Genomic DNA, 144179 nt, shown 5'->3' with positions numbered 1-144179 from the left:
TACCCTAACCCCCCTTCTAATGCCTTGACCTATTCACCCCACCCCCCTGCGGCAGGATGCAAGCACGTCCCACTAAAAGAGTATTCAGTATTCCTGGTGATGGTATGTTGACGATGGTATCCCGATCTCTGTCGGGATTTTGCTGCCGGTCGGCATCTGTATTTTGGCCACTGGGATCCTGTCCGGCGGCATTGTAACTACATCCCTTGGAGAGAAGTAATTGGAAGAATTGGTCAGATGACTGCTGCTAGGCCAGGGATTGGAAAAGCAGAGAACAGCAGCAGATTGGTGTGCAGAGTCAGGTGACAGCTGCTGAGCCTGTGGTTGGGGAAATAGTGGTCAGCTGATTGCAAATGTTTAGGAGGGAACTCAGGTGTAGAGGAAGTAGCCCCGAATGCTGGGAAGGTGTCAAATGAGCAGAGCACTTTGGAAAGCTGGAACTGGAATTAGCATGTAATGCTGGGATCGCTGTGCAAGGACAGCATGGAAGCACACATAACATCCACAGCAGCATGCAGGTAAACAGCATTGCATCTGGTGGCTATTCCTGACACGGAGATTATTAAAAATAGGATTTTAATTACCTGCTGGTAAATCCTTTTCTCGTAGTCCGTAGAGGATGCTGGGGTCCATTTTAGTACCATGGGGTATAGACGGTTCCGCAGGAGCCTTCGGCACTTTAAAACTTTTCAACAGTGTGAACTGGCTCCTCTCTCTATGCCCCTCCTCCAGATCTCAGTATAGGAATTGTGCCCGAGGAGACGGACATTCTCGAGAGAGGAATTACTATTAAACATGTGGCGAGATTCACACCAGCTCACACCATCCATAAACAACATGTAGGCTAACATGGCCTTTAACATAAGTCATGCAAACCAGCATGCATAACGCAACAGCAACAATCTGAACACATGAAAAATGTGCAAAAAGATAAACGTAATCAGCAGGAAAAATGAGCACTGGGCGGGCGCCCAGCATCCTCTACGGAGTACGAGAAAAGGATTTACCGGCAGGTAATTAAAATCCTATTTTCTCTTATGTCCTAGAGGATGCTGGGTTCCATTTTAGTACCATGGGGATGTACCAAAGCTCCCAGTACAGGCGGGAAAGTGCTAATGTTCCTGCAGAACTGACTGACCAAATCTTAGGTTGACAGCAGCCAAGGTGTCAAACTTATAAAACTTAGCAAACGTGTTTGCACCTGACCAAGTAGCAGCTCGGCAGATTTATAAAGCCAAGACACCCCGGGCAGCCGCCCAGGACGAACCCACTTTCCTTGTAGAGTGGGCTTTTACCGAAGTCGGTAACGGCAATCCTGCCGTGGAATGAGCATGCTGAATGGTACCCCTGATCCAGCACGAAATAGTCTGCTTAGAAGCAGGACCCCCAATCTTGTTGGGGTCATAGAGTACAAACAAAGATTCTGTTTTCCTTATCCTAGCCGTTTTTGCAACATAAATCCTCAACGCTCTGACGACATCCAAGGATTTTGAGAAGGCTGAGGTGTCAGAAGCCACTGGCACCACCACTGGTTGGTTGATATGAAAAGAAGAAAGTGCTGACGTGTTCTCAGTTCAGCCCTATCTTCATGAAATATTAAGTAAGGACTCTTGTGTGAGAGAGCTCCTAACTCAGACACCTGTCTGCCTGAGGCCAAGGCTAATAGCATGACCACTTTCCAAGTGAGAAACTTCAACTCTACGTCTTGTAGAGGCTCAAACCAGTCTGATTTAAGGAACTGCAACACCACATTAAGATCCCATGGCGATGCAGGAGGCACAAAGGGAGGATGGATGCGCAGAACCCCCTTTACAAACATCTGGACCTCAGGAAGAGAAGCCAATTGTTTTTTAAAGAAAATTACTTCATTGGGAATACCCTTACAGGCTAGGATCTGGCGCTCAACAGCCATGCCGTCAAACACAGCCGCAGTAAGTCCTGATAAACTAATGGCCCCTGCTTAAGCAGGTCCTCGCGAAGAGGAAGAGGCAGAGGATCTTCCAGTAATAACTTTTGAAGATCTGGATACCAGGCCCTCCTTGGCCAGTCTGGAGCAATGAGGATTGCTCGAACTCTTGTTCTTCTGATGATCTTGAGAACCTTTGGAACAAGTGTAAGTGGAGGGAACAGATACACTGACTGAAACACCCACTGGGTCACCAGTGCATCCACTGCTATTGCTTGTGGGTCTCTCGACCTGGAACAATATGTCGGAAGCTTCTTGTTGAGACGAGATGCCATCATGTCCACTTGAGGAACACCCCAATGACTTGTTACCTCTGCAAAGACTTCTGGGTGGAGGCCCCATTCTCCTGGATGGAGATCGTGTCTGCTGAGGAAGTCTGCTTCCCAGTTGTCCACTCCCGGAATGAAAATTGCCGACAGAGCTTTTGCATGACTTTCTGCCCAGAGGAGTATCTTTGTCACCTCTGCCATTGCCGCCCTGCTTTTTGTTCCGACTTGACGGTTTATGTAAGCTACTGCCGTTACATTGTCTGACTGGATCTGTATGGGACGACCTTGAAGAAGGTGTGCCGCTTGATGAAGACTGTTGTACACAGCTCTCAACTCCAGAATGTTTATGTGAAGGCGAGTTTCTTGACTTGACCATCTTCCTTGGAAGCTTTCTCCTTGCGTGACTGCTCCTCATCCTTAAAGACTTGCATCCGTGGTTACCAGGATCCAGGCCTGAATCCAGAACCTGCGTCCCTCCAGGAGGCGAGAAATTTGTAGCAACCAAAAGAGCGAAATTCTGTCTTTCGCTGACAAGATTATCCTTTGATGTATGTGGAGATGCGACCCTGACCACTTGTACAGTAGGTCCCACTGGAAGACCCTGGCATGGAATCGTCCATATTGTAGCGCCTCGTATGCAGCTACCATTTTCCCCAACAGGCGAATGCCCTGATGAATTGATACTGTTCTTGGTCTAAAAAGTTGTTTGACCGTGTTCTGGATCTCCTGAGCCTTTTCCACCAGTAGAAATATTCTCTGTACCTCGGTGTCCAGTATCATTCCCAAAAATGATAATCTCATTGTCGGTTCCAACTGGGATTTTGGAAAGTTGATGATCCAACCGTGCTTTTGAAGGACCTTCAGGGATAATGCTATGTTCTGGAGTAACTTGTCCCTGGATCTCGCTTTTATGAGGAGATCGTCCAGGTATGGAATTATGTTGACTCCTTGTTTGCGAAGGAGAACCATCATCTCCGCCATCACCTTGGTGAATATTCTCGGAGCTGTGGAGAGCCCGAACGGTAATGTCTGGAATTGGTAGTGGCAATCCTGAACCGCAAACCTCAGGTATGCTTGATGTGGCGGGTAAATGGGGACATGCAAGTAAGCATCCTTGATGTCCACTGACACCAGAAATTCCTTTTCTTCCAAGCTGGAAATTACTGCTCTCAAGGATTCCATCTTGAATTTGAATCTTTTCAAATAAAGATTCAGAGATTTTAGGTTTAAAATCGGTCTGACCGAGCCATCCGGCTTCGGTACCGCAAACAGTCTTAAATAAAAGCCTTGGTTCCTTAGTTCAGCAGGAACCAAGGCAATTACTTTGTCTTGACACAATTTGTGTATTGCGTTCAGGACATTTGTGCTGTCTTGAGTAGAAACTGGTAAGGCTTATTTGAAAAATTGGCATAGGGAAGGTCTTGAAATTCCAATTTGTAACCTATTATCTGTAAAATCCAAGGATCCAGGTCTGAGTGAAGCCAGACCTGGCGGAAAAATAATAGAGGTGCCCCCACCCGATCGCACTCCCGCAGAGGAGCCCCAGCGTCATGCTGTGGCTTTTGCAGAAGTAGTTGCTGACTTCTTCTCCTGGGAGCCTGAGGGTGTTGGAGGTTTTCTACCTTTTCCTCTCCCTTTTCCTGTGAAAAAAGGGGTACTCTTAGCCTTTTTGTAATTGTTGGGCCGAAAGGACTGCATCAGAGGCGGAACTACCGCCAGTGCAACCAGTGCGTTGCACTGGGGCCCGCCTCTGTCCAGGGGCCCAAAGCATGTAATGAGTCAAACTGACTCATTACATGCCGCTGTGCGCTGCGCACAGCCGCCCGGAGAGAGGAGAGGGGCAGCGGTACGGGGGAAGGAGGAGGAGGGAGGTGAAGGAGGGAGCCGCAGCAGCACATCACTACTGCTGGAGGCGCTGCTGCTGCTGGCCCTCTGCTTCACTATAGACTGTCTTCCGAGAACAGCCTATAGTGAAGCAGAGGGGCAGCAGCAGCAGCGCCTCCACCAATGACACAGCGCTGCTGCGGCTCCCTCGTCCACCTCCCTCCTCCTCCTTCTCTCCAGCCCTGGAATCGTCTGACGCTGCACCGAGGAGCCTGAGCCAGTGGAGACGCCGGAGAGGGTAAGTATAATTCTTCTTTCTTTCTGTCTCTTTCTTTCTTTCTTTCTTTCTTTCTTTCTTTCTTTCTTTCTTTCTTTCTTTCTCTTTCTTTCTTCGTTGGGACTGCCTGCCGCTATGTGTAAAAAGGGGGAATCTGCCTGCCGCAATGTGTAAAAATGGGGAATCTACCTGCCGCAATGTGTAAAAATGGGGGACTGCCTGCCGCAATGTGTAAAAAGGGGGAATCTGCCTGCCGCAATGTGTAAAAAGTGGGGACTGCCTGCCGCTATGTGTAAAAATGGGGAATCTGCCTGCCGCTATATGTAAAAAGGGGGAATCTGCCTGCCGTAATGTGTAAAAAGGGGAACGCTGTCTGCCGTAATGTGTAAAAAGGGCACGCTGTCTGCCGTAATGTGTAAAAAGGGGACGCTGTCTGCCGTAATGTGTAAAAAGTGCACGCTGTCTGCCGTAATGTGTAAAAAGGGGGACGCTGTCTGCCGTTATGTGTAAAAAGTGTACGCTGTCTGCCGCTATGTTTAACAAGGGCACGCTGTCTGCCGTTATGTGTAAAAAGTGTACGCTGTCTGCCGCTATGTGTAACAAGGGCACGCTGTCTGCCGTTATGTGTAAAAAGGGCACGCTGTCTGCCGTTATGTGTAACAAGGGCACGCTGTCTGCCGTTATGTGTAACAAGGGCACGCTGTCTGCCGTTATGTGTAAAAAGTGCACGCTGTCTGCCATTATGTGTAAAAAGGGGATGCTGTCTGCCATTATGTGTAACAAGGGCACGCTGTCTGCCGTTATGTGTAACAAGGGCACGCTGTCTGCCGTTATGTGTAAAAAGTGTACGCTGTCTGCCGCTATGTGTAACAAGGGCACGCTGTCTGCCGTTATGTGTAAAAAGGGGACGCTGTCTGCCGCTATGTGTAACAAGGGCACGCTGTCTGCCGTTATGTGTAACAAGGGCACGCTGTCTGCCGTTATGTGTAAAAAGTGCACGCTGTCTGCCGTTATGTGTAAAAAGGGGATGCTGTCTGCCGTTATGTGTAACAAGGGCACGCTGTCTGCCGTTATGTGTAACAAGGGCACGCTGTCTGCCGTAATGTGTAAAAAGAGGAATCTGTCCGCTGTAAGGTGTAAAAGGGTCTCTACCTGGTGTAGTGGTGCTACTGTGCGGCGTAATTTGAAGAATGGAGACTACTGTGCACCATTATATGAATTGGTATTATTTTGTGGCCACACCCCTTCCCCACGAAGCCACGCCACTATGTATTTTTGCGCGCGCCTATGGCGCGCACTGCCACTGTTTTGCATGCAGGGGTGGGGCTCCGATGCCGTTTCTTGCACACAGTGCTAAAATGTCTAGTTACGGCACTGTTGTTAGGTATCCATTTCTCTGGCCCTGAGCAGGTCCCCCTCACCAGATCCTCTCCAGGGGTGAGGGGGTGGACTTGGATGGGATGGGGGGGGGGGGGGCAAAGCATTTTGTCGCACCTGGGCCCACCGCTCGCTAGTTCCGCCACTGGACTGCATAGTATGGGAATTATATACTTTTTAGCCGGTGCAGCTGCCGACGGCAGAAATGCTGACTTGCCAGATGTAGTAGTTGATATTATGGCATCTAGTTTCTCTCCAAAGAGGGCCTCACCATTGTAAGGGAGCGCCTCAATATTTCTTTTGGATTCTGCGTCAGCATTCCATTGACGGATCCAGAGCGCCCTGCGGGCTGAAATCGCCATAGCAGAGGCTCGTGAGCCCAGTAAGCCTACGTCCTTCATAGCCTCAACCAAGTAACCTGCAGAGTCTTTGATATGACCTAGAATTTGCAGCATGTCATCTTTATCGACCGTGTCAATATTAACAATCAATTTTTCTGCCCACTTTTCAATTGCGTTACCTACCCATGCAGACGCAATTGTGGGCCTGAGTAATGTAACCGTAGCAACATAGATAGACTTTAAAGTCGTCTCTAATTTGCGGTCAGCAGGTTCTTTTAATGAAGCTGACCCCGGGGCAGGTAAAAAATTTTTCTTTGACAATCTAGAGACTGAGGTGTCAATCATTGGGGGTGACTCCCACTTACGCCTATCCTCTTCAGGGAATGGGTATGCTACCCGCAACCTTTTAGGGATAGCAAATTTCTTTTCCGGGTTAGCCCAGGATTCCTCAAAAAAGGTATTTAAGTCCTTAGACGGAGGAAAAGTCACCACCTGTTTTTTATTTAATTTAAAATAATATTTTTCCTCAGGTGGAGGTGTTGTGTCAGGAAATTCCAACACTTCTTTTATAGCGACTATCATACATTGAATGCTCTTAGCCAGTTTGGGATCTACCCCCCTCAAATCCCCAGTGTCGACGCCAATGTCGGAATCTGTGTCAGTGTCCCTTTGCATAATTTGGGCCAGGGACCTTTTCTGGGAACTGGAGGGGTCCCGAGTGGATGTTGTAGGTGAATCAGCAAATAAAGCATCTTCCACAGACTGTCTCCAATGCTTTGTCTGTTCTTCAGACTCAGAGAATTTCCTTGCCAGTTTAGCCATATTACTCTGCAGCTTTCTCACCCACACAGGCTCAGAACACTCTTGTGCCTCCAAAATGGGTTCCTCTGGGGAACTACTTTCTCTAGACATGGTACACACGTGTACAGTCACACCACTCACACACACGGGAGCTAATGGGAACAGACCTACACTAATGTCTGTCAGAGGGACCCAGAGGGAATTGCCAGTCCACACCACGCATCCTATATGTATTACATACAATGAATATACATATATACCAAAACAGCGCTCTATATCCAATGTGAAGCCTGCAGACTTCAATAAATGATGTGCTCCCCTCCCCTTCTATAACATCCTGGTATTTGTATCAGCGATGTGTGAGGAGATGCAGCCTGTAGGATCAGCGCTTCGGCGTCTCTGTGAGGAGAAAATGGCGCCAAATGAGTGTTACAAGCAATTCTGAGGGGAAGCCCCGTTCACTGTAATGGCGTGGTTCAGCCACAGTAATATTTATACTGGCGGGGGTAGTGTACATCAGCGGCTCACATGTATGTACATTTTGCCAGTGAGAGTAAGGATTTATCATATCCCTCAGAGCGCGCCCCCCCCCCCCCCCCGCGCTCTGCACCCTGTGCTGAGAGACATGTTTCTGTGCAGCGTCTCGCGCTGCGCTGGTACCTTTATGCCGCCATGATGACCGGAGGGCCCCTATCTGCAGGTCTCCGGTTAATACTCACCAGCCTTCTGACTTCTGGCTCTGTTAGGGGGAGGTGGCAGTGCTGTGGGAGTGAGCAGCAGCCAGGCAAGGGCTGTGTTCAGTACCCTTCAGGAGCTAATGGTGTCCTGTCAGCGGAAGCAGAGCCACTAAACTAACTGAGAAGTTGGTTCCTACTTCCCCCGCTAAGTCCCACGAAGCAGGGAAGCTGTTGCCAGCAGCTTTCCTGTAAAATAAAAAACCTAACAAAGTCTTTTTCAGCAAAACTCAGTAGAGCTTCACTGATGTGCAGCCAGTCTCCCGGGCACATTTTCTAAACTGAGGTCTGGAGGAGGGGCATAGAGGGAGGAGCCAGTTCACACTTTTGAAAAGTCTTAAAGTGCCGAAGGCTCCTGCGGAACCATCTATACCCCATGGTACTAAAATGGACCCCAGCATCCTCTAGGACATAAGAGAAAATAAGATTTTACTCACCGGTAAATCTATTTCTCGTAGTCCGTAGTGGATGCTGGGACTCCGTAAGGACCATGGGGAATAGCGGCTCCGCAGGAGACTGGGCACAACTAAAGAAAGCTTTAGGACTACCTGGTGTGCACTGGCTCCTCCCACTATGACCCTCCTCCAGACCTCAGTTAGGATACTGTGCCCGGAAGAGCTGACACAATAAGGAAGGATTTTGAATCCCGGGTAAGACTCATACCAGCCACACCAATCACACCGTATAACTCGTGATACTATACCCAGTTAACAGTATGAAATATAACTGAGCCTCTCAACAGATGGCTCAACAATAACCCTTTAGTTAAACAATAACTATATACAAGTATTGCAGACAATCCGCACTTGGGATGGGCGCCCAGCATCCACTACGGACTACGAGAAATAGATTTACCGGTGAGTAAAATCTTATTTTCTCTGATGTCCTAAGTGGATGCTGGGACTCCGTAAGGACCATGGGGATTATACCAAAGCTCCCAAACGGGCGGGAGAGTGCGGATGACTCTGCAGCACCGAATGGGCAAACTCTAGGTCCTCCTCGGCCAGGGTGTCAAACTTGTAGAATTTAGCAAATGTGTTTGACCCCGACCAAGTAGCTGCTCGGCAAAGTTGTAGAGCCGAGACCCCTCGGGCAGCCGCCCAAGAAGAGCCCACCTTCCTTGTGGAATGGGCTTTCACTGATTTAGGATGCGGCAGTCCAGCCGCAGAATGTGCAAGCTGAATCGTACTACAGATCCAGCGAGCAATAGTCTGCTTTGAAGCAGGAGCACCCAGTTTGTTGGGTGCATACAGGATAAATAGCGAGTCAGTTTTCCTGACACTAGCCGTCCTGGAAATATAAATTTTCAGGGCCCTGACTACGTCCAACAACTTGGAAGCCTCCAAGTCTTTAGTAGCCGCAGGCACCACGATAGGTTGGTTCAAATGAAAGGCTGATACCACCTTAGGGAGAAAGTGGGGACGAGTCCTCAATTCTGCCCTATCCATATGGAAAATTAGATAAGGGCTTTTACATGACAAAGCCGCCAATTCTGACACACGCCTGGCCGAAGCCAAGGCCAACAGCATGACCACTTTCCACGTGAGATATTTTAATTCCACGGTTTTAAGTGGCTCAAACCAATGTGACTTTAGGAAATCCAACACCACGTTGAGATCCCAAGGTGCCACTGGAGGCACAAAAGGGGGCTGAATATGCAGCACTCCCTTAACAAAAGTCTGAACTTCAGGTAGTGAAGCCAGTTCTCTCTGGAAGAAAATCGATAGAGCCGAAATCTGGACCTTAATGGAACCCAATTTTAGGCCCATAGTCACCCCTGACTGTAGGAAGTGCAGAAAACGGCCCAGCTGAAATTCCTCCGTTGGGGCCTTCCTGGCCTCACATCACGCAACATATTTTCGCCAAATGCGGTGATAATGGTTTGCGGTCACTTCTTTCCTAGCTTTAATCAGCGTAGGAATGACTTCCTCTGGAATACCCTTTTCCTTCAGGATCCGGTGTTCAACCGCCATGCCGTCAAACGCAGCCGCGGTAAGTCTTGGAACAGACAGGGCCCCTGCTGCAGCAGGTCCTGTCTGAGCGGCAGAGGCCATGGGTCCTCTGAGATCATTTCTTGAAGTTCCGGGTACCAAGCTCTTCTTGGCCAATCCGGAACAATGAGTATAGTTCTTACTCCTCTTCTCCTTATTATCCTCAGTACCTTGGGTATGAGAGGAAGAGGAGGGAACACATAAACCGACCGGTACACCCACGGTGTCACTAGAGCGTCCACAGCTATCGCCTGAGGGTCTCTTGACCTGGCGCAATATCTTTCTAGCTTTTTGTTTAGGCGGGACGCCATCATGTCCACCTGTGGCCTTTCCCAACGGTTTACAATCAGTTGGAAGACTTCTGGATGAAGTCCCCACTCTCCCGGGTGGAGGTCGTGCCTGCTGAGGAAGTCTGCTTCCCAGTTGTCCACTCCCGGAATGAACACTGCTGACAGTGCTAACACGTGATTTTCCGCCCATCGGAGAATCCTTGTGGCTTCTGCCATCGCCATCCTGCTTCTTGTGCCGCCCTGTCGGTTTACATGGGCGACTGCCGTGATGTTGTCTGACTGGATCAGTACCGGCTGGTTTTGAAGCAGAGGTTTTGCCTGACTTAGGGCATTGAAAATGGCCCTCAGTTCCAGAATATTTATGTGTAGGGAAGTCTCCTGACTCGACCATAGTCCTTGGAAGTTTCTTCCCTGTGTGACTGCCCCCCAGCCTCGAAGGCTGGCATCCGTGGTCACCAGGACCCAGTCCTGTATGCCGAATCTGCGGCCCTCTTGAAGATGAGCACTTTGCAGCCACCACAGCAGAGACACCCTGGTCCTTGGAGACAGGGTTATCAGCCGATGCATCTGAAGATGCGATCCGGACCACTTGTCCAACAGGTCCCACTGAAAAGTCCTTGCATGGAACCTGCCGAATGGAATTGCTTCGTAGGAAGCTACCATTTTCCCCAGGACTCGCATGCAGTGATGCACCGACACCTGTTTTGGTTTTAGGAGGCCTCTGACTAGAGATGACAGCTCCTTGGCCTTCTCCTCCGGGAGAAACACTTTTTTCTGTTCTGTGTCCAGAACCATCCCCAGGAACAGTAGACGTGTCGTAGGGACCAGCTGTGACTTTGGAATATTTAGAATCCAACCGTGCTGTTGTAGCACCTCCCGAGATAGTGCTACCCCGACCAGTGGCGGAACAAGCAAGCGGTGGGCCCAGGTGCGACAAAATGCTTTGGCCCCCCCCCCATCCAAGTCCACCCCAGGGGCAGTGCGCGCCGTAGGCGCGCGCAAAAATACATAGTGGCGTGGCTTCGTGGGGAAGGGGTGTGGCCACAAAATAATACCAACACAGTAGTCTCCATTATTCAAATTACGCCGCACAGTAGCACCACTACACCAGGTAGAGACCCTTTTACACCTTACAGCGAACAGATTCCTCTTTTTACACATTACAGCAGACAGCGTGCCCTTTTTACACATAACGGCAGACCGCGTGCCCTTGTTACACATTACGGCAGACAGCGTGCCCTTTTTACACATTACAGCAGACAGCGTGCCCTTGTTACACATAGCGGCAGACAGCGTGCCCTTTTTACACATTACGGCAGACAGCGTGCCCTTGTTACACATTACGGCAGACCGCGTGCCCTTGTTACACATTACGGCAGACAGCGTGCCCTTGTTACACATTACGGCAGACAGCGTGCCCTTGTTACACATTACGGCAGACAGCGTCCCCATTTTTACACATTACGGCAGACAGCGTGCCCTTGTTACACATTACGGCAGACAGCGTCCCCATTTTTACACATTACGGCAGGCAGATTCCCCATTTTTACACATAGCAGCAGGCAGATTCCCCATTTTTACACATAGCGTCAGGCAGTCCCCCTGTTTTACACATAGCGTCAGGCAGTCCCCCTTTTTTACACATTACGGCAGGCAGATTCCCCTTTTTACACATTGCGTCGGGCAGATTACCCCTTTTTACACATAGCGGCAGGCAGTCCCCCATTTTTACACATTGCGGCAGGCTGATTCCCCCTTTTTACACATTGCGGCAGGCAGTCCCCCCTTTTTACACATTGCGGCAGGTAGTCCCCCCTTTTTACACATTGCGGCAGGCAGTCCCCCCTTTTTACACATTGCTGCAGGCAGTCCCCCCTTTTTACACATTGCTGCAGGCAGTCCCCCCTTTTTACACATTGCGGCAGGTATGCCCCCCTTTTTACACATTGCGGCAGGTAGTCCCCCATTTTTACACAGTGCGGCAGGTAGTCCCCCATTTTTACACAGTGCGGCAGGTAGTCCCCCATTTTTACACATTGCGGCAGGCAGGCACAAGAAAGAAGGAAAGAAGGAAAGAAAGAAGGAAAGAAGGAAAGAAAGAAAGAAAGAAAGAAAGAAAGAAAGAAAGAAAGAAAGAAAGAAAGAAAGAAAGAAAGAAAGAAAGAAAGAAGAATTATACTTACCCTCTCCGCTGGCTCAGGCTCCTCGGTGCAGCGTCAGAGACGATTCCCGGGCTGGAGAGAAGGAGGAGGAGGGAGGCTGAGAAGGGAGCCGCAGCAGCGCTGTGTTACTGGTGGAGGCGCTGCTGCTGCTGCCCCTCTGCTTCCCTATAGGCTGTTCTCGGAAGACAGCCTATAGGGAAGCAGAGGGGCAGCAGCAGCAGCGCCTCCACCAGTAACAAAGCGCTGCTGCGGCTCCCTTCTCAGCCTCCCTCCTCCTCCTTCCCCCGTCTGTAGTACCGCTGCTCCTCTCCTCTCTTCGCCGGGCGGCTGTGCGCTGCGGGCAGCGGTTGCCCGCAGCGCACAGCGGCATGTAATGAGTCAGTTTGACTCATTACATGCTTGGGCCCCTGGACAGAGGCGGGCCCCAGTGCAGTGCACTGCCTGCACTGCCGGTAGTTCCGCCTCTGACCCCGACCAACAACTGCTCCCTGGACCTCGCCTTTATCAGGAGATCGTCCAAGTACGGGATAACTAAAACTCCCTTTTTTCGAAGGAGTATCATCATTTCGGCCATTACCTTGGTAAATACCCTCGGTGCCGTGGACAGACCAAACGGCAACGTCTGGAATTGGTAATGACAGTCCTGTACCACAAATCTGAGGTACTCCTGGTGAGGATGGTAAATGGGGACATGCAGGTAAGCATCCTTGATGTCCAGTGATACCATGTAATCCCCCTCGTCCAGGCTTGCAATAACCGCCCTGAGCGATTCCATCTTGAACTTGAATTTTTTTATATATGTGTTCAAGGATTTCAAATTTAAAATGGGTCTCACCGAACCGTCCGGTTTCGGTACCACAAACATTGTGGAATAGTAACCCCGTTCTTGTTGAAGGAGGGGCACCTTGACTATCACCTGCTGGGAATACAGCTTGTGAATTGCCTCTAGCACTGCCTCCCTGCCTGAGGGAGTTGTTGGCAAGGCAGATTTGAGGAAACGGCGGGGGGGGGGGGGGGGGAGACGTCTCGAATTCCAGCTTGTACCCCTGAGATACTGCTTGAAGGATCCAGGGATCCACCCGTGAGCGAGCCCACTGATTGCTGAAGTTTTTGAGACGGGCCCTCACCGTACCTGGCTCCGCCTGTGGAGCCCCAGCGTCATGCGGTGGACTTGGAGGAAGCGGGGGAGGACTTTTGCTCCTGGGAACTGGCTGTATGCTGCAGCTTTTTCCCTCTACCTCTGCCTCTGGGCAGAAAGGACGCGCCTTTAACCCGCTTGCCCTTATGGGGCCGAAAGGACTGTACCTGATAATACGGTGCTTTCTTTGGCTGTGAGGGAACATGGGGTAAAAATGCTGACTTCCCAGCTGTTGCTGTGGAATCGAGGTCCGAGAGACCATCCCCGAACAACTCCTCACCCTTATAAGGCAAAACTTCCATGTGCATCACCTGTCCACTGCCGAGTCCATAACCCTCTCCTGGCAGAAATGGACATTGCACTTATTTTAGATGCCAGCCGGCAAATATCCCTCTGTGCATCTCTCATGTATAAGACTGCGTCTTTAATATGCTCCACGGTTAGCAATATAGTGTCCCTGTCTAGGGTATCAATATTTTCCGACAGGGAATCTGACCACGCAGCTGCAGCACTGCACATCCATGCTGAAGCAATAGCTGGTCTCAGTATAATACCTGTGTGTGTATATACAGACTTCAGGATAGCCTCCTGCTTCCTATCAGCAGGCTCCTTTAGGGCGGCCGTATCCGGAGACGGTAGTGCCACCTTTTTTGACAAGCGTGTGAGCGCTTTATCCACCCTAGGGGCTGTTTCCCAACGTGACCTATCCTCTGGCGGGAAAGGGTACGTCATTAGTAACCTTTTAGAAATTACCAGTTTCTTATCGGGGGAAGCCCACGCTTCTTCACACACTTTATTTAATTCCTCAGATGGAGGAAAAACTACTGGTAGTTTTCTCTCTCCAAACATAATACCCTTTTTTGTGGTTCCTGGGGTAACATCAGAAATGTGCAACACATTTTTCATTGCCTCAATCATGTAACGTGTGGCCCTATTGGAAGTTACATTAGTCTCATCGTCGTCGACACTGGAGTCAGTATCCGTGTCGACATCTGTGTCTGCCATCTGAGGTAGCGGGCGTTTTAGAGCCCCTGATGGCTTTTGAGATGCCTGGGCAGGCACAGGCTGAGAAGCCGGCTGTCCCATATTTGGTATGTCGTCAAACCTTTTATGTAAGGAGTCGACACTGTCGCGTAATTCCTTCCACATAACCATCCACTCAGGTGTCGACCCCGCAGGGGGTGACATCACATTTATCGGCATCTGCTCCGCCTCCACATAAGCCTCCTCCTCAAACATGCCGACACAGCCGTGCCGACACACCGCACACACACAGGGAATGCTCTGAAAGAGGACAGGACCCCACAAAGCCCTTTGGGGAGACAGAGAGAGAGTATGCCAGCACACACCAGAGCGCTATATAACACAGGGATGAACACTATAACTGAGTGATTTTCCCTTATAGCTGCTTATATATATATATATATATATATACTGCTGCGCCTAAATTTAGTGCCCCCCCTCTCTTTTTTACCCTTTGTAGTCTTGAAACTGCAGGGGAGAGCCTGGGAGCGATCCTTCCAGCGGAGCTGTGAGGGAAAAATGGCGCCAGTGTGCTGAGGGAGATAGCCCTGCCCCTTTTTCGGCTGACTTTCTCCCGCTATTTTATGGATCCTGGCAGGGGTATTTTTCACATATATAGCCTCTAGGACTATATATTGTGATTAATTTGCCAGCCAAGGTGTTAATATTGCTGCTCAGGGTGCCCCCCCCCAGCGCCCTGCACCCATCAGTGACCGGAGTGTGAGGTGTGCATGAGGAGCACTGCAGCTGTGCGCTACCTTGTTGAAGACCGAAGTCTTCTGCCGCCAATTTTCAGGACCATCTTCATGCTTCTGGCTCTGTAAGGGGGACGGCGGCGCGGCTCCGGACGATCGAGGTCGGGTCCTGTGTTTGATCCCTCTGGAGCTAATGGTGTCCAGTAGCCTAAGAAGCCCAAACTAGCTGCAATCAGGTAGGTTCGCTTCTTCTCCCCTTAGTCCCTCGTAGCAGTGAGTCTGTTGCCAGCAGATCTCACTGAAAATAAAAAACCTAAAATATACTTTCTTTTTTCAGGAGAGCCCCTAGTGTGCATCCAGCTCAGCCGGGCACAAGATTCTAACTGAGGTCTGGAGGAGGGTCATAGTGGGAGGAGCCAGTGCACACCACGTAGTCCTAAAGCTTTCTTTAGTTGTGCCCAGTCTCCTGCGGAGCCGCTATTCCCCATGGTCCTTACGGAGTCCCAGCATCCACTTAGGACGTCAGAGAAATTAGATAAGGAGGGAAACTGTACATTCGCTGCAGTTCTTCGCAGCGCAGTATTCAGGTCAGAACTGCACATGCACCAGCGCCGCAGTGCGCCGGTGCATGGCTGACAGCCAACGGCTGTCATTGCCTAGCGATCACCTCTGCCCAGGGGCGTCGGAATGGGGGGGGCAAGGGGGCAGCTCGCTCCCCCCAAACATGAGAGAGGCGCCATGCAACCTCTTCTGCTTGTGCATGCCGCAGCCACCACCAGCTGCAGCAGAGCACGCTGTGTGTTGCTAATAAATAGCACGGGCAGTGCCAGAGCCGGCTCCAGAATGTACTTAGCCTCTGCGTTCTGCCATACGGGAACCGGGAGGGCGCCGCTGCGCAGCGCGCATGGGAAGAGGAGGACATACCACCGATCCCCACATATAAGTGATCACCAGCAAGTACATGTGGGCCCGGGGGCGGGACGGAACGGAACGGGGAGCCGCGAGCCGCGAGTGCTGTCAGAGCAGTGTACTAGCAGTAGTGGCTCTAGCAGTGTTCACTGCTTCCTCTCCCCTCTCTTTCTCCTCAACGCTGCAGGTCATCAGAAATTATGGTGGAGCCGATGGAAGCACCTTTATTCAGGATCTGCAGCTCTGCTCTGCTGCGTCCTGTGTGCTGCCTGAGCTCCTCCTCCGCTGGGTGCAGCTCATTCACAATCTGAGGTGAGCAATGCTGCGCTGCTCCATCATCTATCATCACTGTAGCTAAAGCCTTTGTATGTGTGCCCCCATATTCCTCACCCCCCCCCCCCCCAGTATGTGCGTCCCCATATCCCTCACCCGGCCCCACTATGTGTGTCCCCGTATCCCTCATCCACCCCACTTTATATATACCCCCATGTCCCTCACCCGGCCCCACTGTGTGTGTCATAAATATCCCTCACCCGGCCCCACTGTGTGCTTCCACATATCCCTCACCCGGCCCCACTGTGTGTCCCCATAACCCTCACCCACCCCCCTGTATGTGTACCCCCATGTCCCCCACCGGGTCCCCAGTATGTGTGTCCCCATATCCCTCACCTGGGCCCACTATGTGTGTCCCTATAGCCCTCACCTACCCACCACTGTGTGCGTCCCCATATCTCTCACCCAGCCCCACTGTGTGCATCCCCATATCCCTCACCCGGCCCCACTGTATGCATCCCCATATCCCTCACCCGGCCCCACTGTGTATGTCCCCATATCCCTCACCCGGCCCCACTGTGTGCGTCCCCATATCCCTCACCCGGCCCCACTGTGTGCATCCCCATATCCCTCACCCGGCCCCACTGTGTATGTCCCCATATCCCTCACCCGGCCCCACTGTGTGCGTCCCCATATCCCTCACCCGGCCCCACTGTGTGCATCCCCATATCCCTCATCCGGCCCCACTGTGTGCGTCCCCATATCCCTCACCCGGCCCCACTGTGTGCATCCCCATATCCCTCATCCGGCCCCACTGTATGCATCCCCATATCCCTCACCCGGCCCCACTGTGTGCATCCCCATATCCCTCATCCGGCCCCACTGTGTGCGTCCCCATATCCCTCACCCGGCCCCACTGTGTGCATCCCCATATCCCTCATCCGGCCCCACTGTGTGCGTCCCCATATCCCTCACCCGGCCCCACTGTGTGCATCCCCATATCCCTCACCCGGCCCCACTGTGTGCATCCCCATATCCCTCATCCGGCCCCACTGTGTGCGTCCCCATATCCCTCACCCGGCCCCACTGTATGCATCCCCATATCCCTCACCCGGCCCCACTGTGTATGTCCCCATATCCCTCACCCGGCCCCACTGTGTGCGTCCCCATATCCCTCACCCGGCCCCACTGTGTGCATCCCCATATCCCTCATCCGGCCCCACTGTGTGCGTCCCCATATCCCTCACCCGGCCCCACTGTATGCGTCCACATATCCCTCAACCGGCCCCACTATGTGTGTCCCCGTAACTCTCACCCACCCCCCTGTATGTGTACCCCCATGTTCCTCACCGTTCCCCCACTATGTGTGTCCCCATATCCCTCACCTAGCTCCACTATGTGTGTCCCCGTAACCCTCACCCAGCCCCTGTATGTGTACCCCCATGTCCCCCACCGGGTCCCCAGTATGTGTGTCCCCATATCCCTCACCTGACCCCACTATGTGTGTCCCCATATCCCTCACCCGGCCCCACTACGTGTCCCCCCGTAACCCTCACCCACCCCTGTATGTGTACCCCCATGTCCCCCACCGGGCCCCCAGTATGTGTGTCCCCATATCCCTCACCCGGCTGCAGGTGACAGTGACAGAGGGGCAGGTGACAGACTCACTCATCCCGCTGTTAGCAAACATGACACTTGGCTTTTGAACCTGTTTATTGTGTATTTGCTTAGTGCCAGAGAACACAGAGAGGAGCTGCACTTTATGGCCCCTAGCAGAACTGGCTTCAATGGCTGTAAATTTTCATTGTTTCTGAATGAGCCCTCACTTACTGAGCCTGCAGAGTACTCATTCTGACTAGGGCCCAGATTTATCAAACCTTGGAGAGTGATAAATAGCACGGAGATAAAGTGCCAACCAACCAGCTCCTAACTGTCATCTTACAGTCTGTGTTTGAAAAATGACAGGTGCTGATTGGTTGTTACGTTATCATGTGCAATTCATCACTCTCTAAGGCATTCTAAATCTGGGCCTAAGTGGCTCCGCCAGGCAAAATGTGTGCAAATTTGTAATGAGCTCTACCTGGCGTAATGTGTACAAGGGGCTTCCCTGGTATAATGGGCTCTACCTGGCGTAATGTGTATAAGGAGCTACCTTGTATAATGTGTATAATGAGCTCTACTTGGCGTAATGTGTATAAGCGGTTCTACCTGGCATAATGTGTATATCTACCTGGCGTAATGTGTATAAGGGGCTACCTGGTATAATAGACTCTACCTGGCGTAATGTGTATAAGGGGCTACGTGGTATAATAGGCTCTACCTGGCTTAATGTGTATAAGTGGCTCTACCTGACATAATCTGTATAAGAGGTTACCTGGCATCATGTGTATAATGGGCTTTACCTGGAGTAATGTGTATAAGTGGCTCTACTTGGCATAGGGGGTCATTCCGAGTTGATCACTCGCTAGCTAGTTTGAGCAGCCGTGCAAATGCTGTGCCGCCGCCCACTGGGGAGTGTATTTTAGCTTAGCAGAAGTGCGAACACTTGTGCAGCCGAGCTCTGCAAAAAAAGTTTGTGCAGTTTCAGAGTAGCTCTGAACCTACTCAGCGCTTGTGATCACTTCAGCCTATTCATGTCCGGATTTGACGTCATACACCCGCCCAGCCACGCCTGCGTTTTTGCAAACACTCCCTGAAAATGGTCAGTTGACACCCAATAACGCCCATTTTCTGTCAATCTTCTTGCGGCCATCAGTGCGAAGAAAAACCTTGCTAGAACCTGTGCACAACCACAACGGTCTTTGTACACGTACGACGCGCGTGCGCATTGCGGCCCATACGCATAAATGCAGTTTTTTTTCACCTGATCGCTGCGCTGCAAAAATCGGCAGCTAGCGATCAACTCGGAATGACTCCCATAATGTGTATAATGGGCTCTACCTGGCATAATGTGTACAAGTGGCTCTATCTGGCATAATGTGTACAAGGGGACACTCACTCCCAGCTACTCCATAGAGTTCAGTACAGGTACAAGTGTCCTGTCTAAGGTGGTCAGAAGTTAGGGGCGCCAAACTGAGATTTCATCTTGCCCCCCCCAACCAAAAAACGTTCTGACACCCCTGCCTCTGCCTGATTGACAGGCAAAAGCTGTTGCTGGGCAGGAGGGGGCGGCACGGCAGCGTTTGCCCGCCGTTTTGTGGCCGCAGTCCGGCCAACACAGACATGGCCGGACCATGCGGGGGGCGGGCTGCAGCGGCTGCGTGACGTTACATGCAGCTGCTGCGAGCCGGGCAGCAACGAGTAGCTCCCAGCCAGCATGCAAAAGCTACGCTGGCCGGGAGCTACTTCTGAAGTACAAAAGCATCGCCGCTGTGCGATGCTTTTGTACTTCAGTGACGGGGCATGGACTGACATGCGGGGCGGGCTAGCCCTGTGCTGGGCGTCCCGCCGCATGTCTGTGTTTGGCTGTGAGGTTGGCAATTGGCTATGTCACAATCAAACACCACACTTCCAATATGGGGTAAATTCAATTACACCTGAGCAGCTTAGCATAATTTGCGGTTTGCACATAATGAGAATTATGGCAGTGACGTGCGGTGAGGTAAATGGCTGTGGAGGCACTGGCTAGTACCATAGCTAGATTTCCACACAATATATGAACCCATGGCGTCATGTGGGCATTTTTACACAGGTGCAGCTGTATATACTGCTGGGAATTTGGTGAGTGTTGATCAGAGATATGCGGAAAATATAGGCCTCACCTGCCATAGACTTTTTTTTTTCACTATAAAAATGATTAGATACACAGTAGAGATTTCTAATATATTCTTTGTATTTTTCATATACTTTACATAGTCATCTTTGGCATATACGTTAGTATGACAGGAAAGGCTATGCCTCAGGCCACCACACGTCACTACACATCACTGAATTATGGTAGCTCATTTCTGCTTTGCATTACCATGTGCTGTGAGTAGAAAAGCAGCCACATCCACCTCTTAAGTGCTAAGGTAAAACGAGTGGATGGTAGTGCAGCCCCTAAGTGTGTGAGGATGATAGTGCCGGGCCTGACTGTACTATTTCCAAATAACTAAATTTACGTTTGCAAATAAAATTCATTTATTGGTCAAGAATACATGAACTTTTAAAATTCATTGACCTGTTACTGAAGAAAAAACCCACAAAAATTTGCAAATCATTATTATTACATAGTCCTAAATTGACTAAAGGGACAAGGTCTGCAGTTTCCAAAAAATAAACAACAATGCAACGCTAAGGTTCATTTATCAACTGCAAAATATGTAGAAGTACAGCACATTTAACTATGTACTAATGCACATATATGCAGGGCCATCTTAACATATAAGCACACTGGGAATATGCCTAGGGGCCTTCAAGCAGGGGTAGGCTTGGCCAGAGGGAATTTGCCTCCCTGGCTGGTGTCTCTGGAGCTTCTTGGGAGGCAGGTAGAGAATGTTGCTTGTCCACTCTGTGACTTATGCCCAGTCAGAGCTGTCAGGCAGCATTCTTTACCTACCTGCAAGCCTGCAGCCAGACACTGAATGGTTATCAGCATGTTGACTGGTGGATGGCTGGAGCTATCCACCAATCAGAGTGCGGCATTCTCTACCTACCTGCAGCTAGACAGTGAATGTCTGTCAGCTGGCTGATTGGTGGATGATTTGAGCTATCCAACAATCAGAGTGCTAACAGCCATTTGCTGTATAGAAGCATGTGGAGGAGTGGCGTGGAACCGCATGAGGGGTAAGATAAGATTGTATGTAATTTATTTATTTATTACCTTGAATGGGTGGCAAGGAGCCCCAGTGCATTGCCCATGGCTTTCAATGCTGTTAATATGACCCTATATAAATGTGTCTGCCTACATAGGTGAAAGTATACTTACTGGTTTGGGAAGTAGCACCATATATATGCATTGTGCAATTACAAACCAGTATGGAAATGATTCTTGTGGAAAACATAAAAACATCACCTACTGTACCTGCAATTACTATGACTTTCAGGCCTCCACCTTAATTCATTAAGTTTTCAGCTTTTCTTCTAAAATAGTTCTTGTTAGTGGATCTTCCATTTAAACCTCTTAACTAGCTCAGCTCCTCGCAATTACATTTTGCTTAAAACATGGGCACCGGGTACATAACTTGCATTCCATTGTGATAGGTGAGTAAATCAGTGCTATGAAGTTCAAATGTATTTTTTTATTTTTACAAATAGAAAAGTTAAATGTATTTTATTTATAGTTCCAGAAAGAGATGTCACTTGGGCAGATTTACTGTATGTAGGGGAATGTAAAAGGGTGTGAGAATCAGAAAGTGAGAGATTTTGTGAGAGTTCTCCATATTGTTTAAAGTGGCAATCATTTACATGGCAAAACCAGATTGATTTTCCTATGTAAATTAGAGATGTGCACCAGACACTTTTCGGGATTTGTGTTTTGGATCTGGATCTCCATTCGTGTTTTGGATCTGGATTGGTTTTGGTTTTGGATCTGGAACAACATAAAAAAAAACCATAAAAACGGGGCGTGGCCTGGCTAGCAAGCTGAGAGGAGGTGAACTGTGAGGGCTCCTGTCGGTTCTGGACTCCAACGATCTAAAAATATCACCCCGCAGGTCACCACACGCTCCCTACCGTGTGCACCTGCTCTCTACATCAGCTAGCACCGGAGGGAGTCGGTTGCGGAGCCGGGGTGCCCTTATCAGGGCTCCTGCGGGTTGCGGCCTTCCCCTCCCCAAGAAGCCGGGGGCTGTGGTGCGGCCTTCCGCCCCACCGGAAGTGAGGCGGACCGGGACTGCCGTCTGAGGAGGCCAGGAGGACGAGCACACACGCCGGACCGTCGGAAGGAGGTACCCCTGAAACCGGCGGCCCCGTCCCGTGACCCTGCGGCAACTAGCGAGGCCGTATACGGCTGAAAGCGGAGGCGGCTCAGAGCGGCGGGTAAGTCCCCCTCCTGCACATCAGCGCGGCATCGGGTCTCATCCCTCCATCTCCCCTTACCTCTACCGCCCTATCTGCTGCTGCCGCGGTCTAGGGAAAGAAGCCGCCCGGGGACCGAAGACTGCTGAGGCTACACGGGGTGAGTGCTGCAGTGGGTGGCGGCGGCCATATTGTGACTGGCGCCGCCGAGCGGTCTGACACTGGGGCTGGTGCTGGGGAGCTCCCTCGGGGTGCTTGGACCCGGCGCTGCGCTCCTGTCGATCCCGCGGCGCTGACCCCTCGCGCCAGCGGCAGTGCACACTGTGAGGAGCCGTGGGACAGGACGGCTCCATCTGCCAGCCGGCGGCCATCTTTTGACTGGCAATACAAATAAACTAAATTATCCTGCCCCCCGTCCTGTGCACCCTGGAGAGCGGAGCCGAGAGAGACACTAGGCCTCGCTGCGGTTCGTGGCCTGCCCCCCCCACGCGGCCCAGAAACTATATCCTGAGACGGCCCGCCGGGGCCCGTTTACCCGCCATAATCAACCTGGGGTCCCCCGGACTGTTCCCTCACCGTACCCGCCTCCGGTGAAGCCGTTTGCCACCCGCAACTACTACGACTCTCCTCACCCCCCCCTCCCCCCCTACTAATCAGAGGCCCCTAACACCTTAATTAGGGGCTCGCTGACCTCTACCCACGGCTTTGAAGCTCTGCTGCTGCTGCCATATCCGCACAACCGGCCCCCCTCGTGGTGACTCCTAGCCGGTGGGCCCTCCCGCAGGTAACCAAAGCCCACCACCGCTGCAGAACAGAATCGGAGGAGCCTGCGGCCGGGACGGCGGACCCTCCCCCTCCCAGCCGGGGGACACTATATATTTAGATACACCCATTCCGGCAAGAACAGCAACTACTCATTCCCAACCCCCGCCTGGTCCACTGACCACCTGAACACGCCGTGGCACCGACAATCGATCACGCACCATCTCCTCCGATGTCCCTTGGGACTGGACATCACTAGCAAGTGGACTCTCCTGGCCGGCGACCCACAATTCTACGGGGCAACCTGGATAAGGGTGCTGCATCTCACCCCCACCGACGCGATACGAGCCCCAGAGGCCATCTCCCCCCCTGCTGCTACGAGAAACCCTCTGGAGCACTGAGAACCAGCACGGAACACCACGCAGCGGGCTAAAAATCCACATACCCTGCCGGTAGTTCTCATATCTTACAAATACAGCCCCACTATGTAGCTATTGCTACAACGCATCTACTACGAGCTCTCCCTTTTGCCAGGAGGTCGCCTCAACAAAGGGAGCCCATACCTACCCCCCGCCCACTGCTAGTCCACCCACAGCCACAACCCGCGGGGCGTCTTTCTACCCCTTGCGTCCCTTCTTCTACACTACTACTGACGAGCCTCATGCCCCACTGAACATACTATAATCTAGCCCTCCAGTGGTCAGCCCTTAGGCCTCATCGTTTGCACATCTCTACAAGCCGCTCCAATACTTTCTCTAACCTGTACAGCCTACCACCATGTCTAAATCCACCGCCTCCATTAGAAAGCGGGCGGGGACGGACATAACCCAGCACTTCACCAGAGCCGACAAAAACGACAAATCATCCTCGCTCTCTGGACCCCCCTCCCCTAGCCTTTCGGTATCCGACAAGGAAGATTCGTCTTCATCCCCCGCTCTCTCAACTAAAGAGGACATCCTAGCCTTGAAATCGCTCATCATGGATCTCAAGGAATCATTGGAGTCCAAACTGGATACCGTGGTTGCCTCCATTAGATCGGACATCACGTCCCTATCCACTAGGACCTCCAAACTTGAATCCCGTCAGGACACCCTACACAAAGAGCAGAGCGAGACTGTTAGAGACATTGACCATCTTATCCGAGACATCTCGGAACTACGCGATAAGAACGAGGATTTGGAGAATCGCGAGAGAAGAAACAATCTCCGCATACGGAATGTCCCGGAATCCGTCCTCCCTGCGAACCTCGAAACATATCTACACAAACTATTCTCCACCGTGGTTCCAACTTTAGGCTCCCGTGAACTGCCACTAGAAAGGGCCCACAGAGCTCTCCGGCCCAAACCACGAGAAGGCGACCCCCCTAGAGATGTGATCCTACGCTTCCTTAACTTTAAAGATAAAGAACTGGTACTCAACCCTACCCGGAGTAAGCCGTACATTCTATTTGAAAATACTAGGCTACAATTCTTCCAGGACTTGGCCCCCTCCACGCTGCTCAAACGGAGAGAGCTAAAAGATCTAACCTCCACGCTCCGCACACGCGGAATCCGATATCGCTGGGGGTTCCCCTTCAAGCTGTTGATTGATTTCAACGGAAAAACCCTTATCGTCAGGGACCCCAGAGAGGGCAGAGACTTCTTAACACACCTAGAGGACTCCGACTCTTCACAGGTGGCGACCACCACCCGCCAGGCGACCTAACTCTCCTCACTTCGAAAGTCACCTATACTTCTTGCTCCATAGAAGCATACTGACCAACCCGGGGCAAAACGTCCAGACAGGGCTTAATGCAATGGATTGACCCCGAATGTGCCTTGAGGCCCCTCTGCCTTATTCTCAAACTCACTATTCTTAAGTCAATGCCCGGGTCACACTAGATATCCCCGGGACTATGACTCAGATCACTCCCCAAAGGGAGTGAACCGACCTTTGAAGAAAACACGCTGGAGCATATAGGGAACTGGCTGAAGTACACGATCATGCCTTGTTTGTTTTGCTTTTACTTAAACAATGTTACCGTTATGTTATTTACTGCTTATACGTTTGTTTTACATCACCTCCCCTTGATGCTTCTTCCCCTAAGGCCAATGTTAGCACATTCTTTGATCAACTCCACCACTGGAGGGCCATGATCCCTCATCCACTCCATTCAATACACGAGTTCATGTTGTCGAACTCCTACTTATAAACACACTCCCCCCCCACCCTACCTCCTAGGAGGGAGTACGGTAATCACCCGGTGCTTCCCCACCTTGGACCAACTGGTCCTAATTCCTGTGCTGGTTCCTCTTCGCTGGTCGCGAGGTTCCTAAGCGCGGATCCTCCCCCCCCCCCCTTGTTTTTTTTTTTTTTTTTCTCTCTTCCCCGCTCCTCTCACCTCTTTCTCTCTCTCCACCCTCTTAATTTTTTCTCTCTCCTTCTTCTCCCCCCCTTTCCTTTCACTTCCTCCTCTTACCACAACTCACAATGCCCCTACTGATAGCATCCCTGAACGTCAAGGGCCTCAACACTCCCCAGAAACGTTCCTCCCTGTTCCGATCCCTTCGCACTCTCAAAGCAGACATAGTATTTATTCAGGAGACACACTTTAAATCCCAGTCACACCCTACCCTCATCTCTAAACGATTCCCGACGGCTTTCTATTCCTCGAGCCAAACCAAACACAATGGAGTGGCCATTTTGGTAAACTCTAAAATCCCGTTTGTACTGGGTTCCTCTCATACAGATAAAGATGGGCGGTTCATCATCTTAACGGGTAGGCTCGGACACCTAGAATGCACTATAGCCACTGTCTACGCCCCTAATTCCGGGCAAGCGTCCTTCTTCAACTCCTTCTTCTCCGCACTATCCAAAGTCAGAAGAGGCTATACAATAATAGGTGGAGATTTCAATACCGCCCCGGACTCTCAACTAGATAAGTCCACTCCCCAGTCACGTCTACACCGCGACCCCTCATCCCGAGCTTTAAATAAACACACACGGGAATCCGGTCTCATTGACGTCTGGCGGGCCCTCAACCCCACGTCTAAGGACTACACCTTCTTCTCGTGTCCACACCAATCTTACTCCCGTATCGACCTCTTCTTTTGCAGCACCCAGGCCTCCAAGCACATATCCGACTCATCCATCATCACCAACCCATGGTCGGATCACTCCATCGTCACCGCCACTTTTGATTTCCTTGACACCCCGATATCCCGACCGGCCTGGCGTTTAAACGAAACGCTACTGAAAATTCCCCAATTTCAGGAAAAACTCAGACTTGCCCTTGCAGACTACTTCACTTTGAACATCACTGACTCCACTTGCACCCCACTGATATGGGAAGCACACAAAGCCGTCATCAGAGGTCACATCATTAGTTACGCCTCACACAGAAATAAAGAACATAAACAAAAACTGACCTCCCTCACAGAAGAGGTCCACAACCTGGAAACCCAACACAAACAGCGGCCTTCCCGTCCCCTTTACACACAACTTACCACTGCCAGAGCGGCTCTGAACGCTTTGCTGGCCGAAAAAACCGAGCACTCACTCCGCTGGCTGAAACAAAGATTCTATGAAAAGAGCAACAAAGCTGACACTCTATTGGCCAGCAGACTGAGGGCCCGAAAAGCACAATCCGCCATTTCAGCGGTCAAAGATGACAAGGGCTCACTCCAATATAACCCCTCCACCATCAACTCCCTTTTTAAAGCTTATTATGAGCGGCTTTACAATCTCCCAGATAGACCGCCCACTCCCGACCAAACCCACCCGCCCACTCCCGACTACCTGATATCATGTGACCTGCCCCGTTTAGACCCTGAGACCTCGTCGGGCCTGGACAGGCCTATCTCAGAGGAAGAAATTGCCTTCGCGATTAAATCTCAGAAACCGTCTAAAGCCCCTGGCCCAGATGGCTTTCCTATGTCATACTACAAAACCTTCCAACCCTCGCTACTTTCCCATCTCACGAAGGTATTTAACCTAATTCTAGAGGGCTCCCCCTTCCACTCTCAAACCACCAAGGCCACTATCACTGTAATTCCGAAACCGAATAAAGACCCCCAACTAATCACTAACTACCGACCTATCTCACTCCTGAACACAGACCTCAACATTTTTGCCAAAGTTCTAGCTAACAGGCTTAACCCGATTCTTCCCTCACTGATTCACCCAGACCAGGTGGGCTTTGTCCCGTCCAGGCAAGCGCTTGACAACACTAGACGCACGATCGACGTTATTCACTATATTAACCTCCATAAGATCCCATCCCTGGCGCTTGCTCTGGACGCGGAGAAGGCCTTTGACAGGGTCTCCTGGCCCTTCATGCTACAAACCCTGCAACACTTCGGCTTTCGCGATAAATTCCTACAGGCTATACAAGCCTTGTACCACAATCCCTCGGCTTCAGTACACACAAATGGCCTACTATCGGATCCCTTCACGATCTCCAACGGAACCAGACAAGGTTGCCCACTATCCCCCCTCATCTTCGCATTGATTATCGAACCCCTCGCGTGCCACATCAGAGCCAACCCAGACATCTCTGGGATCACTGTTAACCGCACTCAATACACTATATCCTTATTTGCTGACGACATACTCCTCACACTATCGAACCCGACCATCTCTCTCCCCAATTTATTTCGAGAGCTATCTATATACGGCAACCTCTCGGGATATAAAATCAATCAGTCGAAATCCGAAGCCCTTTCCTTACACATCCCCAAGCGCATAAAGACTCTGTTACAGGCAAACTTCGAATTTTCATGGCGTAAACACTCACTTAAATACCTAGGAGTCCTCATAACTAAATCATACAACTCTCTCTACCGAGCCAACTACCCCCCACTCATAACCTCAATTCTCAAGGATATCCGCCAATGGGAACCTTATTACCTCTCTTGGGTCGGACGTATTAACGCCATAAAAATGAATGTACTCCCCAAACTCCTGTACTTATTCCAAACGCTTCCAATTCAGATCCCCTCACACACCCTCCGCTCTCTCCAATCCTCGCTAGGTGACTTTATTTGGAACCATAAAAAGCCTCGACTCCGACGAGAAATTTTGGCCAAGCACTCCCAACTGGGCGGCCTAGGCCTCCCCATCCTTCACCGCTATTTAGCTGCGACTAAACTGAGCCAATTGGTGGCTTGGCACGCGCCGAGAGGCACCAAACGATGGGTTGACCTGGAGAGCGACTTAATCGGCATTTCTTCAGTCTCCCATCTACCTTGGGCCCACAGCAAAAGCTACCCCCAAACTAGCCTCCCTACACCCACTGTAGCGGATACGCTCGGAAACTGGAAGACCCTAAGCAAAAAATTAAAACTGCCTATCTACCCCTCCCCCCTAACCCCTATTTGGAACAATTCAGCATTCCCCCCAGGCTTATCCTCAGCAATGGCTCGTCCTTGGATCTCTGCTGGTGTCACTAGAATCCACCACTTTACAGAGAAACACGCCATCAGATCCTTCTCGGATCTACAGACTATATATGACCTGCCCAACTCCCTACACTACCAATACTTACAAATACGGCACTACATCTCCTCTCTGCACCTCCCATTCCCACTCCCAATCCCTTCTTCTTTCGAAAGGCTTTGCCTGCACAATCCTACTGACAGAGGAATCATCTCCCTTCTCTACAAAACCATCTTGTCCCCGGTAACCCCCGCCCTTGAACCCCACGAACTGGCCTGGGAAACTGACTTGGGACAACAGTTCGAGGCCGAAGAATGGGAAACTGTCCGGGCTGCGATCTCGAAGTGCTCCATCAGCGTGGCCATCCGCGAGAACTCGTTTAAAATATATACAAGGTGGTATTTGGTCCCAGACCGCCTACATAAAATGTTCCCTAGCACCTCAAACCTTTGTTGGAGAAACTGTGGTCAGGTGGGCACGTTCTTCCACACATGGTGGTCCTGCCCAGTGATCACACGTTACTGGACCATGGTCCGTGCCCTGCTTGCCCAGTTACTAGACCTTCCGCAGCCTCTCTCACCCACCCATCTTCTCCTCTGCGCCCCCGTGGACCAGGTGCCCAGAGACTCAAACAAACTGATCCTCCATATATCATGTGCAGCTAAATACCAAATAGCACGCAACTGGAAAGCACCAGACGCCCCCAGCCGTCAGGCACTAACAAATAGGATCTGGTTCATCGCACAAATGGAATACATCACCAGTCTCCAACACAACACGGTCCAAAAATTCCACTCCACTTGGCTTCCCTGGTACAGATATAAAAACTCACCCCTTCCGGGACTTAGCTAGACTGTAACTCACACTGTACGCATTTGAATTGATCTTTCTTTCCCTCTCCTTCTCTATCTCCCCTATTACCCGAGCTCCGGGTTAATCGGAGTCCTCCCCCTACATTCTACTTCTCCTAACCCCATTTTATCCACCCAACAACCCCCTCTTCTCGTTCTGTCTAACTCTCACGATACGATAGCAACAATAATTGGAGACACACCTTTTTATTTTTATTTCTTTATTTTTTATTTTTCTTCCTTCTCTTTTTCCTCTTTCTTTCTCCCTTTTTTTTTTTTTTTTTTTTCTTTACCTTTGAGAGTTTCCCTCATCCGATTACAAATTAATCTCTAATGTCATTACACTTTTTTTGAAGAATCTTGTGAAATTTGACCCATGTCACGTTTACTGTATTTTTGTTCGCTTTATTACCGTATGTTGTTAACGCTGTTTATTACTCGTAATAAAAATCTTTGATTAAAAAAAAAAAAAAAACCCATAAAAACAGCTAAAATCACAGATTTATTTTTTTTGTTCCTACAGTATTATTAACCTCTATAACATTCATTTCCACTCACTTCCAGTCTATTCTGAACACCTCACAATATTGTTTTTAGGCCAAAAGGTTGCACTGATGTAGCTAGATGACTAAGCTAAGCGACACAAGTGTGCGGCACAAACACCTGGCCCATCTACGAGTGGCACTGCAGTGGCAGACAGGATGGCAGTTTTAAAAACTAGGCCCCAAAGAGCACATAATGCAAATAAAAAAAGAGGTGCAAGATGGAATTGTCCTTGGGTCCTCCCACCCACCCTTATGTTGTGTAAACTGGACATGCACAGTTTAATAAACCCATCATTTCAGCGACAGGTGGTCCCCCTGGAAAAAGCTCGCCAAGTTCTCCGAATCATAGCTAGCTATGAACATACCACCTCCATATTTGATGACTTTTCACATTATGAGAAGAGGCAAGAAGAAATGGACAGTGTCAAGAAGGTGATTAAAAATTAGAGAGGCACACGCAATCAGGAACAAAACACAGGCTTTCACCTCCACTCCTATATTGGTGTGGAACAGAAAGGACTCCAACCAAGAAAATATATAATTATTAATTACCACATTACTGGACAAACTGAAAAACTAGGGGCCAAAGCCTCCAAAATTGTACCCCCTTCTCCATGTTCAGGGATTAAGATAATCCCGGATTTAATGGTGGGATGCAAATAAACTGGTGTATACCACAGGATCAAGATTGGAAATTTTCCCCTCCACGGAGTCTGGAGACTTATTTTGTGAAAATCTTGTGGGTTTCTTTTTTTCAATTTTTTTATTGCATTTTTATTGACATATTTTGTGGCAGATGCCTTATTTTTGTTTTTCACAGCTCCCAGTTACACGCATGTGAGCATACCTGTGTGTCCCAGTTACACGCATGTGCGCATACCTGTGTGTCCCAGTTACATGCATGTGAGCATACCTGTGTGTCCCAGTTACATGCATGTGAGCATAGCATGGCACCAGCCTGCCTGCTTCGTGGGACTTAGGGGCGGAACGGCCCAACCTCTTGAAGGGTTAATGTTCCCGTCAGGCTTGGACTGGCCCACAGGGGTACAGGGGAAACCACCGGTGGGCCCCACGGACTGGGCCCCCAACTCCTGCTCTAAAGATCAGGTTCCAGACTGTGCACTTGAATTATGCATTATACATATGTTACTTTATACTGGACTATGGTGTATTTTCTACAGAGCATTGCTGTTATTAATCTGGTACATTATCATGCATGCAGCAGCTGAATTTACTGTATATATTTATGAAGGGGCCCAGACGTTGCACTCTCTAATGGTTAGTCAAACCAATGAGGTGGCAGACCCCACCCCCTCTGCAGACTGGCCACACCCCTAAACATGGGCCCCTACCACTGCATTCCCCCGGTGGGCCCTACATGCCCCAGTCCAACACTGGTTCCCGTTCCCCGCTGACAGGGCACTGAGCTCCTGAGGGAACTATTTGCAAGCCCCACCATGGCGAGCGTACATTCCCGCAGCACGCTGCCACTCCTAACAGAGCCAGAAGAATGAAGAGTGGTGAGTACTAAGCTAGCGTCCCAGCTAGCGGGTCGCCGGACATTATGGCAGCATGAGGGTACGGAGACACACGGCTTCTAACCCGGGGCGGAATGCATCTCCAGACACAGTACACAGCTGCGTCTCAGTACACTGTACTCTAGAGATAAGCGGGTTCGGTTCCTCGGAATCCGAACCCGCCCGAACTTCAGGTTTTTTTACACGGGGCCGAGCGACTCGGATCTTCCCGCCTTGCTCGGTTAACCCGAGCGCGCCCGAACGTCATCATCCCGCTGTCGGATTCTCGCGAGGCTCGTATTCTATCGCGAGACTCGGATTCTATATAAGGAGCCGCGCGTCGCCGCCATTTTCACACGTGCATTGAGATTGATAGGGAGAGGACGTGGCTGGCGTCCTCTCCGTTTAGACTAGAGTACTAGAGAGAGACACAAATTTTGGGGAGCATATTATTAGGAGGAGTACTACTTGCTGCTGATAGTGTGACCAGTGACCATCAGTTTAAATTAATCCGTTCTCTGCCTGAAAAAAAAAGATACACAGTGTGACACAGTCACATACCATATCTGTGCTCAGCCCAGTGTGCTGCATCATATGTAATACTGTATATCATTATCTGACTGTGCTGAGTGCTCACTGCTTACACAGCTTAATTGTGGGGGAGACTGGGGAGCAGTTATAGCAGGAGTACATATTTTAAGTACAGTGCACACTTTTGCTGCCAGAGTGCCACTGCCAGTGTGACTGACCAGTGACCACTGACCACCAGTATTGTGATTGTCTGCTGACCACCAGTATATTGTGATTGTCTGCCTGAAAAAGTTAAACACTCGTCGTGTGGTGTTTTTATAAACGCATTCTGCAGACAGTGTCCAGCAGGTCCGTCATTACATAATATATACCTGTCCGGCTGCAGTACTAGTGTGATATATATATATATTTTAATTTGATCTCATTATCATCCAGTCTATATTAGCAGCAGACACAGTACGGTAGTCCACGGCTGTTGCTACCTCTGTGTCGGCAGTCGCTCGTCCATCCATAATTGTATACCACCTACCCGTGTTTTTTTTTTTTCCTATCTTCTTGATACTAGTAGCTTACTTTAGGAGTCTGCAGTGCTGAGTCTGACAGACAGTGTCCAGCAGGTCCGTCATTACATAATATATACCTGTCCGGCTGCAGTACTAGTGTGATATATATATATATATATTTTAATTTTATCTCATTATCATCCAGTCTATATCAGCAGCAGACACAGTACAGTAGTCCACGGCTGTAGCTACCTCTGTGTCGGCAGTCGCTCGTCCATCCATAATTGTATACCACCTACCCGTGTTTTTTTTTTTCTATCTTCTTGATACTAGTAGCTTACTTTAGGAGTCTGCAGTGCTGACAGACAGTGTCCAGCAGGTCCGTCATTACATAATATATACCTGTCCGGCTGCAGTACTAGTGTGATATATATATATATATATTAATTTTATCTCATTATCATCCAGTCTATATTAGCAGCAGACACAGTACGGTAGTCCACGGCTGTAGCTACCTCTGTGTCGGCAGTCGCTCGTCCATCCATAATTGTATACCACCTATCCGTGTTTTTTTTTTTTTCCTATCTTCTAGATACTAGTAGCTTACTTTAGGAGTCTGCAGTGCTGAGTCTGACAGACAGTGTCCAGCAGGTCCGTCATTACATAATATATACCTGTCCGGCTGCAGTACTAGTGTGATATATATATATATTTTAATTTTATCTCATTATCATCCAGTCTCTATTAGCAGCAGACACAGTACGGTAGTCCACGGCTGTAGCTACCTCTGTGTCGGCAGTCGCTCGTCCATCCATAATTGTATACCACCTACCCGTGTTTTTTTTTTTTCTATCTTCTTGATACTAGTAGCTTACTTTAGGAGTCTGCAGTGCTGACAGACAGTGTCCAGCAGGTCCGTCATTACATAATATATACCTGTCCGGCTGCAGTACTAGTGTGATATATATATATATTTTAATTTTATCTCATTATCATCCAGTCTATATTAGCAGCAGACACAGTACGGTAGTCCACGGCTGTAGCTACCTCTGTGTCGGCAGTCGCTCGTCCATCCATAATTGTATACCACCTATTCGTGTTTTTTTTTTTCCTATCTTCTAGATACTAGTAGCTTACTTTAGGAGTCTGCAGTGCTGAGTCTGACAGACAGTGTCCAGCAGGTCCGTCATTACATAATATATACCTGTCCGGCTGCAGTACTAGTGTGATATATATATATATTTTAATTTTATCTCATTATCATCCAGTCTATATTAGCAGCAGACACAGTACGGTAGTCCACGGCTGTAGCTACCTCTGTGTCGGCAGTCGCTCGTCCATCCATAATTGTATACCACCTACCCGTGTTTTTTTTTTTTCTATCTTCTTGATACTAGTAGCTTACTTTAGGAGTCTGCAGTGCTGACAGACAGTGTCCAGCAGGTCCGTCATTACATAATATATACCTGTCCGGCTGCAGTACTAGTGTGATATATATATATATATATTAATTTTATCTCATTATCATCCAGTCTATATTAGCAGCAGACACAGTACGGTAGTCCACGGCTGTAGCTACCTCTGTGTCGGCAGTCGCTCGTCCATCCATATTTGTATACCACCTATCCGTGGTTTTTTTTTCCCTATCTTCTAGATACTAGTAGCTTACTTTAGGAGTCTGCAGTGCTGAGTCTGACAGACAGTGTCCAGCAGGTCCGTCATTACATAATATATACCTGTCCGGCTGCAGTACTAGTGTGATATATATATATATTTTAATTTTATTTCATTATCATCCAGTCTATATTAGCAGCAGACACAGTACGTAGAGATGAGCGCCTGAAATTTTTCGGGTTTTGTGTTTTGGTTTTGGGTTCGGTTCCGCGGCCGTGTTTTGGGTTCAAACGCGTTTTGGCAAAACCTCACCGAATTATTTTTGTCGGATTCGGGTGTGTTTTGGATTCGGGTGTTTTTTTCCAAAAACACTAAAAAACAGCTTAAATCATAGAATTTGGGGGTCATTTTGATCCCAAAGTATTATTAACCTCAAAAACCATAATTTACACTCATTTTCAGTCTATTCTGAATACCTCACACCTCACAATATTATTTTTAGTCCTAAAATTTGCACCGAGGTCGCTGTGTGAGTAAGATAAGCGACCCTAGTGGCCGACACAAACACCGGGCCCATCTAGGAGTGGCACTGCAGTGTCACGCAGGATGTCCCTTCCAAAAAACCCTCCCCAAACAGCACATGACGCAAAGAAAAAAAGAGGCGCAATGAGGTAGCTGTGTGAGTAAGATTAGCGACCCTAGTGGCCGACACAAACACCGGGCCCATCTAGGAGTGGCACTGCAGTGTCACGCAGGATGGCCCTTCCAAAAAACCCTCCCCAAACAGCACATGACGCAAAGAAAAAAAGAGGCGCAATGAGGTAGCTGTGTGAGTAAGATTAGCGACCCTAGTGGCCGACACAAACACCGGGCCCATCTAGGAGTGGCACTGCAGTGTCACGCAGGATGGCCCTTCCAAAAAACCCTCCCCAAACAGCACATGACGCAAAGAAAAAAAAGAGGCGCAATGAGGTAGCTGACTGTGTGAGTAAGATTAGCGACCCTAGTGGCCGACACAAACACCGGGCCCATCTAGGAGTGGCACTGCAGTGTCACGCAGGATGTCCCTTCCAAAAAACCCTCCCCAAACAGCACATGACGCAAAGAAAAAAAGAGGCGCAATGAGGTAGCTGTGTGAGTAAGATTAGCGACCCTAGTGGCCGACACAAACACCGGGCACATCTAGGAGTGGCACTGCAGTGTCACGCAGGATGTCCCTTCCAAAAAACCCTCCCCAAACAGCACATGACGCAAAGAAAAAAAGAGGCGCAATGAGGTAGCTGTGTGAGTAAGATTAGCGACCCTAATGGCCGACACAAACACCGGGCCCATCTAGGAGTGGCACTGCAGTGTCACGCAGGATGTCCCTTCCAAAAAACCCTCCCCAATCAGCACATGATGCAAAGAAAAAGAAAAGAAAAAAGAGGTGCAAGATGGAATTATCCTTGGGCCCTCCCACCCACCCTTATGTTGTATAAACAAAACAGGACATGCACACTTTAACCAACCCATCATTTCAGTGACAGGGTCTGCCACACGACTGTGACTGATATGACGGGTTGGTTTGGACCCCCCCCAAAAAAGAAGCAATTAATCTCTCCTTGCACAAACTGGCTCTACAGAGGCAAGATGTCCACCTCATCTTCACCCTCCGATATATCACCGTGTACATCCCCCTCCTCACAGATTATCAATTCGTCCCCACTGGAATCCACCATCTCAGCTCCCTGTGTACTTTGTGGAGGCAATTGCTGCTGGTCAATGTCTCCGCGGAGGAATTGATTATAATTCATTTTAATGAACATCATCTTCTCCACATTTTCTGGATGTAACCTCGTACGCCGATTGCTGACAAGGTGAGCGGCGGCACTAAACACTCTTTCGGAGTACACACTTGTGGGAGGGCAACTTAGGTAGAATAAAGCCAGTTTGTGCAAGGGCCTCCAAATTGCCTCTTTTTCCTGCCAGTATAAGTACGGACTGTGTGACGTGCCTACTTGGATGCGGTCACTCATATAATCCTCCACCATTCTATCAATGTTGAGAGAATCATATGCAGTGACAGTAGACGACATGTCCGTAATCGTTGTCAGGTCCTTCAGTCCGGACCAGATGTCAGCATCAGCAGTCGCTCCAGACTGCCCTGCATCACCGCCAGCGGGTGGGCTCGGAATTCTGAGCCTTTTCCTCGCACCCCCAGTTGCGGGAGAATGTGAAGGAGGAGATGTTGACAGGTCGCGTTCCGCTTGACTTGACAATTTTGTCACCAGCAGGTCTTTCAACCCCAGCAGACCTGTGTCTGCCGGAAAGAGAGATCCAAGGTAGGCTTTAAATCTAGGATCGAGCACGGTGGCCAAAATGTAGTGCTCTGATTTCAACAGATTGACCACCCGTGAATCCTTGTTAAGCGAATTAAGGGCTGCATCCACAAGTCCCACATGCCTAGCGGAATCGCTCCCTTTTAGCTCCTTCTTCAATGCCTCCAGCTTCTTCTGCAAAAGCCTGATGAGGGGAATGACCTGACTCAGGCTGGCAGTGTCTGAACTGACTTCACGTGTGGCAAGTTCAAAGGGCATCAGAACCTTGCACAACGTTGAAATCATTCTCCACTGCACTTGAGACAGGTGCATTCCATCTCCTATATCGTGCTCAATTGTATAGGCTTGAATGGCCTTTTGCTGCTCCTCCAACCTCTGAAGCATATAGAGGGTTGAATTCCACCTCGTTACCACTTCTTGCTTCAGATGATGGCAGGGCAGGTTCAGTAGTTTTTGGTGGTGCTCCAGTCTTCTGTACGTGGTGCCTGTACGCCGAAAGTGTCCCGCAATTCTTCTGGCCACCGACAGCATCTCTTGCACGCCCCTGTCGTTTTTAAAAAAATTCTGCACCACCAAATTCAAGGTATGTGCAAAACATGGGACGTGCTGGAATTTGCCCATATTTAATGCACACACAATATTGCTGGCGTTGTCCGATGCCACAAATCCACAGGAGAGTCCAATTGGGGTAAGCCATTCCGCGATGATCTTCCTCAGTTGCCGTAAGAGGTTTTCAGCTGTGTGCGTATTCTGGAAAGCGGTGATACAAAGCGTAGCCTGCCTAGGAAAGAGTTGGCGTTTGCGAGATGCTGCTACTGGTGCCGCCGCTGCTGTTCTTGCGGCGGGAGTCCATACATCTACCCAGTGGGCTGTCACAGTCATATAGTCCTGACCCTGCCCTGCTCCACTTGTCCACATGTCCGTGGTTAAGTGGACATTGGGTACAACTGCATTTTTTAGGAGACTGGTGAGTCTTTTTCTGACGTCCGTGTACATTCTCGGTATCGCCTGCCTAGAGAAGTGGAACCTAGATGGTATTTGGTAACGGGGGCACACTGCCTCAATAAATTGTCTAGTTCCCTGTGAACTAACGGCGGATACCGGACGCACGTCTAACACCAACATAGTTGTCAAGGACTCAGTTATCCGCTTTGCAGTAGGATGACTGCTGTGATATTTCATCTTCCTCGCAAAGGACTGTTGAACAGTCAATTGCTTACTGGAAGTAGTACAAGTGGGCTTACGACTTCCCCTCTGGGATGACCATCGACTCCCAGCGGCAACAACAGCAGCGCCAGCAGCAGTAGGCGTTACACGCAAGGATGCATCGGAGGAATCCCAGGCAGGAGAGGACTCGTCAGACTTGCCAGTGACATGGCCTGCAGGACTATTGGCATTCCTGGGGAAGGAGGAAATTGACACTGAGGGAGTTGGTGGGGTGGTTTGCGTGAGCTTGGTTACAAGAGGAAGGGATTTACTGGTCAGTGGACTGCTTCCGCTGTCACCCAAAGTTTTTGAACTTGTCACTGACTTATTATGAATGCGCTGCAGGTGACGTATAAGGGAGGATGTTCCGAGGTGGTTAACGTCCTTACCCCTACTTATTACAGCTTGACAAAGGGAACACACGGCTTGACACCTGTTGTCCGCATTTCTGGTGAAATACCTCCACACCGAAGAGCTGATTATTTTGGTATTTTCACCTGGCATGTCAACGGCCATATTCCTCCCACGGACAACAGGTGTCTCCCCGGGTGCCTGACTTAAACAAACCACCTCACCATCAGAATCCTCCTGGTCAATTTCCTCCCCAGCGCCAGCAACACCCATATCCTCCTCATCCTGGTGTACTTCAACACTGACATCTTCAATCTGACTATCAGGAACTGGACTGCGGGTGCTCCTTCCAGCACTTGCAGGGGGCGTGCAAATGGTGGAAGGCGCATGCTCTTCACGTCCAGTGTTGGGAAGGTCAGGCATCGCAACCGACACAATTGGACTCTCCTTGTGGATTTGGGATTTCAAAGAACGCACAGTTCTTTGCGGTGCTTTTGCCAGCTTGAGTCTTTTCAGTTTTCTAGCGAGAGGCTGAGTGCTTCCATCCTCATGTGAAGCTGAACCACTAGCCATGAACATAGGCCAGGGCCTCAGCCGTTCCTTGCCACTCCGTGTGGTAAATGGCATATTGGCAAGTTTACGCTTCTCCTCCGACAATTTTATTTTAGGTTTTGGAGTCCTTTTTTTACTGATATTTGGTGTTTTGGTTTTGACATGCTCTGTACTATGCCATTGGGCATCGGCCTTGGCAGACGACGTTGCTGGCATTTCATCGTCTCGGCCATGACTAGTGGCAGCAGCTTCAGCACGAGGTGGAAGTGGATCTTGATCTTTCCCTAATTTTGGAACCTCAACATTTTTGTTCTCCATATTTTAATAGGCACAACTAAAAGGCACCTCAGGTAAACAATGGAGATGGATGGATTGGATACTAGTATACAATTATGGATGGGCTGCCGAGTGCCGACACAGAGGTAGCCACAGCCGTGAACTACCGCACTGTACTGTGTCTGCTGCTAATATATAGACTGGTTGATAAAGAGATAGTATACTCATAACTAGTATGTATGTATAAAGAAAGAAAAAAAAACCACGGTTAGGTCACTGGTATATACAATTATGGACGGGCTGCCGAGTGCCGACACAGAGGTAGCCACAGCCGTGAACTACCGCACTGTACTGTGTCTGCTGCTAATATATAGACAGGTTGATAAAGAGATAGTATACTCGTAACTAGTATGTATGTATAAAGAAAGAAAAAAAAACCACGGTTAGGTCACTGGTATATACAATTATGGACGGGCTGCCGAGTGTCGACACAGAGGTAGCCACAGCCGTGATCTACCGCACTGTACTGTGTCTGCTGCTAATATATAGACTGGTTGATAAAGAGATAGTATACTCGTAACTAGTATGTATGTATAAAGAAAGAAAAAAAAACCACGGTTAGGTCACTGGTATATACAATTATGGACGGGCTGCCGAGTGCCGACACAGAGGTAGCCACAGCCGTGAACTACCGCACTGTACTGTGTCTGCTGCTAATATATAGACTGGTTGATAAAGAGATAGTATACTCGTAACTAGTATGTATGTATAAAGAAAGAAAAAAAAACCACGGTTAGGTCACTGGTATATACAATTATGGACGGGCTGCCGAGTGCCGACACAGAGGTAGCCACAGCCGTGAACTACCGCACTGTACTGTGTCTGCTGCTAATATATAGACTGGTTGATAAAGAGATAGTATACTCGTAACTAGTATGTATGTATAAAGAAAGAAAAAAAAACCACGGTTAGGTCACTGGTATATACTATTATGGACGGGCTGCCGAGTGCCGACACAGAGGTAGCCACAGCCGTGAACTACCGCACTGTACTGTGTCTGCTGCTAATATATAGACTGGTTGATAAAGAGATAGTATACTCGTAACTAGTATGTATGTATAAAGAAAGAAAAAAAAACCACGGTTAGGTGGTATATACAATTATGGACGGGCTGCCGAGTGCCGACACAGAGGTAGCCACAGCCGTGAACTACCGCACTGTACTGTGTCTGCTGCTAATATATAGACTGGTTGATAAAGAGATAGTATACTCGTAACTAGTATGTATGTATAAAGAAAGAAAAAAAAACCACGGTTAGGTCACTGGTATATACAATTATGGACGGGCTGCCGAGTGCCGACACAGAGGTAGCCACAGCCGTGAACTACCGCACTGTACTGTGTCTGCTGCTAATATATAGACTGGTTGATAAAGAGATAGTATACTCGTAACTAGTATGTATGTATAAAGAAAGAAAAAAAAAAACCACGGTTAGGTCACTGGTATATACAATTATGGACGGGCTGCCGAGTGCCGACACAGAGGTAGCCACAGCCGTGAACTACCGCACTGTACTGTGTCTGCTGCTAATATATAGACTGGTTGATAAAGAGATAGTATACTCGTAACTAGTATGTATGTATAAAGAAAGAAAAAAAAAACACGGTTAGGTGGTATATACAATTATGGACGGGCTGCCGAGTGCCGACACAGATGTAGCCACAGCCGTGAACTACCGCACTGTACTGTGTCTGCTGCTAATATATAGACTGGTTGATAAAGAGATAGTATACTCGTAACTAGTATGTATGTATAAAGAAAGAAAAAAAAACCACGGTTAGGTCACTGGTATATACAATTATGGACGGGCTGCGGAGTGCCGACACAGAGGTAGCCACAGCCGTGAACTACCGCACTGTACTGTGTCTGCTGCTAATATATAGACTGGTTGATAAAGAGATAGTATACTCGTAACTAGTATGTATGTATAAAGAAAGAAAAAAAAACCACGGTTAGGTGGTATATACAATTATGGACGGGCTGCCGAGTGCCGACACAGAGGTAGCCACAGCCGTGAACTACCGCACTGTACAGTGTCTGCTGCTAATATATAGACTGGTTGATAAAGAGATAGTATACTCGTAACTAGTATGTATGTATAAAGAAAGAAAAAAAAACCACGGTTAGGTGGTATATACAATTATGGACGGGCTGCCGAGTGCCGACACAGAGGTAGCCACAGCCGTGAACTACCGCACTGTACTGTGTCTGCTGCTAATATATAGACTGGTTGATAAAGAGATAGTATACTCGTAACTAGTATGTATGTATAAAGAAGGAAAAAAAAACCACGGTTAGGTCACTGGTATATACAATTATGGACGGGCTGCCGAGTGCCGACACAGAGGTAGCCACAGCCGTGAACTACCGCACTGTACTGTGTCTGCTGCTAATATATAGACTGGTTGATAAAGAGATAGTATACTCGTAACTAGTATGTATGTATAAAGAAAGAAAAAAAAACCACGGTTAGGTCACTGGTATATACAATTATGGACGGGCTGCCGAGTGCCGACACAGAGGTAGCCACAGCCGTGAACTACCGCACTGTACTGTGTCTGCTGCTAATATAGACTGGTTGATAAAGAGATAGTATACTACTAATATTATATACTGGTGGTCAGGTCACTGGTCACTAGTCACACTGGCAGTGGCACTCCTGCAGCAAAAGTGTGCACTGTTTAATTTTAATATAATATTATGTACTCCTGGCTCCTGCTATAACCTATAACTGGCACTGCAGTAGTGCTCCCCAGTCTCCCCCACAATTATAAGCTGTGTGAGCTGAGCAGTCAGACAGATATATAATATATATAGATGATGCAGCACACTGGCCTGAGCCTGAGCAGTGCACACAGATATGGTATGTATGTGACTGAGTCACTGTGTGCTGTGTATCGCTTTTTTCAGGCAGAGAACGGATTATAAATAAAAGTGGTGGTCACTGGTCACTATCAGCAAAACTCTGCACTGTACACTACTGAGTACTCCTAATGCTCCCCAAAATTAGTAAATCAAGTGTCTAAACGGAGAGGACGCCAGCCACGTCCTCTCCCTATCAATCTCAATGCACGTGTGAAAATGGCGGCGACGCGCGGCTCCTTATATAGAATCCGAGTCTCGCGATAGAATCCGAGCCTCGCGAGAATCCGACAGCGTCATGATGACGTTCGGGCGCGCTCGGGTTAACCGAGCAAGGCGGGAAGATCCGAGTCGCTCGGACCCGTGAAAAAAAACATGAAGTTCTGGCGGGTTCGGATTCAGAGAAACCGAACCCTCTCATCTCTAAGTACGGTAGTCCACGGCTGTAGCTACCTCTGTGTCGGCAGTCGCTCGTCATCCATAAGTATACTAGTATCCATCCATCTCCATTGTTTACCTGAGGTGCCTTTTAGTTGTGCCTATTAAAATATGGAGAACAAAAATGTTGAGGTTCCAAAAATAGGGAAAGATCAAGATCGACTTCCACCTCGTGCTGAAGCTGCTGCCACTAGTCAAGGCCGAGACGATGAAATGCCAGCAACGTCGTCTGCCAAGGCCGATGCCCAATGTCATAGTACAGAGCATGTAAAATCCAAAACACCAAATATCAGTAAAAAAATGACTCAAAAATCTAAAATAAAATTGTCGTAGGAGAAGCGTAAACTTGCCAATATGCCATTTACCACACGGAGTGGCAAGGAACGGCTGAGGCCCTGGCCTATGTTCATGGCTAGTGGTTCAGCTTCACATGAGGATGGAAGCACTGAGCCTCTCGCTAGAAAAATGAAAAGACTCCAGCTGGCAAAAGCACAGCAAAGAACTGTGCGTTCTTCGAAATCCCAAATCCACAAGGAGAGTCCAATTGTGTCGGTTGCGATGCCTGACCTTCCCAACACTGGACGTGAAGAGCATGCGCCTTCCACCATTTGCACGCCCCCTGCAAGTGCTGGAAGGAGCACCCGCAGTCCAGTTCCTGATAGTCAGATTGAAGATGTCAGTGTTGAAGTACACCAGGATGAGGAGGATATGGGTGTTGCTGGCGCTGGGGAGGAAATTGACCAGGAGGATTCTGATGGTGAGGTGGTTTGTTTAAGTCAGGCACCCGGGGAGACACCTGTTGTCCGTGGGAGGAATATGGCCATTGACATGCCTGGTGAAAATACCAAAAAAATCAGCTCTTCGGTGTGGAAGTATTTCAACAGAAATGCGGACAACATTTGTCAAGCCGTGTGTTGCCTTTGTCAAGCTGTAATAAGTAGGGGTAAGGACGTTAACCACCTCGGAACATCCTCCCTTATACGTCACCTGCAGCGCATTCATAATAAGTCAGTGACAAGTTCAAAAACTTTGGGCGACAGCGGAAGCAGTCCACTGACCAGTAAATCCCTTCCTCTTGTAACCAAGCTCACGCAAACCACCCCACCAACTCCCTCAGTGTCAATTTCCTCCTTCCCCAGGAATGCCAATAGTCCTGCAGGCCATGTCACTGGCAATTCTGACGAGTCCTCTCCTGCCTGGGATTCCTCCGATGCATCCTTGCGTGTAACGCCTACTGCTGCTGGCGCTGCTGTTGTTGCTGCTGGGAGTCGATGGTCATCCCAGAGGGGAAGTCGTAAGCCCACTTTTACTACTTCCACCAAGCAATTGACTGTCCAACAGTCCTTTGCGAGGAAGATGAAATATCACAGCAGTCATCCTGTTGCAAAGCGGATAACTGAGGCCTTGACAACTATGTTGGTGTTAGACGTGCGTCCGGTATCCGCCGTTAGTTCACAGGGAACTAGACAATTTCTTGAGGTAGTGTGCCCCCGTTACCAAATACCATCTAGGTTCCACTTCTCTAGGGAGGCGATACCGAGAATGTACACGGACGTCAGAAAAAGACTCACCAGTGTCCTAAAAAATGCAGTTGTACCCAATGTCCACTTAACCACGGACATGTGGACAAGTGGAGCAGGGCAGGGTCAGGACTATATGACTGTGACAGCCCACTGGGTAGATGTATGGACTCCCGCCGCAAGAACAGCAGCGGCGGCACCAGTAGCAGCATCTCGCAAACGCCAACTCTTTCCTAGGCAGGCTACGCTTTGTATCACCGGTTTCCAGAATACGCACACAGCTGAAAACCTCTTACGGCAACTGAGGAAGATCATCGCGGAATGGCTTACCCCAATTGGACTCTCCTGTGGATTTGTGGCATCGGACAACGCCAGCAATATTGTGTGTGCATTAAATATGGGCAAATTCCAGCACGTCCCATGTTTTGCACATACCTTGAATTTGGTGGTGCAGAATTATTTAAAAAACGAGAGGGGCGTGCAAGAGATGCTGTCGGTGGCCAGAAGAATTGCGGGACACTTTCGGCGTACAGGCACCACGTACAGAAGACTGGAGCACCACCAAAAACGCCTGAACCTGCCCTGCCATCATCTGAAGCAAGAAGTGGTAACGAGGTGGAATTCAACCCTATATATGCTTCAGAGGTTGGAGGAGCAGCAAAAGGCCATTCAAGCCTATACAATTGAGCACGATATAGGAGGTGGAATGCACCTGTCTCAAGCGCAGTGGAGAATGATTTCAACGTTGTGCAAGGTTCTGCTGCCCTTTGAACTTGCCACACGTGAAGTCAGTTCAGACACTGCCAGCCTGAGTCAGGTCATTCCCCTCATCAGGCTTTTGCAGAAGAAGCTGGAGACATTGAAGGAGGAGCTAACACAGAGCGATTCCGCTAGGCATGTGGGACTTGTGGATGGAGCCCTTAATTCGCTTAACAAGGATTCACGGGTGGTCAATCTGTTGAAATCAGAGCACTACATTTTGGCCACCGTGCTCGATCCTAGATTTAAAACCTACCTTGGATCTCTCTTTCCGGCACACACAAGTCTGCTGGGGTTCAAAGACCTGCTGGTGAGAAAATTGTCAAGTCAAGCGGAACGCGACCTGTCAACATCTCCTCCTTCACATTCTCCCGCAACTGGGGGTGCGAGGAAAAGGCTCAGAATTCCGAGCCCACCCGCTGGCGGTGATGCAGGGCAGTCTGGAGCGACTGCTGATGCTGACATCTGGTCCGGACTGAAGGACCTGCCAACGATTACGGACATGTCGTCTACTGGCACTGCATATGATTCTCTCCCCATTGAAAGAATGGTGGAGGATTATATGAGTGACCGCATCCAAGTAGGCACGTCAAACAGTCCGTACTTATACTGGCAGGAAAAAGAGGCAATTTGGAGGCCCTTGCACAAACTGGCTTTATTCTACCTACGTTGCCCTCCCACAAGTGTGTACTCCGAAAGAGTGTTTAGTGCCGCCGCTCACCTTGTCAGCAATCGACGTACGAGGTTACTTCCAGAAAATGTGGAGAAGATGATGTTCATTAAAATGAGTTATAATCAATTCCTCCGTGGAGACATTGACCAGCAGCAATTGCCTCCACAAAGTACACAGGGAGCTGAGATGGTGGATTCCAGTGGGGACGAATTGATAATCTGTGAGGAGGGGGATGTACACGGTGATATATCGGAGGATGATGATGAGGTGGACATCTTGCCTCTGTAGAGCCAGTTTGTGCAAGGAGAGATTAATTGCTTCTTTTTTGGTGGGGGTCCAAACCAACCCGTCATTTCAGTCACAGTCGTGTGGCAGACCCTGTCACTGAAATGATGGGTTGGTTAAAGTGTGCATGTCCTGTTTATACAACATAAGGGTGGGTGGGAGGGCCCAAGGACAATTCCATCTTGCACCTCATTTTTCTTTCATTTTTCTTTGCGTCATGTGCTGTTTGGGGAGTATTTTTTTGAAGGGCCATCCTGCGTGACACTGCAGTGCCACTCCTAGATGGGCCAGGTGTTTGTGTCGGCCACTAGGGTCGCTTATCTTACTCACACAGCTACCTCATTGCGCCTCTTTTTTTCTTTGCGTCATGTGCTGTTTGGGGAGTGTTTTTTGGAAGGGCCATCCTGCGTGACACTGCAGTGCCACTCCTAGATGGGCCAGGTGTTTGTGTCGGCCACTAGGGTCGCTTAGCTTACTCACACAGCTACCTCATTGCGCCTCTTTTTTTCTTTGCGTCATGTGCTGTTTGGGGAGTGTTTTTTGGAAAGGCCATCCTGCGTGACACTGCAGTGCCACTCCTAGATGGGCCAGGTGTTTGTGTCGGCCACTAGGGTCGCTTAGCTTAGTCATCCAGCGACCTCGGTGCAAATTTTAGGACTAAAAATAATATTGTGAGGTGTGAGGTGTTCAGAATAGACTGAAAATGAGTGGAAATTATGGTTTTTGAGGTTAATAATACTTTGGGATCAAAATGACCCCCAAATTCTATGATTTAAGCTGTTTTTTTAGTGTTTTTTGAAAAAAAACACCCGAATCCAAAACACACCCGAATCCGACAAAAAAAATTCGGTGAGGTTTTGCCAAAACGCGGTCGAACCCAAAACACGACCGCGGAACCGAACCCAAAACCAAAACACAAAACCCGAAAAATTTCAAGTGCACATCTCTACTGTACACAGTACCCACACTGGCAAAAACAGCCTTTAAACGGTTTTATCTCCATTTTAAGCACCAGATTACCTCAGCCAGTATAAAAAAAGCTGGAAGACTGTGCGCCATTGAAGGGGCGGGGCTTCACTATGAGAGGATCTAGCAGCTCACAAGCGCCATTTTCCCTCTGCAGTGGAGACAGACGCTGACTGACAGGGATGCGCAGCCCCTTTCGGAGTGACTCCAGATTACCTCAGCAATACCAGGGGCTCATAGCAGGGGGGGAGCGATTATTAGTGTACTAAGTCCCCTATCAGGGTACTTAGTCTGCGACCTGGCTAAGCTTGAAATTAGCGATAATGGCGCGGTGGGGGCTGGCTCCAAACAACCCTGTTTCACTGAAGGGCTCTTTGTGGGTTAATTGTGCTTAACCTTTTTCCTGTGTGTGTGTGCTGTCACATTTACATTATGTCAGGCAAAGAGTGTATTTCTTGTGCAGTGGAGTGTTCTTTTTCACCAGGGGGCTCGCTACTGGGTACTCAGGGCAGTGCACCTTCCCTGAATAGCGGGGCTGAACCGGAGTGGGTTAATTCCATTAAGTGAATGATCTCAAATATTTCTACAAAACTATCCCGCAATGAGAAAGAGACTCAATACTTAATACAGACTGTGGATGATTTTATGAATAGAGACTCAGTCCCCAAACCAGCGTCTCAATCCCCTCCCATTTGACCGCAAAAACTATTTCTGGCCCATATCCTGCAGTCTGACTCTGACGCTATCGGGTCAGACATGGAGGAGGGTGAGGTGGATTTGGAGAGGGGAATTGCAGCTCTGTCACAGGGAATAGAGGGGCAGATGTATTAACCTGGATATGGCATAAGGAAGTGATAAACCAGTGATATGTGCAAGGTGATAAAGGCACCAGCCAATCAGATCCTAATTGTTAATTTACATATTGGAGCTGATTTGCTGGTGCCTTTATCACCTTGCACATATCACTGGTTTATCACTTCCTTATGCCGTCTCCAAGTTAATACATCTGCCCCAGTGGCTCTTATAGAGGCTATCAGAGATGTTCTGCATATTACTGATAAGGTGTCAGAGGAGTGTGAGAAATCTTATTTTAATGTAAAAAAGAAGTCTTCAGTCACTTTTCCTGTGTCAAAGGAATTGAATACCCCGGGGCAGATGTATTAACTTGGAGAAGGCATAAGGAATTGATAAAACAGTGATAAATGCAAGGTGATAAACGTACCAGCCAATCAGATCCAATATGTAAATTAACAGTTAGGAGTTGATTGGCTGGTGCGTTTATCACCTTGCATTCATCACTGGTTTATCACTTCCTTATGCCTTCTCCAGGTTAATACATCTGCCCCCCTGTTTAAAGAACCGTGGGTTAATCCTGATAAGACATTTCAAATCCCTAAAAGGTTGCTCTCAACTTTTCCTTTTCCTCTGGAGGATAGGAAAAAATAGGAAAATTCACTGATAGTGAACGCATCAGTCTCTAGGCTGTCACGAAAAATTGTATTGCCTGTCCCTGGTGCAGCCTCCCTAAAAGATGCAGCTGATCGTAATATTGAGACTATGCTCAAATCATTGTACACAGCTGCTGGGGTGGCCCAGAGACCCACTATTGCATGTGCGTGTATCACAAAAGCCATTGCTAAATGGTCAGGTAACCTAATTGAGGGGTTAGATTCCTTGCCTAGGGGGGATGTTGTTTTACTCCTGCAGCATATACAGGACTCTGCGAACTTTATGGTGGAAGCCATAAAAGAGATAGGAGTGATTAATGCACGCACCACCGCTACGGCAGTGTCAGCACGCAGGGGATTGTGGCTACGCCAGTGGACTGCGGACTCGAGGAAAGCCGTGGAAGGCCTACCATTCACAGTAGAGGCCTTGTTTGGAGATGAACTAGACAGATGGATCTCCAAATCTACTGCGGGTAAGTCTACGTATCTTACTTACGCACTCCCTCAGCAAGGAAAGATTATTCAGCTTCAAATTTACAGTCCTTTCGGACGGCCAAGATTAAGGGCGAATCCAGTGGTGCTTCTATGGCCTCCAGAGGCGCAAGAGGTAAATTACGCAAACCAGCAACTGCAGGTGCTCAGGAACAGAGCTCAGGCTCTGCCTCCTCAAAGCCTTCAGCATGATGGTGGACCACGATGCCTGGAAGGCTGTCAGGTGAGAGCCTGGCTAAAATTTTTCAGTCTCATCTGGTCAAGTTCGTGTCGGGATCCCTGGGCTACAGACTGGAGTTCCTAGAGCTCCCTCCTTACAGATTCTTCGAATCAGGCTTACCAGTTTCACAAGAGGCAAGTATAACTTTACAGCATGCCATCCAAATACTGAGACAGACTCACGTCATTGTTCCAGTTCCACCTCATCTACAAAACAAGGGGTACTATTCCAACTTGTTTGTAGAACCGAAACCGAATGGTTCGGTACAGCCAATTCTGAACCTCAAGTCCTTGAACCCGTTCTTAAGAGTGTTCAAGTTCAGGATGGAGTGGTGATCTCAGTTCTGGAGGAAGGGGACTTCCTAGTGTCTCTGGATATCAAGGATGCGTACTTTCACAGTCCGATCTGGCTGCCTCGTCAGGATTATCTTCGGTTTGCACTGCAGGACTGTCACTACCAGTTCCAGGCCCTGCCATTGGTCTCTCCACGACACTGAGGGTGTTCACCAAAGTGTTGGCAGAGATGATGTTTCTACTCCGCAAACAGGGAGTGAATATAATTCCATACCTCTTTTGGGTCCTCAGTACTGTTTGTAATATACGTACAGCACTTTACACCATACTGAGTTGCTAAAGTAACACAATACCCACCCGTCACGGCCGTGACATAATTCAAGACCATTCTGTGTTGTACCAATTCCTACTTGTAGGCCTGTAGCACCCTACCCGTATACCTGAAGGTGTCGTCATACATCTCAGAGTCTATCAAGTTCACTAGCGCATGGATATACCTATAATTTACGATTCCTCTGGCAGTACAGGTGATGTCTAATGCGAGAAGAATCTGAATCCCGGTGGATTCATGAATCAAATTTGAGGCCGCTGGCTCTCCCCTATCTATGAGGTGTCTCTTATAAATGTGTTCAAAGTGTGTGTGAGTATAAGGAGGCAGAGCGTTGCAGTGAATGTCTTTCATTTTGTCATGTGGAATAGTCATGATTTCTGGTAGTACTCTGCCTATGTAACATAACCCTTCAGAGCTCAGAGTAAGCCACTTGTACGCCTTTCTTCCACATATGAAATAAGCGTCATCTGGGAGAACATTGGGGGCAAAATGCATTAATATCATGTCACAGATATTTCTCACAGACACCTGTCCCCAGTTTTTACATCTGCTTGACACAAGTATCTCGCTGGATGATGGCCCTCATTCCGAGTTGTTAGCTTGCTAGCTACTTTTAGCAGAAATGCAAATGCAAAGCCACCGCCCTCTGGGAGTGTATCTTAGCATAGCAGAATTGCTAACGAAAGATTAGCAATTCTGCTATTAAGTATTTCCTTGCAGTTTCTGAGTAGCTCCAGACCTACTCCTAGATTGCAATCACCTCAGTCCGTTTAGTTCCTGGTTTGACGTCACAAACACGCCCAGCGTCCGGCCAGCCACTCCTCCGTTTCTCCAGCCACTCCTGCGTTTTTACCTGGCACGCCTGCGTTTTTTTAGCACACTCCCTGAAAACGTCCAGTTTCCACCCAGAAACACCCACTTCCTGTCAATCACACTACGATCAGCAGAGCGACTGAAAAGCTTTGTTCGCCCGTGAGTAAAATAGCATAGTTTTGTGTCAAATTGCTTAGCACGTGCGCCGTGCTGTGCATACGCATGCGCAGAACTGGCGGATTTTAGCCTATTAGCAATTCTGCTAAAAATAGCAGCGAGCGAACAACTCGGAATGACCACCGATGTGCGCACAATATCCCTGCGACACTTTTCCAGCCCACATGGTTTTGGTCCCACGTGTATACCTGTATCGGAAGTACCTCCCACTTGTGTCTATACCACGTACAAGTTCAGAGTTGATGGGCTCCTCGTCAGCTCTGTGTGAGAAGGTCATTGTCTGATTGCTCCAAGTCACTTCCCAATTTCCTGATTTCCGGAAATTGGTTACGTTGAAACAAAGTATGGATCTGTCTACGTGGTACTGGTGGAGCTTTAGGCTAAGGGGTCTAGATATATTGTATTTTCTGTCCACTGGTCTCCCCCCATGCAATTCAAGTACCTAATTTACTGTTAATGGGTATGGCACTAATCCCAATTTACTCTGTCCTTGAGATACCTGTGAGCACACCCAGCATTCTGTTTGGTTTAAGACCGTACCCACTAGTGAGTGATAGTCACTCAAAGGATGTCCGTCAATATTGATATTATTGTTTGACTGACATCTCTGGATGCACTCATCTTCAACTATGGGGTTGCAGTACTTACATATGCAGTATTCATCAGACAACAACCCCTCACATTGTCTCCGAACTCTGTGACTACCAGATCTCTTACTTATACCAGCTTTGACCAAAGTGATGGACTGATCCTGGGATCCTACCAATTCATCCTCTTCATCAGAACCCATTCCAGATCCTTGCTCAACTTCTCGGGGGCCCTTGCAAAAACACATTGTCCTGATCAAAAATAGAGTCACAATCAAAATCCGGAATAGGGATAACACAGTCTTTTGATGCAGATCCATTTCGAGGAGAGGAAGGGAAGAGAAAAAAAAATAGGAGGGGGGGGGGGGGGGGGGTGTTGAAGAGGGAAGAAAAATAAGATAACAGTCCTTGATTTTGTTTTTCACCACGCTCAGGTATAGTTCGATAGTTCTGCCTTTCAGCTTTCCCGGAACAGATTCTCCAGTGATATCAGGTTTTCTTCACCTTTCTCTTTCTCATGAGTTTTATCTGGGTTAGCAACCTTCTTGCAGTGGGATGAGTGGACCCAAGTCTCTGTTTAGGCAACCTTCAGTGATGTCGTGCTGGTCAACAAAACTTGATACGGTCCTTCCCACCTGTCTATTAGGTAACCTGAGCGTAGAAAATTTTGAATCATCACATAGTCCCCAGGTTCAATTTCATGACAGTTACTGTTTGGTAGGTCAGGAATCACCAGTTTCAAATTCCTTTGCTGGTTTCTCAATTGCTGGCTCATCCTAACCAAGTATTGCACAGTCATCTCATTATTGTATTTCAGATCATCCAGGGGATCTATCATTATGTGGGGCTGTCGCCCAAAAATAGTTTCAAAGGGTGATAGGTTAAGTGGTGACCTGGGAGTGGTTCTGATGCTGTACAACACTAGTGACAATGCCTCCGGCCACAACAGTCCAGTTTCAGCTATCACTTTGCTCAGCTTGTTTTTAATAGTGCTGTTCATTCTCTCCACCTTCGCTCTGGCCTGTGGTCGGTAGGGAGTATGAAGTATGCTATTAATACCCATAAGTTTACACATAGGGGGTGATTCCGAGTTGTTCGCTCGCTAGCTGCTTTTAGCAGCATTGCACACGCTAAGCCGCCGCCCTCTGGGAGTGTATCTTAGCTTAGCAGAATTGCGAACGAAAGATTAGCAGAATTGTGAATAGAAATTTCTTAGCAGTTTCTGAGTAGCTCCAGACCTACTCACAGATTGCGATCAGCTCAGGCCGTTTCATTCCTGGTTTGACGTCACACACGCGCCCAGCGTTCGGCCAGCCACTGGGAGGCGGTCAACATCCCGCTGGACGGGATCCCAGCGGTCAAAATACCGACGCCGGAATCCCGACCGCCACAATCCCGACATATTCTCCCTCTGTGGGTGTCCACGACACCCACAGAGGGAGAATATAACAGTGTGCCGAGCGTAGCGAGGCACCGTGCCCACAGCGTGGCGAGCGAAGCGAGCCCGCAAGGGGCTGCGTTCCGCTCGCCACCCCTGTCGGGATTGTGCGGTCGGGATTTCAGCGTCGGTATTTCAACCGCCTGGATCCCGTCCAGTGGGATTACGTACTGATCCCTAGCCACTCCCCCATTTCTCCAGACACTCCCGTGTTTTTCCCTGACAGGCCTGCATTTTTCCGCACACTCCCACAAAATGTCCAGTTTCCGCCCAGAAACACCCACTTCCTGTCAATCACACTACGATCACTTCAACGATTAAATTTCTTTGTTAGGATGTGAGTAAATCTACTAAGTTTTGTGCTAAAATACTAACCGCATGCGCACTGCGAACCATGCACATGCGCATTTTTGCCTTAATCGCTCCGTTGCGAAAATCGGCAACGAGCGAACAACTCGGAATGACCCCCCTAACCTGAAAGACTTCACCTGTAAAATGGGTACCCCTATCACTGTCAATGATCTTTGGAATACCATATCTACACACAAATTCCTGCACAATTTTCTTTGCGGTAAACACGGCAGTATTTGTGGCAGCAGGAAATGCCTCTACTCAGTTTGAGAAAACATCAGTGCACACCAATACATACTTCACATTCCTACAGGATGGTAGCTGTATAAAATCGATTTGTATTTCCTGTAAAGGTCCGTCTATAGGAGGGATATGGGATCGCTCCATCGGTATTGTCTTACCAATTTTCTTCCTCAAGTAAGTAAGACATATCATTGCTTTCTTGCCTGCCTGAGAAGAGAACCCCAGTGCACTCCAATAAGCTCTTACCAATTTGCACATACTTTCCTTGCTCAGATGAGTCAGACCATGTGCCGCTTCAGGTTTGGGAGATACACCCTGGGGGCCACTGGCTTACCTTGTCCATCTCTCCAGAGTCCTGAGGACTCCTGACCATATCCCTTCGCCTTCCAGACCACCTTCTCCTGTAGGGAACACAAACCTTGCATTTCAATTAACTGTTGTGTATTTACTGTATTAAATGTCATCAGTTGTGTGGTGTTCATTTGTGCAGTGGTGCTTGCTGCCGATTTAGCAGCTTTGTCCGCCCGGCTGTTACCAAGTAAAATTGGGTCTTGGTTGTAAGTGTCTGTTTTACACTTGTTAACAGCCACTCTGTCAGGTTCCTGTATGGACGTCAGCAGTCTTTTGATATGTGATGCATGCGCCACAGGTGTGCCAGCTGCCGTCATGAAATTTCTGAGGCGCCACAGGGCCCCGAAATCATGCACTGCTCCAAAAGCATATCTAAAATCTGTATATATATTAGCTGACTTACCTTTTGCCAACTCACATGCTCTGGTCAGTGCCACCAGCTCAGTGACTTGTGCTGAGTGAGGTGGGCCAAGGGGTTCAGCTTCTATAATACCTTCATCATCTACAACTGCGTATCCGGTGCACAGGTCTCCTGAGTCTGTCTGTCTGTGACAACTACCATCCGTGTAAAAGGTAAGGTCTACGTCTTCTAGTGGGTTGTCACTAATGTCAGGTCTCGCAGTGAAAGTCTGGTTCAAGTATTCCATACAGTCATGCGTATCAGTGCCTGTACTAAATCCTCTTTCACCATCATTCTCATCCTCCACCCTTAGTGCATGACAAGGCACACTTGGCAAATACGTTGCAGGATTTAGGGTGTTACACCTTTTTATGGTGGTGTTTACAGGGGCCATCAGGGACAGTTCCCATTTTGTAAACTGAGTGGATGAGACATGTCTGGTTTGGGTGGAGTTTAGCAAGGCTGATACTGCATGCGGTGTATGGATTGTCAGGTAATGCCCTAGCACTACGTCTTCACTCTTACTTACCAACAAAACTATTGCTGCAACACTTCATAGGCAAGTGGGGAGAGACCGTGCTACAGTGTCCAACTGTGCACTGTAGTAGGCTACCGGTCTGCTGGCATCACCATGTTTTTGTGTTAGGACCCCTTCCGTGCACCCAGCACTTTCGGTACCATATAATTCAAAAGGTTTCTCATAATCTGGCATCTTCAATGCTGGTGCTTTTATCAAACATTCTTTCAGTCTCTCAAACGCCAGTTCGGACTCCTCAGTATGAGAAACCCGTTCTGGTTTACTTGAAGAGACCATTTCTTGCAGTGGTAGTGCCAAAATAGAAAAACTCGGAATCCAATTCCGACAATATCCACACATTCCTAGAAATGTGAGAATTTGTTGCTGAGTCTGCGGCAGAGTCATGTCACGGATGGCCTGGATCCTGTCTGTGGTCAGGAGTCTTAGTCCCTGTGTCAAGCAGTGTCCCAAGTATTTAACTCTTGTCCAGCACAACTGTAATTTATCCTTAAAAACCTTGTGTCCTTTCTGAGAGAGGTGAAACAGAAGCTGTTTAGTATCTGCCAGGGACGACTCAAATGAATCAGAGCATAACAATAAGTTATCCACATATTGTATCAGCATCAACCCATTCTCAGGCTGAAAGGATTGCAAACAGTCATGTAGTGCTTGGGAGAAAATACTTAGGCTCTCAATGAAACCAATTACAGTGAAGTAAGCAGAGGTAGAGGGGATCTGCATAAGAATGATAGCTGGATTGGGCACTACGGGGAATTGGCTCTCGACTATTTTGTTTATCCCCCTTAAATCCTGCACTAGCCTGTAGCCCCCCCCCTCACTCTTTTTCACAAGGAAGATGGGACTATTGGCTGTGCTGGACTTCCTGACTAGGATGCCCTGCTGTAGCAGCCGTTCTATGACAGGGTTTACTCCTAATTCCACCTCTGGCTTCAGAGGGTACTGGGGGATTTTTGGAGCTATCCTGCCATCTTTTATTTGCACAACTACTGGGGCTACATTTGCCATCAATCCAGTGTCCTATCCATCTTTAGTCCATATGGAACCCGGTATTTGTGAGATCATTTCCTCTACCTGCGATGGACATGTGTCTAGAACAGTAGAGTGCAACATTAGCCTTTGAGGGGTGTCTAACATATCTTGTACTTCCTGTGCATGGTTTTCAGGGATATCTAAAAACACACCCTCAGGGGTACAATATATAACACACCACATCTTACATAATAAGTCTCTGCCAAGTAGGTTCATTGGGGCCACTGCAGCCAACAAGAATGAATGTTTGGTATGCAAGAGCCCTATAGTTTCCTCTGCAGGTCTAGTCAGAGGATACTGCTGCACTTTTCCCATTACTCCCATTGCCGAAATAGTTTTGCCCGTGGTCATTATTCCTTTTGAAGAGGTTAATACAGATCTGGCTGCCCCTGCATCTACAAGGAAGGGTTGTCTTGTGCCAGCTACATTTACGAGGTTCGTCGCGAAGGCTAGTGGTCAGTCTTACTGGCTGCAGACTACAGGTGTAACCTGACCCCTATTTTGGATGTTGGCCTCCCCGCAGAACATTGGCAGCTATTATGTGTGGGGAAGCTAGCTGTGAAGTTTCGGAGGCCTGCCAGTCCTTCTTTGGTGGGTACCTCTGTGTTTCCCCTCTGTGTTTCCTGGTCCCGTCTATGTGTCTGATATCGTGGCTCGTGTTCTTGTCTAGGGGTCTATACTTACTATATGTCTCTGTGTTCCTACATTTTCTGGAAAAATGTCCTTCCCTCTGGCAGTTATAATATTTTATTGACCTTCGCCTGTCTTCAAAGGTCTGGGGTTTTGGTTGGTTGGTCATGCCTGTATACTCACCACCATCAACCTCTCCCCCTGTGCCTCCTTCCATCTCAGAATGTTTTTGTCATGTTCCACTGTGGATTCCTTAAGGGCATCCACTGTTATCCCTCTACAATTGGGCAGAGAGGCCTGTACCCTGACTTTCAATGGCTCCCTGAGTCCGTCCATTAACACCGAGACAGCCACCTCCCTATGATCCACCTCGTCTCTGATATTCTCGATCCCAGTGTGCTTAGCCATTTCTGCTACAGTATTGCCCTGTGGAAATAGTCTGCTGCCAGTTCACTTTCCTTTTGTTTGATGGTAAATATTTTACCCCAATTCATCACTACCGGAAAATATGGTCCTAATTGAACATTCATTTTTTTAACGTTCTCTTGGTTATATTCATCCGTTAGAGGTTCATCTTTCTCTGTTTTGCAATCATTTATACATTTTTGGTGGTCAATATTAGGGGGAAGGCACGCTTGCAACACAATCTGACAATCTTTGTTTGTGGGCTCATGGGCATTACCCAGATCCCTGATGAATTTTTGACATTTGGCCAAATCCTTGCTAGGATCGGGGAATTCTGTAATGATTGACCGCAGTTCAGACCTGGTCCACGGGCAATACATTACAATATTCCTCATGGGGGTTACCCCGTCCCTTTCAGTTCTCCCATTGGGGACAGCTATTATGTGGATGGGGTGTAGCCCAACTCTATCATTTCTATCTGAATCAACATGGGGATACACTGTCTCTTCATAATGGACAGACCCATACTTACCGGTAGCTCTGATCCCAGCCGTCTCACCTGAAGAGGAAGCAGTTGTTGCTCTTACCGGTTGGGCTTGCCCCACCTGGGTTTCTTGCATGGTCACTGCCTCAGAGAGGGCTGGGATCAGGCTAGGTTTGTCATCCTCCTCTGAACTATGATCCTTTAAAGAACTTAGGACAGGGTACAGCTTGCAACGGTTAGGGTTAGTACATTTTATAAGTGCATTTCTATAATTTCCTGGTATGTTATTGGTTGTAGCGGCCTTCTCTCCATCGACATATGGCGGTGGTGGTGCGCTCGCATTCACATTCCTGTCTGGTTTTGACCTCGCTGCGTGAGCAAGGTCCCTTTGCGTTTCTCCTTCCTGTTGCCATATGTTTAAACAGTCGTTATGTCTGATCCTCAGTTTCCTGGATTTCATCAGACATATTCTATTTCTAACATTTTGCAGCACCTCTGTGTCAAAACTACCGACCCTAGGAAATTATGCCCTATCTTCATCAGTCATTCGTGTCCATTCATCACAAAAAGCCTCCGTGTAAGGACCATACTTCCTACACATAATATAACCAGCAGACCCTTTTGGTCCCTTTTCTTCAGCCTGAACCCTAGCTGCTGAACTTCTCTTGCTTGTGCATTTGGCTCCCATCTTGGGCCTTTTAACACGATCCCCAAATGGACAATACGAGCAAACGGTGAAAGTCCTCAGAGTTTTTTCACAAACTCCTTCTCAACCGAGTATACAACGCCCCACCGACTGATGACACGCGTGTATCAGAGAGGACCCTATCAGACCTCTCAGGCACTGGGAGCACGAAATGTATTAACCGAGTAATACCACGCCTTTCCAGTGGAGGTTACAGGCCTGCTACTTTTGGGTTTCTATCCACTGGAATTCCATGTGGGAAACATCACCACGCCATCCAATGAATGTCCACCAAAAATCTTCCTGGGAGAGCAGTGAAGTTGTTAAATCTTTACTCAATCACCTCTGCGTATGCTAACACAGCGCGTATGATGATGCTATTTGCACAAAATGTTACAAAAACTATATCACGTTGCGACCCTTATCACATGAGCAGAGGTGCAGTCAAATCGCACGACTCACAAATACTTTTTATTTGTGTGCCTTAAGATTATGAAGACAATTTTACTTTTTACAGTAGGCTATGTCTCCGTCACCTGGAGTGTTTTACAAATGCGCTAACTCCACACCTGTCTATACTAACATGTGGCTGCGAGCCACCATGCCACCGCAGCTTCTCCTAGCTGAGTGTCAATCTACGGGATCCCACTTCCTTTTCAACAACCCACACTTTTATATTTTTCTGTACAGAAAAAAAATCACTCCCTTTGATTGATAACTTGCCCCACTTATAATAAGATTTTCAGTAATTTGTCTAAAATCGGATAGTTATTTATTAAGGTAAAACTATAAGTCTTATCTCACTTTAAGATTAACTTCTATTGTGGCAACTTTGCGCTTGCTAGTTTATGCAAGTTTGCGTAATTATGCACCCGTGCATGTAATTGTGCACACGTGCACGTTCCCGTATGCATGCTTTACGTACCTTTGTACTGTGCCATGTGTGTACTGTGCGTTCGCAAGTAAGTACTCCTACATATAAATATACACAGCAACCGCACTTAACTCAATCACTGTAAACAATAGAACAAAACTTTGTACTTCTGTTGCTTTTTGATTAATATACAATACTTCCTTTGTTCCCCACACTCACTGAAAGTCACCCACGTGGACAACTTCCGTTGAGTGCTGCCTAAACTTTTGGGCAGGAACTAAGTTCTGTATGTGCTTTACAAGTAACCACTAAACAAATATAACAAATGTATAACAAATAACTTATCCGATTCTATGCAGATCTATAATGACTATTACAACCTATGGCAACAATGTATGAGAATATGCGCAAGATATCTGTACGCTTATGCGTTTATTTTCGTGCCAACAGACTCAAAGAAAAATTGCTTTTCTTTGTTGTCCCTCGGTTTGCACCAGCACCTCTGAGACTATACAAGACAGACGTGGTTTAACAACATTAGGTAGTTTTAACACAATTTTTTTTTTTTTTTTACTTTAGACACGTCCTCCACCCTTGTTGTTAGACGAAAGTCTGTAAGGCCCTGCAAGTCCGCGATTGTGAGGTGAACCAGACAGAGCCCTCAACTGTTAAGTTCGATTAAAACAAGGAAAAGCAATACATTATCACATTGTGGTTTGAGCCGCTGCGGCCGCTGCATATAAATATAACCGCCAAAATGTGTATATACGTTGCATACACACTCCGGCACGTTATGCGCACAATATAATGACACATGTGGCTGAATACACCTTACTCCAAATAAGAATGGAATGCGACACCAGTAGTTAAATGTAATGTTGTTGTCAGCGTCCGGGCTCTTACCGGTACGCTGGGGCCGCGGGGCTTGCTTCACTGGTGGCGTGCGGGCAGCGGCAGAGGAGGGATGCCGCGCCAGGTCTGTGCACAGCGGTAGGCGGCGGTGCGGGGTCCGCTCGTGGCAGCGGGATGCTGCTGCAGTGGATCTCGCTCATCCTAGCGGTTGCTATGAGACCAGGGGCAGGGAGCTGAGTGCTGATGCAGAAAGGTCTGTCTCACTGGGCGCCGCCATGTTGGAGACCAAAGTTGAAGCATAGTGCAGGCTTCCTATTTCTTCCAGTCAATCCAGGGAAAGTTCTTCCTATAAAAGGGGGCTGGTTTAGGACAGGGACGCCAGTGCTTCAAGTTACAACTCTGTTGTATGTGCTTTAGCCTGTGCTCCCAGGATTCTTGCCGTGTTCTGGTTACTCCTAATTCTGCTAAGCCGTTTTCTCAGTTGCTGCTGCAGCCCTGCCGTTCCTAGCCTAGTGCCGCCTGTGGAAGCGCTCCTGGAAAACCGGGTCCAGTAAGAGCCTTAGGGCACGGATGGTCCCGGGCTTTCTGCCTCGTCCTCCAGCCACGTCTTCAAGCCACCATCCACGGTCCACAGTTCATTATCTACAGCCTTGTCTTTCAAGCCACAGCCCGCAGTTTTTCTTCTTCAGCCACGTCTTCAAAGCCACCATTCACGGTCCACAGTTCATTATCTACAGCCTTGTCTTTCAAGCCACAGCCCGCAGTTTTTCTTCTTCAGCCACGTCTTCAAAGCCACCATTCACAGCCCACAGTTCATTGTCTACACCTCGTCTTTCAAGCCACAGTCCTCCTTCTTCAGCCACGTCTTCAAAGCCACTATCCACAGTCCCCAGTTCATCATCTACAACTTCGTCTTTCAAGCCACAATCAGCAGTTCTTTATCTTCAGCCATGTCTTTAAAACTCCATCCACAGTCTACAGTTTATTATCCACAGCTTCGTCTTCCAAGTCACAGTCCGCAGTTCTTGTCTTCAAACCTCGTTTCTTAGTCATCGTTCACAAGTCATAGTTCTTTCCCTTCAGTCTCATTCTCAGGAACTGTTACTCATTGACCCGCCTAAGTTTCCCATTGATCCCTGTCCCATGAGAAGGAACTATATTCAGCCCCCACGCCTTCTTCACCCACAGACAACTACTTCCGTGGGCAAGACCCAGCTGCCGGATCCTCAAATCCAGCCGAGCGTGACAGTTGTGGTCCAACGCATCAACAATATTTACTTGAATATATATATGTAAAAAGGGTACAACAATATATACAGAGAAGAGCTACAACCAATAATACATACGTTTAAACGCGAGCGCTCCTGGATCCAGGTCTCAGTCAGTCTTGGCAAGATGACCTCAGAGAAATAGGGACTGAGCCTGGTCAGGAGGCCTCTCTTTTATACAATGTGTCCAAATACAGTACTATGGGAAGTGTAAGCTCTTCTTTCATAGGTCAGAGGGCAAGTTATTTACAGTACATGAGGGGTCATAGGCTCATTTGAATCAGTGGGCGATGCTTGGTCCAAGGTGCACTTGCAGGTGTTCGCCTCTGGTTTCCCGCCGAATATCCTGAGTACAGTACCATAACAGTTTGCGAATATTACATTTCTGCATATATCTACACGCAGAAACATGCGATAAACTGCAAATAGCAACCGGAATGTAGATCTCAAAATACTGCACATCTGGATACCAAACACTAAGACCTAACATTGCTCCATCCCCTCACATCATGTAAAGCTGGATATCTCTGTTGTTTTACCTTTTTAAGTATATGTAAGTTACTGACAAAGTGTGTGGAGACTATGGGGGTCATTCCGAGTTGTTCGTTCGCTAGCAGATTTTAGCAGCATTGCACACGCTAAGCCGCCGCACTCTGGGAGTGTATCTTAGCTTAGCAGCATTGCGAACGAAAGATTAGCAGAATTGCAAATAGAAATTTCTTAGCAGTTTCGGAGTAGCTCCAGACCTACTCACAGATTGCGATCAGCTCAGGCCGTTTCGTTCCTGGTTTGATGTCACACACACGCCCAGCGTTCGGCCAGCCACTCCCCCATTTCTCCAAACACTCCCGCGTTTTTCCCTGACATTCCTGCGTTCTTCCGCACACTCCCAGAAAACGGGCAGTTTCCGCCCAGAAACACCCACTTCCTGTCAATCACACTCCGATCACTTCAACGATGAAATTTCTTCGTTCGGACGTGAGTAAATTTACTACGTTTTGTGCTAAAATACTTGCTGCATGCGCACTGCGAACCATGCGCATGTGCATTTTTGCCTTAATCGCTCCGTTGTGAAAATTGGCAACGAGCGAACAACTCGGAATGACCCCCTATGTGTAAATTATGCACTATGTGAATAAAGTATTAAATATGTCTTTGTGGCTTTTCTGTGCAAATGCGTTTGTTACCGTATATACTCATGCCATGCGTTAATATGCAAGGCCTGGGTACCTAGCATGTGGGTATGCATACGCACGGCGGCAACATGCACAAACAGAGGCCACTCTGTTTGGAGTTTGCACGTGTGTGTGTGTGTGTAATATTTTTGACTTTGACAGGGGGTAGCATAGCTTTCCTTTGGTTTGTGTGTGCTGGTTCGGAATCTCACCACTATCCTTTATATCCTTCTCTCAAAGTATGTCCGTCTCCTCGGGCACAGTTTCCTAGACTGAACCTCGTAGGAGGGGCATAGAGGGACGAACCAGTCCACACTATCAAATTCTTAAAGTGCCCATGGCTTCTAGTGGACCCGTCTATACCCCATGGTACTAAATGGAAACCCAGTATCCTCTATGGACTACGAGAAAAGGATTTACCGGTAGGTAATTAAAATCCTATGTTTATTCATATTTTATTATTAAATAAAGCAGTACCTTAGATGTATTAGCAGCCCCTGCTGAGCCCCCACAGCAGCCCCAGATGGGGCAAGTTGAGTTCGGGTGGGTTCGGTAAAGTACTAAGCACGACTGTGCAGTACATTTTTTTGTTATTGAGCCCCTACCTTAGTGGTGATTACCACTCTACAGTCCAAACTCATTTCATACTATAAGTAGTACTGTGGGAGGAAGCAATGTTAACCTTCATGCCCACAGCATGCCTCAGCCTAGCAAGACAGACATCTTCCTGGCTGTAAGCCACCATGAGACTCCATACTGGACCTTATTCAGTAACTGTTTGTGCCTCACAGGAGCTCCTGGCCCATCTAGTGCTGCAGTGCAATGGAAAGCTGATGCAATGAAAGATCACTGAAACTCTGTTCTTCTAACACCGCAAGGTCTTGCGATAACCCTACGCAGCCCTTAAATTGTACAATTATTAAGGAGAAAACATTTACAAAATAAAGGAAAAGAACCCTGTACAACAAATGCGCATCTTGTAAATAATCCCAAAATGTGGAACATTAATAAATCAAAATGAAGGTTGATGAATTGGAGCCATTCATTTGAGTCCCTAACATGAAATAATTGAGAAGAACCTCTCTCTAATGCTGGGTACACAGTGTACACTAGAAGATATATCCACTAGAGATGAGCGGGTTCAGACAGGGCACCCCTGGAATTATATGACAGCACCTCTGGACTTATACAGCAACACCCTGGAAAATTACACAGCACAGCAGACAGGCAGCAGCATCCCTGGACTGATAGGGCAAAGGGACAGCAGCCCATATAGGGCAGCACTCCTGGAATGACGTGGCAGACAAAGAAAAGACGTGCAAGATGGAATTGTCCTTGGGCCCTCCCACCCACCCTGATATTGTATAAACAGAACATGCACACTTTAACAAACTGATAATTTCAGCGACAGGGTCTGCCACACGACTGTGGAAATAGTCCCTGCTAGTCGGCATGCTGTCGGGATTTTGAGGCGGTGGGATGTAGGTGTCTGTATAGTGACTGGTCACATAATTACCTCCCCCTTTAAACACACAGAAGCACTGACTTAGGCAGCTATATATAGACAGAAATTCAGTGCCTTTATAGGGGCTGGTGCAATCTCCAATGCTGCAACCAATCTTAATATGCACAGCAGCAGATTAGCGCTCCAGCCAGCTGGCATCTCAGTAGGATGACCATTGGCTGCTGCATTAGCATAATGATGCTAGAGCGGCTGCATCAACAGACGCAGTCATCTTTGCATCAGGCCCTGTGTGTCTGTAAGAGCTCACAGTTTTTGGAAATGTATCTCATCAAATTCCCTCAAGCCTACCAGCCAGAACTGTATGTGGATAACTGTAAGACAACCCTTTGAATAAAACATCTTTTTTTGTAAAATATCAAATTTATTGCAGACAGCACAGCATGAAAAAATATGTGTAGCAATAAATTATGCTCTCTCATATTCACTGCCATTTAAATATTTCTATTTCCAAAAAAGAGCTACTTAAACAAATGCCTTATAGCTGTTAAAATGAAGACTTCCCATGCCTTTATATTCCATATACAATGAGTCCATACCTCACTGATACAAAGCAAAACATTAGGGCTTTAATTTTCCTTTGTGGACTTTCTTTGCATTTTTTTTTTTGTTTTGTTATTATATAGGCAAGGGGGAGATAATAACTTTTTTTCTTATTGTTCCTGACGTTCAATATTAGAAGCAACAAAAAAATATACATAAATATGGCCAGTGACCGGAAAAGCAGCTACACTTAGATGCCCAGTATTCAGGCCATGCTCTAGTTTGGAGAGGTTCTAGAGCATCATGAAGGTATCTTCTATAAGGGAAGGAAGTGGTGAGTATCAGCATGTGTAGCAGGAGAGAGACGGACCCTGCAGGTGCCACTCAAAATGCTTGATATAGATCATCATCATATTTCAATGATACATTATTAAAAAATAAATAATAATAATTAACACTTTATAACTGAAATTTACTAATGCTGACCACTGACATTATCATGTGAGCAGATACAGTATGAATCCTTCATCACTATATAGCACCTGCTCCAAAAGGGCTACCACCAGGTACATTTTTGATGATTGTAAATAATCCTAGATATGTTTTATTTCAAAGTACTGTGGATCTTTCTCTGCATGGTTCATCATTATGACATCCTGAATGGGTATATATTGACACAATGGGTCAATTCAATTAGGAATAAGCTTGCGAAAAAGAGTTTCTGTGGCATGTAATGGAGTCCGAGACAGCCGGAAGTGTGGGATGCCGGACGATCTCTGACTTTTTTTAAAGGGGCAATCACTTACAAGGCATGATTTTGTCTTGTAAGTGTTTGTCCCTTTTAAAAAAACATCTGAGATTGGACGGCATCCCGCACCACCAGCGATCTCGGATTCCATTACATCCCGCCGCTGATATCATAAAACTCGCACACATCTCGAGAATGTAAAAAAGGGGCAGACTAGATGAGCCAAGGGGTTCTTATCTGCCATGAAATTCTGTTTCTATAGTAATGTGCACACCCGAGAAATGCAAGATTCAATTAGAAATAAGCAGTGAGAACTTAGAAATCAGTGAAAGTACTGAAAGACAAAAATACATTATAGTATAAATTAGAGATGTGCGGCTGGCATTTTTCGTGTTTTGTGTTTTGGTTTTGGTTCTAATTCCATTTTCATGTTTTGGTTTTGGCTCGGTTTTGTCAAAACCACCCTTTCGTGTTTTGGTTTTGGATCTGGATGATTTTGGAAAAAAAACATAAAAAAACAGCTAAAATCACAGAATTTCGGGGTAATTTGGCTCCTACAGTATTATTAACCTCAATAACAATCATTTCCACTCATTTCCAGTCTATTCTGAACACCTCACAATATTGTTTTTAGGCCTAAAAGTTGCACCGAGGTGGCTGTATGACTAAGCTAAGCGACACAAGTGTGCGGCACAAACACCTGGCCCATCTAGGAGTGGCACTGCAGTTGCAGACAAGATGGCACTATTCAAAAACTAGTCCCCAAACAGCACATGATGCAAAGAAGAAAAAGAGGTGCAATGAGGTAGCTGGATGGCCAAGCTAAGCGACACAAGTGTGCGGCACAAACACCTGGCCCATCTAGAAGTGGCACTGCAATTACAGACAGGATGGCACTTAAAAAAACTAGTCCCCATACAGCACATGATGCAAAGAAGAAAAAGAGGTGCAAGATGGAAGGGCCTGCCACACGACTGTGGCTGAAATGACTGGTTTGTTTGGGCCCCCACAAAAAAGAAGCAATCAATCTCTCCTTGCACAAACTGCCTCTAGAGAGGCAAGATGTCCACCTCATCATCATCCTCCGATTCCTCACCCCTTTCACCGTGTACATCCTCCTCACTGAGTATTAATTCGTCCCCACTGGAATCCACCATCACAGGTCCCTGTGTACTTTCTGTAGGCAATTGCTGGTAAAGGTCTTCCCGGAGGACTTTATAATTAATTTTGATGAACATCATCTTCTCCACATTTAGTATAAGTAACCTCGTACGCCGATCGCTGACAAGGCTACCGGCTGCACTAAACACTCTTTCGGAGTACACACTGGAGGGGGGGCAACTTAGGTAAAATAAAGCCAGTTTGTGCAAGGGCCTCAAAATTACCTCTTTTTCCGGCCAGTATACGTACGGACTGTCTGACATGCCTACTTGGATGCCGTCACTCATAATACTCCACCATTCTTTCACTGGTGACAGAATCATATGCAGTGACAGTAAACATATCAGTAATCGTTGGCAGGTCCTTCAGTCTGGACCAGTTGTCAGCTTTCGCTCCTGACTGCCCTGCATCACCGCCAGTGGGTGGGCTAGGAATTGTTATCCTTTTCCTTGCAGCCCCAGTGGCGGGAGAAATTGAAGGAGGAGCTGTTGACGGGTCACGTTCCGCTTGAGTTGACAATTTACTAACCAGCAGGTCTTTGCACCGCTGCACACTTGTGTCTGCTGGAAAGAGAGATACAACGTAGGCTTTAAACCTAGGATCGAGCACGACGCCAAAATGTAGTGCTCTGATTTCAACAGATTGACCTCCCTTGAATTCTGGCAAAGCGAATGAAGGGCTCCATCCACAAGTCCCACATACTTTGCGGAATCGCTCCATCTTAGCTCCTCCTTCAATTTATCCAGCTGCTTCTGCAAAAGCCTGATGAGGGGAATGACCTGACTCAGGCTGGCAGTGTCTGAACTGACTTCACGTGTGGCAAGTTCGAAGGGTTGAAGAACCTTGCACAAGACGGAAATCATTCTCCACTGCGCTTAGTCAGGTACATTACTCCTCCTTTGCCTATATCATAGGTGGATGTATAGGCTTGAATGGCCTTTTGCTGCTCCTCCATCCTCTGAAGCATATAGAGGGTTGAATTCCACCTTGTTACCACCTCTTGCTTCAGTTGATGGCGGGGCAGGTTCAGGAGTGTTTGCTGGCGCTCCAGTCTTCGGCACGCAGTGGCAGAATGCCGAAAGTGGCCCGCAATTTTTCGGGGGCCACCGACAGCATCTCCTGCACACCCCTCTCATTTTTCAAAAAATTCTGCACCACCAAATTAATTGTATGTGCAAAACATGGGACATGCTGGAATTTGCCCAGATGTAATGCACGCACAATATTGGTGGCATTGTCCGATATCACAAATCCCCAGGAGAGTCCAATTGGGGTAAGCCATTCTGCGATGATGTTCCTCAGTTTCCGTAAGAGGTTGTCAGCTGTGTGCCTCTTATGGAAAGCGGTGATACATAGCATAGCCTGCCTAGGAACGAGTTGGCGTTTGCAAGATGCTGCTACTGGTGCCGCTGCGGGAGGCCATACATCTACCCAGTGGGCTGTTACAGTCATATAGTCCTTAGTCTGCCCTGTTCCACTTGTCCACATGTCTGTGGTTAAGTGGACACTGGATACAACCGCATTTTGTAGGACACTGGTGACTCTTTTTCTGACGTCTGTGTACATTCTCGGTATCGCCTGCCTAGAGAAGTGGAACCTAGATGGGATTTGATACCGGGGACACACTATCTCCATCAAATCTTTAAGTGACACTGAACTAATGGTGGATACCGAATGCACCTCTAACACCAACATAGCTGTCATGGCCTCAGTTATCCGCTTTGCAAAAGGATGACTGCTGTCATATTTATTCTTCCTCACAAAAGGACTGTTGGACAGTCAATTGCTTACTGGAAGTAGTACAAGTGGTCTTCCCCTCTGGGATGACGATCAACTCCCAGCAGCAACAACAACAGCAGCAACAGCAACAGCAGGCGTAACACTCAAAGATCCTATGGAGGAATCCCAGTTAGGAGAGGACTCCTCAGTCTTGACAGTGACATTGCCTGCAGGACTACGGACGTTAATGACAGAGGAGGAAGTTGACGTTGAGGGAGTTGGTGGTGTGGCTTGCAGGAGCTTGGGTACAAGAGGAAGAAGGGATTTAGGTGTCAGTGGACTGCTTACCTCTTATCCATAGTTTCTGAACTTGACAGTGACTTCTGGTGAATGCGCAGCAGGTGACGTATAAGTGAGGATGTTCCTAGGTGGTTAACATCCTTTCCCCTACTTATTACAGATTGACAGAGGCAACAGATGGCTTGACACCTGTTGTCCGGATTTGTGGAGAAATAATTCCACACGAGGAGGTGGCTTTTTTGGTAGTTTGCCCAGGCATCACAATGGGCTTCTTCGTCCCAAGGACAACAGGTGTCTCCCCCGGTGCCTGACTTAAACAAACCACATCACCATCAGAATCCTCATCGTCAACTTCCTGCTCAGTGCCAGCAACACCCATATCCTCATCCTGGTGTACTTTCACAGTGACATCTTCAATTTGAATATCAGGAACTGGACTGTGGGTGCTCCTTCCAGCACTTGCAGGGGGCGTACAAATGGTGGAAGGAGCCACCTCTTCCCGTCCAGTGTTGGGAAGGTCAGGCATCGCAACTGCCAACATACTTGGACTCTCCTTGGGGATTTGTGATACCATCTCAGAGAGCACAGTTCTTTTCTGTGCTCTTTCTAGCTTAACTCTTTTAATTTTTCTAGCGAGAGGATGAGGGCTTCCATCGTCATGTGAAGCTGAACCACTAGCCATGAACATAGGCCAGGGCCTCAGCCATTCCTTGCCACTCCGTGTCGTAAATGGCATATTGGAAATTTTACGTTTCTCCTCAGACGATTGAAATTTCTTTTTTTGGTTCTTTTTACTGATCTTTGGCTTTTTGGATTTTACACGCCCGCTACTATCACATTGGGCATCGGCCTTGGCAGATGATGTTGATGAAATTTCATCGTCTATGTCATGGCTAGTGGCAGCAGCTTCAGCACTAGGAGGAAGTGTTTTTTTTTGATCTTTCCCTATTTTCTCCTAAAAATTTTTGTTCTCCATTATTTTTTGGGAGTTATATGAGACAAGGGCCCTCATTCCGAGTTGTTCGCTCGCTAGCTGCTTTTTGCAGCAGTGCACACGCTAAGCCACCGCCCTCTGGGAGTGAATCTTAGCTTAACTGAATTGCGAACTAAGTATTCGCAATATTGCGAAAATATTTTTCTTTGCAGTTTCTGAGTAGCTCGAGACTTACTCCTCCAGTGCGATCAGTTCAGTGCTTGTCGTTCCTGGTTTGACGTCACAAACACACCCAGCGTTCGCCCAGACACTCCCCCGTTTCTCCAGCCACTCCTGCGTTTTTCCCAGAAACGGCAGCGTTTTTTCACACACACCCATAAAATGGCCAATTTACGCCCAGAAACACCCACATCCTGTCAATCACACTCCGATCACCAGAACGAAGAAAAAACCTCGTAATGCCGTGAGTAAAATACCAAACTTCTTAGCAAATTTACTTGGTGCAGCCGCAGTGCGAACATTGCGCATGCGCAGTTAGCGGAAAATCGCACCGATGCGAAGGAAAAGAACGAGCGAAGGAAAAGAACGAGCGAACAACTCGGAATGAGGGCCAATATGCGTCACAGGAATGACTGAAATTACTGATGACACAGGGTACTGCCACTGGTCTGATGCAGCACAACACATTGTTGTTATAATTATTACACTGCAGCATTGGACATATAGCAGCAGCGTATATCGTCACTGGAATTACTGATGACACAGGACACTACCACTGGTCTGATGCAGCACAACACGTTGTTGTTGTTATAATTATTATACTGCAGCAGTGGACATATAGCAGCAGCGTATATCGTCACTGAAATTACCGATGGCACTGCACCACTTTATACAGCTACACTGGATATATGGCAGCAGAGAACACCTACACTGTGAATGGCTGGACTGATGCAGCACAATACACTGACTACACTGCACTGGTCTGCACAACACAGCACCACTTTATACAGCTACACTGGATATATGGCAGCAGAGAACACCAACACTGTGAATGGCTGGACTGATGCAGCACAATACACTGACTACACTGGACTGGTCTGCACAACCCAGCACCACTTATACAGCTACACTGGATATATGGCAGCAGAGAACACCAACACTGTGACTGCCTGGACTGATGCAGCACAATACACTGATTGACTACACTGGACTGGACAACACTTGCCACCCCACTTTCCCGCCCCAACACACAGACACTGAACACTGAGGACACGTCCTCTCTATACACTCTCCGAGACCGGAGTGAAAATGGCCGCGATGAGCGGCTCCTTATATGGAATCCAAAGCCCGCGAGAATCCGACAGCGGGATGATGACGTTTTGCAGCGTTCGGGTTTCCGAGTCAGGCGGGAAAACCCGAGCCTGACTCGGATCCGGGCTCGGAAGGCAAAGTCCGTAGTGTTCGGTTCTCTGAGAACCGAACCCGCTCATCTCTAGTATAAATTTTATTTAACATTATAAACTTTTTGATATTTCAACAATTCTGACCAGAGGAATTGGTGCCGTAAGAAGGGCTTTCAGATCTTACCTGCAGTAGGTAAGAAATGGCCCTGTCACTTGTGATGCAGGTGCTTAACGTTAGATTGCATGCAATCTAACGTTAGTACATAGCGAGTGAAGGTGCCCTGGACTCACAATATCAGTGGTTTCCAAACTTTTTTGAATCACAGTGCCCTAGAGTATCAGAATTTTGTCACGGCAACCTCTAGGCCCAGGGCAAGTACTAGGGTTTTCGGCACCTCCCTGCATACTACAAATTAGCCCCCTTCCATATTTTACAAAGGTACAGCGTTAAAAAAGGGGTATAGTCTCACAAGGAAGGGGTGTGGCCACACAATAGTACCATTTCAAATTACACCACAAAGTAGCACAGTCTTATTACCCCGCGCGTAGTAGTGCCGCTTATACACATACTGCACCCAGTAGTAGTGCCGCTTATACACATACTGCACCCAGTAGTAGTGCCGCTTATACACATACTGCACCCAGTAGTAGTGCCGCTTATACACATATTGCACCCAGTAGTAGTGCTGCTTATACAAATATTGCACCCAGTAGTAGTGCCGTATTTACACATAATGCCCACAGTAGTAGTGCCGCTTATACACATAATGCCCACAGTAGTAGTGCCGCTTATACACATAATGCCCACAGTCAGAGGAGGATTTAGGGGTCAGGCCGCCCCTAGGAACAACATTTTTGGCCGCCCCCCTCTAAAAACAACAAACAAACAATTATATGTCTCTTACTCTCACCTCCCTGATTGTCACTCCATATTCTTCTTATTACCCCTTTCTCGGCTCTCTACTTGTCAGTTCCTTTCCCATCTCACTCCCCTTCCCACTTCCACAGCTCACAGTGCTCTCCTCACACCTCACTGTCCCCACAGGTCACACTGCCCCGTTCACACCTTACTGTTCCCCCAGCTCACTACTCCATCACATCTCACTGCCCTATCACATGTCAGTGCTCCCCTCCCCCACACACTGCCTCCCCACTGCTCACACTACACACACACACACACTGCACACACACAGGCTGTGACATCGTGCACTATTGGATGCAGTGACGTGCGGCCAGGTGAGGCAGAGCCTTATATATTGTGTGGAAATCTGTCTCTGGTACTAACCAGTGCCTCCTGAGCCATTTACCTCACCGTACGTCCCTGGTGTATATGTGTGTTTACTGTATCTGGCTGTCCGTGTATATGTGACTGTGCACTGTATATGTGTCGGTATGTGTGCATATGTGGCTGTCTGTGTATATGAGATTGTGTGTGTGTGTCTGTGTATGTATATGTGGCTATGTGTGTGTGGCTTTGTGCATATGTGGATATGTGTGAATGGGAATGCTGGTGTATGGGGGGCACAGCATCGTCTATTTCGCCTCCGGGCATCTAGATTGAACTTACACCACTGTGCCCACATGAACCCTAACCTCCCCCTTAGTGCCTAACCCAAACCACCCCCCAGAGTTACCTAATCCTAACTCCCCATCACTGCTGCCTAAACCTAAATTACCCACCTCTCGCAGCCTGACCCTAACCATCCCCTGCCTGGTGCCTAAACCTAACCCCCCTCTCCCAGCCCTAAACCTAACCTGCCATGTATACTTATGGTCGGGATAACGCATGCTGGGATTCAGGCGTTGATCTCCTGTCCACTTCAGAGTTCCGGTGTGGGGATTCTGAAGGTTGTCGGGATCCCGGAGTCTGTATTTCGACTGCCGGGATCCATACAGGTGGCATATTGACCGCATCACGCAGAATGGGGTGACCAGGGACAGGCTGAGTAGGGCTGATAGTATCACTATAGAGGTAACCAGGGTGGTACAGAACAGGCATAGCCAGAGTGTTGTATATAGCAGGATGGTACCAAATATGGAGGAGGATACATACAAGTGCAAACCTCCCTGCATCCAGGAAGTGCTGCTTTCTCTGCCCTGAGCAATGAAATGAGGACTGGCAGCCATGGCTTTTATCCTAAAGCCCCAAACAGGGATGTTGTTAATAAGCTGCAGCAATCTCCCCCCCCCCCCACACCCCTCTCCCTCTGGCCAAGGGTGGGGGTGCTGGCAGCCTTGTCTGTGTAGCTCCTCCACCTCAGCGCTGTGAAGCTCCGCCCCTTTTCCTGCCGAGCAGGAGCAATACTGCTGTGTCAAGTGGGGGAGGACTGGAGAGGCTTGAAACTGCCGGCGCCGGTGTCTGTCACACAGTGTGACAGGCACTGCAGCCGGCAGCTTGCATCAGGGGGAACAAGCACAGCACAGGGATGCAGAGCAGGGAGAGTGTCTCTCCAACCTGGCGCCTACCTTCTTTGCATCCCTTTGCCGAGTAGGTGGCACTGGGCCTACCTATGCCAAAAGTTTCTTATTGAGAAACTTAGAAATAAATATTAAATTACGTAAATTGTGTTTATAATACATCACCCTTAGGTTCAATTGTGTGCCGACGGACAAGATCTGCTTCTGTTTGTCTACATATTTTATGATTGGCAGCCACCAGCACTGGTTTTGCCTATTACATTGACCATAAATAATTTGAATTGGCCCTTAACCAACAATCCAAGTTTGAGAACCACTGCATTATACTGACAATGCACCTTCTTTAATATCATAGTTTGGATGGGTCTGGAGCTTCTATTTTTCTACCTTTGCTCCCTCTCATGTCAAAAGCTGGCTATGCCATAAATATTGCATGTATGGATTTAATGCTGGTCAGAAATAGCTGATAGAGGTTTTTATATATGTGTACAAAAGTCTGATGAGCATAAACAATGTATACACTATATGTTGTTCCTGTGTTTAAAAATGTATTGCTTCTGGCTAAAGGATATCAAAGCATCAGGCCGACATATCGCGAGTAAGTGGACCACAACCTGTGTGGTCCACTTATGATTATGATCTGAGGCTCGCTCCCTGGGATCTTTCCTGCGGTAGGTAAGATCTGGCCCTGTCACTTGTGATGAGGGTGCTTAACGTTAGACCGCATGCAATCTAACGTTAGCACATTATGAGTGAGGGTGGCCTGAACTCACAATATCGTGAGTCCAGGAGCTGCTGCCCGGCTGGCGAGGAGTTTGAGGGGTATCGTAGTCTGTAATGCTTCATCTTACACAGACAAAGCAAGCAGTAAGTTCATGCCCACTCAGATTCATATAAACATGTAATAAGGGTGGGGAGCTGGGTAAGTATTTTAATAATGGAGTGAGGGTGGGAGTTAGTCATTTTACTGGTGGGTGGAAGCTATTAATTAAAGGGTGGGATGATGGTGAGTGCTATTTAAAAGTAGGGTGACCGTAGTTCCTTTTAATTTAAAGTGGGGTGATGAGATATTTCATGCTGGAGGGGCTAAGGGCCTAATTCAGACCTGATCACAGCAGCAAAATCTTTCTCTAATGGGCAAAACCATGTGCACTGCAGGTGGGGCAGATATAACATGTGCAGAGAGAGTTCGATTTGGGTGAGTTATTTTGTTTCTGTGCAGGGTAAATACTGGCTGCTTTATTTTTACACTGCAATTTAGATTTCAGTTTGAACAAACCCCACCCAAATCTAACTCTCTCTGCACATGTTATATCTGCCCCCCTTGCAGTGCACATGGTTTTGCCCGTTAGAGAAAATGTTTGCTGCTGCGATCAGGGCCAGTATTTACTAATATTTGTGTTTTTGTCGTTTTGAAGGGTGTTTGATCTCGAATGGTATCGGGTGCATTTTACTGCAACTTTTTGAATCCTGATACGGTCATTCACTAAGCTGCCGAGTTTTGCACATTCGTTTTTTTCCGATGTCGATGTGATTCGTAATATCAGGCAGTGTTTTACGGGAGTGATGAGTAAAACACTGCCTGACAAAACACAAGGAATCCCGGCCGGATCTGTGAGATCCGTGCAGGGCTTCATTGTGTACCTTAAAAAGGTGTTTTAAGTCGTAAAAAAGCAGAAAAAAAATTGCGTGGGGTCCCCCCTCCTAAGCATAACCAGCCTCTGGCTCTTTGAGTCGGTCCTGGTTGGAAAAATATGGAGAAAAAAATGACAGGGGTCCCCCCATATTTAATCAACCAGCACCGGGCTCTGCGCCGGGTCCTGGTTCCAAAAATACGGGGGACAAAAAGCGTAGGGGTCCCCCATATTTTTGAAACCAGCACCGGGCTCCACTAGTCAGGTACATAATGCCACAGCCGGGGGACACTTTTATAGTGGTCCCTGCGGCCCTGGCATTACATACCCAACTAGTCACCCCTTGCCGGGGTACCCTGGAGGAGTGGGAACCCCTTAAATCAAGGGGTCCCCCCCTCCAGCCACCCAAGGGCCAGGGGTGAAGCCCGAGGCTGTCCCCCCCATCCAAGGGCGGCGGATGGGGGGCTGATAGCCATGTGTAAAAATGTGAATATTGTTTTTAGTAGCAGTACTACAAGTCCCAGCAAGCCTCCCCCGCAAGCTGGTACTTGGAGAACCACAAGTACCAGCATGCGGTGGAAAACCGGGCCCGCTGGTACCTGTAGTACTACTACTAAAAAAATACCCCCCAAAAAACAGGACACACACACACCGTGAAAGTATAATTTTATTACATACATGCACACCTCCAAACATACATACTTACGTATGTTCACATGAGGCTCGGTCCTCTTCTCCATGTAGAATCCTTGGGGTACCTGTGAAAAAAATTATACTCACAGAATCCAGTGTAGAATGCGTCCTTGGTATAATCCACGTACTTGGCAAAATAATAAAACGGATACCCGACCACGCACTGAAAGGGGTCCCATGTTTACACATGGAACCCCTTTCCCCGACTACCAGGACCCCCCTGACTCATGTCAAAGAGGGTCCCTTCAGCCAATCAGGGAGCGCCACGTCGTGGCACTCTCCTGATTGGCTGTGTGCTCCTGTAGTGTCTGTCATGCAGCACACGGCACAGATACAATGTAGCGCCTATGCGCTCCATTGTAACCAATGGTGGGAACTTTGCGGTCAGCGGTTGACCGAAAGTAACCTCACCGCTGACCGCAAAGTTCCCACCATTGGTTACAATGGAGCGCATAGGCGCTACATTGTATCTGTGTTGTGTGCTGCCTGACAGACACTACACACTACAGGAGCACACAGCCAATCAGGAGAGTGCCACGACGTGGCGCTCCATGATTGGCTGAAGGGACCCTCTTTGACAGAAGTCAGGGGGGGTCCTGGCAGTCGGGGAAAGGGGTCCCATGTGTAAACATGGGACCCCTTTCAGTGCGTGGTCGGGTATCCGTTTTATTATTTTGCCAAGTACGTGGATTATACCAAGGATGCATTCTACACTGGATTCTGTGAGTATAATTCTTTTCACAGGTACCCCAAGGATTCTACATGGAGAAGAGGACCGAGCCTCGTGTGAACATAGGTAAGTATGTATGTTTGGAGGTGTGCATGTATGTAATAAAATTATACTTTCACGGTGTGTGTGTGTTTTTTTGGGTATTTTCTTAGTAGTAGTACTACAGGTACCAGCGGGCCTGGTTTTCCACCGCATGCTGGTACTTGTGGTTCTCCAAGTACCAGCTTGCGGGGGAGGCTTGCTGGGACTTGTAGTACTGCTACTAAAAACAATATTCACATTTTTACACATGGCTATCAGCCCCCCATCCGCCGCCCTTGGATGGGGGGGACAGCCTCGGGCTTCACCCCTGGCCCTTGGGTGGCTGGAGGGGGGGACCCCTTGATTTAAGGGGTTCCCACTCCTCCAGGGTACCCCGGCCAGGGGTGACTAGTTGGGTATGTAATGCCAGGGCCGCAGGGACCACTATAAAAGTGTCCCCCGGCTGTGGCATTATGTACCTGACTAGTGGAGCCCGGTGCTGGTTTCAAAAATACGGGGGACCCCTACGCTTTTTGTCCCCTGTATTTTTGGAACCAGGACCAGGCGCAGAGCCCGGTGCTGGTTGATTAAATATGGGGGGACCCCTGTCATTTCCCCCCCCATATTTTTTCAACCAGGACCGGCTCAAAGAGCCTGAGGCTGGTTATGCTTAGGAGGGGGGACCCCACGCAATTTTTTTTCTGGTTTTTAAACTAAACAGACCCTTTCCCATAGATAACCATGCACAGATCTCACTGATCCGTGCATGGTTATCCAAACTCGCCTGGAAAAAGCAGGTCTATTTTTTTGCTGCTTTTTTTAACGAATCGCAAAAAAACAGACCCGCACTTGAGCACTCAGAGACTAACACCCAAATACGAATGAATAGTGAATGCCCATATTCTATGTTATAACAGCCACGTTTGACTGATGGTCTATTCATTCGTATTTCAGAACTTTGCCGTTAAATCCATTACGAATAGACCAGACACTGCCAAGATTTGTGCTTAGTGAATTCCCGGATTGGGACTTAGAAAAAAAAAAACACAAATCGGACAAACTCGATTTTTTAGTAAATATTGGCCCAGGTCTGAATCAGGCCCTAAGTTTCGTTAGAGGGACAGCAATTTGTTAAGCACAGTGTGTACAGTTCAAAGCTGTGCATGTCCTATAAATATTTAATTGTAATGTGTATGTATGTATATATATATATATATATATATATACACTCTCACACACACACACACACACACACACACACACGTGACAGCACTATACAAAGGAAAGCATTATGTTTTGTTTATGACTTTCATTTTAAATAAAATAAAAAGAATTGGCAGAATATATTGATAATGTCTATATTATCTTAAACCATAAAGCTATACCTCTAGATACACCGTGGAGCCGCTATGGCCGCTGGACTGAATATGAATACACGCGCTACGCACTTTGTACGCTATTTGCGTACAGAGTCCCGTACGTGGTACGTACTTGGCGTACACATGCCGCGCTGAGTGTACAGAGTACGCACAGCGCGCGCACACACAATTGATAACCTTTAAACCTTATTAGTAATACAATGTAATAATATGGTTACACTTTAAACCTTTATGCAGCAAAGCACTGCAATGATGTTACACCTTAAACCTTATGCAGCAATGCAGTGTGATGCTATTACACTTTAAACCTTATCAATACTTATAACCTTATACCGTTAAATACGCTTTAAACCCTAGCAGGGAAATGAGGACACAACACCGATATGTAGTTGAACCACAGGGTTCTAAGGCCACAGTGGATTATTTCAAAAGGTAAAACAGTACAAATTATACACTACAGGCTAACAAGATAAATCTACAACAGAATAATGGCTACAATCAATGTACATACATGAGAATGTTCGCTTGCGCAACCCGGCCGGTCCTCCGCTTATCAAGTAGAAAGCGTTCAGAGTCTTGTGTGTCCAAGCCTGCTGCAAGCTCTCTTTATTCACTTTATCCAAAACATAACACAATGGATACTGTAATCTCTTTGTTCATTGGACACAGAGATGTATCTTTACATTACAGGAGAGGTCATAGGTTGATTTGAAAAGGTGGGCTATGTCTTTCTCAACTGCTCTTGTGGGTGGTCTCTTCTGGATTCCCCCCGTATACATAATATACAGTAAATACAGTTTAAACCTATATTCTGCTTCTGCATCTAACTATCCTCAGGAACATGCGATCTTCCTCAAACCAACACTAGAATGTTTCCCTTAAAATACCCTACAGCTGGATACCAAACACCACCTTGTAACCTTGTTCTGTCCCCTCCTATCCTGTAAAGGTGAATCCCTTTGTTCTGTTACCATTTTAAACAGCTATTTCTTTCTGATGTGGTGCAGGGGGCTATGTGTACAATGTGCACTATTTGGGTTAAATATGTAATGTTCTGATAACCCTCTATGCGCTCACAAACTCCGCCGTAAATACCCATACCACGCGCATGATCGCAGGAGCGATCCTACGCAAATTGCGGATATGTGCACGCACGGCGGAATAAGTGCACGTGCAGCGGGCATGTGTATGGGGTTAGTACATGGTGTATGCATTACAATATTTTTCGACTTTGACAGTCCACCCTTTGGCAGTCAACAATAACTGCCACTATCTAAACATTAAACAGAAAAATATACAATACAATATCTACAGATGATTGGATGGTATGAGGAGAGGTGTAGGTGGGAAATGTATGACCTAGTGAGATAGTAAAAGCATGTGTGTATGAATCCATGTCTGAGGGGCATGTATCATCGTGCCGTATATGTTCTAGATAAGCTACGAGGTATTGCGAAGTATACATTAAATCCTTCTCATCCCGTATTAAGGGTCTGTAAGTGGGCCAACAAACACTACCGAGCTCTTTTCGGCTTCTTGTTCCAACAAATGGGGTGCACATTTAGTTGATGATACATGGAGGGGGAACATATGTGAATGCTAATATGTGGATATCACCTGTCGACTATGTGTGTCACTACCTGAAGGTTGTAGAGATGAAGATGAGACACATATGTACAATACATTCACATAACATTTGCGTAATCATTCTTGGGTGTTGATCGAAGTCTCTTCCGGATGGGTGTATTTTAGCTGAGGGAGAAACACAGGAAAAACGGGTGAAAGAAACGGGCCGTGGAATTCATTTGTAATCCTTATCACAACATCGTTTCTATAGATGGATCATAAATTAAATCTACTGCTGTACCAATGCCCCTGCTTCTTAAACTCATCACTTTTGTACTGCGCTTGCGCCGCGTTAAAATTTGAACACACCTAAATATCAAGCCAATAATTATTACGACTCCCAGGATACAAAGGAGAAACTTTCCTACACTCATAATAACATTTTGAGCCCATTCTCCTAAACCTGAGAACCAATTGCGTGGGCTCAACCATGAGACCCAGCCGGTCAGTTCATTACTCACAGCAGTCAGGGAAAGGTTGTGTCTCCTTCGGAACTCCCACTTCAACTGCAAGATATCGTCCATCTTTTGATCAATGATCTCAGTTGGGTCATCAGTGCTGTTTGTAATATACGTGCAGCACTTCACACCATATTGAATTGCCAATGTGACACAGTACCCGCCTGTCACCGCTATGATATAATTGAGGACCATCCTGTGCTGGATCAGTTCCGTTTTGTAAGCTTGCAACTCCCTTCCTGTATACCTGAAGGTGTCATCATACATCTCGGTGATATTATCTATCAGGTTCGCTAGCGCGTGGATATACCTATAATTTATAATTCCTCTGGCGGTACGGGTGCTGTCTAACGCGAGTAGGAATTGAATCCCGGTGGATTCGTGGATCAAATCAGAGGCTACGTGCTCTGTCCTATCTATGAGGTGTCTCTTAACGATGTGTTCATAGTGAGTATGAGTATAAGGAGCTTGAGCATTGCGGTGAACGTCTTTCATCTTATTATGGGTTATGGTCATAACCTCTGGCAACACTCTTCCAATGTAACACAATCCCTCTGAGTTTGGGGCAAGCCACTTATAAGCCTTCCTCCCACATATGAAATAAGCATCATAGGGGAGAACATATGGCACAGAATATGACATTACCATATTGCAAACCTTCCAAGTGAAAAATCCTATCCCTAACTCTCTCATCTGTTCAGTACACGTATCAGGCTGTATGATATGCGCACAGTACCCTGGTGATACTTCTCCAACCCACATGGTCTTACTTCCTTGAGTATACCTGTACCGAAAATACCTTCCACTGTTGGCTATTTGGCGTATAAGTTCAGAGTCTACGGGTATCCTATCAGCTCTGTGCGAAAATGCCATGGTCTGGTTATTCCATGTTACCTCCCAATTTCCCGGCTTTCGGGAATTGGAAATGTTGAAACACACTAAGGATCTATCCACATGGTACTGGTGGAGCTTCAAACTAGGGGGCCTAGAAATATTAAATTTCTTGTCCACCGGTCTCCCACCCCGTAATTCGAGTACCTCAGCTATCGCTAACGGGTATGGTACTAATCCTGACTTGCTCTGACCTTGAGGTACTTGTGAGCACACCCAGCATTCTGTCTGGTTTAAGACCTTACCCACTAGTGAGTGGTAATCACTCAATGGATGAAGGTCCATGTTGATATTAATGCTGGACTGGCATCTCTGGATGCACACATCCTCAACTATGTTTTCATAATTCCTACAGATGCAATCTTCCTCAGCCAGTAACCCTTCACAGTGCCTCCTAGTTTCTGGACTACCAGATCGTTTTCTGATACTCGCCTTTGCTCGATGGATGTGTTGCTCTTGGAATTCTACAAATCCGTCCTTGCCATCAGAACCCATTCCAGATACTTTCTCGACCTCTCTGGTACTCTCACCGAAACAGACTGTTCTCGTCAACAACAGGATTAACAGGAAAACCCGGAATGCAGTCTCTTGGGGTAAGTCCATCTTGTTAAGGGAAGCGAAAGGGAACAAGAAGGGGGAGGAAAGGAGGGTAGTGGGAGGTGGAGAAAATAATAAAAAGGAAAAAGAAAACTGGTGCGACAACCGCCTCTGATCTTATTGTTCTCCGCGCTCAGGTGCCGTGACAACAGTCCTGCCTCTCAGCCTTCCCGGAACAGACACTCCAGTGATACGATGTTCTCTCCGAGTCAGCGACCTTTCTAAAGGGAACATGAATCTTGCATTACAATGTGTTTAACTGTTGTGTATTATCAGTTGTGTGAAGTAAACCATCCGTGGAAAGTGAAAAAGAGAGAGAAAATAAAAAGAAAAGAAAATTTGTCAGATTTGCGTTCACCATCAGACTGTCACACCATCATGTCTATCGGTATCTATGCACAGTCTCCCTTCACCAGTATTTCCACTCTCCACCCTTTGTGCATGGCCAGGCACAGTGATGCTGGTGAGATATACTGGGTTTGGGCAGACCTCTGAAAAGACCGAGTAGACATGTGACGTTTGAGCTGTAAATCTGTCGGTGAACGTCAGAGATGAAGAGGAAACTTTGAAGACAAATCACAGAGTTTAGTAACAAAGAAGATTTTACAAAGTTTGACATCTGGATTGGGCACTACGGGGAATGATTCCTTAATCAGTCTGTTCCCTTAAAAAAAATTCTATGTGTGTTATATCTCTACTGGGACTATCTCAGCCCTCAATCCAGTGTCTTGTCCATTCTAAGTTCATAGGGAACCCGGTATCTTTGAGATAATTTCCTCTACCTGTTATGGACATGCTTCTAAAACAGTGAAATGCAATATTAGTCTCCGTGGGTATTTAACATATTTTGTGCTTCCTGGGTGGGAGCACTCTATATGTATACCATCTCTAACAAAACTCCTGTTAAATTACTTAGAGGTCACTTCTGCTAGAGAGAGAGAAGCAGAAGTATAGAAGCCTCCTCCTAATTTCCGTAAATTCTGTCAAAAGGGTAAAGTTGCATTTATTCTGTTCTTCCCATTAACCGAATCTGTGTTTTTCTATACTGCTCGTGATTCCTTACTATATGTCCTGTCTATGTGTTTAATACCGTGGCTTGTTTATTCTGTCTAGGGGTCTATATTGGCTATGTGCTCTACTACTCCTACAATTTCTAGCAAAATGTCCTTTATTTTTACAAAATGTAACATATCTAAGGTCTTTTGTTACTACTAGGGTTTTGGGGTTTGGGCTGATGAGACTTTGGTGTAAGAGCCTGCATACTTTCAATCCTCAGCCTCTCCTCTCGCAGTTTTCTACGCCTAGCAATATTCCTATGGTGTTCAATTGCGCACTCTCTAAGGCAAGCTACTGTGACCCCTCTCCAACCAGGTAAAGAGGTTTGTACTTTGTCCCTCACTGTCTGATCGAGTCCGTCCATTAGCACAGACACAGCTACCTTTCTGTAATTTTCATCGTTCCCTGCATCTAATACCCCCATGTATCTATCCATTTCCTGTAGTGCTCGGTGGAAATATTCAGATGTCATTTCATTTTTCCTCTGTTTTATGGAGAAAATTCTTCTCCACTCAGTGGGAAAACACTTCGTTAATTTGTTCTATATTTTCCTGATTGTTTCTGTCAGTCATAGGACTGTCCATCTCTAATCTACAATCAGTGATGAATTTTTGGGTGTCAATATTAGGGGGTAGGCATGCTTTTAAAAATGTCCGCCAATGTTGGTTTGTTGGTTCATACACATTACCCAGATCTCTGATAAATTTCTGACATCTGGCTAAATGCTTCAGAGGGTCGGGGAATTCTGAAATGATTGATCGCAGCTCATCTCTGGGCCACGGGCTATACATTGCATTATTCCTGGTGAGGACTACTTCCTGTCTATCGGTTCCCCCATTGGGAGTTACTATTCCCAAAACAGGGTGTAATCCTACCATTCTGTTCCTAATCTGTTTACTGTGTGGTGTTGTTGTTTCTGTGCAATGAACTGTCTCATACTTACCGGTAGCTGTGACCTCACCCGTTCTTTAATTTGGGAATATTGTTACTGCACTACCTGGTTGGACAGGTCCCACCTGAGTTTCCTGCAACATGACTGCTTGGAGGAGAGCTGCGATTTGGCTGACTCCTTCATCTTCCTGTGACCTAAAACCTTGGAGAGACTTCAAAACAGGATACATTTTGCAAAAGTTAGGGTTAATATTAATACATTGTTCTTTTGATATTACTATCATTTACGGATGTATCATTGACTGTAGCCTTCTGTTCCCCTTCGACCTGTGTTGACAATGGTGTGTTTGTGTTCTCATTCCCGCTAGGTTTGGAACCGGTTGCATATGTTAATTTCTCTTGCATATCGCCCTCTTGCTGCCATAAATTTAAACAGTTTGTGTATCTGACCCTTCACTTTTCGGGATTTTAAAAGACATATCCTAATCCTTAAATTCTGCAACACCTCTGGACTAAAACTGCCTACCCTAGAGAATGGTTCCCTATCTTCCGCAGTCATACGTTCCCATTCATTGCATAAAACCTCTGCTTTTGATCCATATTTCTCACACATTATGTACCTCGCCGACCCCTTGGGCCGCGGAATATCAACCTGAACCCTGGTTGATCGTCCCTTACTTGAGCAACTGGCCCCCATCTTTTGCAGGTATTGCCTTCTCAGCTAATTCCTACAAAAAAACAAAATACTCAATATAAGGCAACAGTGAAAGTTCAACGAGTGCTCTCACCCACTCACGCCCACGTTGGCCAATACACCTAAACACTGTCGTCAGCGCCGGTACGTACCCAACCTAGGGCCTCTGTGTAACCTCTATTCACTGGAAGTATATGGGAGTAACTTACCCTTCCCAGTAAATATTGGTAGTTGGAGATTTCCTGAGTGACCAGAGAAACTCCCTTAAAAATAAAAAAACTGTTACACAAATCACGTTGCGTGTGCTACACCTAGCGCTTATGATCCCGCGATTTTACACAAAGGTCGTAAAAGGGTATCACGTTGAGCTAAATATTGCACCCACGAACGCGCGGTCCAATCGCACAGCGTATAGGTAACTGTTACTTATCCGCCGTACGACCAATGGAATCGTTTTTCAGGCTGCGAAACCTCAGCCGGAGCGTATCTGAACGGGCCTATATGGGTTCTACGCCAACCACCTGGGCTGTGCTCTCTAAACAAAAACCTCGCTGACCTTTGGTCTGCGGTACTCTATACTTTCGCTGACCTTTGGTCTGCGATATCTACTACTTTGCTCCTTTGTACTTTAATCAATGTTAACGTGAGCAAGCCACTCTCACGCCACCAAGTGTCCACTCACCTGGTGTGGTCTTCTACGGGATCCCGAATTCCCTGGGTCCACAAAACCTTTATTGTTTGCACACTCACGCTCGTTCACTCATATACACTTTGGTTTTTCTGTACAGAAAATTAACTTTCATTCAGATAAAACAGCCTCAGTGCCAGAGGTAATACAGTAAAAAAGGTTTTTTAACTAAATATTGGAAACTGAACAATTTGTGCTATTACCGCGTGGCTACCGTTTTGCGCCTAAACTAAACAATGCTATTGTGTAATTTGTACTTAGCGGCCGTATCCTTTTGCACATTGCGTAAGCACGCGATCGTGCGTACGTCTTTACGTTGCCTACGCAGTCCCGTACTTTGTCCGAGACACGTATACAAAGACCGTACGTCCGCAACAGTACAAATCCCACACTTCTATCAATGTGAGCAATGTTAACTATAATCGCTCACTTAACACAGCACACAGTTCCTTCTGTATAAACCTTTACAACTAGGCCAGTCTGCATGTGCGTCTTACACTTATTTCTTAAATATTAACTCTATATTTAAACTAAATAGCAACAAATTTTTCAGTACAGGTCAAAATGAATCTAATAATCATCAATAATTCAAATGGTATGATTCAGATTGGATAGCTATCTTGCAGAACATACACTGATATAAATATACACATAATTATAATATTATATACCGTATTTGCCGGCGTATAAGACGACTTTTTACCCCTGAAAAATATGCCTCCAAGCGGGGGGTCGTCTTATACGCCGGGGGTCGTCTTATACGCCGGGCGGGAAGTCGCGCTGTGGGAAGTCGCGAAATAGGGGCGTGGTCTAGCATAAGGGGGCGTGGCCTCGAGGTCGGACCGCCGTTTTCAGCAATCCAGGGGGTTAAGAAGGTGATGTTGGCTGCCTACCCCACTTCCCCCGTGAAGTGCCTCTATCTGTACGGTGAGTGTACGGCTGCCGGCGGGTGAAGCTGTGTGAAGTCCGGCTCCTACACAGGGACAGGAGCCAGGTGCTGCACGTATTGTTACAGTGCAGCACCCGGCTCATGTCACTGAGCAGGAGCCGACATTCAGCAGTGACAGGCGGTGCATAAGAAGGGGGGGGGGGGGACAGCGCCTGGCTTAATACATCTGCCCCTCTATTTGTTATCTTCCTTCTATCATTGACAGTTCCAGTTTGGTTAACAGCTTAGAAAACAAACAGCATGGCAGCTCCCATAGGTTTATTGTTCCATTCAGCTTTAGTTAATTAGCCTCTGGCATTTACGGTGCTATTGGCTGGTATAATACAGGTTTGGGAGGGGTCTTAGCAACCCTCACACTATTAAGAATATTCCTTTGGGAGCTCAGTAAGGTCCCCAGAAACATGATACCTATCCCGTGGTTTTGTTGATCCAGTGTTTATACTCTTGATGTGCCTGTCATACTCCTATGTTTGTGAGTATAATTTTTATCTCTGTTTTACGGATCTATTAAAAGGTTATACACGAGGAGGTGGCGCCCGCTGTTTTTCTTCTAGTCTTCTACAGTGTGTTGCCAGAGTTCCTCTGGGTTGTGGGCTGCCTGCCTGTGTTCCTGAGAAATCAAATCAAATCTGATGTTCTTTTACGTTTTATTTGGTGTGTGGAAGGTGTGCGGAAGAGGGGGTAGTCTTATATGGCGAGTACATAACAAACTCTATATTTTGAGTGGAAATGTTGGGGGGTCGTCTTATACGCCCAGTCGTCTTATACGCCGGCAAATACGGTATATGTACCATTCACTGGTCTCCTGAGACTCATTTACCCATTAAGTGCTTCTAATTTGCATATGAATGCTATGTGCTATTGGCTGCCTGTAAAGGTGACTTTTTTCACTGCTAGGAAAAAGCAGTTACACAGGTTCATTTGCATTTCAATGGCTATCTTGTACACACGCCGCGCTGAGTGTACAGAGTACGCACAGCGCGCGCACACACAATTGATAACCTTTAAACCTTATTAGTAATACAATGTAATAATATGGTTACACTTAAAACCTTTATGCAGCAAAGCACTGCAATGATGTTACACCTTAAACCTTATGCAGCAATGCAGTGTGATGCTATTACACTTTAAACCTTATCAATACTTATAAACCTTATACCGTTAAATACGCTTTAAACCCTAGCAGGGAAATGAGGACACAACACCGATATGTAGTTGAACCACAGGGTTCTAAGGCCACAGTGGATTATTTCAAAAGGTAAAACAGTACAAATTATACACTACAGGCTAACAAGATAAATCTACAACAGAATAATGGCTACAGTCAATGTACATACGTGAGAATGTTCGCTTGCGCAACCCGGGCGGTCCTCCGCTTATCAGGTAGAAAGCATTCAGAGTCTTGTGTGTCCAAGCCTGCTGCAAGCTCTCTTTATTCACTTCATCCAAAACATAACACAATGGATACTGTAATCTCTTTGTTCATTGGACACAGAGATGTATCTTTACATTACAGGAGAGGTCATAGGTTGATTTGAAAAGGTGGGCTATGTCTTTCTCAACTGCTTTTGTGGGTGGTCTCCTCTGGATTCCCCCCGCATACATAATATACAGTAAATACAGTTTAAACCTATATTCTGCTTCTGCATCTAACTATCCTCAGGAACATGCGATCTTCCTCAAACCAACACCAGAATGTTTCCCTTAAAATACCCTAGAGCTGGATACCAAACACCACCTTGTAACCTTGTTCTGTCCCCTCCTATCCTGTAAAGGTGAATCCCTTTGTTCTGTTACCATTTTAAACAGCTATTTCTTTCTGATGTGGTGCAGGGGGCTACGTGCACAATGTGCACTATTTGGGTTAATTATGTAATGTTCTGATAACCCTCTATGCGCTCACAAACTCCGCCGTAAATACCCATACCACGCGCATGATCGCAGGAGCGATCCTACACAAATTGCAGATATGTGCACGCACGGCGGAATAAGTGCACGCGCAGCGGGCATGTGTATGGGGTTAGTACATGGTGTATGCATTACAATATTTTTCGACTTTGACAGTGGAACAGTCTGTGCTTATCATTCTGTAAAACGACAAATCTGAAGAAAGAAAAGAGCCCATAAAAGATTATACAGTAACTATTGTAAAACTAAGTGAAAAAAATATCAAATAGCCTACATCACACATGGAAAAAAACCTTCCTGAGTTATAGATACTGAAGATGAATTGAAGCAAAAGGTAAATTCCGTAGCTTTGATCTTCTTGGTACACTACTGAGAATTAATTTACATGTTTGATTTCTCCATTCCCTGATCTTCCCTCTTTTCCCTCATGTAGAGGTGAATCATAATAAGTTATGGCATATTGAGGCCTATGGTTTAACTCTAAGATGATAACAATTACAAAGGAAGTTACAACTCCTAAAATTTGATTATTATTTTTATTTTATTTTTGCCTTAGAAGAACTGGATGAATTTCATTTGGATGAGAACTTTGTTTAAAACTTGTAAAGGGATACGGTCGTTAGGTCGATTCGTCTTAGGTCGACGGTCATTATGTCGACCACTGAAGGTCGACATGCATTATGTCAATATGGTCATTAGGCCGACATGGTTATTAGGTCGACAGATCAAAAGGTCGACACAGTAGTTGTTCACATTTTTTTCTTTTTTTGATTTTTTCATACTTAACGATCCATGTGGACTACGATTGGAACGGTAACCTTGCCCGAAGCATGGCGAGCAAAGCGAGCCATGCGAGGTGACACGGTGCACTAATTGGGGTTCCCCGTCACTTTACGAAGAAAACAACGCCAAAAACAGTAAAAAAAACCTAGGTCGACCTTTTGACCTATCGACCTAGTACATGTTGACCTAATGACCATGTCGACATATTGTCCCTGTCGACCTAATGCATGTCGACCTTCCATGGTCGACCTAATGACTGTCGACCTAACTTGTGTCTATCCAACGACCCATACCCCTTGTAAATAAGTAAAAAGTCATCCAATATTCCCGGTGGCCTACTTGTCTCTTAATACTTAATATAAATCCAACAATAGTCTTGTAGAGTGGCAGCTCCTACATGTCTTCAGTGGGGCTATCACTGCCTGTCCATGCAGTCTATTAACTATTAAGTGAACAGTAGGGGAGAAAAAAATGGGTCTTGCACATACACAAAAGCTCCCAGCTGCTAAGGACTGTATCAGCTGCAGCCCCTAAAAACACATTATGGCTGGCAGCGGAATTTGAACACTGCACAACCCATTTCCTTCCCCCCCTTCCCCCCCCCGCACCTGCTAGGGGCTGCATTGGCTGCAGCCCCAAGAATCAGATTAAATATGGCAGAGAGGCAGGGGAGTGGCTTTTCACTGGAAGCATTATCTTCTGATCGCAGTCCAGACTGCCTGTCTAGTTTGCAAATAGTGGACAGTGCTTCCAGTGAGAAGCCACGGAAAGCACTGGGGGCTCAATGGTGGTGGCGGATTTTTAGTGGGGGTGCCTGCAGCCCTGCAGACCCTAGGCAAATTCTGCCACTGTTGTATCATACTTACCTCCATTCACAATATAAGATTTTATAACTAGGGATGTCCTCCCTCTTTGTACTTTTACATGTAAAGAACATAGTTAGTACAAATTACAGTAGGGCATGTACAAGACACTTAATAGTTAAATCATCCTCATTGTTTGTATGGCACCACAGGGTCTGAAAGTGTATGACACTTTTAAAGATCTATGACAAATTTAATTGTTCACTCACAGTAAAAGCTTGCAACTAGGGATTCTAATAGCAATATAATTTAATGATTCCGGGATTACTGGGGCGTCAATCCCCAGATAGATTTTTGTATTGGGATTAAAAAAAAAATAAAGGTAAGAAAACAAAAGTTTTTTTGCTACACAACTTTGTTATTATTATTATTATTATTATGCAGACAGTAAGAATGGATAGTACATTGCCAGAGGGAGTTTAATATCTCTTATTAGTTTTACCTTATTCTATTTTCTGCTATTAAGCATCAGACAACAGTGCACCAAATTTGTCAACAAATGGGTGTTGCATGTAATGTCACAGTGCAGCAACCAGCTCCTGTCACTGAGTAGTCGGCATTTTGCGGTCACCCCTTGGTGGGCGCACACCTCCGGCACCCATCTAAACTAATGGTTAGGGCATCCAAACAGTCCAAAAAGTTTTTGCACATTTCTGCTCTCCACCTCTGGAGGCTGCAGGTAGAAATATCTCCCCCTCCTGCACTCGTGCAGGAACAGAGCAGCAATCACCCCTCCGTCAGGCACCCACTAGTGGCAGCCACCAGGAGAACTATTGAAACGCCCCTCATGACCGTCTGTCTCTCTTTGTAGCTGGCCTACTAAGGTGCAGAAGAAAGAAGTGGTATGCTCTGTATACTGTTCTAGCTGTCACTCACTCATTTCCTGCATGCTGAAGTCTGTCTTGCCCCATTCACTGTGTGGCAGATTGAGTCACATGTGCTGCTACCTGAAACTGATCACTGACAGCTGTTATGAGTGTCTGCCTTAGCTAAGGTGACCAGTCACCAGCAGCACCAACGGGCAATGAGCATCCTGTTATACAGTACTTGGAATTTAGGACCTTATTCAGTAAGGACTGCAATTTCTGCTAAAAGCAGTTGCTGCGATCAAATAGTTGTCACCCAGAAATCGAGAAAGAATGCCCATTGCAGAAATTGCGAATGCATCGCAGTATGGGGGTCATTCCGAGTTGATCGCCAGCTACCGTTGTTCAGCAGCGATCAGGCTAAAAATCCGCACTTCTGCGCATGCGTATGGGCTGCAGTACGCATGCGCGAAGTACTTTCACACAAAACTATGCACGGTCGAGAGACTCTTTTCAGTCGCTCGGCTGATTGGTGAGTGATTGACAGGAAGTGGGTGTTTCTGGGAGGTAACTGACCGTTTTCCGGGAGTGTGCTAAAAAACGCAGGCGTGTCAGAAGATAACGCAGGCGTGCCTAGGGAAACGGGGGAGTGGCGGGCCGAACACAGGGCGTGTTTGTGACGTCAAAACAGGAACTAAACTGTCTGCAGTGATCGCAAGGTAGGAGTAGGTCTGGAGCCACTCTGAAACTGCCTGAATTTTTTTTTCGAGCAGTTCGGCTAATCTTTCGTTCGCACTTCTGCTATGCTAAGATACACTCCCAGAGGGCGGCGGCTTAGCGTTTGCACTGCTGCTAAAATCAGCTAGCGAGCGATCAATTCGGAATGAGGGCCTATGTGGGCTGATCGCAAACCCATACGCTATTACCGCAACAGCAAAGATTTTTCCTACCTGCGACAGGCAAGGTCATCCACAATTCTTGTGACACAAGAGTCTGGAAGTGGTTATCGCTGACGTCAGAGGCCCTCCTTTTAAAACGCCTGGGCACGCCTGTGTTTTTTCAGACACACCCAGTAAATGGCAGGTTTCCACCCATAAACGCTGGCTTCCTGTCAGTCAAACAGCAGCTTCATTGCTATCACGATTGGTACGCAATTTATGTCGCTATTTTTACTCGCTTGTGCAATGCGAATGCTGCGCTTGCACAGTGGTTAGATAATTGGGCGGATTGCATTTGGCAAATTTTGAAATCCTTACTGATCGCTAGGCTGCGTTTTCGTACAACCTGTGATAAGGTCTGAACTGCGCATGCGTATGCACTGCAATGCGCAGGCGCGCCGGTCCGCAGCACCGGGGAGCACCGGGATGGTGCAAGAAAAGCGATCGCACTGGCGATCGCAAGGTGACTGACAGGAAGAGGCCATTTGTGGGTGGCAGCTGACCGTTTTCATGGAGTGTGCGGAGAAACGCAGGAGGGACCAGGCGTTTGAAGGGAGGGTTTCTGACGTCAGCTCTGGTCCCGATCATCGCACTGGAAGATTAAGTCCTGGGCTGTGCAGAGACTGCACAAACTTCTGTTTGTGCAGCTCTCCTGCACATGCGATCGCACCTCTGCACAGCGAATTTCCCCTCCCCCTGTAGGCGGCGATTACCTGATCGCAGGGATGCAAAAAATGCACCCTAGTTATCAGGTCTGAATTAGGCCCTTTGTGCAGAAAATCACAGATCATTTATAAATTTTCGGGGATTTTAAGGCGCAGTACACAGCAAATCAGTTGCTTGTCAGTCATTACAACACTAGACCAGATAAAATATAAAGTACAGTACATGTTTGCAGTGCACCTTCTTGTGACACATGATGAACACCTGCTTAGGAGATTTTCCAGGATACAGTGGCACACGCGCATGCAGGGGAGGTTTCCGAGTACCTAGAAACTCCCCCAAGCCGCCGATCTATTGCATAGCAGTTTACGGATTTTTATTTTTATTTTTTTATACATCACGCAGTCTGACTGCCGCTTGAGCCTCACAGTGACAGTCTCCCTGTGCGGCTGCAGCAGACACATCACATATGTACTGAGAGACTGGCTGCTGCATGTAGCGGGAGCTGTAGCTCCTCTCAGGCTGAGCAGTGAGAGGCGCATAGCGCGTGTTCACTCCCCGCCAGCGGCAAGCCCACAGCACTCAGTGAAATCTAGCGCACCGAGGACAAGGAGGTGATTGCGTGTGTGAATATGCCAGGGGCGAGCAGGCACCAGTAGTTAATAACAGACTATGCTGTCAGCAGGCGCCAGTGCTTCATATTAAATATGCAGCCAATGGTGCCAGCATTAGTGCGGGGACGGGGGAGATGGAGACGGGGGAATTGGCGGGTGCCGGCATTTCATAACAAATTATGCTTTGATGTGACAACATGAATGTGTGTTTGTGTTTGTGTGTGTGTGTGTGTGTGTGTGTGTGGGGGGGGGGGCGATAATCAGGGTGCATGTGTGCTGCCAGTTTATGGAGGGAGGAAGGAGGGAAGGGGGGGGGGGAGATCATGGTGCCTGCTTGCTGTCTATATATGGGGGGATGGTTGTAGTGCATCAGTCTATGTGGGGGAGGGGGGTGTTTGTGGTACATCAGTCTATGTGGGGGAGGGGGGCGGTCGTTGTGCATCAGTCTATGTGGGTGGGGGGGTCATGGTGCATCAGTTTATGTGGGGGAGTGGTCGTGGTGCATCAGTCTATGTGGGGGAGAGGGTTATTTGTGGTACATCAGTCTATGTGGGGGAGGGGGGTGCTTGTGGTGCATCAGTCTATGTGGGGGAGGGGGAGTGGTCATCGTGCATCAGTCTATGTGGGGGGGTGGTCATGGTGCATTAGTTTATGTGTGGGGGGGTGGTCGTGGTGCATCAGCCTATGTGGGGGAGGTCATAGTACATAAATCTATGTGGGGGAGGGGGGTGGTCGTGGTGCATCAGTCTATGTGGCGGAGGGGGAATGTCTGTGGTGCATCAGGCTATGGGGTAAATGTATTATAGCGGCAGCATCATTAACAAGGCGAATCAGTAAGGGACATTAACGAGGCGAATCAGTAAGGGACATCGACAACATGTATTAACAACTTGTCTGCTGATGCTGGGGATTTCGTTCCCCCCCTCCGGCGATGTCCCCCTGAGCACACAGCACATTATTTAGAAACCCCCCTTTTAAAATCCTGCGTTTGCCACTGAGTGGGTTATGATAATCATTTGTTTACTTGAAAACACATATCAGAACTTTGCTGTGCTTTTGCCAGCTTAACTCTTTTCATTTTTCTAGCGAGAGGATGAGTGCTTCCATCGTCATGTGAAGCTGAACCACTAGCCATGAACATAGGACAGGGCCTCAGCCGTTCCTTGCCATTCCGTGTCGTAAATGGCATATTGGCAACTTTGCGCTTCTCCTCAGACGATTTTAATTTAGATTTTTGGGTCATTTTACTTAACTTTTGCTTTTTGGATTTTACATGCTCTCTACTATGACATTGGGTATCGGCCTTGGCAGACGACGTTGATGGCATTTCATCGTCTCGGCCATGACTAGTGGCAGCAGCTTCAGCACTAGGTGGAAGTGGATCTTGATCTTTCCCTATTTTACCCTCCAAATTTTGTTCTCCATTTTTTAATGTGTGGAATTATATGCCAGTAATATATCTGCAACTAGACGGCAGTAATGTCTGGAATTAGATACCACTAGATAAATACCAGATACCACTGTGACTGGAATGATGATGACCTATGCACAGTGACAGGACACTACCACAGCACCCTACAGCAGCAAGATGCAGCACAAGGCACTGGAATTTTAGTAATGTACTGTAGTATACTGGTCACCACAATGCAGCACAAGACAATGAGTAGTTATACTGAGCACTGATGAGGATACTAGAACTGACACTGGGCAGCGAGATGCAGCACTGGACTATTGTACTGTAGTATACTGGTCACCACAATGCAGCACAAGACAATGAGTAGTGATACTGAGCACTGATGAGGATACTAGAACTGACACTGGGCAGCGAGATGTAGCACTGGACTATTGTACTGTAGTATACTGGTCACCACAATGCAGCACAAGACAATGAGTAGTGATACTGAGCACTGATGAGGATACTAGAACTGACACTGGGCAGCGAGATGTAGCACTGGACTATTGTACTGTAGTATACTGGTCACCACAATGCAGCACAAGACAATGAGCAGTGATACTGAGCACTGATGAGGATACTAGAACTGACACTGGGCAGCGAGATGTAGCACTGGACTATTGTACTGTAGTATACTGGTCACCACAATGCAGAACAAGACAATGAGCAGTGATCCTGAGCACTGATGAGGATACTAGAACTAACACTGGGCAGCAAGAACAGCACTGGACTACTGTACTGTAGTATACTGGTCACCACAATGCAGCACAAGACAATGAGCAGTGATACTGAGCACTGATGAGGATACTAGAACTGACACTGGGCAGGGAGAACAGCACTGGACTATTGTACTGTAGTATACTGGTCACCACAATGCAGCACAAGACAATGAGTAGTGATACTGAGCACTGATGAGGATACTAGAACTGACACTGGGCAGCGAGATGCAGCAGTGGACTATTGTACTGTAGTATACTGGTCAACACAATGCAGCACAAGACAATGAGTAGTGATACTGAGCACTGATGAGGATACTAGAACTGACACGAGCAGCGAGATGCAGCACTGGACTATTGTACTGTAGTATACTGGTCACCACAATGCAGCACAGATACTGAGCACTGATATTGAGCTGATATTGAGCTTTCCACTGAGAGAACGTAGCCACGTCCTCTCGCTCTCTCAACAATGCACGAGTGAAAATGGCGGCGACGCGCGGCTCTTTATATGGAATCCGAATCTCGCAAGAATCCGACAGCGGGATGATGACGTTTTGCCTCGTTCGGGTTTTCCGAGTCAGGCAGGAAGACTCGAAGCTGCCTCAGACCCGTGTAAACCACGTGGAGTTCGGGGGGGTTCGGTTCTCGAAGAACTGAACCCGCTCATCTCTAATGCTTACCAGTCCAGGGAGCCATGTGCTGCGCTGACCCCTGGTGCAGTAAAGTGACGCTGCAAAAAGGCAGCTCACTTTACAGCACAGGGGGTCACAGCAGTGCACAGTATCCGGCGCCCGGCAGCCTCTGGACTGGTGAGTATATTTACACATACCCTCCAACAATTTACACATAAAAATCGGTACAAATTTGAAAAGGGGGCGTGGCCACGGGTAAAGGCCTTCAATGGAAGTGTGGAGAGCCAAAAATCGGTACAGACCATAAAAAAAGGTACTGTACCTGCCAAAAAGATACAGTTGGAGGGTATGTTTACAGTGCGGGGCGGTAATCGCGACGGGAGGGGTTGAATCGGCAGTAATGTTGGCGGTTGCAGTGCATGCGCGGCAGGACATTGGGGTATTTTTCACGAAAAATACCCTGATGATGATGCGGACTGTCATCACAATCTCTGTCCCTGAATGTGATAATTGATACATCCCTGCGATGTAATCAATTATTGCAGTGCGGATATGGGCAATTTTATCACATGGTGATAAATAGGCCCCTTAGAAACATAATTCAAGCATTTTTTTCATATAAAATTCTAATAAACTAAACAAGCATAGCCCACAAACATCTAAAACTAAATAAAAACAACATATCCATTACTAGTGATGTGCACCGGACATTTTTCGGGTTTTGTGTTTTGGTTATGGATTCGGACGCGTTTTGGCAAAACCTCCCTGAAAATTTTTTGTCGGATTCGGGTGTGTTTTGGATTCGGGTGTTTTTTTACAAAAAACCCTCAAAAACAGCTTAAATCATAGAATTTGGGGGTCATTTGATCCCATAGTATTATTAACCTCAATAACCATAATTTCCACTCATTTCCAGTCTATTATGAACACCTCACAATATTATTTTTAGTCCTAAAATTTGCACCAAGGTCGCTGGATGACTAAGCTAAGCGACCCAAGTTGCCGACACAAACACCTGGCCCATCTAGGAGTGGCACTGCAGTGTCAGACAGGATTGCAGATTTAAAAAATAGTCCCCAAACAGCACATGATGCAAAGAAAAAAGGTGCACCAAGGTCGCTGGATGGCTAAGCTAAGCGACCTAAGTGGCCGACACAAACACCTGGCCCATCTAGGAGTGGCACTGCAGTGTCAGACAGGATGGCACTTCAAAAAATAGTCCCCAAACAGCACATGATGCAAAGAAAAAAAGAGGTGCACCAAGGTCGCTGGATGGCTAAGCTAAGCGACCCAAGTGGCCGACACAAACACCTGGCCCATCTAGGAGTGGCACTGCAGTGTCAGACAGGATGGCAGATTTAAAAAATAGTCCCCAAACAGCACATGATGCAAAGAAAAAAAGAGGTGCAATGAGGTAGCTGTGTGACTAAGCTAAGCGACCCAAGTGGCCAACACAAACACCTGGCCCATCTAGGAATGGCACTTCAGTGTCAGACAGGATGGCACTTCAAAAAATAGTCCCCAAACAGCACATGATGCAAAGAAAATAAGAGGTGCACCAAGGTCGCTGGATGGCTAAGCTAAGCGACCCAAGTGGCCGACACAAACACCTGGCCCATCTAGGAGTGGCAATGCAGTTTTCTAGCGAGAGGATGAGTGCTTCCATCCTCATGCGAATCTGAACCACTAGCCATGAACATAGGCCAGGGCCTCATCCGTTCCTTGCCACTCCGTGTCGTAAATGGCATGTTGGCAAGTTTACGCTTCTCATCAGACACTTTTAATTTAGATTTTTGGGTCATTTTACTGAACTTTTGTTTTTTGGATTTTACATGCTCTCTACTATGACATTGGGCATCGGCCTTGGCAGACGACGTTGATGGCATTTCATCGTCTCAGCCATGACTAGTGGCAGCAGCTTCAGCACGAGGTGGAAATGGATCTTGATCTTTCCTGATTTTACCCTCCACATTTTTATTCTCCATTTTTTAATGTGTGGAATTATATGCCAGTAATATATCAATAGCAATGACCTACTGTACCGTACTGCTATATATTATATACTGGTGGTCAGCAAAATTATGCACTGTCCTCCTACTATATATACTGCGCACAACTTAAATGCACCACAGGTATGGATGGATAGTATACTTGACGACACAGAGGTAGGTAGAGCAGTGGACTACTGTACCGTACTGCTATATATTATATACTGGTTGTCAGCACATTATACACTGTCCTCCTACTATATATACTGTGCACAACTTAAATGCACCACAGGTATGGATGGATAGTATACTTGACGACACAGAGGTAGGTAGAGCAGTGGACTACTGTACCGTACTGCTATATATTATATACTGGTGGTCAGCACAATTATGCACTGTCCTCCTACTATATATACTGCGCACAACTTAAATGCACCACAGGTATGGATGGATAGTATACTTGACGACACAGAGGTAGGTAGAGCAGTGGACTACTGTACCGTACTGCTATATATTATATACTGGTGGTCAGCACAATTATGCACTGTCCTCCTACTATATATACTGCGCACAACTTAAATGCACCAAAGGTATGGATGGATAGTATACTTGACGACACAGAGGTAGGTAGAGCAGTGGACTACTGTACCGTACTGCTATATATTATATACTGGTGGTCAGCAAAATTATGCACTGTCCTCCTACTATATATACTCCGCACAACTTAAATGCATCACAGGTATGGATGGATAGTATACTTGACGACACAGAGGTAGGTAGAGCAGTGGACTACTGTACCGTACTGCTATATATTATATACTGGTGGTCAGCAAAATTATGCACTGTCCTCCTACTATATATACTGCGCACAACTAAAATGCACCACAGGTATGGATGGATAGTATACTTGACGATACAGAGGTAGGTAGAGCAGTGGACTACTGTACCGTACTGATATAATACTGGTGGTCACTGGTCAGCAAAATTCTGCACTGTGCTCCTACTATATACTACAATGCAGCACACATATGGAGCGTTTTTCAGGCAGAGAACGTAGATATTTTCAGCACACTGAGCATAGATATTTGCAAGCACACTGAGCACAGATATTTGCAGCACACTGAGCACAGATATTTGCAGCACACTGAACACAACTGAGAGAACGCTGCACGTCCTCTCCCTATCATCTCTAATGCACGAGTGAAAATGGCGGCGGCACGCGGCTCCTTATATAGAATATGAATCTCGCGAGAATACGACAGCGGGATGATGACGTTCGGGCGCGCTCGGGTATACCGAGCAAGGCGGGAGGATCCGAGTCTGCCTCGGAACCATGTAAAATGGGTGAAGCTTGGGGGGGTTCGGATTCCGAGGAACCGAACCCGCTCATCACTATCCATTACATATACTCCCCCCCAAAAAAATTTTTTTTACTGAAGCATTTGTAATGGATGTTAATATGTTTATTATCCAGTTTGATAATATTGCAGTTACTTTTGAAAGGAGCTCCTGAATGCGCTACTCCAAAAGTACGGACATGCTCTGTACCACCAACGCTTAACTGCTGTAGCCAGTTGCGACGAGAGGGGGAGAAGCGGGGACAAATCACCCGTGTCGGGGCTGCTGGAGGGGGCCGGTACTGGGACCGCCCCTCCCCCCCCCAAGTATACCTGTGCTGTCATGCACTCTTCACGGTGACATCTTCAGGAAGACCGCACATAGTAATCAAAGACACTAGCGCTATGCCAGAGTCTTTGATCTCTAGTGGCCAGTGTCATCTTCCCAAATATCGCTGGGAAGATGGCACTGGCCTGGGAGGAGAGACCCGCTTCCAGATCAATTAAGGTAGGAAACGGCTGCCCTCCCCTATTATTTTATTGTTAATAAATTTTTATATTAAAGGGCATAGTCACACACACTTTATTAAGCCATGCCCCAAGCCCTTTACCGGGGCCTGGCATGGCTCTCTATGCAGAGGTGACGATTTATGTTTTTGCTGGTGGGTGTTCGGCGGAAGCGTGAATAAATGGGCAACCGCGGCAGTGACTAATGCCCATTACACATTATGCTACACACCGTAATGTCTATTACACAATATGCCACACATTGTAATGCCCATTACGCAATATGCCACACACACCGTAATGCCCATTATGCATTATGCCACACACTGTAATGTCAATTACATATTATGCCACATACAGTATGATACCATTTTATCCCCCACACAGAATAATGCCACTTACAAATGATGAAACACAGTAAGGCTTCTAATTACTTTTAAATTACCTGCCTGTTGTCAGGGGTCTCATGCTCGTTGCCAAGGGTTTCAAGCACGTTGTCAGGGTTTCATGCTCTGGGTTCCATGCTCGCAGGGGTTTCATGCGTGTTGCCAGGAGTTTTATGCGCATTGTCAGGGGTCTCCAGCACATTGCCAGGGGTTACATTGTGCTTTGCCAACAAAGTATGGGAGGGTGGGTGCTAAACATATGGGGGTTTGCCATGGTACACACACTGCATCCTGGAGGGGGGGGGGGCTTGATAACACACACTCATACAGTGGGTCCTGGGGGAAGGGGGGCATGATGACACATGCACACACACGCATGCATGCACGCACTGCGTCCTTGGGGGAGAGGGGCACGATGACACACACACACTGCATCCTGGGGGGGAGGGGGAGGCATGATGACACACACACGCACATGCACACACTGCGTCCTGGGGGGGAGCGGGGGCATGATGACACACACACACATATGCACAACCCTTTTGCTAGCCCCTGCAGAGGATTGAGAAGCGCTTGGGGCTGCGGAAACACTTCCGTACAGTGCAGTATAAAAAAAGCCCTTAAATATGCCCACCGCCAGGGAGACAGGCGCTAGAGGTCAAATGTGACCTCTAGCGCCTGTCTCCTCCTTGGCGGCGGACATTTTTGGTGTGTTTTTTTATACTGCACTGTTCGGAACCATTTCCGCAGTTCTTCTCAATCCTCTACGGGGGGCTGCGGCAGCTAGCAGTAACTGGGGCAGCGGCTCAGCTGGTTCTGTGGGTGCTCCTGATTGACCATGGGTGCACCCACGGAATCGGCGCCTATGTCTCTATGTCCCTAGCTGTATCATTTATCTCCGTCCACTTTATATCTCTCTTCAGGTGTGGCACCGCACCAGAACTTAAAAGATATTTATTCAAATTAATACATACAGCTCATATAGACTGCAGGGAGTCAGCAGTAAGTCACATGACTATAGAAGCTGCTGGAACCAGCTGCAGCTGGCTGAGGGAACTGTTAGGGGTGAGCGGCAGTTGGTGCGGCCATCTTAGGTGAGAGGATGGAGAGGGGAGTGGGTCGAATGCTTCTCCCTTAAAGATGAGCAGTGAGCAGCCCACGGTGAAGCAGGCTCTCCTCTCCGTAATGAGCAGGTATGCGGCAGCAATTTCTTCAAGACAGCTGAGCAGTCCACAGGAAGAGGTCTGTTTGAAAATCAACCAGCACAGCCCAGCATTACAGTCATCCATTCCAGCTGCAGCACTAGTTAACCCTTTACTATAGGGCACAGGTTCTCAAACTCGGTCCTCAGGACCCCACTCAGCTCATGTTTTCCAGGTGACCCGTGGATTTTTAAAATGTGACAGTTGGTGATACACGGTTCACCTGCCGGGAGACCTGTAAAACGTGAACTGTGTGGGATCCTGAGGACCGAGTTTGAGAACCACTGCTCGAGTCTAGGGTATAGTGAGCAGTATAGTTAATAAATACAGAGATGCCAGCTGACATTCATACATACGGGGCCAGATGTACTAAGCCTTGAAAAGTGATAAATTTCACTGTAATAAACTACCAGCCAACCAGCTGCTAACTGTCATTTTTCAAACACAGCCTGCAGCATGGCAGGTAGGTGCTGACTGGCTGGTTCTTTATCACTGTGAAATTCCTCACCTTTCAAAGATTAGTACATCTCCCACACGGTGAGATGTAGTGGAGTCCAAGATCATTGGAGGGGCAGAATGCAGGCTGATCTCTGATGTTTTTTAGAGGGGCAATCACTTACAAGGTAAAAACATGCCTTGTGAGTGATTGACCATACCTCCCAACCAGAGGCGTCACCAGGTGTGGTGACACCCGGTGCGCACCCCTGATGTACTGCCGCGATCGCGGCAAAAAAGGGGGCGTGTCCTTACAGCTAGGGGGCGTGGCTTTGCGGGGATACCGGGATCGTCACTCTGGGGGCGTACCCAGCATCTCCGGAGATGCTGGGCTTCCCCCAGAGACGGTCTCAGTGTGCTGTCGGCTCCTCTGCTATGACAGGAGCCGGGTGCTGTAACGGAATTTCACACTGCAGCACCTGGCTCCTGTCACTGCGGAGGAGCTGACATTTGGTGTCACCCCCTCCAGGTGTCACACCCGGGTGCGGGCCGCACCCCCCGCACCCGCCTTGTGACGCCACTGCTCCCAACTGTCCCAATTTTCGCGGGACAGTCCCGTTTTTTGGGGTCTGTCCCGCTGTCCCTCCCGCGAGCCGCAGTGTCCCGCGGTGGGTGGGGGCAGTTTGGAGGCTCCTGATCACTCACTGCTCTGCTCAGTTGAGAGCAGAGCAGCGGTGAATAGACGCTGTGCGCGTCGCACAGCGTCTATTTCAGTGAGTTAGAGGGAGAGGGGGCATGCCAGCAGCTCACAGAGCGCTGGCCATGCCCCCTCAGTGACGAAAACGGGGGCGTGGCTCGCGATCGCGGGACCTCCCGCGAAGACACGCCCCCTTCTACACAGGCCACACACCCTGTTCGGTCGCGGGCGCGCGTAGCGCGCCAAGATGTCCCTCCTTCGTCTACTTCAATGTTGGGAGGTATGGATTGACCCTTTAAAAAAACTTCAGAGATTGGCCAGCCTGATGCACCTCCGGCGATCTCGGACACCATTACATCCCGCCCATTGAGAGCCTTCTGCTTTGCATAAAAGATGGGATGCTGCTATTAACTGATAGCTGCAGCTCATAGACTACTGATAAAATGCATAGCCGGATCAAGGGCCTAATTCAGGGCTGAAGCCCTGTGCTGTGTGCGCACGCGCAGCAACTGCACTGTGTGTGTGTGCACACAGTGAGATGTAAAGGCATCTCCCTGGTGCGATCGCCTTTGCCTGATTGACAGGCAGAGGCAGTAGCGGGGTGTGTCAACGGCGTTGCAGCAGCATTTTCGGGGCGTGGTCTGCACAACGCAGGTGTGTCTGGGCTGTTTTCGGGGCAGGCTGCGTGATGTCACACGCAGCTGCTGCGGCCAAAATCATGTCATGTAGCCGTCTGCCTTCACAGCCAGACTGCATAGGCAGGGAGCTGCTCGGCAGGTGCGAAAATATCACACGTCTGTGCGGGGGGCGGGGTGGTTCGGGGGCGGGCAGGTGTCAGAGATCTTGATCATAGATGTGCGTTTTTTCACACATCTACGATCAGCTCTGTATTAGGCCCCAAGTCATTCAATTATAAAAGGCTGCTACCTGAGAGAGCAAGCGGATTTCAGTGACAGCTTTACCGAAGAGAACATCCAAAGGGCTATTGCCAATAGTCATATAAACTTTGAGACTCGTCGGGAATTAGTTAGCAAGACTTTAAAGTTACCAAAGGGTATTGTTGCTACACAACCAAGGAAGGATTGTTACATTGGCCCTCATTCCGAGTTGATCGCTCGCAAGGCGAATTTAGCAGAGTTGCTCACGCTAAGCCTACGCCTACTGGGAGTGTATCTTAGCTTCTTAAAATTGCGACCGATGTATTCGCAATATTGCGATTACAAACTACTTAGCAGTTTCAGAGTAGCTTCAGACTTACTCGGCATCTGCGTTCAGTTCAGTGCTTGTCGTTCCTGGTTTGACGTCATAAACACACCCAGCGTTCGCCCAGACACTCCCCCGTTTCTCCGGCCACTCCTGCGTTTTTTCCGGAAACGGTAGCGTTTTTATCCACACGCCCCGAAAACGCTGTGTTTCCGCCCAGTAACACCCATTTCCTGTCAATCACACTACGTTCGCCAGAGCGAAGAAAAAGCCGTGAGTAAAAATACTATCTTCATTGTAAAATTACTTGGCGCAGTCGCAGTGCGAATATTGCGCATGCGTACTAAGCGGAATTTCACTGCGATGCGAAGAAAATTACCGAGCGATCAACTCGGAATGAGGGCCATTGTACATTTAGGGGGAGATGTACTAAGCCTTGAAAAGTGATACATTTCACGGTGATAAAGTACCAACCAATCAGCTTCTAACTGCCATGTTACAGGCTGGGTTTAAAAAAATGACAGGATCTGATTGGTTGGTACTTTATCGACGTGAAATTTATCACTTTTCAAGGCTTAGTACATCTGGCCCTTATTGTTTAAGGACAGGAAAGATCTACAAAAAACTGTCTGGATAGACAGAACCAGCTGTTTTCAACATACCTTTAATCCCCACATTTATTTCATTCACTTTACACTCCACACTGCTTTCAGGAATAAACTTCTAACTACTCAACTGATGATTAGTCCCAAAAATGGTCAGAAACTGTCGGATGTTTTATGAGTGAATCAGATGAAGAACATGGGGCCTAATTCAGACCTGATCGTAGATGTGCTAAATTTAGCACATCTACGATCAGTCACACAGACATGCGGGGGGGGGTGCCCAGCACAGGGCTAGTCCGCCCCGCATGTCAGACCCTACCCCCGCACAAGTACAAAAGCTTCGCACAGCGGCATGCGCGCTGGCAGGGAGCTACTTGTCGCTGTGAGGGTTGCAACGGCTTTGTGTGACCGTGGCCCGCCCCCTGCATGGTCCGGGCACGCCTGCGATGCCCAGATGGCGCCCCCTAAATGGCGGCCAGGCAGAGGCAATCGCAGGGCTGAGACGTCGGCCGCATGCGCAGTTCAGACCTGATCAGCTGCTGTGCGAAAACGCACAGCACCGATCAGGTCTGAATTAGACCCATGGGCCAGATGTAATGTCTAAGTTGGCCGGAGGTGCGGGTTTCCAGCCGAACTCGCACATTTTTTTAAAGATGCAATCATGTACAAGGGATGGTTTTGCCTTGTACATAATTGGCGCTTTAAAAAAAGTCAGAGCTCAACCAGGAACCTGCACCTCCAACCAACTTGGATGTTATTACATTCAGCCCCATGTATTTACACTTATCCCAAATGATTTTATTTAAAAAACAAACAAAAAAACACCTTTTTTTTTAATTTGTAAAAAATATTTTCTTCTAAAAAAACATTGAAACATCGGTCAGCACCACAGAATATCGGGAAAATTGGGAACATTGCAACCTTCTAACTGATCTGTGCATGCTTCTGTCAAAACTTGCACCATATAATGCAACTCACATTGCAAGGTGCGAGTTTAACCAGTAGGTCACTGGTCTGGTCTGGTTGCAGGTAGGGTTTCTTACTTAAAACTCACACTGCATTACATTTGTGAGTTTCAGAACCAACTCACACCTTCTGTAAGCGTGAGAAGGTGCGAGTTGGAATTTGACTTAAAATTTGCACCGCATTACATCTGGCCCTATGTCTAACACACTGGCAGCCAAACTATGTCTGCTGGCCAAATGTGGTCTTCCCCAACTACAGTTTGGCCCCTCACCCCGTCCGAGATTACTCTGGAGCTCTGTATACCACTGTCAGGACTCGGCAGGTAATTTAGCTTTTCGCAACAGCACAACCCCCTCCATAGCCTGTACTCCATCATGGCAGGCTGCAATGGCACATGAGGACTTGGTGCTATGGAAGTAGACAAACTTGATCCAGAAACTGGACTTGGACACTGACTAGGAGATGTAAGTAACAAGAGGGGTGCTCTGGGCTGACACTTAAGTGTGGGGGAGTATGTGCTAGCATTTAAGAGGGGGACTTTGGGCAGGCACTTAACGGGGTTGAGCTATGGGTTTGCACATATGGGGGACTGTGGAATGGTACATATGATTGGTGCTCTGGGCTGGCACATAAGGGGGACTCAGGCAAATAAGACAGTGCTTTTGGTTAGCAGGTAAGGGGGGAACCCTGCGATAGAACATAAGGGGGAGCTCTATGATGGACATAAGAGGGGCTCTGGTCTGGCATATATACTCAAGTGGGGGCTCAGGGATGATACATACATACTTAAGTGAGGGCTCTGTGCTGGCATATAGGGACATATAAAGACATATGGGAGTTGCTCTCAGTTTGCATATAAGGAAATGAAGGGGCTCTGAGCTCATAAGGACATGCGGGTATTCTGTGGATGGCATATAAAGGGGCACGGCCGGATTAAGGTTTGTGGGGCCCCTGGTGAGGGAGGTATATAGGTGGCAATCATTAACTAGTGAGGGAGGTATATAGGTGCCATTTTCTGGTAAGAGGTAGGTATATAGGTGGCACTACCTGCCAATGTAATTATAAAGAAAGCATTACCTGGTAAGTGAGGTATATGAATATCATTACCTGGTAAGGAGTCTTGGCTCCTGGTCCCCCTCAGGCCCATCCCCATAACCTGTGCTGCTCGGTCAGGAAGGAAGGTGTCATCTGGATATCCGGATGATATGTCAAGTCAACACCAAATGGTCAACTTGCATATAGTCAACATAGTCAAAAAGTCAACAGGTGCCTCTGGGCACCTGTTCTCGCCAATAGCAGGGTCACACTGACCTTGTGGGTGCCCCCGGGGATGTCCACCCCTGTTGCCCCTCCCTTTACCCGGCCCTGTAAAGAGGCATGGCTGAGAGGGCTCCTTGTTCCATATAACCATATTGAGACATTAAAGTGTGGCATGTTATTTATCACTTGGAGCATTTCTGTGTGGCATAATATGTGTTGAGCCACTGCTGTGTGGCATATTATGAATTGGGGTCATTGCTGTGTGGCATATTATGTAATAGGGCACGGCTGTATGGCATACTATATATTGGGAGCTCTGCTGTGTGGCATATTATGTACTGGGTGTACTGCTGTGTGACATACTATGTAATGGGGACACTGCCGTGTGGCATTATGAATTGGGGCACTGCTGTGTGACATACTATGTAATGGGTGCACTGCTGTATAACATATTATATAATGGGGCACTGCTGTGTGGCATATTATGTAATGGGCACTGCTGTGTGGCATTGTATGTAATGGGGCACTGCTGTATGGCATATTATGTAATGGGGCACTGTTGTTTGGAATATTATGTAATGGGGCACTGCTGTGTGGCATTTTATGTAATGGGGCACTGCTGTGTGGCATATTATGTAACGGGGCACTGCTGTGTGGCATATTATGCATTGGGGCACTGCTGTGTGGCTATTATGTAATGGAGCACTGCTTTGTATCATATTATTACATGGGGCACTGCTGCTGTGTGGCATATTATGTATTGGGGCACTGCTGTGTGGCTATTATGTAATGGAGCACTGCTGTGTATCATATTTTCTCTATCGTCCTAGTGGATGCTGGGGTTCCTGAAAGGACCATGGGGAATAGCGGCTCCGCAGGAGACAGGGCACAAAAAGTAAAGCTTTTCCAGATCAGGTGGTGTGCACTGGCTCCTCCCCCCATGACCCTCCTCCAGACTCCAGTTAGATTTTTGTGCCCGGCCGAGAAGGGTGCAATCTAGGTGGCTCTCCTAAAGAGCTGCTTAGAAAGTTTAGCTTAGGTTTTTTATTTTACAGTGAGTCCTGCTGGCAACAGGATCACTGCAACGAGGGACTGAGGGGAGAAGAAGTGAACTCACCTGCGTGCAGGATGGATTGGCTTCTTGGCTACTGGACATCAGCTCCAGAGGGACGATCACAGGTACAGCCTGGATGGTCACCGGAGCCGCGCCGCCGGCCCCCTTGCAGATGCTGAAGTCAGAAGAGGTCCAGAATCGGCGGCTGAAGACTCCTGCAGTCTTCTAAAGGTAGCGCACAGCACTGCAGCTGTGCGCCATTTTCCTCTCAGCACACTTCACACGCAGTCACTGAGGGTGCAGGGCGCTGGGGGGGGGCGCCCTGGGAGGCAAATGTAACCTATATAAAGGCTAAAAATACCTCACATATAGCCCCCAGAGGCTATATGGAGATATTTAACCCCTGCCTGGATTCACTAAATAGCGGGAGACGAGCCCGCCGGAAAAGGGGCGGGGCCTATCTCCTCAGCACACGGCGCCATTTCCTCTCACAGCTCCGCTGGTCAGGACGGCTCCCAGGTCTCTCCCCTGCACTGCACTACAGAAACAGGGTAAAACAGAGAGGGGGGGCAAATTTATGGCGATATTTTGATATATATAAAGCAGCTATAAGGGAGCACTTATTATAAGGCTATCCCTGTTATATATAGCGCTTTTGGTGTGTGCTGGCAAACTCTCCCTCTGTCTCCCCAAAGGGCTAGTGGGTCCTGTCTTCGTTAGGAGCATTCCCTGTGTGTCTGCTGTGTGTCGGTACGTGTGTGTCGACATGTATGAGGACGATATTGGTGTGGAGGCGGAGCAATTGCCAAATATGAGGATGTCACCCCCTAGGGAGTCGACACCAGAATGGATGCCTTTATTTATGGAACTACGGGATAGTGTCAGGTGACGGTGACGAATCAACCGTATTTTCCAGTAGGGCCACACGTTATATGATTTTGGCAATGAAGGAGGCGTTACATTTAGCTGATACTACAGGTACCACTAAACAGGGTATTATGTGGGGTGTGAAAAAACTACCTATAGTTTTTCCTGAATCAGAAGAATTAAATGACGTGTGTAATGAAGCGTGGGTTGCCCCTGATAAAAAGCTGATAATTTCAAAGAAATTATTGGCATTATACCCTTTCCCGCCAGAGGTTAGGGAGCGCTGGGAAACACCTCCTAGGGTGGACAAGGCGCTAACACGCTTATCTAAACAAGTGGCGTTACCCTCTCCTGAGACGGCCGCACTTAAAGATCCATCAGATAGGAGGATGGAAAATATCCAAAAAAGTATATACACACATGCAGGTGTTATACTACGACCAGCTATAGCGACTGCCTGGATGTGCAGTGCTGGGGTAGTTTGGTCAGAGTCCCTGATTGAAAATATTGATACCCTGGACAGGGACAATATTTTACTGTCGTTAGAACAAATAAAGGATGCATTTCTTTATATGCGTGATGCACAGAGGGATATCTGCACACTGGCATCACGGGTAAGTGCTATGTCCATTTCGGCCAGAAGAGCTTTATGGACGCGACAGTGGACAGGCGATGCGGATTCAAAACGACATATGGAAGTTTTGCCGTATAAAGGGGAGGAGTTATTTGGAGTCGGTCTATCAGATTTGGTGGCCACGGCTACAGCCGGGAAATCCACCTTTCTACCTCAAGTCACTCCCCAACAGAAAAAGGCACCGACTTTTCAACCGCAGCCCTTTCGTTCCTTTAAAAATAAGAGAGCAAAGGGCTATTCATATCTGCCACGAGGCAGAGGTCGAGGGAAGAGACAGCAACAGGCAGCTCCTTCCCAGGAACAGAAGCCTTCCCCGGCTTCTACAAAAGCCTCAGCATGACGCTGGGGCTTCTCAAGCGGACTCGGGGACGGTGGGTGGTCGTCTCAAAAATTACAGCGCGCAGTGGGCTCACTCGCAGGTAGATCCCTGGATCCTGCAGATAATATCTCAGGGGTACAGGTTGGAATTAGAGACAGATCCACCTCGCCGTTTCCTGAAGTCTGCTTTACCAACGTCCCCCTCCGAAAGGGAGACGGTTTTGGAAGCCATTCACAAGCTGTACTCTCAGCAGGTGATAGTCAAGGTACCTCTTCTACAACAAGGGAAGGGGTATTATTCCACTCTTTTTGTGGTACCGAAGCCGGATGGCTCGGTAAGGCCTATTCTAAATCTGAAGTCCTTGAACCTGTACATAAAGAAGTTCAAGTTCAAGATGGAGTCACTCAGAGCAGTGATAGCGAACCTGGAAGAAGGGGACTTTATGGTATCCTTGGACATCAAGGATGCGTATCTCCACGTTCCAATTACCCCTCACACCAGGGGTACCTCAGGTTCGTTGTACAAAACTGTCACTATCAGTTTCAGACGCTGCCGTTTGGTTTGTCCACGGCATCTCGGGTCTTTACAAAGGTAATGGCCGAGATAATATTTCTTCTTCGAAGAAAAGGCGTATTAATTATCCCATACTTGGATGATCTCCTAATAAGGGCAAGGTCCAGAGAACAGCTAGAGATGGGTTTAGCACTATCTCAAGAGGTGCTAAAGCAGCACGGATGGATTCTGAATATTCCAAAATCCCAATTATTGCCGACAACTCGTCTGCTGTTCCTGGGGATGATTCTGGACACAGTTCAGAAAAAGGTTTTTCTTCCCGAAGAAAAAGCCAAGGAGTTATCTGACCTGGTCAGGAACCTCCTAAATCCAGGAAAGGTGTCTGTACATCAATGCACAAGAGTCCTGGGAAAAAATGGTAGCTTCTTACGAAGCAATCCCTTTCGGCAGATTCCATGCAAAGGGATCTGTTGGACAAATGGTCAGGGTCGCATCTTCAGATGCACCTGCGGATAACCCTGTCGCCGAGGACAAGGGTATCCCTTCTGTGGTGGTTGCAGGAGGCTCATCTATTGGAGGGCCGCAGATTCGGCATGCAGGATTGGATCCTGGTGACCACGGATGCCAGCCTGAGAGGCTGGGGAGCAGTCACACAGGGAAGAAATTTCCAGGGAGTGTGGTCGAGCCTGAAAACGTCTCTTCACATAAGCATTCTGGAACTAAGAGCAATCTACAATGCTCTAAGCCAGGCGAAACCTCTGCTTCAAGGAAGACCGGTGTTGATCCAGTCGGACAACATCACGGCAGTCGCCCATGTAAACAGACAGGGCGGCACAAGAAGCAGGAGGGCAATGGCAGAAGCTGCCAGGATCCTTCGCTGGGCGGAGAATCACGTGATAGCACTGTCAGCAGTATTCATCCCGGGCGTGGACAACTGGGAAGCAGACTTCCTCAGCAGACACGACCTTCACCCGGGAGAGTGGGGACTTCATCCAGAAGTTTTCCACATGCTATTCAACCGTTGGGTAAAACCAATGGTGGACATGATGGCGTCTCGCCTCAACAAGACACTGGACAGGTATTGCGCCAGGTCAAGAGATCCGCAGGCAATAGCTGTGGACGCGCTGGTAACGCCTTGGGTGTACCAGTCGGTGTATGTGTTTCCTCCTCTGCCTCTCATACCAAAAGTATTGAGAATTATACGGCAAAGAGGCGTAAGGACGATACTAGTGGTTCCGGATTGGCCAAGAAGGACTTGGTACCCGGAACTTCAAGAGATGATCACGGAAGATCCGTGGCCTCTACCTCTAAGGAGGGACTTGCTTCAGCAGGGTCCCTGTCTGTTTCAAGACTTACCGCGGCTGCGTTTGACGGCATGGCGGTTGAACGCCGGATCCTAAAGGAAAAAGGCATGCCGGAAGAAGTCATTCCTACTTTGATTAAAGCAAGGAAGGAAGTAACCGTGCAACATTATCACCGAATTTGGCGAAAATTTGTTGCGTGGTGCGAAGATCGGAGTGCTCCGACGGAGGAATTTCAACTGGGTCGATTCCTACATTTCCTGCAATCAGGATTGTCTATGGGTCTCAAATTGGGATCTATTAAGGTTCAAATTTCGGCCCTGTCGATTTTCTTTCAAAAAGAATTGGCTTCAGTCCCTGAAGTCCAGACCTTTGTTAAGGGAGTGCTACATATACAGCCTCCTGTGGTGCCTCCAGTGGCACCGTGGGATCTCAATGTGGTTTTGGACTTTCTAAAATCTCATTGGTTTGAACCACTAAAGAAGGTGGATTTGAAATATCTCACATGGAAAGTGACCATGCTTCTAGCCCTGGCTTCGGCCAGGAGAGTGTCAGAACTGGCAGCTTTATCTTACAAAAGCCCATATCTGATTTTCCATTCGGACAGGGCAGAACTGCGGACTCGTCCGCATTTTCTCCCTAAGGTGGTGTCAGCATTTCATCTGAACCAGCCTATTGTAGTGCCTGCGGCTACAAGTGACTTGGAGGACTCCAAGTTACTGGACGTTGTCAGAGCATTAAAAATATATATTGCAAGGACAGCTGGAGTCAGAAAATCTGACTCGTTGTTTATATTGTATGCACCCAACAAGATGGGTGCTCCTGCGTCTAAGCAGACGATTGCTCGTTGGATCTGTAGCACAATCCAACTTGCACATTCTGTGGCAGGCCTGCCACAGCCTAAATCTGTAAAGGCCCACTCCACAAGGAAGGTGGGCTCATCTTGGGCGGCTGCCCGAGGGGTCTCGGCATTACAACTTTGCCGAGCAGCTACGTGGTCAGGGGAGAACACGTTTGTAAAATTTTACAAATTTGATACTCTGGCTAAGGAGGACCTGGAGTTCTCTCATTCGGTGCTGCAGAGTCATCCGCACTCTCCCGCCCGTTTGGGAGCTTTGGTATAATCCCCATGGTCCTTTCAGGAACCCCAGCATCCACTAGGACGATAGAGAAAATAAGATTTTACTTACCGATAAATCTATTTCTCGGAGTCCGTAGTGGATGCTGGGCGCCCATCCCAAGTGCGGATTATCTGCAATAATTGTACATAGTTATTGTTAACTAATTCGTGTTATTGTTGAAGGAAGCCATCTTTCAGAGGCTCCGCTGTTATCATACTGTTAACTGGGTTTAGATCACAAGTTGTACGGTGTGATTGGTGTGGCTGGTATGAGTCTTACCCGGGATTCAAAATCCTCCCTTATTGTGTACGCTCGTCCGGGCACAGTACCTAACTGGAGTCTGGAGGAGGGTCATGGGGGGAGGAGCCAGTGCACACCACCTGATCTGGAAAAGCTTTACTTTTTGTGCCCTGTCTCCTGCGGAGCCGCTATTCCCCATGGTCCTTTCAGGAACCCCAGCATCCACTACGGACTCCGAGAAATAGATTTATCGGTAAGTAAAATCTTATTATGACTTGGGGCACTGAGATATGGCATATTATGAATTGGGGCACTGCTGGGTAGTATATAATGCATCTTGTCAGAGGACCTGATTCTGTTGTGTATGCAGTTGCAGCAGCCATCCAGAAATGAGCAGAGTCACCCACCGGCGCCATGGCAGGCTCTCAGCAACTGCAGACACATTGGCAATATTGGCACAGATACAGAGAACATTGGTTCCCTGTGTAACCCTATGGTCATGTTGAACAGGTGCGGGATCAGAGATGCTGGCGCCATGCTCTCTGTATATGAGATCGCAGATGCAGGCTGAAACATGCCCTGTATTTGCTACCACTTCCTATTACCTCTCCCACACAACCCCGTCCTGCCGATCACCCTGCGTATAAATCCTCACTATGAGCAGTATCACAAAGGTGCCTAGGCATGTGCTCAGTGCGATCATAGCACATATGCTGTCTGCCGATAACTGCTCAGCTGCAAGCTGGACTGCAAGCAGGGATTGTCGCATGCACAATATAGATCACGCACATGCGCCAATGTTAGAGATGGAGATCGATAGAGGCCTGACTCGGGCAGCGGTGGGGTGAGAGGTGTGCAAATGTATGCAGCAGTTTTGCGCAAATATGTAAAGGTGGTGTCTTGTGAGACATGCAAAGTGCGGCTCTAGCACATGAGCAGTCCTGAGAACATCAGTCAATGGAAACCATATCAGGACTGTGTGCAGGGCTTAGTCAGCCCCAGGGCATAAAGCCACACTGCTGTAGCTCCTCCTCTCACCCTTGCTCTGTGCCCTATATACAGTATGTAGAATTATCAGCGACATGCGGTGAGGTGAGGTGAGGCAGAGCCTTTCCTGTCATACTAATCTATATGCCAAAGTTTTCACTATATAAAATATATGAAAAATACAAAGAATATATTAGAATTTTTTTCTTTGTATTATTCTAATTATTTTTATAGTTAAAATTCTGGAGTAAAAAGTCTATGACGTGAGCCAGTGCCTCCCCTGCCTACCTTCTCCGCACATCTCTGATCAAAAGTCACCAAATTTCCAGCAGTATAAACTGCTGCACCTGTGCATAATGCCCACATGCACCCCTTGGCTCATATATTGTGTGTAAATCTGGCTCTGGTACTAGCCAGTGCCACCTGAGCCATTTACCTCGCCGCACGTCCCTGAGGTAGTATTTCTTACCAAAGGGACTACTTTGCCATGTTTGCACTGCACTTATTTGCATCTGTTCTAACAAATCTGTGTGAACTCACAAAGGATTGTATGTACAGCCCTTCTTTTTGCCATGTCCCACATTGTGTCATACTCGCCCACTCTCGTGAAAGTTCCGGGAGAGTCTCAAATGTGGGTGAGAGATTCTCCTGGCCCCCATGAAATTGGTCCAGTCTCCCATAACTCTGCTCTTTCCAGGTAATTGGCGGATCCGTAAAGACGTAATTTGTCCTGAATGTAGATGCAATTGAAATATGTTGACTCTGCATCACCCATACTAAAGGGCGTCACTGCCCCTCATGACACCTGGTGTGGGCGGGCGCAAAATGGGGGTGTGGTTTAGATGAGGGGGTGTGGCTCATGGCCCGATCTCCCGTTTTCGGCATTCCAGTGGTTCGGGGGATACGGCCTGCCCCAGAGGGTGCTATGGCTGTAGTGCCGGCTCCTACAAGGTGACAGGAGCCAGGTGCTGCTCGTAATTTTAAAGTGCAGCACCCGGCCTCTGTCACTGAACAGGATCCAGCATTTTGGTGTCACCCCTCGGGGGGTGACACCCGGGTGCGGGCCGCACCCCCTTTATGACGCGACTGCCCATAATTGATTGAAGTGGGGAAGTCTTAATGATGGGTGACTGTTTCATCCAGTCAGGACTTTGTCCCTGTTGAAGATGGAGAGCACTACTGCACAGAGTCCATATTACGCCTCTAGGGAGTATTCACCTTACCAAGATGCCCGCCAAGGTTAGTATTGCGCATGCGCGGCACATTCTTGTTCACTGTGTTACAGTGCCCCCCCAATTATTGTAATAGAATCTTTAACATTTAAAAAGTACAATACTATCACATTTGGTAAATATTACACATTGGGAATAGAAACGCCCCAAATTCTTCTGAGACAGCATTGCAGGAAGTAGTTTCTGGAAATATACTAATATATATGCCATTACTAGCTTAGAAAAACAACCCTCATCCCTATAAGCTACACTCAGCTGTACTGCACAAAAGATTATTTCCTTCCTGAAAAAGCTAAGACATTATAATAATACTAATAATAATAATAATAATAATAACAATAATAATAAGTATTAATAATAATAATAATAAATCCCTAACTTAATAAACTAAGGGACTTACTTAGAGATGGATGCAGCCGCTGCATTTGCATGCAGCGGCCGCGTCCATAGGTTCTGTGCATGCGCACCGGCCATGTGATTGCATCCCATAAGGATGCGATCGCATGCTGATTGACAGGCATTCAGGGGTGGCAACGCGGAGTTGGGGGTTGAGATCGGGAAATGCAGGTGTGTCATGGTCGTTTTTGGGGCTGGCCTATAATGTCGCCTGCGTTTCCTACGTATTGAAATATAGCGGGTTGCCCCTGCATGCGCAGCCAGACTGCGCAGGCAGGGGACAACCTCTATTTTGCAACTAAATTGATGGGCGGCCCCCAGCATTTGAATATATGGTCGCAGATTTTGCTACCCGATCAAAATGTGCGTCCATCTCTGAATAGCCCCCTGAGGGGGTGTTTCTGAATTGATCGTTCGCTAGCAGATTTTAGCAGTCGTGCAAACTCTAAGCCGTCGCCCTCTGGGAGTGTATTTTAGCTTAGCAGAAGTGCGAAAGAAAGGATCACAGAGAGGCTACAAAAAAAAATTGTGCAGTTTTAGAGTAGCTCCAGACCTACTCAGCGCTTGCGATCACTTCAGACCATTCAGTTCCGGATTTGACGTCACAAACACGCCCTGCATTCGCCCAGCCACGCCTGCATTTTTCCTGGCACACCTGCGTTTTTCCTGGCACGCCTGCGTTTTTATGAGCACTCCCTGAAAACGGTCAGTTGACACCCAGAAATGCCCCTTTTCTGTCAATCACTCTGCGGCTGCCATTGCGACTAAAAAATGTTGCTAGACCTTGTGTAAAAATACATTGCCCGTTGTGAAAGTACGTCGCGCGTGCGCACTGCGCCGCATACGCATGCACAGAAGTGCCACTTTTTCACTTAAACGCTGCGCTGCGAACATTTTTCACTAGCGATCAACTCGGAATGACCCCCTAAGTACATTTACCAATATAATTGGACTAGTTAGACAAAAAACGGACACTGCTGCCATCTTGTGGGAGAAACGTAAAAAAAAATTCTGATCCTGATAGAGTGAAAGCTAAAATCTCAGAATACAGTAATGTAAATTGGTTTGATGGGCATTCACAAACCAATTGATTTTGCCACCTTCATTTGTAATTAGAACAGAAAAGGCTACGTGTGATGTGTAGGATGCTTCACAGTTTGTCCTCTATATTCAGAAATTTTACAGGAATAGAAATGTATGTCCTTGAATTTAGTGTACAATTGAATGAATTGCTAGCTGCTTGTTATGCATATCCTGCCGACTGTCTTTTCCAGGAACTCACATTTATTTTTATTTAGCCTGTCTATGGCATGTCTACCTACACTATTCTACCCTTTCATCTACTCTGTGCGGGGGTTGAGCGTACGCATGTAATATCAGATGGATTTCTTGCACCAAGTACTGTATAAGGCTGGTGCACATGCATGCTGAAAGTGAAGATAGGTAATTCAGCCAGTGGATATATGGGAGTCGGGACTGCATGCAATTTGCATACAGACAAATAAATTTATTTTTAGTGCATGCAATGAGGCTGATTTGTAGGGTTTCTATTTTTTTGTTGTTGATAGGGAATATAGTGTGTAGTAGACTATTCTATTTCTCAGTACATATTTATTGATGCTGATTATCTCTGGTCTTTCCAAACCAAGCACCTGATTTAGACTATGCTACATTGTATGTTGTTATGTTGTGGTAATATGTTGCTGAGCTTTGTAATGAACATGTCTCAGTATATAATGATAATGAGTGTCTCAATTCTATTCTCCTGATACTATTACATAGTTTCTCCTTCTCTGAGAACCTTTTTCGTATCTGAATGATATATGTACAGCGGGGGAAAAAAGTATTTGGACAGCCACCGATTGTGCAAGTTGACCCACTTAAAAAGATGAGAGAGGTCTGTAATTTCCATCATAGGTACACTTCAACTGTGAAAAACAGAATCTGACAAAAAACAAAAAAATAGGAAATCACATTGTATGATTTTTAAACAATTTACTTGTATATTCTTATGGAAAATAAATATTTGGACACCTACCAAGCAGCAAGATTTCTGGCTCTCACAGACCTGTTACTTCTTCTTTAAGAAGCTCTTCTATCCTCCACTCGTTACCTGTATTAATGGCACCTGTTTGAACTGGTTATCTGTATAAAAGACACCTGTCCACACCCTCAAACAGTCAGACTGCTACCTCTCCACCATGGTCAAGACCAGAGAGCTGTCTAAGGACACCAGGGACAAAATTGTAGAGCTGCACAAGGCTGGGATGAGCTACTTGACAATAGGCAAGCAGCTTGGTGAGAAGAGATCAACTGCTGGCGCAATTATTAAAAAAATGGAAGAAATACAAGATCACTGACAATCTCCCTCGACCTGGGGCTCCATGCAAGATCTCACCTCGTGGGATATCAATAATCTTGAGATCGACGATGAATCAGTCCAGAACTACATGGGGGGACCTGGTCAATGACCTCAAGAGAGCTGGGACCACTGTCACAAAGGTTACCATTAGTAACACACTACGTCGTCATGGATTGAAATCCTGCAGCGCTCGAAAGGACCCCCTGCTTTAGCCAGCACATGTCCAGGCCCGTCTAAAGTTTGCCAGTGACCATCTGGATGATCCAGAGGAGGATTGGGAGAATGTAATGTGGTCAGATGAGAGCAAAATTTAACTTTTTGGTATAAACTCCACTCGCCGTGTTTGGAGGGAGAAGAATGACGAATGGCATCCCAAGAACACCATACCCACTGTGAAACATGGGAGTGGAAACATCATGCTTTGGGGCTGCATTTCTGCAAAGGGGACAGGACGACTGATCCGTATTAAGGAGAGGATGAATGGGGCCATGTATCGTGAGATTTGGGCAAAAACCTCCTTCCCTCAATAAGAGCATTGAAGATGGAACGTGGCTGGGTCTTCCAGCATGACAATGACCCCAAACACACCGCCCGGGCAACTAAGGAGTGGCTCCGTAAGAAGCATTTCAAGATCCTGGAGTGGCCTAGCCAGTCTCCAGACCTCAACCCAATAGAAAATCTGTGGAGGGAGTTGAAAGTCCGTGTTGCCCGACGACAGCCCCAAAACATGACAGATCTAGAGAAGATCTGCATGGGAGAGTGGGCCAAAATACCTGCTACAGTGTGTGCAAACCTGGTCAACAACTACAGGAAACGTTTGACCTCTGTAATTGCCAATCGAGGTTATATTACAAAGTATTGAGGTAAACTTTTTGATTGTCCAAATATTTATTTTCTGCAAGAATATACAACTAAATTGTTTAAAAATCATACAATGTGATTTCCTAGTTTTTTTTCTTCAGATTCTGTCTCTCACAGTTGAAGTGTACCTATGACGGAAATTACAGACCTCTCTCACCTTTTTAAGTGGGTCAACTTGCACAATCGGTGGCTGTCCAAATACTTTTTTACCCCACTGTATATTGTCCAGTTAGAGCGTCAATAGATCAACCCCACATGGTAGACATGCATTAGGTGGACTGATTCAAAAGGTCGTCATGACAATGGTTGATACATTTTTGGGGGTTTTCACATGTTTTTCCAACATTGGCTAGATTTACTATCCATGTGGCCTACGATTGGGAATAGTAACCTGTGGTGAGTGCAGCAAGCCCCCTTACCCGAAACGTGGCGAGCATCTATGTTTCTGCTGATGAAGATGTTGGCAAATATATATATATATATATATATATATTGCAGTGTATATAGATTTCATTGTGAAAAAAGCGCATGTTTACTTTTTAACAATCAAGAGGCTCTTTGCAGCACTGTGCACGGTAGCCCGTTTGCAATATCCAGTGTGTATCTGACAAACACACATACACATTACAATGATGCCGTCAGTCTCCCTTCCCACCTACTTCATCTACCTGTAACTATAACTCTCTGCCTAATGGCATTTTTTTTATGCCCAGCCCACAGTTCCTCTCCATCAACTCTCCTGTCTGAAATGCTGTATGATCATGAGGGAGGACTCTTACTTGCAATCCAAAGATATCCAAGATTTCCGGGAAAAACAAGTTTTGACTCATTTTGATATCCGAACTTGGTTGTTTTTTTTTTTTTTTTTTTGGCAAATCGAACACACACATCTGTAATATATACATATTTATGTATAAAGATTTGCACAGCCCTCCAAATAGGTGCTTCAACTGATTTGTTGTTATATTAGCACTGTTTCAGATCTCTTGTGGCCTTCAAGCTCTGTTGAAGGATCTATTTAGAGTGGCGTTCTTTCAACTACTGTATATTACTTTTTCCGCTGGCATCCAGTTTAAAATACTATCTAGGTCAGAACACCTCTAATTTCCCAACTTATATTACATAGATAGATAGATAGATAGATAGATAGATAGATAGATAGATAATCTCTCTAGGGGTCCCAAACTAGTATCCTGCCTAGGGCCCCATGGGGCCTTAATCCTGCTCTTGCGCTGAGTGATGCCCCTTTAATGCTGTGCATGCCAGCAGCAGGTGTGTGGCATTAAAGGATGTTTTTAGCAAGTGGCCCATTGCTTTTGGGGTGGGAAGTCTCTATGTATCATAGCCATGCCATTCTAACATAACCATGCAACTTTCTTGAGCAAACCCATTCGTTTTAAAAAGTTAGCCCCTATGATGTGATTAATATAAGCTGTTAGTGGTGCTATGACAGTCCACAATACATAGAATACATAGAAGTCCAATACAGAAATGCAGTATACCTTTCAATCCACATTCCCAAATGTGTAATTTCCCTTTTCTTGCGAGAGAAAACTCAAGTGGCGCTTAATGATACATACATACAATACATACACCAATTATAGGGAAATAGTAGAAACGGTAGAAACATACCTCCCAAAGGAGTGTCCATTTGAATAGTGCAGTATTACGTGTAATTAATAGGCATGCGATGCCAGGGTAAAATCTCAGCCATAGAGAATCTCAGATGTACTGTAGACAGTCAGTCTCACGCGGGGGTACGGTAGTGAAATACAAGATCAAATAAGATGAGTCTCACCGCTAGGTGCGAAGAAGCTTGTATCCTCAGCCAGTCCTTCTTGCTGCCTGCCAGGAACAACAGTGCAGCTGGGTGCGAGCTATGAACACGTCACATGGAGAGGGAGACAGATGCACCCTCTGCAAGCCCCCTCAATGTCGCAGCTGCTTCGGCAACAATGACTGGTGAAGCCTGGTGGAGAGGCTCTAAATGAACAAAATGTGCAACTGGATGAGGCACAATAGAAGAAACACTGGAAGGGTCCCTAGATACAGTACATTCACCAAACACTGGGAGATCCTTGTGTCCTCAACGCGTTTCACCACACAGCATGGTGACTTTGTCAAGAAGCAGGAGTCCGGCTGTGTGCAGACCAGGGGCCTATATACCTGACCTGCAGGTATCATCAGATGGTAGTTCATTATTTTCATTAGTTTCCCCTTGCATGCAGGCTCATATAAAGCGGTATATTACTGACGAAATCAGCACTTCAATAGTTGTCACAAAGTAGCTGCAGCTATATGATACTAATAAGTTGCATAGATCAAATCAAAGTTAAAAAAGAATTAACAACATAACAGAGTGACATATTGTTGCATGGATCAACACTCAGCAGTTACAATATTCCTACAGCTATAAGAATATACATGTTGAGTATCCCTTATCCAAAATGCTTGGGACCAGAGGTATTTTGGATATCGGATTTTTCTGTATTTTGGAATAAATGCATAACATAATGAGATATCATGGTGATGGGACCTAAGTCTAATGACAGAATGCATTTATGTCACATATACACCTTATATACACAACCTGAAGGTAATTTTAGACAATATTTTTTATAACTGTGTGCATTAAACAAAGTGTGTCTACATTCACACAATTCATTTATGTTTCATATACACCTTATACACACAGCCTAAAGGTCATTTAATACAATATTTTTAATAAGTTTGTGTATTAAAAAAAGTTTGTGTACATTGAGCCATCAAAAAACAAAGGTTTCACTATCTCACTCTCACTCAAAAAAGTCCGTATTTCGGAATATTCCGTATTTCGGAATATTTGGATATGGGATACTCAACCTGTATTAATGCTAATATTTCAGATAAAAGAATAATAAAATAAAAGTACCAGAATGACACGCTACACTGATATAGTTTCTGCTATAGTTCATGCTCTTCTTGGAAACCTACTTACAGTAACAGTTGATTCCCAATATCCACTAGCAGTATATATTAGTACTATCCGTGAGTGGATAGGGAGTAATGGAGAAAGCAGTAAAAAATAAGTTCTCATAAGGGCACAAAGTATGGGTGAAGGAAATTGTTCCTCACCCACATATGTCCAATATTTGCTGTTTATAGAAGAGAAGGGTCCCTATATAGAGGTAAGACCGAACCAGAACCATGGTATAAACCAATACAACAAACTCCTAGAACAAGACATTCTTAAAGAGGTAGCTATATAGCATGATAAGGACCAATATACTCTTACAAATGCAATGCAGGTCTTAGAGCTGTCTAAATAAGATAAATATTAAATAAATTCCAAGTCATTGAGACCCTGCAGTTTTAGGGATTGTAGGTTCAGGGTACAGGTGGCTTCCTGCCTACATAGGGTCCTGAAACGTTCTCCTCCTCTGCTGGTGACTGTGAAATTTCCAGTCCAACCAGCTTCAGCCCTGCAGAGTTTCCAGTATGGCAATCTAGAAAGTGTCATGGAAAACTGTGGTTAATATGTTTGTCAAGAATGTTCCTTCGGTGCTACAGAAATCTTAATTTAAGAGAAAGTGTTGTATGGCCAACATAGTACAGTTGACAAGGGCATCTCAATAAATAAATCACATATTGTGTGTTGCAATTAATAAAGTTCTCGATTATAAATTCTTTTTTTCCAAACTAAAGAGAATACCGATTTGGTTTTATTCAACACAAAGGAACACGTGGCACATCTTATATGATTATATTTAAAAACCCAAGGACCTTTGAGCTTAACAGGGCACTCTGCTCTGTTTTACACAAAGAACTAGACATTCTTTTAAGTAGCTAGGAGACAGAATATTCTTCAGATTCCTAGCTTTTTTGAAAATAAGAGGTGTCTTATCCAAATGGGTACGAAGCACAGGGTCTGTGAATAAGAGTCTATAGTTTTTCTTAACTACAGTATGTTCGAAATTTTCTTTGCTGCCACATTATACTTTGATGTTAAGGAAATGCTATAGTCCTTTTTAGCTTTTCCAGTGTTTATAATTTTTTCTCTTATGCTTTTATTATCCTTAGGAATTAATGCCCCACTTTCATTGCATTGTAGTTTATTTGTAAAAATATCTGATCTTACTAAATCATCATAGGAGTATCTTAGAGCCTTATCCAATACTATTTGGGCATATTCATGTTCCTTAAAGGTAACGATCAATTCTTCAGCCTGTTCCTTAAACCTACTGTATTATCAGAAGTGCAATTTCTCCTGATGCTGTGTAGTTGGCTTTTGGGCACACTATTAAGCCACTTCTTGTTGTGGTTACTTGAGTGTAGCCTTAAGCTGCACAGATCTACAGGATTCTTAAAAGTAGAAACAGTAATGATATTCTCCACCACATTCACCGCGATGTCTAAAAAATAAATCCGTGAAGGATTGTGAGTGCAGGTGAAGGATAACCCCTAAAGGTGTGTACACACGGTAAGATATTTTCTTCCGATTCTGACTATATAGTCAGAATCGGAAGAAAATATAGTGCAGATCGCAAGGTGACAGTCACCTTGCGATCCCGATCCGATGCCGATGCGCGGCCCCGCGCGGTCGGCATCGGAAGAAAAAATAGGCTGTGCAGGCAAGTCAATCCTGACTATCTCTATAGAAGAGATAGTCAGGATTGAAATCGCACATAGCCAGCATCGCAAGCACAGTTATTATGTGCTTGCGATACTGGCTAAGTGCCGACCCGGTCCCCTGTCGCACGGTGAGAATCGGATAAGTCCGAATCTCACCGTGTGTATGCACCCTTAGTGTTATTATTAATGTATTTAACAAAATCAGTGACAGAAGAAATATCTCCATTCCAAACAAAAAACAGGTAATCGATATAGCGACCATAGAGGACCAGATTTGCAGCATAGGCGCCTTCTCAAATCAAAGCGTGTTCAAGGCTGTCCATATAGATGTTAGCGAAACTAGGTGTGAATTTGGTCCCCATTGCTGTACTGAGGACCTGAAGATAGTGACAGTGATCAAATAAAAAGTAATTGTGAGAAAGAATAAAAGAGATAGCCAACAAGATAAAATTAGGTTTTCCCTGTGAGATCATCGCGTCTTTAGAGAGAATCATATCAACAGTCTTATTCCCCTTTTGGTGTGGGATATTAGTACAGAGTGCTTGGACATCACACATCACTAGGAAGTATTCAGGCTCCCACTTCAAGCACATCACTAGCTGTATGAATTCTGATGTATCACAAATGTGACACCTCAGAGAGGAAGCGTGTATCTGTAAATAAAAATCTACATACTGTAGGAAGACAGATTAGATGTAAAACCCTCAATACCAGAAATAATAGAATGCCCCTGTGGATTGTGAAGTGATTTGTGGATCTTAGGAAGGTGGTAGTAGGGGGAGGGGGATGGGGGGAGGTAACAGGGTGGAGGCAGTAGAGGAAATCAAGCTCATCTCCTGTGAGTATACCATCTGTGTATTCAGTTTGTAATAGGCTTTTCCTATGTCATTTTTTAGGCAAAGGAGGGGTAAGGAAAAAGACAACATTCAGAGAATCCAGGTACCAGCATCACAATAGTTACAAGGCACTAGCAGTGAAACCAAAAAGATTAAGAGATATAGGGCCTAATTCAGACCTGACTGTGCTACAAATTTGCGATCAGATAGTCGCCGCCCATAGAGAGTGAAAACCCCCCCTTTACAAGTGTGTGAATGCATGCGTACACCGTGCAAAAAACGTCACCAGGCAGCAGACATCTGCAAATTCATTCTCAACTCACTCATCATCAAATTAATTTTCCACACTGTGCAGTCTGTGCGCAGCCCAGGACTTACTCCTACAGTGCGACAGAAACAGGCTGATCGGGGCCAGAGCTGCCGTCACACACCCTCCCTGAAAATGCCTGGGAATGCCTGCGTTTTTCCTGACACTCGCCTAGCGATCAAAAATTTTGCACCATTCTGTTGCTGTTTGGCGTTGTGCCTGCGCATTGTGGTGCATACGCATGCGCAGTCATTTGAAAATTGGCCACTGTGCGAATTTGCACAACAGTGATCAGGTCTGAATCAGGCCCATAGACCCAGAGGTCGGCGAGGAGGAAAGAGAAAGGAAAAACCAGTGGTTTCACTGAAATCCCAAGGTTTTTCAATGTTTCCTCAAGGGTATGAATATAGCACCCAGTTCACAGCCCAAGTTCTTTTGAGCTTTTTGTTGAACTAAATAAGGCGCCCATAATTTTATTGCGATTGACATAAACACTTCTTTAAGCTAGCTTATCACTAAAATAACGACACACACTAAAATAACGACACGGACACGATTAGCTGTAGTTAAAGGTCAGACGATATTTATTGATCGCTGACCTGTTCTTTAAACTATAATTGTAATTGAATTGATTTTATATTGGAGGATGGCAAAGGACAAGTCGCTACCAGACACCAGCTCCAGTCCCTTGGATGAAATCCAACCACCACCCGCTCCTGAACGGCTGCCGTGACGGACCCTGTGGCTGCCGCATGGTCAGCCGCCCCATTCCGCCAGGAATGGGTACCGAACCCAACACAGCAGCAACACTGTGAGAGGACCAGCTAGCGCCTGTATCAGCAACTGGTCGCCCCCCCGGAGGCCCATCTATACTCATTACTGCGGACGTATCCGGCCTGTGTACACGTGTCCCGGACAGCGTGCGGGACTGCGTACGCAACGCAAAGGCCTACACACGAGGCGTATATTACGCAACGTGCGTACAGGTAAGCCCACTAAATACAAATCACACAATAGCATTGTTTTAGTTTAGGCGATACGGTAGCCACGCGATAATAGCACAAATTGATCAGTATCCAATATTTTGTTTAAAAACACCTTTTTTTTCTGTATTACCTCTGGGGAAAGCTATCAGTTAACAGGAAATGATTTTTCTGATCAGAAAACTATAGAATGATAGTGTGGGCTGAAAAAGGTATGAGTGTATTGAACCCCGCTTGGTGGTCTTGGTGATCTTGGTGAGCTTGGTGAAGCTTGGTAAAGCACGGTCTAGGTGAAAACGTGCGAGCACGGTCCAGGTGTACACGTGCGACGGAGTGTGATAAAAGTTTTCGTGGTATTACGCTCCGGCTGTTGTGGAGCACAGTAGGGAGACTCCAATGATCCTACCATTTATAGGTAACAAGTGTCTATAAGTGGTACGATTGGACCGCACTTTTGTATGTGTAAACAATTGACGCAACATGATATGAGGTTGCATATTCGTGCGTAAATCTTATCCTCATACGCGTTGTAGTGAGCACATGCAAGCGTGATTTGTGTAAAATAGAGGTAGGGCCTGCAACGGCTACACGAGTCTGCTAGAAGGCGGACCGGGGATACCCGGAGCAGAAGAAGTTCAGTGGAAGAGCTTTAAGGATTTCCACCGTAGACTACTGTGTTTGGTGCATTTTAGGAAGTTTTTTTGTGTTAAAAAGGTCTACAATGGAAGCCAAGTGCACAGCACAGGGACGTTTAGCTGTCAGGGTTCAGACTGCAGAGTTCAGACCCCGGAGGTCTGCCCGGTTAGTAATGTGGGGGAAGTATGGTCCCCACACTGAGACCTTTTGTGATGAATGGACATGAATGGCTGTGGGGGATAAAGCACCATTTCCTGGGATAGGTAGTTTTGACTCAGAGGTATTGCATAATCTAAGGCTTAGGATCTGTCTCATAAAATCCCAAAAACAGAGGATCAGACACACAAACTGTTTACATATATGGCAACAAGAGAGTGATATACAGAGGGAATTAGCTTACACAGCTAGTTCTAACCCTAGCAGGAAACTGATGGCAACCGGAGAGACAATGGCTACAGAGAATGGCATACTGGGATATGATGATAATAGTGCACTTAATAAATGTATTAATGACAATAAGAGTAAACGTAATAAATGTGTTAATGACGATAGGAGTAAAACTGATAAATGTACAAATTCTAACCCGTGCAAGTTGCACCCCATGTTAAACTTCCCTCAGGATTACAAGCAAGAAAGTGAGCCCAGCACGATGTCGGCACTTTCTCCAACAGCCACCATACAGGGCACCCAGGTGGGCACGGCCCAATCGGTAAAGGCAGTAGTAAAGCCCCCTAACGGAGGGTCAGGTGAGGTCGTGTCCACAGGTAAGTACGGTATTGTATATTATGCACAGACAATTGCACCTCACATTGTAGAGTCAACACAAGATGATGTAGTTGAACTTAATCCTGTCAGGGTGATTGCAGTCCCAAATGGAAAGACTGACGCTCAGGGAGTCACTCCCGTCAGAGACATTGCTATGCATTGTCCCTGGTCCCAGACAGAATTGAGGACAATTATGTCTGAATTTCCCGATCCCAGGAAAGATCTAGCCGCATGCCAAAGGTTCATTAAAGAACTAGGTAACGCCGCCGAACCCACTAAAAAAGATTGGCGGACAGTACTGCGGGCATGTTTGCCCTCTACTATTGACCCTTTGAAATTCATTTCTGATTGTAAGTTAGATGAAGAGAAACCTCTCATTGATGCATACAATCAGGAAAATGTTAAACAGATCAATCTGCAGTTAGGAGTATATTTCCCAACTGTTTTCAAGTGGAACAAAATTTTCTCCATTAGACAAAAAGAAGGTGAAACTACTTCTGATTATTTCCATCGAGCATTAGAGGAAATGGCTAGATACACTGGGATCGCGGACATTGAGGAAAGTGTACATCATAGAGAGGTAGCGGTGTCCGTATTAATGGAAGGTTTAAAAGAAATGTTGAGAACAAGGGTACAGACCACTCAACCTAACTGGAGAGGTATCTCGGTGGCTGCATTAAGGGAGTCCGCTATCGAACATGACCATAATATCCAAAGAACCAGGGAAGTACAGGGAGAGCGGTTGATGGTGATGAGCATCCAAGCACTAGAAGAGGCATCAAATCGACCAAAACCCCCAGCCCCTGGCACATGGAGGAAGCCAAGGGTTTGTTATCTGTGTAAAAGGGAAGGGCATTATGCCAGCAACTGTAACAGCACACATAAAGTCAGACCTCCTAGACAAGAACACGAGCAAAGTTATGACACACTGTATGACACACGTAATTGTAATCAGGGATCATATAGGAAAAATTTTGGGCCGCACCTATAGTCTGCAGCCAGTGAAGTTGATTGTTTGCCTTGATAGTAAGCCTGAGGTTAAAGTCGGTGTAATTGGTAGGTCATTCCTTGTAGACACAAGGGCGGCCAGGTAAACTCTGTGATTTATCTTTAAATGTTTCCTCTTCATCTCTGACGTTCACCAGCAGAACTACAGCTCAAACGTCACATGTCTATTTGGTCTTTACAGAGGTCTACCCAACCCCAGTATATCTTACCAGCATCATTGTGCCTGGCCACGCACAGAGGGTGGAGAGTGGAAATACTGGTGGGGGAGACTGTGCAGAGATACCTATGGACATGTTGGTGTGACAGCCTGATGGTGAACAGAAATCTGACAATTTTTCTCTTTTTCTATTATTCTCTCTCTTTTTGTTTTTTTCATGTTCTACGGATGATATGTCACACAACAGTTAAACAAATGGTAATGCAAGATTTATGCTCCTTACAGAAAGATCGCTGATTCAGAAAGAATATCGTATCACTGAAGTGTTCGTTTTGGGAAGACTGAGAGGCAGCACTGTTGAGACGGCATCTGAGCAAGAAGAACAACAAGACTAGAGGACAATTATCGTAACAATTTTCTTTCCCTCCTAAGTATTTTCTCTACCCCCATCACCACTCTTTCTTTCTCCTCCTGCAAGATGGACTTGCCCCAAGAGACTGCATTCCGTGTTTTCCTGTTGACCCTGTTGTTGACCAGAGCAGTCTGTTTCGGTGAGAGTACCAGAGAGGTCGAGAAAGGATCTGGAATGGGTTCTGATGACAAGGATGGATTCGTAGAATTCCAAGAGCAACACAATCACCGAGCAAAGGCGAGTATCAGAAAACGATCTGGTAGTCATGACACTAAGAGACATTGCGAAGGATTGTTAGCTGAAGAGAATTGTATCTGTAGGAATTGTGAAAACATAGTTGAGGACCGGTGCATCCAGAGATGTCAGTCCAGCCTTAATATCAACATGGACCTTCATCCATTGAGTGACTATCACTCATTAGTGGGTAAGGTTTCAAACCAAACGGAATGCTGGGTGTGCTCACAAGTACCTCAAGGTCATAGAAAGTCAGGACTAGAGCCATACGCTTTAAAGATAGATGAGGTACTTGAATTAAGGGGTGGGAGACCGGTGGACAAGAAATTTTATATTTCTAGGCCTCCTAGTTTGAAGCTCCACCAATATCATGTGGATAGGTCCTTAATATGTTTTAACATTTCCAATCCCCGAAGCCGGGAAATTGGGAAGTGACATGGAACAACCAAACCATGACATTCTCACACAGAGCCGATAGAATGCCCATAGACTCAGAGCTTGTACGCCAAATAGCCAACGGTGGGAGATATTTTCAGTATAGGTACACTCTAGGAAGTAGGACCATGCGAGTTGGAGAAGTATCACCAGGATACTATGCGCATATCATACAGCCTGATACGTGTACTAGACAAATGAGAGAGTTAGGGATAGGAGTTTTCACCTGGAAGGTTTGTAATATGGTGATGTCATATTCTGTCCCATATGTCCTCCCCGATGATGCATATTTCATATGTGGGAGGAAGGCGTATAAGTGGCTTGCCCCAAACTCAGAGGGATTGTGTTACATTGGAAGAGTGTTGCCAGAAGTAATGACCATTACCCATGATAAACTGAAAGACGTTCACCGCAATGCTCAAGCTCCTTACACTCACACTCACTACGAACACATTTTTAAGAGACACCTTATAGATAGGACAGAGCATGCAGCCTCTGATTTGATCCACGAATCCACCGGGATTCAATTCCTACTCGCGCTAGATATCACCCGTACCGCCAGAGGAGTTATAAATTTTAGGTATATAACTGCGCTAGCGAACCTGATAGACAATATCACCGAGATGTATGATGACACCTTCAGGTATACTGGGAGAGAATTGCAAGCTTACAAAACGGAACTGATCCAGCACAGGATGGTTCTCAATTACATCACAGCGGTGACAGGTGGGTATTGTGTCACCCTACCAACTCAGTATGGCGTGAAGTGCTGTACATATATCACAAACAGCACCGATGACCCAACCGAGGTCATAGATCAAAATATGGACGATATCTTGCAATTGAAGTGGGAGTTCCGAAGGAGACACAACCTTACCCTTACTGCTGTGAGTAATGAACTGACCGGCTGGGTTTCATGGTTGAACCCACGCAATTGGTTCTCAGTTTTAGGAGAATGGGCTCAAAATGTTATCGTTAATGTAGGGAAATTTCTCTTATGTATCCTATGAGTTGTCATAATGATTGGTTTGATATTTAGATGTGTTTGGATTTTAATGCATTGCAAGCGCAGTACCAAATTGATGAGTTTGAGGAGCGAGGGCATTGTTACAACAACTGGTTTAATTTATGACCCATCAATCGAGACAATGTTGTGATAAGACGTGATTCCACGGTCCGTTTCTTTCACCCGTTTCTCCTTTGTTTTTCTCCAAGGTAAAAAGACATCCACTCGGAAGAAGATTGTGATGCACATTTCTACAGACCAATGATGATCATTCCTGCAGACCTTTGATGAACTTTTACACAGACTTTGCAAGATACTTTAGAGACTTTAACTTACTATGGACACCTGAAAAACTTTGCTTACCACTTACAGCAAAGGTACAGCAATCCGGACAAGACTTCAACAAGACTTCAACAGACGCCCAAGGACAATCACATACATTATCATATGAATGCATTTATAACACATGTTCCTTATCTTCATCTCTACGATCTTCAGGTAGTGACACACATAGTCGACAGGTGAGATAGGCACATATATTAGCACTCACATATTTTCCCCCTCCATGTATCATCAACTAATGTGCACCCCATTTGTTGGAACTAAAAGCCGAAAAGAGCTCGGTAGAGTTTGTTAGCCCACTTACAGACCCTTAATACGGGATAAGAAGGATTCAATGTATACTTCGCAATACCTCGAAACTTGTACGGCACGATGATACATGACCCCTCAGACATGAATTTCATACATACATGCTTTTACTATCCCACTAGGTCATACATTTCCCACCTTCTCCTCTCCTCCCTACACCCAATCATATATAGGTATTTCACGGTATTATATATTTTTCTGCTTAAATTGTTTAGATAGTGGCAGTTATTGTTGACTGCCAAAGGGTGGACTGTCAAAGTCGAAAAATATCATGATGCATATGCCTTGTACTAACCCCTCATGCACATGTGCGCTGCTTGTGCACTCAGTCCACCGTACGTGCACACATCCGCAAGTTGCGTAGGATCGCTCCGGCGATCGTGCGCATAATGTGGGTATTTACGGCGGAGTTTGTGAGCGTGTAGCGTGCGACTCGATCGTAGCATATTTAACCCATATAGTGTGTTTTGTAGTAAATATTCCCCTAGACAATGTCAGCAAGTATGTTTAGTTTAAACTGTTCCTGGACAGAGATTCCTCTTTACATGATAGGAAGGGTCAGACAAAGGTTGAAAGGTGGTGTCTAGTATCCAGCTGTAGGGTATTTTAAGGGTAACATTCCGATGCTAGTTAGGAAAGGATCGCTCGCTCCTGAGTATAGTTATGTACAAATGTAGTTTATGAACATTAACTGTATTTGCTGTAAATTACACATGCGGCAGGAATCCTGAGGATACCTCCCACCAGAGCAGTTGGGGAAAGACACAGCCCACCTGTTCAAATCCACCTATGACCTTTGCTATAATGTAGAGACACATCCCTGTGTCCAATGAACAATAAGATACAGGTACCATTGTATTGTGAATGTATGTTGTGCTATATAAAGACCACCATTGCCTGGCCAGCCTCACTCTCTCTGAAGGCTTTCTCCCTGAATGCTGAGGACTGGATATAGGTCGCGCATGCGAATCATCCCCACGTATGTATTTTGTTCGCCATTTATGTTCTCAATTGTTCGCTCTTGTTTGCAATTATTCGCAATTGTTCACAGTATTTTCTGTTATTCTGTTTAGATTTCTATGTTAGTTTGTAGTGTATAACTTGTATTGTGTTTCCCTTTTTCTCTAAACCATCCACGGCGGTGTTAGAGCTGCTGTGGTTTTTAAATCCAAACCAGGTCTTGTGTTTTCACTGTTTACTGCAAAGGGCTTTTCTTAGCGTCTCAATTAGCTCAAACAGCATACACATTGTTAAGGTTTTTAAGCGTTACATCATTGTAGTATCTGACTACTAAAGGTTTAGGGTATAAGCATATTCTTACTGTGTTAATTAATAAGGTTTTAAAGGTTATCAACTGTGTGTGCGCTCGCTGTGTGTATTCCGTACACTCAGCGCAGCGTGTGTACGCCACATGCGTACCACGTACGGTACTCTGTACGCAAATAGCGTGCAAAGTGCGTAGCACGTGCACGTGGTCTAGCGGCCATAGCGGCTCATCGGTAATATTGTATAGCTTTATGTTTAAAGGTAATATTTGACATTATCAGGGCCCACGGACTACGGCAGCAGGATCCGGGAATCCGGGAGCGCACCCGGATTGATCCCTGTAATGCGGTTTGCAGTGTGGCAAAAAAGGGGGGGGCACAGAGTGTGGCAGCAGTGCAACAGCCTCCCCATCTGAGATAGTACCCGGCCCCCCAGACATGCCGGAATACGGGGGCAGGACGGGCAAGTCCCCCATCAGACAGGCACCCGCTTGGGAGCTGGCCGGTGACATACCCGTCCCAAAGCTGCCTGAGGCGTTTCCGCGGGACCCACTACCCGGGTCTCGCAACACAGGGCCAGCATTGAAGGGAGCTCCGGGAGACAGGGCCCTGCCCCCAGCGTGCGCGGCTCTAACGCCGCGCCGACCGCCAGACACAGCCACCGCTGGGAAGGCCCGGCCGTCCGCGGAGAGCACTGACTGCTCTCCGGCGGGCGACGCGTAAGGGGAGAAGACTACCCGCACAGGAGGCCGGCGGTAACCGGCCGCCCTGAGCAAGTGCGCGGCATAGCTAGGCGGCGGGGAGGAGGGGTGGACTGCTGCAGACAGGGCATCCTCGGTGCTGGGACCCTGGAAGGCACCGCACGCAAAATTTGGAAGGCTGGAGGGGGGGGGGAAGAGGACACAACTACACAGTGCTGGCAGGGGACGGAAGCACAAATATGCCTAAGGCTGGGACAATAGCACTATGTAATAAGGTGAGGCCTAAATACAGCAAAGCATAAATAAATAAAAACAGCCATGACAATAAGTTTAAAATCTGATCACAGCTACTCACTTCATTCCAACATGGCAAGAGGAAGTCTGAGGCACATGACCATGGCTTATATATTATTCCAAGACCAACCCCTAAACCCTTGATGGCCAGCCCTATAATACTATAGGAAAAATACCCACTAAAACCAGACTTGCCTACCCTCCCGGAATGGCCGGGAGGCTCCCGAAAATCGGGTGACCCTCCCGGCCCCCCGGAAAGGTGGGCAAGCCTCCCGCTTCCCCCTCGGCCGCCCGCAGCAGTAAACAAGTAGGCGGGCCGAGGGGGTCCGATGACGCGATTCGCGCTGAATCGCGTCATCGTAGCTCCGCCCTTGCTATGCAGCGCCTCGTTTCTCGGCACAGCACAGCGGGGGGTGGAGTCACGATGACGCGACCCGTATGCAACGCCCCCGGACCGCCCATCCTGCTGCCGGCCACGCCCCCGAACCGCCCGTCCTGCTGCCGGCCACGCCCCCATTCACCTACAACGCTGCCTCCTCCCGGAGGAGGAGGCAGGAAAGTAGGTAAGTATGACTAAAACACTGATCTGCCTAGCAACTGCTTAGTCACCAACAACCAATCACAAAAAATTGGGCTCTTATATGGCCTCAGGCTTATGCAGGCTTCAGCTTATCTAGTTTTGTTAGAGAGTTATGCAGAATTATTTTTTTGCCACCACTGACAAGACCTTTGGAAATAGTAATACCAGTGCTAATATTGTATTGGACTACACAGATCAAGTTTGAACATTCTTAATGAGCTTTTATTGGAAAATATTGACTCTAACGATTTGTCTACATACTGTGAACTCCCGGTATTTGATGCAAATAATACACATACAGATTTGTTTAAAAGGAAATCACAATTTTTCCCTATACAACATAAAACTAGCTCTATTGAGACATTTTATAGCACTAATTTGGAGTTTTGCTGATTATGCAATTCTAAAATACATCCCTGTCTATTTAATTTAAAACCTGAAGAAGACAAGCACTTAAATGACTCTCGTCTGATCAGTCACTGACCATCAATCCAGCAGACAAGGGAGGTGGAGTGGTGGTGCAATATACTGAGGACTACTGTATGTCAGAGAAGCTAAATGGCAGTTGTCAGATACCACCTTCTATATAATCTTGAGCCATGACCCAACACTAGAATACCAATAATAATTCAAAATCCTATTACAAACTGCATACACAGATGGTATACTCATGAGATATTAGCTTGATTTCCTCTACCACCTCCACCCTATCACCCCCCCTCCCCCCCTCCCACTGTCACCTTCCTAATATCCACAAATTACTTCACAATCCACCGGGTCACCCTATTATTTCTGGTATTGAGGGGCGTACATCTAATCTGTCTTCCTACAGTATGTAGATTTTTATTTACAGATACACGCTTCCTCTCTGAGGTCTCACATTTGTGATACATCAAAATTCATACAGCTAGTGAAGGGCTTGAAGTGGGAGCGTGGATACCTCCTAGTGACATATGATGTCCAAGCACTCTATACTAATATCAAAAGGGGATTAAGACTGTTAATATGATTCTCTCTAAAGACGCAACGATCTCAGAGGGGACACGTCATTTTATCTTGTCGGCTATCTCTTTTATTCTTTCTCACAATTACTTTTTATTTGATCACTGTCACTATCTTCAGGTCCTCAGTACAGCAATGGGGACCAAATTCACACCTAGTTTCACTAACATATATATGGACAGCCTTGAACACACTTTGATCTGAGAAGGCGCCTATGCTGCAAATCTGGTCCTCTAGGCAGAGCCGGCCCTAAGCAATATGATGCCCTAGGCAAGATTTTGGCTGGTGTCCCCTAGCACCACCGCTGGTTCTGCCTCTGACCTTGCACCTCTTTCCCAGCACCATCACCCCTCACCCATAGCAGTCATTGTAACCCTTATATTTTAAATAGGAACAGTTCGCACATTTAACGCATAGCCCAAAAAGGGGCATCTTCTTGCTGGGAAGGGGCATGGCCACACAATAGTACCCCAATTCCAATTACGCCACACAGTACTGCAACTTTATTCACATTTTATCTTGCGATAGTGTCCATAATTCATATTACATCCCACAGTAGTATCACTTTACCTTATAAACATTACTCCTCACAGTAGAGCCCCTTATTCACATTACATCACACTGAATTGCTCCTTATTCAAATTACACCAAACCTTATTGCTCTTTATTCACATTAGATGACACAGTAGTGCCCTTTCTATATGCAACGACACATAGTAGAGCACCTTATACACATAATGCCACACATTAGTAATGCATTTATACACAATTCCACACAGTAATACCCCTTACACATATGAGACACATTAATGTCCTAATAAACATAATGCACCTTACACATTATGACAACCTTTAGTAATGCCCTTTTACACATAATGTCCCTTACACATATGCCGCACATTATTAATGCCCTTATACACATAATGATACACATAGTGCCCCCTACACATTTGCTGCACATTATTAGTGCCCCTATACACATAATGACACACATACAGTAGTATCCTGTTACACATATGCCGCACATTATTAATGCCCTTATACACATAATGACACACATAGTGGCCCTTTACACATATGTTGCACATTATTAATGCATTTTTACATGACATACATAATGCTCCATACACATATTCTGAACACTACTGCACAACCAACCCACTCACATGCACACAGCACTCACACTTCCACTAACACTGTGACCTCTGCCTCTGCTTGGATACAGATGTTCTTACAAATCTTGCATCAATGCTAACGTCGGGCACCTTTTTTTAATGAAAATGCATCTTATTTGCATTGCTATGTGGCTAGGATGCACAAGCAGCTTCTGCTGATTAAACTGATATGCAGCATGCCAATATACTGTGTGAGACTGTGGCTATATCTGCATATGAATTGCTACACACAGAATATAGGCATGCTGCATATCATTTTAATCAGCAGAAGCTGATGATGCCCCTAGGCATATCAAATGCCCTAGGCAATTACCTAGTTTACCTATGCCTATGGCCGGCTCTGCCTCTAGGGTAGCTATATCGATGACCTGTTTTTTGTTTGGAATGGGGATATTTCTTCTGTCACTGATTTTGTTAAATACATTAATAATAACACTTAGGGGTTATCCTTCACCTGCACTCACCATCCTTCATGGATTACATTTTTAGATATCACGGTGACGGTGGTGGAGAATATCATTACTGTTTCTACTTTTAATAAACCTGTAGATGTATGCAGCTTTATTGCATACTCAAGTAACCACAACAAAAAGTTGCTTAATAATGTGCCAAAAAGCCAATTACATCGCATCAGGAGAAATTGCACTTCTGACAATAGATTTAAAGAATTGATTGTTACCTTTAAGGAATGTGAATATCCCCACATAATGTTGGATCAGGCTTTAAGATACTTCTGTGATTTAGTAAGATCAGATGTGATTACAAATAAACAACAATGGAATGAAGTGGGGCATCGATTGCTGAGGATAATAAAAGCCTAAGAGAAAAGAGTATAGGCATTGGAAAAGTTAAAAAGGACTGTAGCATTTCCTTAACATTAAAGTATAATGTGGCAGCAAAGAAAATTTCAAACATAGTTAAGAAAAATGAGATGTACAGTAGTCAGGATCCCGGCAGTTGGGATCCTGGCAAGCAGAATACAGACGCCGGGATCCCGACCGCTACAATGTCGGTAGTGCCACCACAGCTATTCCCACTCCTGGGTATTCACGACACCCATGGAGTGGGAATAGAACCTGTGACGAGCGCAGCGAGCCACCTAGCACTTTGTGTTGAATGAAACCAAATCAGTATTCTCTTTAGTTTTGAAAAAATGATTTATGATCGAGACCTTTATTAATTGCAACACAGAATATGTGATTTATTTATTGAGATGCCCTTGTCAATGGTACTATGTTGGCCATACAACACTTTCTCTTAAATTAAGATTTCTGTATCACAGAAGGAACATTCTTGACAAACATATTAACAACAGTTTTCCATGACACTTTCTAGATTGCCATACTGGAGACCCTGCGGGGCTCAAGCTGGTTGGACTGGAACATCTCCCAATCACCAGCAGGTGGGGGAGATCATTTCAGAAGCCTTTGTAGGTGGGAAACCACCTGGATCCGGAAGCTACTATCCTTCAAACCGCATGATCTCAATGAGACCATTGACTTAAAATGTATTTAATATTTCTTTTAATTAACTAGCTGTAAGACCTCTGTCTATCTCCCTGCGCTGCATTTGTAAGAGTATATTGGTCCTTACCATGCTCTATCCCTTGCTCTTTAAGAATGTCTTGTTCTAGGAGTTTGTTGTATTGGTTTATACCATGCTCCTGGTCCATTCTTATCTCTATATAGGGACCTTTTCTCTTCTATAAGCAGCAAATGTTGGACATATGTGAGTGAGGAACAATTTCCTTCACCCACACTTGTGCCCTTATGAGAACTTTGTTTTTACTGCTTTCTCAATTACTCCCTATCCACTTATGGATAGTACTAATATATACTGCTAGTGGATATTGTGAATAAATTGTTACCATAAGTGGTTTCTAAGAAGAGCATGAACTATAGCAGACACTATATCCGTGTAGCGTGTCATTCTGGTACGGTTATTTCATTATTCTTTTGTCTGACATATTAGCATTAATATATTCTTACAGCTGTAGAAATATTGTAACAATTACTAAGCATTGATGCATATAACAATATGTCACTCTGTTATGCTGTTACTACTTTTTTTTTTTTTATTTGATCTATGCAACTTATTGGTACAGTATATCTGCATAGCTGCATCGACTTTGTAACCATTATTGAAGTGCTGATTTAGGCAGTCATATACCACTTTATTTGAGCCTGCATGCAAGGGGAATTTAATGAAACTAATTAACTACTCCTGCTTCTTGACAAAGCCGCCCTGCTGTGCTGTGAAACGTGCTGAAAACACAAGGATCTCCCAGTGTTGGGTGAACGCATTGTATACAGGGACCCTTCCAGTGTTTTTCCTATTGTGCCTCATCCAGTGGAACATTTTGTCAAACGCTCGGATTTTCATTAAAGTTGTGGCACATCTAAAATGGGTGCAGTGTGTACAGGGGGTCCACACCACACAGTAGAAATGTGATAACCTGCGCACTGGGATCTAGTTGTGTGGACGAGCTGCTACACCTTCAGGTGACTGACCTGATGGGACTATATGGATAATTGGGAATGGTGTTGCGCTCAATCCGGGTGATTGGTCTGTTTATCCAATTAGTTGGTTGATAAGATATGAGCCCTTGATTTCTTCAAGTATGGATAAGGATAAATAAATAATAAATGAGTAATTGGATTGATGAATGGTTAATGGTTAATTGAATATAAACCCTTAAATTCAGCAAATACTGGTGCGTATGTGATAAAATGATCAATGCATATAGATTTGAATGAGAAACAAATATAAAATCAAAATCAAATAAATGATGTATCAATTGGGTGCTTGGTGGTCCTATGTTTCAGATTAAAATGTATTGAAATCAATGATCATCATAAAAATTAGGTAACAATGTAACAATTTATTGTATTTAACTAAATAACTAAATAATGTGAAGAGGAGTGCTGGATGGCACTGATACGTAATGTCACTCTTGGTCAGCAAATAGTTTCAAACTAGCGGCGTCCCGCATGCATTTATTACTGTCTCTGTTAGAGTGCACTCTAGTTTTTCAGTCTCACAAATAGTGCTTATTCTGTATGTGCCACACTTGGAATCTTCACGGTGTGGGTATGGGGCAATTACACATGGAAGGTATGATGGGGAGGCTCTGGACTAATCTTACAGGCCGGCCTCAGCTTCCCGTGGTGCGCCTTGGAACAGACACCCCCTGAGAGCCGAGGCGCCGCACCGGTAATCTCGTCTGGGGCGAGGGAAAACTCAGAGAGCGCTCTCCGGAGCCGCCTAGTGAGTGACCCTCGCCGCAACAGAGGCTCGCTTCCTACCTTCTCCTGTGTTTGCCCAGTCCCGTCACCGGCTTGTCCGTCTTCTGTTGCTCAGCAACCTGGTCCGCTTCCGGGTTTCTCCCGATCATGTGACCGGGTCTTGTTAGATGTGAAGCTCGATGTATCTGGTATGCAAAAGTAGTTCTGCAGAACTTGAAAGTCTGTATGTCTTTACTCCAACGCGTTTCAGCCTTTCCAAGGCCTTCCTCTGGGAGAAGTGGATGCTTAGGGATCATATCCCAGTGGTTTATATGGGATCATTCTGTGACCTCATTAGGTCACCTGACATGGATAGAAGATTTCTATTGGTCTAAATGGATGTGCCTGTTCCAGTAACATGATTCTTAACTTGATTACTTGATTACTCTATTTGATTACTCTATTTGAGTAGGGATCCTCAACCAACATGAACATCAATACATACAGAACCACCACCCGATTATTCCTGTGTCTACTACTTGCCAAAAATACCAAACAATCCACCTGGTAGACCTATCATATCTGGAATAGGTTCATTAACATCACATTTGTCAGAATACCTGGATACATGCCTACAACTTTATGTACAAAAACAGAAATCCTACTTGCGAGACACCACGCATATACTGAACAAAACCCAAGGACTAGAATGGGATGAAGACATGTGGCTAGTGACATCAGATGTAGCATCTTTATATTCGGTAATAGACCACAACCAAGGGATACAGAGCATCAAATACCATCTAGACCAGGATAAAGACCTACCAGATACACAGAGACAATTTATTATTGACATCATACATTTCATACTCAAACACAACTATGTGTGGTTTGAAGATACATTCTATTTACAGATAAAGGGGACCGCGATGGGCACGAGATTCGCCCCCAGCTACGCAAACCTCTTCATGAGCTGGTGGGAGCACCACCATGTGTGGGGCGAGTCGGGGCTGGGGACGAGTCTCGTGCTCTGGACGAGATACATAGATGACATTTTCTTCATATGGCGGGGCGATGAGGAGACACTCATTGAATTCATTCAATCAATGAACCAGAATACAAACAATCTCCAATTCAACACCATTTACAGCAAGACAAACGTAGACTTCTTAGATCTCAAATTCTTTATAGAAGACAATCAGCTGCATACAAAGACCTTCAAAAAGACTGTGGCTGTCAACAGCTACATTTTATCCACCAGTGGACACCACCGCAACTGGCTAAAATCTATCCCGAAAGGTCAACTCACACGAATAAGGAGAAATTGCTCACGTAAAACAGATTATGACATTCAAGGCAGGGAAATGATGTCAGAATTCAGAGAGAAAGAATACAAAGAGGCACTTTACAACCAAGTAGGTGAGCTAGATCGGGGTCAGTTACTACAGTATAAAAAGAAAGATGACAAAGAACAATTGAAAGATGTACTATTCATAACGGATTATACACAGCAAGCAAAATCACTGCAACACATCCTCAAAAAACACTGGCCACTTCTGATGGAAGATGAAATTCTCAATGATGTTCTAGACACAAAACTCAAGGTCATATTTAGAAGAGCACCCAATCTTAAACAAAAGTTGGTTCACAATCACATAAAACCAAAGAGACTGACACAATCGCACATTGGTCAATCCAAACCCAAATCAGGATTCTATTATTGTGGAAAATGTGTAGGATGCAAGAATGGGGGAATGCACAGTACAAAACTAACAGTACAATTTAATTCCACCAACACAGGCAAAACATACAACATAAAAGAGAGAATGACATGTGACAGCAAAGGGGTCATTTATTTATTAGAATGTGGTTGCACTAAGCAATATGTAGGCCGCACCACACGTCCATTGAAAGTAAGGATAGGTGAACATATACGCAACATCAAAAGGGGACTAGAGGAACATAACCTATCTAAGCATTTTAAAGATCACCATAACAGTACCCCGTATCGCTAAAATACATAGGGATTCAGGAAGTGCATCCAAATTGGAGGGAAGGAGACTATATTGCCAAACTCAACATGATAGAATTAAGATGGATGTATGAATTAAAGACATTAGCCACACAGGGTTTAAACCGTGACAATGAGGTAAAATCACTGATAAGCAAACAATGACTTCAGTGCTGCAGCCAAGACTGTAACAGTATGTTGAAGAAAACACTTGCTGCACCTAGTAATGGCTGTCCACATGGGCAACATTCAAGCATTAATAAATAAATATCTATGCAAACAATAAGAAACGTCTACTATACCACAACTAAGACTTTAGCAGTCCTATAGTAAAGCCATCTGCCATAAAGAGCAATGGGTACCCACATAGGTAACAATCAAGTATGTAAACAACAATAATAAAATATATATAGGCAGCCAATAAGATATATATATATGATTATATTTAATTTAATCGACATTTATTCACAAATCATTGATCAAATTCTGTTAGAACCACAGTAATTATCAATGTTCAACATCTACAAGTCAGTACATAATATGATTGTACTTCATTCATTTATCACAGTATTATTTATCAATAGCAATTTAATAATTTCAAATAGAGTAATCAAGTTAAGAATCATGTTACTGGAACAGGCACATCCATTTAGACCAATAGAAATCTTCTATCCATGTCAGGTGACCTAATGAGGTCACAGAATGATCCCATATAAACCACTGGGATATGATCCCTAAGCATCCACTTCTCCCAGAGGAAGGCCTTGGAAAGGCTGAAACGCGTTGGAGTAAAGACATACAGACTTTCAAGTTCTGCAGAACTACTTTTGCATACCAGATACATCGAGCTTCACATCTAACAAGACCCGGTCACGTGATCGGGAGGAACCCGGAAGCGGACCAGGTTGCTGAGCAACAGAAGACGGACAAGCCGGTGACGGGACTGGGCAAACACAGGAGAAGGTAGGAAGCGAGCCTCTGTTGCGGCGAGGGTCACTCACTAGGCGGCTCCGGAGAGCGCTCTCTGAGTTTTCCCTCGCCCCAGACGAGATTACCGGTGCGGCGCCTCGGCTCTCAGGGGGTGTCTGTTCCAAGGCGCACCACGGGAAGCTGAGGCCGGCCTGTAAGATTAGTCCAGAGCCTCCCCATCATACCTTCCATGTGTAATTGCCCCATACCCACACAGTGAAGATTCCAAGTGTGGCACATACAGAATAAGCGCTATTTGTGAGACTGAAAAACTAGAGTGCACTCTAACAGAGACAGTAATAAATGCATGCGGGACGCCGCTAGTTTGAAACTATTTGCTGACCAAGAGTGACATTACGTATCAGTGCCATCCAGCACTCCTCTTCACATTATTTAGTTATTTAATTAAATACAATAAATTGTTACATTGTTACCTAATTTTTATGATCATCATTGATTTCAATACATTTCAATCTGAAACATAGGACCACCAAGCACCCAATTGATACATCATTTATTTGATTTTGATTTTATATTCGTTTCTCATTCAAATCTATATGCATTGATCATTTTATCACATACGCACCAGTATTTGCTGAATTTAAGGGTTTATATTCAATTAACCATTAACCATTCATCAATCCAATTAGTCATTTATTATTTATTTATCCTTATCCATACTTGAAGAAATCAAGGGCTCATATCTTATCAACCAACTAATTGGATAAACAGACCAATCACCCGGATTGAGCGCAACACCATTCCCAATTATCCATATAGTCCACACCACACACCCTGCACCCATTTTTTCAAAACTCCCAGATCTGGTGGGGGCCTGGAAGGTGGAGGGTGCACACGGGCCTGTACCCGGCTGCAGTCTCAGTTGGTCTCGGCAGGCAGCAAGAAGGACTGGCTGAGGATACAAGCTTCTTCGCACCTAGTGGTGCGACTTATCTTATTTGATCTTGTATTTCACTATGGGCCGGCTCCAGGCCTACTAGCACCCCGAGCAAGAAAATTTCAAAGTTCCCAACCCATGCGTGCACCGAACGCGCGCGCACTCCTTTAAAAGTGGGTGTGGCCTCGCAACTTTATATTATCAAACTGTAAATAAATATATTTTCACACCCCCTCTACACACACAATTAGCAGCCTTACACATAATGCCCACAGAAGTGTTCCTTACACATAATGTCTCCAGTATAGTGTCAGATACAGATAATGACCCTAGTAGTACAGTGCCAGATACACATACGCCCCCAGTAGTGCCAAATACACATACACCCCCAGCAGTGCCAGATACACATATGCCCCCAGTAGTGCAGTGCCAGATACACATTTGCCCCCAGTACGGCAGTGCCAGATACACATATGCCCCAAGCAGTGCAGTGCCAGATACACATTATATGCCCCCACAGTGCCAGATACACATAATATGCCCCCACATTGTCAGATACACATTATATGACCCCACATTGTCAGATACACATAATATGGCCCCACAGTGTCAGATACACATAATATGCCCCCAGCAGTGCAGTGACAGATACACATAATATGCCCTGACATATACACAATATTCCCAACTGTGCCAGATACACATAATATGCCTCCACATTGCCATATGCACATAATATGCCCCCACAGTGTCAGATACACATAATATGCCCCCACAGTGTCAGATACACATAATATGCCCCCACATTGTCAGATACACATAATATGGCCCCACAGTGTCAGATACACATAATATGCCCCCACAGTGTCAGATACACATAATATGCCCGCACAGTGCCAGATACACATAATATGCCCCCACAGTGCCAGATACACATAATATGTCCCCACAGTGTCAGATACACATAATATGCCCCCACAGTGTCAGATACACATAATATTTTAGGCCTAAAAACAATATTGTGAGATGTGAGGTGATTTTTCTGTGATTGTAGCTGTTTTTATGATTTTTTCAAAAATCATCCAGATCCAAAACCAAAACCAAAACACGAAAGAGTGGTTTTGGCAAAACCAAGCAAAAACCAAAACACGAAAATGGAATTAGAACCAAAACCAAAACACAAAACACGAAAAATGCCAGCTGCACATCTCTAATTATAATTAGTGATGTGCACCGGACATTTTTCGGGTTTTGTGTTTTGGTTTTGGATTCGGTTCCGCGGCCGTGTTTTGGATTCGGACGCGTTTTGGCAAAACCTCACCGAAATTTTTTTGTCGGATTCGGGTGTGTTTTGGATTCGGGTGTTTTTTTACAAAAAACCCTAAAAAACAGCTTAAATCATAGAATTTGGGGGTCATTTTGATCCCATAGTATTATTAACCTCAATAACCATAATTTCCACTCATTTCCAGTCTATTCTGAACACCTCACACCTCACAATATTATTTTTAGTCCTAAAATTTGCACCGAGGTCGCTGGATGGCTAAGCTAAGCGACACAAGTGGCCGACACAAACACCTGGCCCATCTTGGAGTGGCACTGCAGTGTCAGGCAGGATGGCACTTCAAAAAAATAGTCCCCAAACAGCACATGATGCAAAGAAAAAAAGAGGCGCACCAAGGTCGCTGTGTGACTAAGCTAAGCGACACAAGTGGCCCACACAAACACCTGGCCCATCTAGGAGTGGCACTGCAGTGTCAGGCAGGATGGCACTTCAAAAAAATTGTCCCCAAACAGCACATGATGCAAAGAAAAAAAGAGGCGCACCAAGGTCGCTGTGTGACTAAGCTAAGCGACATAAGTGGCCGACACAAACACCTGGCCCATCTAGGAGTGGCACTGCAGTGTCAGGCAGGATGGCACTTCAAAAAAATTGTCCCCAAACAGCACATGATGTAAAGAAAAAAAGAGGCGCACCAAGGTCGCTGGATGGCTAAACTAAGCGAAAAGAAGAAAAAAGAGGTGCAAGATGGAATTGTCCTTGGGCCCTCCCACCCACCCTTATGTTGTATAAACAGGACATGCACACTTTAACGAACCCATCATTTCAGCGACAGGGTCTGCCACACGACTGTGACTGAAATGACTGGTTGGTTTGGGCCCCCACCAAAAAAAGAAGCAATCAATCTCTCCTTGCACAAACTGGCTCTACAGAGGCAAGATGTCCACCTCATCATCATCCTCCGATTCCTCACCCCTTTCACTGTGTACATCCTCCTCCTCACAGATTATTAATTCGTCCCCACTGGAATCCACCATCTCAGGTCCCTGTGTACTTTGTGGTGGCAATTGCTGCTGGTGAATGTCTCCACGGAGGAATTGATTATAATTCATTTTGATGAACATCATCTTCTCCACATTTTCTGGAAGTAACCTCGTACGCCGATTGCTGACAAGGTGAGCGGCTGCACTAAACACTCTTTCGGAGTACACACTGGAGGTAGAATAAAGCCAGTTTGTGCAAGGGCCTCCAAATTGCCTCTTTTTCCTGCCAGTATACGTACGGACTGTCTGACGTGCCTACTTGGATGCGGTCACTCATATAATCCTCCACCATTCTTTCAATGGTGAGAGAATCATATGAAATGACAGTAGACGACATGTCAGTAATCGTTGGCAGGTCCTTCAGTCCGGACCAGATGTCAGCACTCGCTCCAGACTGCCCTGCATCACCGCCAGCGGGTGGGCTCGGAATTCTTAGCCTTTTCCTCGCACCCCCATTTGCGGGAGAATGTGAAGGAGGAGATGTTGACGGGTCACGTTCCGCTTGACTTGACAATTTTCTCACCAGCAGGTCTTTGAACCTCTGCAGACTTGTGTCTGCCGGAAAGAGAGATACAACGTAGGTTTTAAATCTAGGATCGAGCACGGTGGCCAAAATGTAGTGCTCTGATTTCAACAGATTGACCACCCGTGAATCCTGGTTAAGCGAATTAAGGGCTCCATCCACAAGTCCCACATGCCTAGTGGAATCGCTCTGTTTTAGCTCCTCCTTCAATGTCTCCAGCTTCTTCTGCAAAAGCCTGATAAGGGGAATGACCTGACTCAGGCTGGCAGTGTCTGAACTGACTTCACGTGTGGCAAGTTCAAAGGGTTGCAGAACCTTGCACAACGTTGAAATCATTCTCCACTGCGCTTGAGTCAGGTGCATTCCCCCTCCTTTGCCTATATCGTGGCCAGATGTATAGGCTTGAATGGCCTTTTGCTGCTCCTCCATCCTCTGAAGCATATAGAGGGTTGAATTCCACCTCGTTACCACCTCTTGCTTCAGATGATGGCAGGGCAGGTTCAGGAGTGTTTGGTGGTGCTCCAGTCATCTGTACGCGGTGGCTGAATGCCGAAAGTGGCCCGCAATTCTTCGGGCTACCGACAGCATCTCTTGCACGCCCCTGTCGTTTTTTAAATAATTCTGCACCACCAAATTCAATGTATGTGCAAAACATGGGACGTACTGGAATTTGCCCAGATGTAATGCACGCACAATATTGCTGGCGTTGTCCGATGTCACAAATCCCCAGGAGAGTCCAATTGGGGTAAGCCATTCTGCGATGATCTTCCTCAGTTTCCGTAAGAGGTTGTCAGCTGTGTGCCTCTTCTGGAAAGCAGTGATACAAAGCGTAGCCTGCCTAGGAACGAGTTGGCGTTTGCGAGATGCTGCTACTGGTGCCGCCGCTGCTGTTCTTGCTGCGGGAGGCAATACATCTACCCAGTGGGCTGTCACAGTCATATAGTCCTGAGTCTGCCCTGCTCCACTTGTCCATATGTCCGTGGTTAAGTGGACATTGGGTACAACTGCATTTTTTAGGACACTGGTGACTCTTTTTCTGAGGTCTGTGTTCATTTTCGGTATCGCCTGCCTAGAGAAATGGAACCTAGATGGTATTTGGTACCGGGGACACAGTACCTCAATCAAGTCTCTAGTTGCCTCTGAATTAACGGTGGATACCGGAACCACGTTTCTCACCACCCAGGCTGCCAAGGCCTGAGTTATCTGCTTTGCAGCAGGATGACTGCTGT

The sequence above is a fragment of the Pseudophryne corroboree genome, chromosome 2 (genome assembly GCF_028390025.1).
Source record: "Pseudophryne corroboree isolate aPseCor3 chromosome 2, aPseCor3.hap2, whole genome shotgun sequence".
Taxonomy (NCBI): domain Eukaryota; kingdom Metazoa; phylum Chordata; class Amphibia; order Anura; family Myobatrachidae; genus Pseudophryne; species Pseudophryne corroboree.
The sequence above is the reverse complement of the archived record's forward strand: the minus strand, read 5'-3'. Positions refer to the sequence as shown.